Below are 144,179 nucleotides of genomic sequence, written 5' to 3' on the forward strand. Positions count from 1 at the left end.
CTCCAGCCCCCTGATCATCTTCCTGTCCCTCCTCTGGACCCTTTCCAAAATCTCCATATCTTTTTTGTACTGAGGGCTCCGCACCTGGACACAGTACTCCAGATGGGGCCTCACAAGAGCAGAGTAGAGAGGGACGATCACCTCCCTATCCCTGCTGACCACCCCTCTCCTGATGGAGCCCAGGATCCCATTTGCTTTCCGGGCTGCCAGAGCGCACTGCTGGCTCATGTTAAGTTTCTCATCTATCAGGACCCCTAGGTCTTTTTCAGCCGAGCTGCTCTCAAGGACAACTCCTCCCAGCCTGTACAGGTGCCTGGGGTTCTTCCGGCCCAAGTGCAAAACCTTGCACTTTGCTGTGTTGAACCTCATTAGGTTCACCCGAGCCCAGCTTTCCAGCCTGTCAAGGTCCCTCTGAATGGCATCTGTTCACCCCAAAGATTCCCGAAATACCAGGCCATCCTGGTAGAGCAGGGTGATATAGAAATAATTGTAACTACTATTGCCAACCCAGTATCTTTCCTTAGCGGAACTCCCCTGGTGGAGAACCAGGATGACATCACTGCTTTGAAACAACTGATGCTGCACATTACATCCAGTCGGTCGGAGCTGAAGGACGAACCCTTAGAAGATGCAGAAGACGCCTGGTTTACCAGCAGCTGCAGTTTTGTGAGACAAGGAGGCTGTAAGGCAGGACATGCAGTAACTGCTACTGAGCAGGGAATGGAAGCACAACCATCAGCTGTGGGGACTACCCCTCAGAAGGCTGAAATAACTGCCTTGACGAGAGCCTTAATGATATGGACAGATGCTAACTATGTGTTTGGGGTGTCACACGCTCATAGTACCATCTGAAAAGAGCAAGGATTGCTCACACACAAGGAAAAGAGCATGATGTAAATGTACCTATGTTGTAGGGCACAGTTCTCTATCCAGGCCCAAGTCTGTGTGGGTGTCTCCTCTATCCACAAAGCTGCTCACACTGCAGGAGGCACAGGCTGAGAGGAGAGGCCAGAGCAGCTCTCCCACTGTGACACGGAGCAGCAGGATACAAGTAAAGGAAGGCCCCGCAGCAGTACTGGGAAGGTTCCACACAGTCATCAATTTTTCATCTGAAAGGTAAAGAGGAATTCCCTTTTCTGCCCCTATCATCATTGGTCGGGTGAGTAGCAATGATGCCCGGTGTGCTTCCATCAATGGAGCAGAATAGGCGGAAGGCTGGGGTGCAGGCTTTCCTCTGCTGAGGTGAGTGGGGGCTCAGGGTGTTGCTCAGTGGTAGATTTGTTCACACTGAGTTCTAACAGGAAACTTGCTCAACATCGAAGGCCTTGCAAAAGTCTGGCTGAGTGATGTCAGTTGCTTTTCCTTTCCCTACTGATGCTGTCACTCCACTGTAGAAGGCCACCAAAGCGACCAGGCTGCATGTCTCCGTTTCCGCTGTTTCTCCATTTCCTTCTTGTTGCTCCCTGTAACCAGCAGGTTCAGCCATGCTGCTTTCCTGCCTCCTCTGCTGTGTTTCGTGTGGTCGGGATGGAGCTCAGAGCTCCAGCTCTGAGAAAGGTTTTCTGAGAAAGTTACCATCTCTTTTCCATTCCTTTACCCCTAAAAACAGTTTTCCAGTGTCTCTCATGCAAGAATTCTTTGAACAGCCTGCAGCTGACTCTCCTGAAGCTCAGGGTCCTGACTTTGCTTTTTGCCAGGCACACATTCCTTGAGATGAGGAACTCTAGGAGGGCATGGTCACTACAGCCCTGACCACCTCCAGTCTTAACCCCTGCTGTTCAGCATGTCCAGTAATGCTTCCCTTCTGCTTGGTGTGCTTAATGCTTGGCCCACAAAGTTATTGTCAGTGCACTCCAGCAGGCTCTCAGACAGTTTGCAGCAACTGGGATTGGTGCTGGGTGGTTGCTGGGAGGTGGTTCAGCAGAAAAGCTGGGCTGGGGTGGGCGTGCTGTGACAGTCCTCATCGCAGCTGGCAGAGAGAGTTAGAGGAGGGTGATGGGTGCTGCCTGCTCTCAATGCTGCTGCACTGAATTTGGGGCACAGCAGCACACTGGTGAGTGAGCTGGGAGGGAGACGGACTGCTGCTGTGCATGGCTAGGCCAGAGCTGGAGGATTGTCAAACACGTGAGTCATGCTGGTGCAGCCATTGCAGCTGCAGCAGGAGTAGAAGACAAAGAGGTTTTGTAGAGGACAGAGGGTGGTGACTCATGGTTTGATGTCCAGGTGGAGGCCGATAACAAGTGGTGTCATCCAGGAGTCTGTCTTGGGACCAGTGCTTTTTTACATGGTTATCAGAGACACCAATGATGCAATGGAGTGCACCCTCTGCTGTTTGCTGAGTGGTGCGGCTGACGCAGTGGAAGGAAGGGATGCCATTCAGAGGGAGCTCAACCGAGAGGTTGGCCTAGGTGAATTTAATGAGGTTCAACACAGCAAAGTGCAAGGTTTTGCACTTGGGCTGGAGGAATCCCAGGCATTTCTACAGACTGGGAGGAGCAGTCCTTAAGAGAAGCCCCGCAGAGAAGGACCTGGGGGTCCTGGTGGATGAAAAACAGAACGTGAGCCATCAGCGTGCTCTTGCAGCTCAGAGAGCAAATGGTCCCCTGGGCTCCATCAGAAGAGGGGATGGCCAGCAGGGACAGGGAGGTGATTGATCTTCATGATCCTTGAGGTCCCTTCCAACCCGGGCCATTCTATGATTCTGTGATTACACTCGCTGTCAGAAATAACGGCAGCTGTACAGATGTTGGATATATTTTGGGACAGTTCTTGTAACCAGTTGATTTTAAGACCTTGCCCGAGTCAAGAGTCTAAATTGAGTGTCAGAAGAAAGCTGGTAAAGTGGCTATTGCTCATTCTTTTTCATTTGCTGATTCTTTCATTCGGGTTCCTTTTCCAAAGGAGATTCTGGTGATGGAAGCAATTGAAGAAAGAACCAAAGCAGCTCTTGCCAAGAGTGCTTGAAGTCCCTGTGGAGAGAAGCAAAGAACTTGGGCTTCCTCTGGGATGCGCCCCACCATGTCTCAGGAAGGAGACAACTGCTGTTCCACTTTCTGCTTTGTGTGTGGAAAGGTACGTCTGGGTTTTCTTCTACTTGTTTTTCTTTCTTTTTCTGGCTTTGAAGGAGAAGGGGTGGAGCAAGGGGAGACCCACTGGTCATTTGTTAACTCAAGAGCAGGATGGATTCTGGATTGACTGTGAAAAACCTGGGCTAGTAGCATGGGCATATTTCAGGCTGGACTCTTCTTTTGCTGCTTGGTTTCCTTTTGGCTACAGGGAGACAGCTGTCTAAAGGTGTGTTTTCAAACCCACTCTCCAAAACCATGTTTCATTGTTGCAGGTGGTTCAGTGTGCTCTTGCAGGGTAGATGTGTTTGCTGTAGAATCTGAATGGTTTCTGTTCCTAGGGGAGGACTGGGAGGAGGTAGTGAGAAGAGAATTCAATGCCTGAGGTGTATCTTAGTGAGAAATGTTGGCATGAGGTGCTGAAAGTCTTGAGTTGTCAAAGGCCAGTGAGGCTCAGACTCCTTAACCTGCTGGAGCAGGGTGGAAGCAAGGAGTGGGCACTGCCGTCACACAAACTGCACTTGGTTCTGGTCTGCCAGGTCTGTGCTGGCCTGGATTTCTTCTGAGAAGTTTGTTGGAGCTGCTTGGAGTAGTGAAGGGTGGGGAAGAAGTGCTGCTCCAGAGCTATGAGACGTGCAGCTCCTTCTGAAGTGCTCCTGAGAAGGACGGAGCGCATTTGCTGCAGCTTTCTCTGCAGATGTGCTCCTCACCTTGAAATCCTCGTGGTTTGTCCTCAGCTCCTGACCACGGCCTGTTCTCTGTTTTGCAGGCTGATAACATGCAGAAGCCGCAGCTGGTGCGTGCTATGTCATCTTTAAACGTACCAGCATTTGCGGCAGCCCATGTTATTAAGAGCCACGTCGCCCAGGGGCCAGATGAGCTCTCTCTGGAGGTAAGCAGTTCCAGGCGTTCCATGTTGTCGTGCATAGAAGAGGGCAGTCCTTTCTGCTTTGTTTTCCTACCAGATTTGCTGAATCTGGGATTGATGTTTCAATCTCTTTCAGGTCGGAGATCTGGTGAGCATTGTTGATATGAGGACATATCAACAGGCTGAGCCCCTGGTGGAGAGGCAAGCGTGGCTTTGAGGTAGGCACACGTTTTTGACTAGAGAGCACAACTTCAGTAGAGTTGGGAATCTCAGCTTGGAGCTGCTCTGCCTGCACAGGATGGCTGCTGGATGCAAACAGTTGCCCTGTGTCACTGTCAGTGGACCTTCCCTTTGGCTCTGGGCTCGGGCTAATGCTCACCTGTCTTTTTGTTCTAATTACAGGTTGGGCTTTTCCCTGGTGAGTGCATGGAACTCATCAGCGGAAAAGTTCCCGATTTCCTCCTCAATTCATTGCCAAAGCCAGGTGCGTAACTTACATTTGACAATGCGAGTTAGTCAAATAGGGTCAGAACGTTACTTTCAGGGGGTTTGTTTATGCCCAAGTTCAGCAAGCTTAGAAAGAGAACTACAGTAATCTCCTTGGGCACCTCCAGGGATGGGGAAAATCCATTCTTGCGTGTCCTTGTTGGGAATGTTCTTCCCGTTGTTACATGCTCTGTCGAATGCATTGCGCTCAGCTTCGTCCAACCGAGCCAGGCCTGAAATGAACTGGTTTCTTTGTTTTGTTGCGCAGAGCCAAAGAAATGGGGCAAGCTCATCAACGGCCTTTGTTCCCTGGTGAAGGTCAGCCCTGTGAGAGCAAAGCAGCCTGAGCCTCCGACATTCTCCGGATCCATGTCCTTGCTTGACATCGTTGAGAGGTATTTAGCCTTCAGGACTTGAGGGCTGAGCTGTAGGAATGGAAGCATCCTCTGCTGTTTGAAACAGAAGGCGTTTCTAAGCTGTGTTTCAGCAGAAAGCAGGCAGTGCCCAGAACAGGCAACTTTTGGCCAGGGCTCGGTGCAGCTCTTCCATCACCCTGCACCACGTCTGACAGCATGCTCTGTTTTCTCTGCAGAATGAGTTCTCCCAGGAAGAGGGCAGAGTCAGCAGCTGGCAGTTGGTGTTCCTGCTTCTGCCTGGGCAAACCATCCCCTGTGGCCAAACACCAACTGCAGAGCAGTGCCAGGGAGCCCTCTGAAGCAGAAGTCTTGGTCCTGGCAGGTAAGGGTGCAAGTCCAGCTTACAAAACACTGCTTGTCAGCAACACAGGTAGAATTCATGCTTTCAGTGGGCTTGTACCTCCTTCTGGCGTTCAAGCCCGTGCCTGACATCTTCAGTTGATCCCTGTCTTTCCCAAATGAGTCTCTTGTCAACACAAGAGCTGGACCTGCACGTGGATCACTTTCAAGACAGTGACACTGTTGCTAGAAGCCTATTTGCTTCTGCCAACCACCACTACATAGCCAAATGTCAAGAATCTCCATGGTTCATCTTGCGAACGTTCGACACTAACTGCTGTACATCTGCTCCTTCCTAGGTGACCCGAGCCCTTGTATATCCCCAAGACGCAGGGCATGTTACGATGACGCATCTTCCATCAATGAAGAGTTGTTACTAAGCACAGAATGCTGCAGTTCAGATGAAAGCCTTCCGTATAACATCAGCTATCAAGAGAAGAAGGTCATCATCGTTGAAGCCTTCATTCATCCCATCCCTACTGAAGCTGCTGACCTGAGCCCACCAGACACCTCAGGCACTAGCCTGGACTCAATGTCTCTGCAGTGCAGCCCAGCCCAAGCACAGCCTGAGTGCCCCGACAGCAGCACCACCATGCAGGCTCAGGTCAGCATCACCGAGGAGAAGCTGAGCATCTCGCAGGGGGGCACAGAATCAGGACACGAGTCCCAGGCTCCGGGCAACAGCACGGTCTCTGAGCAGCTCTCATGATTACAAGAGAGGATGAGTCCCATCTTTCCTCCAGACCTCACACCCTCTCCTTTCTCCTATTGAATAAAGGCACGCTCGTGCTCAATCAATGCCTTGACTGAATTCCGAGTTTTCATTCGCAGAGATTGGGATGAGTGCAAGAAACTGCAAGGCAGCTCAGCTTACAACACTCTGGTTGTGGGGTTTGTGCGGCCGAGCTCTGGGTGTGTTCCCATTTTGCCTGACTTTGGGATGCCTGCAGCGAGAGCTCTGCTGCCGTTGTGTATGGCAGCAAATAGTCTCTAGCATCCTGGATGCTGCTCATGAAAACCCCAAGCTTCCTGGCTGTGGCTGTGATGCTTTTCAGGGCCTTTTGATGCTCTTTGATGCCGTGGCTGCTCCCTAACACCTCTGTCCTCCCGCCGTGTCCATTCCTGGCTCTCACCTGTGAGCTGTCCCTGCAGATCATCTCCAGCCCTGCCATCATCGTGCTGCGGCAGGAGGAACTCGCCCTGACCAACATCAGGCAGTGCTGCCTGCCTCTCTCACTCTCTAGACCAAGTGTAACTACGCTGTCATGGAGACAAATGCTTCTGTCACATCCTCCATCCCTGCAGACATTTACCGGTAGGTGGCTCTTGCAGAAGAAGATTCAAGCAGCAGAACCTTTTGCTCAGCTACAGCACACAAATGCTACAAAAGCAGGAATAACCCGCAAGCTCTGGGTCTGTTTGTCTTGCACAGGCATGCACTAACTGCATTTGATGGTACCCCCCATCCTTGATTTCCTTCCCTGCTCCTTGTCTGATGGCGCTGCTGAGCCAGGAACAAGCTGCCCAGTGTGGCAGAGCATGGTGCAGGGCTGTGCTGGGACCTCCTCCCCTTCATCTGCTGCAGATCAGTGCCACACACGTGCCATCGAGATGCTCTGGCACGGGATGTGCCTCCAACCCAAAGCTCCTTCCCACCTCCCAAGGAAAAGCAAAGCAACCCAAGCATCTCCAGCAAAGCTTCCCAGCAGACAGCAGGGAATGCAAACAGCTTCTGGCTGCTCCCCTACACTCCTGTCCTAAGTAATAGACCCCATGAGGACTGGCTGGGAAATCAGTGCATGACACATGTGAGTGTGCACAGGATTGTGCAAAGCAGTGGGGTTCCATGAGTTTGTGTGTGTGTGTATCTCTGCTGTTATGAAAGCATGGGAAGACTGCCTCACTGAGTCCCAGATAATTACTTATCCTCAAATGATTTTTCCTGGCCAAAGTTAGAGCCTCTCACAGGTAATCGAGACCAACAGGCTGTTGTTGCACAATCAACAGACACAATCTAGATGAATAGCTGAGGAAAATAAAGCATCATGCCAAGGGTACTAGATAAGTGAGCAGCTTGAGATCTGCACATTTATGTGATACTCATGGTCTTAGACAATATTTGCTTAGTGAGGTCACATAGAATGAAAGTAAAATAGAAGAAGTGCAATTGGTCTCAGTTCACAGCTGGCTGGTTCGTCTCAGGCTAATCCTGAACTGCCTCAAGCGACTGCTTTGGTGCTCTACAGAACAGCAACTTCAGAGATCTCTTTCTATTACTAAGTGTTTGAAAGAGCAATTTGCTCTGTTAATTATCCATCATTTCTGTGCAGTCTGTTTTGTCAGACTTGTCTTTAGCTTCCAAGTTGTATGTGAAGAATTGTTTCCGTTGTAATGCACAATGTACTAAAAATTGAGAGATGAAAATGTGAAGAGTTTTTCCAGCTTTGATTTCATGTCTGGAATTTTGGAACCCACTACTTGCAGTTGTTAATCTGTCCAAACTGGTCTGGTTTGGAATGCCCTCATCCTTCTTGAATCGCTGTTAAAGGCGGAGCAATTCCTACAAGTGCCATGGCCCCACTGTTGTTCTAATTCTTGTTTCTTTGTTTTCCACACGCTGCTTTTCAAGCCTCCTTTTTCTTTACAGTCAAAGTGAGAACTGTACTGTGAGGTGTCTGAACCTTGTTGTGCCTGTACATAAATAGAACAGCAGCAAAGCCAGACAGGTGACTGTGCTGACAGCTCTCGTAGCCAGTAACACGTAACTGTGCTAAATCCCTTGTGACGGCTTTGATTTCATTTTTGCCAGTGAAATCCTTGTAAAAGGAACTGCAGCAGTGTGATGAGCTAAGGTGAAGATGCTGGTTTTAGTAGTGCTCTAAGCTGAGTGGAAGGGCAATTGAATGAGGGTTATATGCTTTCTCTGGGACTATAAGGTTTTATTTCCTGAGGGAAAGAGCCAGCTTTTCATGGGCTATATGTGGGCTTTGGCAAGGGCAGACAATCCAGTCTGTCAGGAAGCCATTTGAGGTGCTTCAGGTTTGTAAGCTTGTCTTTTTGTTTTTCAGGCGGATATTTGGAGCATGGGTGTAGTGCTGTATGCTCTGCTGTGTGGGTTTTCCCTTTGGATGATGACAATATGATGGCACTCTACAGGAGGATACCAGTGGGTATCAGTGGTGCTAGAATACACTGAGAAGGGAAATAGCTGAGCTTGACAAGAGGCCTTGCTTTTCGGATGGCAGAACATGCTGAGCTGTGAGTAGAAAGGCCTGTCTGCTGAATATTGTCCCTGTTTTTGCTGCTTTGTCTACCAGTATTTAGTGGAATTGGTTCTACGCTTGGTTGGCCTATGTGGCACTGTAGCCTAATTCTGTACCATGATAGCATACAGAATTTAAGGAGAAGTATTTTCTTGCCAATGGTCTGGATTTTTTGTATCTGGTTCTTCAACTGGCTGCTCCCTATACTATCTGTAGTAAAAATACAGACACATCATTTGATTTCCCTGAAATGAATGTTCCTAAATGCCAGCTCTTCTCATGTCTACAAAGATCAAAGTTCTGCATTTGCTATTAGAATTTCCTCTTCCAGAATCAGGAGGTAATGTAGGACCCCACAGATTGCCTTCAGAATCCAGCAGTTAGTTCTGTTTCGTTTCGGAGTGCATAACAACCTGAGCAAATGAATTGAATGATGTGGCTTATTAGTCTGGTACAAACTCTGCTGTACACTGAAACTTGGTCCATTTGTAAGCAGGACTTTTTCCATCTCTGCAGGACAGCAGAAAACCCTTTGTGCTAATCATGATGCCAAGAAGCAGAATGCGGCAAATGGCAGATGATCCAACTGCTTCAGGTGTTCATTTCCTTAAAACTGAATAGTTTTGGACTGAGAGTTTGTAAGCAGAACGGAGCTCTTAAAGCTGTCAGAGACTATTTCTGCACTGTTCAATTCTATCCGCACAACATACACAGGATCTCAGAACTGCGTTGCTTGAATTGGTGGAACTTGTTGAAGTGAACTGGGATGAGCAAGTTTTAGAACTTAGTCAGAATGCAGTAAAAAATGGATAATCTCATGAGTATTAAGGTACAGGCTTGCTATTTCTGCACTGAATTTGTTTTTATTTTACATGGCTGTGATCTGAAAGTTGCTTGAAACGCAGGCACCTAGGCACTGTTGTGTAACTGAATTTCACACGATAGGTCCTGAAATATCCTGGAATCAAAAACTCTGACTTGTTTTAAGTCTGCTGCTTGAGTATAATCAGGGTCATAGTGTCTGTGTGCAGTGTTTCTTTCCCTGTAATGCTCCACATCATTTCATTTTGGGAATATTGAAGGAAATGGACTCTGTGCCATAACTGTTGTTAGAACAAAGTATGTCTGGTGTGATCTTATGCATAGGTTCTGTAACTGCTCTTCACAGCTCAGGTGTTTGACCTTCCTTTTGGTGAAGTGATGAAATACTGCTGGTTTCTATTTGTGCTTCTAGGCACCTTGAAGCTCTTAGGAATAGAACAATTGTCTCCAGTTCTTTTCAATGATATCAGTAACAGCTCGAGTGTTGCTGCCCACTAGGTAGACCCAAAGAAGCAGATTACAGTGAAACAACACACGAGCTGGACCTGAATGAGGATCACTTTCAAGACAGTGGCTATGCTGCTTCAAGCCTACTTGCTTCTTCCTGCCGCCACTCTATTACCAAGTATCAACAACCTTTCATGATTCAACTTGCAAATGTTTGAAACTAACCCTTGTGTTTCTATGCCTTCCTAGGTGATTCGAGCCCTTGTCAACCCCAAAGATCCAAACCAAGCAGTGTGTTTCCATCAATGGAGAGTTCTTATTAAGCATGAATCGCTGCAATTCGGATGACAGCCTTCCACATGGTAACAGTGATGGACACAAGGGGCTCATCCACGTTCATGCTCTCATATCTCCTGGCTCTGCTGAAGCTCCTGACCTGAGCCTGCCAGACACAGCAGTCACCTGCCTGGATTGTGACCCAGCGCCTTTGCAGTGCTGCCCATCCCAAGCACAGCCCGAGTGTCCCAGCAGCAGCACCACCATGCAGGAGCAGGGCAGCATCAGTGAGGTGAAGCTGAGCATCTTAGATGGGGACTTAGAGTCAGGCTGCCAGTCCCAGGCACCAGGCAGCAGCACCAGCTCTGAGCCACTCTCATCTTGACAAGAGGAGTCCCATCTTCACCCTTGACCTCTCAAGCCCTCCTGTCTTTTATTGAATAAAGTCACTCTCATGCTCAGTCATCGCCTCGACTGCATTCTGAGTCTTCAATCACAGGGATTGGGATGAATGCAACAAACAGCAAGGCAGCTCAGCTTGCAATGCTATGGCTGTGGGGTTCGTGCAGGCAGAGCTCTGGGTTCCCATTTTGCCTGGCTTTGGGATGTCTGCAGCAAGATCTCTACCATTTTGTATGGGAGCAAATAATCTCTAGCATCCAGGTTGCTGCTCATGATATATCCCAGTCTTCCTGGCTGTCACTTTGTGATACTTTTCAAAGCCTTTTGATACTCTTTGATGCCTTGGCTGCTCCCTAACACCTCTGTCCTCCTGCCATGTTGACTCACGTCTCCCACTTTTAAGCTGGCTTTGCAGATCATCTCCAGCCCTGTCATCATCACGCTGCAGCAGGAGGTGCTCACCTGGCCCAATGTCTGGCAGTACTGCTTGTTCTGCAGATGAGCAGCTGCCTCCTCATCTCTTCAGCTACAGTAGTTTTTCTCAGGGCAGTTAGATGCAGTCATGCTCCTCTGGATTTGGTGTGTTAAATCCATGCTGCATGGCAGCAGTCAGTGCAATACAAAGGTGTTCTGTGTGCCATAGCATTTCTCCAGGGGCTGCCAAAGTTAGAAGCACAACACAGCACCATCCTTCTGACAGTAATGTCTGTGAGTGTTAGACATGTGAGCACTGCATCATCCCCAGCGTGTCAGTGCTTTTCCACACCAACCTGACTCTCACACTCTGCACTGAATGTAACTCTGCTCTTGTGGAGACAAATGCTTTCTGTCACATCCTCCATCCCTGCAACCATTTGCCGGTAGGCAGCTCTTGCAGAAGAATCAAGCAGCAGAACCTTGTGCTCACCCTACAGCATGCAAATGCTATGAAAGCAGAAATAACCTGGCATGCTCTGGGTCTGCAAGGCTGCACAGATGGGAGAGGTAGATTGTGTTTTTGCAGTGGAAGTTTCCAGTATTTGCAGTACATAGTGTAGGCCCTAACTGAATGTATAACCCTCTTGTAAAACAGCTGTATAAGTAGTTTTTCCACCAAGAAAGTTGCTGAACAGAATTAAGTTCAGACTGGGGGCATTCTGACATGGGGAGAATTGAGACAAGCACAAGATAAATACAGGGTGGGTAGAGCCCAGCACAGGACAGAATGAATGTACTGACTTTTGGAAACATTGCCCTTCTCTGTCCGCAGAAAAGTACAAGGCAGACCTAAAAACAAGAGGTTGGTAATTGACCTTCTATGGAAATGAATCCTAGCCACAGTCTCGAGGAGTCTGTGAGCCTGAGATGCTCAACCAATGAGAGCCATGAGAGCATCACCTGCAGTGGGTTTAGGGCACAGAACAGAATTGATTTCACTGACTGGTGTGCAGTTTCTCCCTTGCCAATAGGGGATGTGCGCGCAGTATTGCAATAATGAATAAGCACTGCTGCTATCGCTGCCATCTTTGCCTAACTAGAAATCTTTGACTTTGAGAGTTTCTCACACAAGGGGAGAGGGTAAGAAAGTAAAGAGGCACAGAAAACTAAGGGAAACTGCTCTTCTTTATCTTATCTATAAAAATTGATACGATGCTGTTGTGCATTTTTTTTAATTTTATTTTTAATTTTTTGCTAATGTCAGTTAGATTGTTTTAAAATATCCACACACCAAAATCTGACTACCAAGCAAATGTAATGAAAATGAAATGAAGGTGAGTTAGTGGAAAGCACAAGGCCATATTATATTAGGCTCCAGCAAATTTACAGGCAGTCACTGCACGAAGAGGTAGATCTGAGTTGCACATTATATGATTCCCACAAAGATTAAGGAAATCTGAAGCTTTCAATATATTTTTTTAATTCTTTTTTCATTTCATTTTTAAACACCTGACCCAGACCCCAACCCTCACAGGAGCTGTAAAGATAACAGCATTAACCAGCAATGTAACTCTAATCCTAACCCTTACCCTGATTCTAAAATCGTCCCTAACTCCAAATGCAACAACAAAAATGATGCTAGAAGTTTGTAGCAAAAGGAACCTTAACCCTGATCATAATCCAAAAAAAAAATCATTATGGTAACAATAATCTTTACCTTAAGAGTAATATTAATCAGAGCCCAGATGATGCCTGCATCCAATCAGAAGCATGCTTTGCATTATTTAAGAGTTGTATTTTTTCCAATGAACTCTCTCTATTATCACGTTTATAAAGTAACAGAGTCTGTTCTTTTTCTCCTGACACTGTGCCTTACTCCTGACATCCCCTGGAAATGACCCAGATAGGGCACCATCAAAGTAATGCTAATAGTAATGTCAATCCTAAGGGTATCTCTAGCCTCAGTGTTAATGGGACGCTAACAACAATCCCAACAGCCTTAAACATTCTGGTGGTGTGAAAGAGGTGCTGCCTTGCACATGCTGGGCAGTCCCATTGCCTGTTAAATGCAGGCGGCAGCGTAGAAACATGATGCCCGTGGTCAGAATGCCCTGTGGCAGATCCTGGCACCGGAGAACTGACCGGAGAACCATGAGAGAACTGACAACAAATCACGCGACATCAGAACCGACCCAGTGGTTATTTACAAGCCTTGGGAGACCCAGACAGGATCTCAGAGTGGGGAATGTAGGTACAGAAGTTGTTACTACTCTGTTTTCTTCTAAAAGAAGCGTTTATTTTTTTATCTCAGAAGTTGGGGGGGGGGGGGGGGGGGGGGGGGGCGGGAAAGGGATATCAATTTAATTACTCATTAATTTATTGACAGACATTCACGTTTGCTACGTTTGGAGAAGTTTTTATTTGTTTGCTGTGGTTTGTTTTTTTCTTTTTTTCTTTTTTTTTTCCCCCTTCCCTCCTCTTCCATCTTTGTGTTCTTCCCCTATAATCAAAAGAACGGATCCCCAGGGTCTGTCCCGCAGACGTTCTTTCCGTGGTCTCTGCTGCCACCTGCTGGCCAATAAGCGGAACTGCCACTGTTGGGCGTTTGGTGCCGCAGGAAGCACAACGCAGATCTGAGTTCTGACCGGTCTACGCAGCAAATCCGCCAATCTTTATTGCGATAAGCCCTCCAGACAAGAGCATAAAGTCTTTGCCTGAGGGCAGGGTTAGTAGTAATGGATGTCAGTTTTGAAATTTCCAGTCCATTCACCATAGCACTTTCTGCCTCCATGTCCCATAACCAGAGCAGCTATGCTGGCATGTTCTCTTGGTTTCTGTCTAAACCACTGTACTATATCCATCAGTTCAGCTGCTGTATTATGGGCAGCAGGGTTTGGGGGGTGGACACTGGTCAGGGCACTCCCACCAGCCTATCCTGCATTTTTTTTTTTTTTTTTTTTCATTTTTGGGTTACAATCAGTCAGATCTCAAATAGATCCAGTCCAAATGGAACCTCAAAATCTGACCTTTTAGTGCCTTCATTTACAGAGTCCATTTTATACAGATTCCCTTGTACAGGGCCCCCATGGTCCTCCAGACAGTTGTTACTGATCTTCCATAGGAGAATGATTGAATTAGGTTTTTTCCCATCAAAACTGCCACCTGTCTTTCCAGTTTTTCAACACTATCATTCAATAGCTGATTTGCATCAGCCTGAGCCTCTTCAGTTATGTTCAGACAGTTCAAGGCCATTAAAAGTGGCCATGCTACCATGAACACAGCTAACTGTCATTCTCAAGTTGTAAGTATGTCTTTGCTAAGACCATGGAAATACTCAGTCAGGTGGGCCAGGGACTCATGGACCCTCCCTCCGTCCCACACAGGGCCCCATTTTTCAGTGACAGAAGCAGTGCTGCATTTTGAGGATCCTAGGAATCCCAGGACATGCCCTGACAAAAGGTCATTCAAAGGGGTAGTCTTTCCCCATCCAAACAACTCCATGATATTCACAGAATCACAGAATTGTAGGGGTTGGAAGGGACCTCCAGAGACCACTGAGTCCAGTCCCCCTGCCAAAGCAGGTTCCCTACACCACAAAAGAGGTACGAAGAGGTAGATCTGAGTTGCACATTATATGATTCCCACAAAGATTAAGGAAATCTGAAGCTTTCAATATATTTTTTTAATTCTTTTTTCATTTCATTTTTTAAACACCTGACCCAGACCCCAACCCTCACAGGAGCTGTAAAGATAACAGCATTAACCTGCAATGTAACTCTAATCCTAACCCTTACCCTGATTCTACAGGGGACTGTCTGAAACGGACATCAATTCAATTACTCATTTATTTATTGACAGACATTCAAGTTTGCTACGTTTGGAGAAGTTTTTATTTGTTTGCTGTGGTTTGTTTTTTTCTTTTTTTCTTTTTTTTTTCCCCCTTCCCTCCTCTTCCATCTTTGTGTTCTTCCCCTATAATCAAAAGAGAACGGATCCCCAGGGTCTGTCCCGCAGACGTTCTTTCCATGGTCTCTGCTGCCACCTGCTGGCCAATACACGGAACTGCCACTGTTGGGCGTTTGGTGCCACAGGAAGCACAACGCAGATCTGAGTTCTGACCGGTCTACGCAGCAAATCCGCCAATCTTTATTGTGATAAGCCCTCCACATGGCATTGCGCATGCACTCGAACACGCAACAGGCATAGATTTCTCTTAACTCCTTGAGGAGCAGGCAAGCAGAACAACTGAGCGCACCACTGCTTGTGATTGGGCCACCCCCATCATAGAGATGTGTGTTAGATCTTTTACCCACCCCTGGACTGGCCTTGTTGTTTAACGATAACCTCTGAAATCTGAGTTACTGGTTCTACCACCTGTAGTGTAGAATAGGTAGCCAATAAATGCTTTTCAACTGTGATGTATCTTTATTCTGCTCCATGCCAAACCTGTGGCCAAAACCTCATAGGGGTTCACAAAGAACTCTGGCTCTGCCAGAGCCCCCATCCAGACCCTTCTTGAGTTACATTCACATCTAGTTTGGCTGAAAAGGTTGGACTATAAATACTCAGTGCTTGGGCCTGTTTAACAGATATTTTTTCCTGATTATGCTGTCCATCGATCTTTTTAAACTGAACTCCTGCTCTAATCTGGTCTTTAAACATTTGTTGTCTCAAGACCCTAATGGGTCCAGACTGGATTACCTTAGGGGCTGGACGCCTAAGTCATGGCAGCAGATGGTTCTCTGCCTTTCTCAGACCTTTCCACCACCATTCAGAGCCTGCATCTGGCCGTAGGCACTCTTGTCTCCCCATCAATTGGGCAGCCTGTTGTATTACAGCACCTGAGGGCCACTGGGGGGTTCAGTATGGATAACATAGACCCATACTGATGTAAAGGTGATGGCTGTAGGATGAGATCCCTCGTTCCTGATGAAAAATTTATTGACTGGGCTCTCAAAATCATCTTCATAGATTGCCTCTTTCATGCCTAATTCTCTAATATAATTTTGTTAGTCCTCCATAGAGGACCACAGGCTGATATTTAATGGTATGTCATTCTTATTTGGCCATGTTATATGACACACAGCCATAAATCATTCACTGATCAAATGGCTATCCTCATTATGTTGGACAGAGCATACAGTCTTTGCCTGAGGGCAGGGTGAGTAGTAATGGATGTCAGTTTTGAAATTTCCAGTCCATTCACCACAGCGCTTTCTGCCTCCATGTCCCATAACCAGAGCAGCTATGCTGGCATGCTCTCTTGGTTTCTGTCTAAACCACTGTACTATATCCATCAGTTCAGCTGCTGTATTATGGGCAGCAGGGTTTGGGGGGTTGGATACTGGTCAGGGCACTCCCACCAGCCTATCCTGCATTTTTTTTTTTTTTTTTTTCATTTTTGGGTTACAATCAGTCAGATCTCAAATAGATCTAGTCCAAATGGAACCTCAAAATCTGACCTTTTAGTGCCTTCATTTACAGAGTCCATTTTATACAGATTCCCTTGTACAGGGTCCCCATGGTCTTCCAGAGAGATGTTCCTGATCTTCCATAGGAGAATGATTGAATTAGGTTTTTTCCCCATCAAAACTGCCACCTGTCTTTCCAGTTTTTCAACACTATCATTCAATAGCTGATTTGCATCAGCCTGAGCCTCTTCAGTTATGTTCAGACAGTTCAAGGCCATTAAAAGTGGCCATGCCACCATGAACACAGCTAACTGTCATTCTCAAGTTGTAAGTATGTCTTTGCTAAGACCATGGAAATACTCAGTCAGGTGGGCCAGGGACTCATGGACCCTCCCTCCGTCCCACACAGGGCCCCATTTTTCAGTGACAGAAGCAGTGCTGCATTTTGAGGATCCTAGGAATCCCAGGACATGCCCTGACAAAAGGTCATTCAAAGGGGTAGTCTTTCCCCATCCAAACAACTCCATGATATTCACAGAATCACAGAATTGTAGGGGTTGGAAGGGACCTCCAGAGACCACTGAGTCCAGCCCCCCTGCCAAAGCAGGTTCCCTACACCACGTTGCACAGCTCAGCATCCAGGCAGGTCTTGAATATCTCCAGAGAAGGAGATTCCACAACCACCCTAGGCAGCCTGTTCCAGTGCTCTGTCACTCTCACCGTAAAGAAGTTATTGCACACATTAGTGCAGAACTTCCTATGGTGCAGTTTCTGTCTGTTTCCCCTTGTCCCGTCTCCACACACTGCTGAAAAGAGTCTGGCCTCAACACTTTGCCCCCCACACCTCAAATATTTATAGAACCTGGATCCTGTCCCCTCTCAGCCTTCTTTTCTCAAGGCTAAACAGACCCAGTTCCCTCAGTCTCTCCTCATTGGGGAAATGCTCCAGGCCCTTCACCATCTTAGTGGCCCTCTGCTGGACTCTTTCCAAGAGATCCCTGTCTTTTTTTTACTGGGGAGCCCAGAACTGGACACAATATTCCAGATGAGGCCTCACCAGGGCAGAGTAGAGGGGGAGGATCACCTCCTTCGACCTGCTGGACACGCTCTTTTTAATGCACCCCAGGATGCCATTGGCTTTTTTGGCTACAAGGGCACACTGCTGGCTCATGGTTAATCTGTCGTCCACCAGGACGCCCAGGTCCCTCTCAGCAGAGCTCCTCCCCAGCAGCTCTTCCCCCAGCCTGTACCGGTGCATGCAATTATTTCTCCCTAGGTGCAAGACTCTACACTTGCTATTGTTAAACCTCATCCGGTTTCTTACTGCCCGGCTCTCCAGCCTGTCCAGGTCTCGCTGAATGGCAGCACAGCCTTCAGGTGTGTCAGCCAATCCTCCCAACTTCGTGTCATCAGCAAACTTGCTGAGGGTGGTCATTGATGAAGATGTTGAACAAGACCGGACTGAGCACAGACCCCTGGGGGATGCCGCTCGTTACAGGCCCTCAGCCAGACACTGCACCGCCAACGACAACACTCTGCACTCTGCCAGTCAGCCAATTCTCGACCCACTTCACTGTCCAATCACCTATCCCATACTTCCTCAGCTTTGTTATAAGGATGTCATGGGAGACTGTATCAGTTATAGAGGTTATAGAGTTCAATTCCTGTAGTCAGTTTGGCGGCCCAGGTGGGACCAGCTCTGTTCGCTGCAGGACCAGCTGAGAGGGAGACCCTTTTGGCGCACCCTGAGATTTCTCTGAAGGACTCCCTTCCTCACCTGATCACTGCAGGGACAGACAAGGACCACCCATAGGTGGACCAGGTATGTGTATGGTAAGTGGAGCCCATATGTCTTGAGGAGACATCCTACACAGTTTACAGCCATACGTGCTGCTCCCAGGGAGGTGAGCTCATGGCTTTGGTTGCCAGCTGGGGTAGGAAGACTCCTTGGGTGAGTTCCTATGAAAGGGAACTGTATGTCATATGAATGGAAACAAGAACAAGTACTCTCTCCCAGGTGGGTGACAATAGGAGGGACCTAGGTTGGTCTCTCCTACGGGTATGGGATATAGTGGATAGCCTGTCAAATGGTAGCCTGGGTTCTCCAAGGTGGAATCATGGGGCTTATAGGTTGTATGTTCAATATTATCATCTGCTTTAAGTGTTTGGTACCGTGTGTCAAGCCGACTCTGGGAAAAACATTAACGTTTGCAACTGGTCGACCAGAGTATGAGTGTTATTAAGATTCCAGCTAGAAAACGTTGTCAGCATTGTGTAGTATGAATAAACCATGGTTTTTGATCTAAATGTCAGAGTGAGTGTGGTGTGAGTGAGACACAGAACAGCTGCAGGGTGAGTGCCGAGTCCCGATCCATGTTTCCTTCCTCCTGTGAGGGAAATGGCCAGACACGGACAAAGTGAAAGACTGTGTTGTGTGTCCACTCATAAGTACTTTCTGCTTGTATGTAAGAAGACAGGAGTTTTTACTCTGTAGATTAGTAAGATTGTCCTGAGGAGAGGTGTACATTCCACCCGACCAATGAGTGTCAACCCATTTATGTAATACTATGTACTGCTTGCGAGGAAGTGTGTGAGGGAGGTGGTTCAATCAGTGCTGGTTCTGTGGCACAGTGTTTATAACTGAAGAATACAGACTGTATTAAGGGAGTTTATGTGAACTGAAGAACTGTACGTTTTGACAAACTGTTTTGATGGTATAAGAAAGTGTAATTGTTAATGATATATGAAAGTGTAGTTGAGGGAATGTGGAAGTGTATCTGAGCATAGAAATAGAGAAAGCATTTACAGAGGAAAAAGGATTAAAGTGAGTTTACATGCATTGACATGAGAGCAAGACCCTGCCAGACCGCTGCCCTGTGAGCTGAGCAGAGCAGAGCAGAGACACAGTCCCCATGTATCAGGTAGTGTTATTCTGCTTACCAAAAGAATGAGTTCACTACAGAAGAGGCAAATCTTCCCCTCTGCTCCATCTGTGGCATACTCTGGAGTTCAAGGCATTGCAAAGCTATGGCACATCTACTTTCTTTCAATGATGAAAACTTAGTGTGCTCTGGGCTCTCATTTCAATTGCATCTAAAGAAGTCTAGGGTCATGCCAGCTGACAGGAAGCTGGCAAATGTTGTCTCATTGTAAGGAAGAGCAAGAAAGATGACATGGGCAATTATGGACCTGTCAGTCCAGAGCCTGGTAAAATTATGGAGAAAATGATGGTGGGAGTTATGGAAAAACAGCTGAAGGACAATTCTGTCATTGGTCGCAGTCAACACAAGTTTGTGAGGCAAAGGTCCTGTTTAATTTAAGCTCATTTTGTGATACAGTTATCCGTTTAGTTGACCAAGGGAAGCCAGTTGATGTAATCCTTGAGGATTTCAGTGGAGATTTTGATACTGTTTCTCACAACAACCTTCTGGACAGAATGTTCTGCATATGGCTAGACAGAAACACAATGTGGTGGGTGAGCAGTTGGCCAGTAGGTCAGTCCCAAAGGATTATAGTCAGTTTTTTCCATCAGGCTGGTAGATGGTCACTGTCGGGGTCCCCAGGGTTCCATTTTGGGGCCACTTTCCTTTCATGTTTATGCAGATGACTTGAATGCAGGACTAGAAGACGTTCTGAGCAAGTTTGCTGATGAGACCAGATGAGGAGGTGCTGTTGCCTCCACTGAGGGTGGAGAGGACTTGCAGAGAGATGTGGACAAGTCAGAGAAGTGGGTACCAGTTGGTACTAAGCACCAAGTGCATAAAGTATAACAAGAACAAGTGCCTGATTGTGCACCTGGGTAGGGGCAATGCTGGACATACACACTGACTGGATACGGGACACTGGAGAGGATTCTGACTGGAAAGGGTTGGGGTGCTGGTCAGCATCACACTGAATGTGAGTCAGCAGTGTGCCAAGGCAGCCAGGAAAGACAACAGTCCCCTGGAGTGCATGAAGGAACTTATTGCCAGCTGGGTGAGGGAAAGGGTTGTCCCTCTGCTCTGCATTACTACTGCCTCACTATGTTCTGGGCACCACAGAACATAAAGGACTTCAAACTCTGGGAGAATGTGCAAAGGAGGGCACTGAAACCGAGAGATCTGAAGTTCAGAGTTTCACAGGGATTGGCTGCTTGTTCAGACTGGGCCCTTCTCACATCCCTGCTCACATCCTGCAATGAAACATAGGTCTCATATGGGACATGAACCTCACAGCGTCCTTGCACCACATGTAGAGCCTGGGATCTTCTGTCCCCATGTCTTTCATTTAACATCGTACAAAATTCCAACACATTGCCCCAGGAAATGCCCAGAGCCAACATGACATACAGGACCTCTCTACCACTGGTCTTGCAATCAGGGCTTGACCTGTCTGCTTTGTAAGGCAAAGGAGAGGTTTCTTAGCATGCCAGTGCCTTTGCCTGCCTGTAGTCATGGCTTCCAGTTATCTTCTCTAACAAGTCCCTTGGGAAGCTTACTTGGTAATGTTCCTCAGCGGGCCCATTAATACTCCAAGAAACTTCACTGTTACTTCTGACTTTGTCTTGTTGAGCACTTTGTGCAAACTTCTCTCTGCACTAGAGGCTGATGAACTCAGCATCAAATGCACCCTGGGACCATTATAACCTAAAGAATCTCCTGTGCCTTATGCCATCTTGTTATCTTCTTCAGGTTATCAGAACTTGTTCAGCAAAAAGGAGGGATATCTGGAGAGAGCTTAAAGAATCCAGTATAAATTTATTGTCTATTTATTTATAGTTGGGTTTAAAGAAGACATTAAAGCAGCACTGTGCAACTGATACCAATCCAGGATGTCCCAATGAGTTCTGTACTGTTACTGTGTTGACAAAGGTCCTTCTCAACCTCCCCACCCAATTTCTGCTCACAATGGACCTATGGGACTTGCATCACTTTTCTTCACATCACTCTTCTCCTCTGCATTCATCCGCTCAGTGTTAAAACTGCTTTGCACCAACTCCCACTGGCTTTCCTCAGAGAACCAGCTACACATGGAAAAGGAAAGATTTCTCTTTTTTATCTGGCCAGCAAATGGAAAGAAAGGTGATGCAATTGAATGAACAGTAAAACACAGTGATCAACTGCATGCCATGTTCAAGCTGCATCTATTGAAGTTTGTCTTTCATATGGAATACTTTTAAAAGAAATGATTTATTCTGAGGTAGGATAGGATAGATTGAATCACAGTGAAGTAGTTGACAACAGAGGCCATCAGACTCTGGTAGATAGAGCAAATTCCAGTAATCTCCCTGGGATAGATCAGCCAGGTAGTTGAGAGGTATCAACTTAAAATTGATCAGGACTTGTGAGTATTTCACACATTGAGACGGGTTAACACATTCTCACTGATTCTCAGACTTTGGGGAGATGGAACAAATTCCAGTAATCCCCCTGAAAGTCAGAAATCAGACAGGTATCTTGGGAGGTATCTGACTGAACAAAGAGCAAGGGATGGAGAAATCTGGAGGGCAGTGGGAGTAGTTTGTGCCCAAATGGCCTGCTGAAAACATGCCCTTAACCATGGCCATTTATTTAGGAGAGCTGAAAAAACTTGGAGGATGAGGCACATCAAATAGGCAGCAGGGAAGAGTAGTGCTGGGCACCAGGCTACAGTCACAGGGCATTGGCACTGGCACCGCTGTCTGTGTCTCTGAACCTGAAGGCATTTGTGTCCAGCGAACACAGTTCTGGAAAACATTGTAGTTTCAGTAAAAGAAAAAAAAAGACATCAAATCACCTCAAAGATTCATATTTACAACTTAAAATGGAACAAGACTCATGAGAATTTTTCATGTTGAGAAGGGTTAACACAATTTCAATGATTTCCATCTTTGTCTTCAATTATTTGTTTCAGTTTTATTGACATTTATGATCAACTATTAAGCTTACAGCCTCAAAATAAATAAAAAGAGATACATTTGCATCTTGCACGTGGCCTGATGCCCCTTTCACCTTCGCAGTTCCCACAAGTCCTTCCATGCCGGAGAGTATGAGATCCAGCAGAGCACCTCTCCTCTTTGGTTCCTCCACTGCTTGGTCAAGAAGCTGCCATCTGTGCTCTCCAGGGATCTGCTGGATGCCACATGCCCTGCTGTGCTGTCCCTGCTGCAGATAATGGAGTGACAAAGGCCACCAAATGGGACAAGGGACAGACAACATCAGATTCCCATCTGTCTGCAGAGGGCACCTTCCATTTACTCTCCCTGATCAGGAAGACAGGAAAAGACACTGATGGTCTCCTCTGTTTGCCATTTCCATTAGCTCTGACCTGTCTGCTCTTCCATCCCCAGGCAGAGCTCAGTGCACTCTCACAGAGGGCATCCACCCTTCTTTATCTCCTCACCCATCCATCCTAAAGACTCGGTATCCCCCTTGTGCTACAGTGCAGTTGTGGAAGCCATTAAACTGTGTCCCCATGGTCCAAACAGGAGCTCAGGCCTGCAGCTCTATCAAGATTTCTAGCTTCTTGTGTGTTGGTGTTTGCATTAGTGCAAAACCACAGAAGTAAACATCCTAATTGGAAAGCATCACTGGACATAGCCTGACTGGATAGCTAATCTATGGTATCAGTGTGCAGAAGGTGGCACACAAACATTAGACTGATCGTGGGCCTTGGAGTTGACACAGCAACATGGTCACACCATGGGCATGGCTTTCCTGAAGGCCCTGTGCTGCTCTTGCAGCTGTGAGTGAATTCACCAGACAGCCAGTGCTATCCCCTCTCTGGCCCTCGGCTGATGCCCAGGAAGGAGCTGTCTATCTCAGGGATTTCCCACACGGTTTACAAGCACTGGCACACATCAGGAGCAGCCCAGGCACCTTGGGCATCACCCAGTGTCTGTGTGTGAGCAGCTGCCTCCCAGCTGAAGGTCCGAGGACTCAGAGCAGGAGCTCACATGCAGGCAACTCCTTGTGCTCTTCTGAACTGAACCAGAGGAATCCCAGCTCCTGTGGGTGTGTAGGGAGCTGAATCCCATTTCAGCTCCAGGATTTCTGTCAAGGGATGAGACTCCTGCACTGCCTCAGCTGGATCACTGCCCTGCACAGGGAAAGTCCAAACCTTGCCTTCCTTGTCTGGTTGCCCTTATTGTTTCATCAAACGATCTCTGGGAGCACTCCCCATATGTCTCCAATCAGTCACTGACCACTGGACATGTGGTGGTTAATTGAGCGAATTTCAAAGCACAGTCATGATGCTGTTGTCTTTCAGGAGCTGTTGGCCATGAGGACCCAGGGACATGTCAGGGGAGACAAGTCGGAAAGATAAAAATGACATAATCTGCTGCTTGCCTGTCCAGGCTCCTGGGACACAGGGAGCTCATAAAAGTGTGCAGGGCTGCAGAGAGACAGCTGTGCCCAGGAGCAGCTCTTGTGCACAGCACAGCCTGCAGGTGACCGAAGGAGAGGAGAGAAACTGAAGAGAGCTTGCAGGATGTGTGTGGTGTGAGCGGGCTGTGAGCTCACTGCAGGAGCATTGCTCACAGACCATGACAGGGTAAGTCTCACTGCAGACCATGAGCTGCTTTTCATAGAGGGTCAACTTAATTTGGGACATCCCATAGGAGATCTGGATGCAGGCACTGCATGTTTCTTTACTGTGGAAAAAGCCTTCTGCTCCAGCTGAGGGCTTCCATACTGCAGTATGAAATCACAGCCCTGAGGGCTGCATGTCCCAGCACGGCTGCAGGCTGTGCAGCCGGGGCTGCAGGCGGGTGCCCAGGGCTGTCCTGCAGAGCAGGGTCCCTGCTGTGCCCCAGGGGCTGTGTGCCGGGTATGGGACTCTGCCGCCTGCCAGGCTCAGCACTCAGCCTGCCCGGGGAGCTGCCCAGGGTGCTGCAGGGAGACGGGTGGGGGGAAGGAGCCCCCCGGCAGGGCTTGTGCTGCCACAGCTGCTGCCTGGGGCAGGGGATCACAACTCCACTGCACAACGGAATGTTTCTGAGGGCACTTTGCAAGAGGAGAGCCAAGGCAGGGGGTTTCCATTTCCTGTTCTGAGGCAAAGAGGTTTGGAGTCAGAAATCTAAAAGGGGCAATAAGAGTTCTGAGAATTTTTCATCAATCAATTGCTTGTTTTGTGAACACTCACACATGATGTGCTTTCAGTCTCCCCTTTCTCGAAGGATGGAATTATCATCATTTTCTGTAGGCATGAATAATTCACTTATCCTACAAACAGGCAGCATTTTCTAACTGAAACTGAATGCCACAGAAGCTCGGGTAGGGGTCTCTAAGAGCACTTGGGGTAAAGATATGAGACATGAAACAGATGAAAATATCCAGGGAGAAGGCATAAGAAAATAAAAGGAAAGTTAGAGCTCCATATGCTGCTTCTGCTTAAGGAATGCTGAAATACATGAAATTAAATGCAAGTAATGGTGCTAAATGTACACTGTTGTAAGAGAATAAAAACATTTCATATTATAGCAGGAGGAGTGTGTCTGAGAATGGTCTGGACTTGTCATTATCTTCTGCACTCTGAGCAGGACTCCAAGCCCAACAACAGCAGATGTCCAACAGCAGCTCCATCAGCGAGTTCCTCCTGCTGCCGTTGGCAGACACGCGGCAGCTGCAGCTCCTGCACTTCTGGCTCTTCCTGGGCATTTACCTGGCTGCCCTCCTGGGCAACGGCCTCATCAGCACAGCCGTAGCCTGCGACCGCCGCCTGCACACCCCCATGTACTTCTTCCTCCTCAACCTGGCCCTCCTCGACCTGGGCTGCATCTCCACCACTCTCCCCAAAGCCATGGCCAACGCCCTCTGGGACACCAGGGCCATCTCCTACACAGGATGTGCTGCACAGCTCTTTTTCTTTTCCTTCTTCCTCTCAGCAGAGTATTCCCTTCTCACCATCATGTCCTATGACCGCTACGTTGCCATCTGCAAGCCCCTGCACTACGGGACCTTGATGGACAGCAGAGCTTGTGCCACCATGGCAGCAGCTGCCTGGGGCACTGGGGTTCTCTATTCCCTGCTGCACACTGCCAGTACGTTTTCACTGCCTCTCTGCCAAGGCAATGTTGTCAACCAGTTTTTCTGTGAAATCCCACAGATCCTCAAGCTCTCCTGCTCTGGCTCCTACCTCATGGAATTTGTATTTCTCTTTTTTGGTGTCAGTTTAGGCTTTGGTTGCTTTGTTTTCATAGTTGTGTCCTATGTGCACATCTTCATGGCTGTGCTGAGGATGCCCTCTGAGCAGGGACGGCACAAAGCCTTCTCCATGTGCCTCCCTCACCTGGCTGTGGTCTCCCTGTTTCTCAGCACTGGTGCTTTTGCCTACCTGAAGCCCCCGTCCATTTCCTCCCCACTCCTGGATCTGACAGTGGCACTTCTGTATGCAGTGGTTCCTCCAACACTAAACCCTATTATCTACAGCATGAGGAACAGGGAGATCAAGCACGCTTTCAGGAAGGTGTTGCAATAAGCACTATTCCAGCTACAATAAAATGCACAACTTCCTCAATAGGATTCCCAGTGGTGGTTCTTTATGTTTTATGCATCTTTGTCTGTTTGATTATGTGAGATATAGGAATGTGCAAAAAAAAAATGTTATTGAACTTATAAATAAAAATGTATTTAAATTCTTTCCTACCTAATTTCCATTTTCTCACTCCAAGAACTCATGTAAACATGGAACCAGATTCCCTGAATATGTTATAAGATACCTAAAAAGCTTTCAAAATAGACTTACTTAGATTTTCTTTCTTCCTACTTTGCCTGGATTTGGGGAGGTACAGCCACAGACAGCAGCTCAACGTGCTCTTTTCATTCATGTGCTCTTACCAGTGCTGCAGTGCTCTTGAGTCCTCTCATTTGTGCAGTCCTGAAGGTCTTGTGTGTCTCACAACAGTCCTGTTGCCTCTACAGCAGCAATCCAGGGCTGCAGTCAGTAGCCGGCAATATGAACAGGTCTGTCAGAGCTGGTCTCCTTGCTGGCACTGCCATAACAAGAGGGCCCCTTTAGAGCAGGACCAGAGAACTGGAGGGAGGCCTCTTCCAAAGCTGGTGTAAGGAATATACCTCAGGAGCTGCTCCCTGAGAAAACCTTGAGATCTTCAGGTGCTCTTCACTGTGTGACCAGATCAGATTGAATAGTCCCAAGGAGATCCGTAAGCATCTCAAGGCAGTGCTGTGGTTTAAGGTTTATGGGTTGAGACAAAGAGAAAAAGAAAAGGATAATAATTATGACAAATGTATTTATACATATATAATATATTTAGTGTATTTTCACACATATACAACATATGCAGTTGCAAACATATATGAACTAATCCCTATGTGCATCTGTCTGCAAGTCCAGGATTAGTTGCAGGGGTTTTAACAGCCACAGGGTTCACTGTAGGAGCTGAAGTGGCTGTTGGGCTGTTGCAGGAGTTGAAGTGACCTCAGAGTTCATTGCCAGAGCTGGAACCACCACAGGACCTGTGACTATGTTGGAGCAGCCACTGGGCTCATTGGAGGGGTTGGAGCCACCGCAGGGCTGTACTTCCTCCCTTGGGAGGAATTTGTACCATTTTCTTATTACCATACTTGGAACAGCTACAGGACCCGTAGCAGGAGTAACTGCAGAGCTCATTATGAGGGGTGGAGTGACAGAGGGATCTGCCCAGAGCTTGGAGCAACTGCAGGACGTGTAGCAAAACCTTGGAGCTGCTGCATGGTCTGTGCCAGGAGTTGCAGAGGCTGCAGCACTGTCAGCAGATCCAGCTCTCTGGATCTGGCACACTGCAGTCATTTGTGCCTCTTGGGGGTTACCAGTGCCACAGCAGACCTGCCCCCAATATTCTACCAGTTTATCAGGATCCTGCAGTTGCTCGGAGATGAAGTTCCAAAGCCCTGGGGGTGCCCACCACTCCAGGCAGCTGCCCAGACCGTCCCACACCCTCTGCCATGCAGAGCCTTCTCACCTTGGGGCAGATCTCTCACTGATATTCCTGAATAATTGTTTAACCTCAATCATAGATTCATAGAATCACCAAGGTTGGAAAAGGCCTAAAAGATCATCCAGTCCAACCGTTCACCTATTACCTATAGCTCCCACTAAACCATGTCCCTCAACACAATATCCAGTACACCCCCGGACTCACAGAGGCGACAATGTAAATTGTGTAATTCCTAATCATATGGACAATATTACTTCCAAAACCCAAAGATGACCGCAGAGCTGAATGTGCACAAAACTTCACTTTGTCAGCTGCCAATTTTATCGTGGTACAAACTGAGGTCAAACAGCATAGCAAAATAAATACCCTAATGCAGCATCCAAGCACCAAGTAAGGAGCTGTGCAGTGAAGCTTCATGAGAAGACTCAACAAGCTCCACACATAGGGAGCACATCCACACATATCAGCACCATGGCCTGCACTTCTCCAGCTCCCACAAAGCCCTGTCCGCTCTGGACAGATGTGCTGCTATCTCAACCCTTGGAGCCTCACATCAGGCACCAAAATGACAGTGGTTGTTGAACCCAACATGTGGCTCAGCAGCACACAGTGCTTTGTGCACTGCCCAATTCCCAGTGGGATGGGGATGAGAACTGGGAAAAAGAGTACAACTTCTGGGATGTAACAAAGCAGTTTACTAAGAGAGATAAAAGAAGTGGAGTAATAGTTATCACTATATATCCGTTGATATGGAATTGTATGTAACAACTGATGCACAAGCACTTGCTCAGCACCACCAGACTGATGCTCAGCTGGACCCTGGGCAGTGAAGAGACTGAGATGAACTCCCACCCCTTTCAATACAATTTCTGCTTGCTGTCAGCTGATAGAGAACGTCCCTTTGGCCACTATCAGTCAGCTGTCCTCACTCTGTTCCCTCCCAGCTCCATGTGCCCTCCACTGACCATGGCCTTGGCTCTGTACAACACTGCTTAGCAGCAGCTGTAAACATCAGAGTGTTATCAATGGTTTTCTCCTCGAACCAAAACACTGCACCACAGCAGACAGTCTGAAGAAAACAATTCCATTCCAGCTGTAACTCAGATTCCTGCCTGTCCCCTCTTCTTGTTCTTCCTGATCAGGAAGCAAGGAACAGAATCTGCCGCTCTCCTCTCTGAGCCCTTTCCATCAGTTCTCAGCTGGCTCCTCTGCCATCCCCAGGCAGAGCTCAGTGCCCTCTCATGGATGGCAGCAGCCTTTTCTCTTCTTCCTTGCCCATCCGTCATGCAGAATCTGTACCCCATTTGCTACAGTACAGAGCTGAGAATCAACCCACCATGTCTCTGTGAACCAAACAAGACCCTAGGCCTGCAAAGGCACAGAGATTTGGAGTTCGCTGAGTGAATGTTTGTGGTCCTCTCATTAGTGTAACGACTCTTCAGAAAGGATCCCCTTCCAGAAGCATGTTTTGATTTTGCCTGGCTGGGCCTTGCATCTACACCGTGCTACTGGTGTTCAGAAGATGGCACACAGGTACGAGACCCATTGTGGGGCTCACAGTTGTCCAGTGAACATTGTCACTACCCAGGGCATGTCTTTCCTAAAGGTCCTCAGTGGCATTTGCCAGCTGGCTGGGGGTGTGCTGGAGACCCCAGGGAACTGCCATTCTGTTGTAATACAAGAAGAATTTTACAGAGCAGCAGCCATGGATCAAGATAAGCACTTTACAGAGCAGCAGCTGCAGAGCAGGATAAACAGCATGAGAACCAAGGACACCTCTAGCAAAAGAGTGAAAGGCTCGTGGCTTTGAAGCGGGGTTTTAGGGTTCTTATTGCAGAAGCTTTCTTCCAATTAGTACGTGTGATTTTTGAACACCCTTGTTTGTTTGCTATAAAAGTACGGCTCTTCAGGCAATAGATGGACACAGCTATATTTAACTATATTGGTGTGTGGTTGTTTGTCCTAGAACGCTGACTTTTGCCTTCAGGTTCGCCAACACATGGGGGCCCGCAATGTCATGGGATTTAACTCTTGAACACCTGTGGGATCCCGAGAAACTAAGCCAGTATTTGAGTCAGGGATGGCGCAGCCTAGATAGATCTAAGGGGGTATGACTTATTTGGGGCTTGGCTTGTGCTTACCGTGCTCTATATAACACTGTTCCGAAAAGAGAGAATTTCCGAGCTGAGGTTCTAGCCAAAAAGGGAAATCCCCAAGTCAATTTTGATCAGTCACAGGAGGCACCAGTAACAATATCAGTTGCCCTTGTGGAAGGCAAGAAATGGAAATGGATGTCCTCACGTCTAGAACGGAAAAAAGAAGTGGAGGAGGAGGCAACAGAAGATCCAGGTGACAGGTCTGGATAAGTACCGAGAAAGGAAAAAGGAAAAGTGTCATGAAGAAGAGAGTGATGAGGAGGAAATCTCTGTTACTGTTTGTCGATCCCTGAAGATGACTGAAATCGAAGGCGTAAGAAAGGAGTTCACACGGCACCAGAATGAATCTCTTGTTACCTGGTTGCTTCGCTGTTGGGACAGCTGGGACGGTAGCTTGTTGTGATGTGACAGGCCCTTCCCCATATTCTGGAAGAATCTTAGTGTAATACAGTGGGTGTAGACAAAAAGGCGTAGGTTATATAAGGATGTGTCTGTTTCAATAAATCGCCATTTTGCCACTTCATCTCCTTGGTGTCACTTGGTAATTGGCCTAGCTGCTGCTTCAGTTGAAGGCGAGAGATCGTAAAGAAATTAACGACCATAAAGCCTTCATGTGTATCATTAAAATTCTCAGCTATTAGACACAAGCGCTTTCCAGATTGAGCAAGGAACAACAGTAAATTGCACTGTGTGTTTCCTTGTGGTGTTACCTACGTGACCACAGAGAAGACACGAGGAAGTGGCATGACCAGCCTACTCCTGTACTATGAGCACGGGTGAGGGAACTACAAAACAGTCCAACCACCAGTACGGCTGCTCCAGTTATCACAGGTAACCAATAGAGGGGCCCTGCCCTCATTCAAGGGAGTGGAAGGGATAATAGAGTTTATTGGACTGTGTGGATTTGATGGCCTAGCACATCAGAACCACAGAAATATAAGGCACTGGTGGATACTGGTGCACAGTGCACCCTAATGCCCTCCAGTCATGAAGGGACAGAATCAATCCATATTTCTGGATATCTCTCAAGAATTGACTGTGTTGGAGGCTGAAATAAGCCTCACTGGTAAAGACTGGAAAAAACATCCTATGTGAGTGGTCCAGGGTTTCCGTTCATACTTGGTATTGAGGATACCTCAGAAGAGGGCATTTCAAGGATACTAAGGGGTATCACTGGGCCTTTGGAATCGCTGCTGTAGATATGGACAACATTAAGCAGCTGTCTGTTTTGCCTGGCCTGTCAGAGGACCCGTCTGTTGTGAGGCTGCTACGAGTAAAAATAAAAGAGCAGCAGGTACCGATTGCTACAAAGACAGTGCACAGACGGCAGTATCGCACCAACAGGGATTCCTTGCTCCCCATTCATGATTTGATTCGCCAGTTGGAGAATCAGGGAGTGATCAGTAAAACTCACTCACCTTTTAACAGCTCCATATGGCCAGTGCGTAAAGCCAGTGGAGAATGGAGGCTGACAGTAGACTACCGTGGCCTGAATGAGGTCACACCCCCACTGAGTGCTGCTGTGCTGGAGAGCAAATAATTCAAATTCTTCTATGAGCCAGTTTTGCTATTAAGTGAAGCAAAGTAAAAGGGCCTGCCCAGGAAATTCAGTTCTTAGGTATAAAGTGGCAGGATGGATGTCATCACATCCCAACAGTGATTGACAAAATCACTGCCATGTCTCCACCAACTAGCAAGAAAGAGACACAATCTTTCCTGGGTGCAGTGGGCTTTTGGAGGATGCACATTCCAAACTACAGCCTCATTGTAAGCCCCCTTTATCAGGTGATGCAGAAGAAGAATGATTTTGCATAGGGCCCAGAGCAGCAGCAGGCTTTTGAACAGATTAAACAGGAGATAGCCTGTGCCATGGACCTGGGGCCAGTACGGACTGGACAGGATGTAAAGAACATCCTCTATACTGCTGCTGGAGAGAAAGGTCCCACTTGGAGTTTGTGGCAAAGAGCCTCAGGAGGGACCCAAGGCCGACCCCTGGGATTCTGGAGCTGAGCGTACAAGGGGTCTGAAGAGTGCTACACTCCAACTGAGAAGGAGATCTTAGCCGCGTATGAGGGGGCTCGGGCTGCTTCCGAAGTAGCTGGTACTGAAATGCAGCTCTTTCTGGCACCTCGACTGTCAATGATGAACCGGATGTTGAAAGGGGAGGTTCTCTCCACCCATCATGCTACCGATGCCACCTGGAGCAAATGGATTGCACTGATTAGACAACAAGCGCGGATGGGGAACCTCAATCGTCCAGGAATTTTAGAAGTGATCATGAACTGGACTGAAGATAAAAAGTTTGGAACATCACCAGGAGAAGAGGTGTCATGTGCTAAAGCGGCCCCACCATACATCGAACTACCAGAAAATGAAAAGAAATATGCTCTTTTCACTGATGGATCATTTCATATTGTAGGGAAGCATCGGAGATGGAAAGCTGCTGTTTGGAGCCCCACACGACAGGTCGCAGAGGCCACTGAAGGTAAAGGAGAATCAAGTCAGTTTGCAGAGGTAAAAGCTGTCCAGCTGACCTTAGATGTGGCTGAACGGGAGAGGTGGCCAATGCTTTATCTTTATACTGACTCATGGATGGTGGCAAATGCCTTATGGGGGTTGTTACAGCAGTGGGAACAAAATAACTGGCAACGGAGGTGTAAACCTATTTGGGCTGCTGAACTGTAGAAAAACATAACTGCTCAAAAAAAAGATATGATTGTAAAGGTGTGTCACGTGGATGCACACTTGCCCAAGAGTCGGGCTATTGCAGAACAACAAAACAACCATCAGGTAGGTCGAGCTGCCAGAATTGAGGTGGCTCAAATAGACTTGGACTGGCAGAACAAGAGTGAATTATTTCAAGCTTGATGGTTCCATGAGACCTCAGGCCATCAAGGAATGGACATAACATATAATTGGGCTAGAGACTGAGGGGTGGACTTAACTATGGATGCTATTGCACTGGTTATTCATGACTGTGAATCATGTGCCATAATTAAACAAGCCAAGAATATGAAGCCTCTCTGGGGGGAAGGCCAAGGCAAAAGTATAAATATGGGGAGGAGTGACAGGTGAATGATGTCACCTTGCCAGGATCTCATAATGATAAGCGTTTTGTGCTTACCATGGTGGAAGCAACCACTGGGTGGCTTGAAACATACGCAATACCCCATGCTACTGCCAGAAACACAATATTGGGTTGTTAGAAACAAGTCCTATAGAGACATGACACCTCAGAAAGAACTGAGTCTCATAATGGGACACATTTCAAAAATTCCCTTAATAAATACTTGGGCCAAAGTTCATGGCATTGAGTGGATTTATCATATCCCCTACCATGCACCAGCTTCTGGTAAAATTAAAAGATACAATGGGGTGTTGAAAACTATGTTGAAAGCAATGGGTGGTGGAACACTGAAGCACTGGGAAAAGCATTTGCATGTGGTGCAAGGATGCTGTTAAAGTTCATATCCCACATGTGCCCTGTGTCTCATCACAGGATGTGGGGTGTGAGAAGGGCCCAGTCTGAACAAGCAGTCAATCCCAGTGAAACTCTGAACTTCAGATCTCTCAGTTCCAGTGCCCTCCTGTGCACACTCTCCCATAGTTTGATGTTCTTTATGTTCTGCATTGCCCAGAAGTGCACCCAGTGCTCCAGGTGAGGCAGTAGCAATGCAGAGCAAAGAGGGACAAACCTTTCTCCCACCCAGCTGGCAATAAATTGCTTGATGCACTTTAGGGGACTGTTGGCCTTCTTGGCTGGCTGGGCACACTGCTGACTCACTTAAAATTTTATGTTGAGCAGGACCCCCAATCCTTTTCAGTCAGACGTCTCTCATGTGTCCAATATACAGACAGTGTTTATGTCCAGGGTTGCCCATACCCAGGTGCACAATCAGGCACTTGTTCTTGTTATACTTTATGCACTTGGTGCTTAGTACCAACTGGTACCCACTTCTCTGACTTGTCCACATCTCTCTGCAAGTCCTCTCCACCCTAAGTGGAGGCAACAACACCTCCTCATCTGGTCTCATCAGCAAACTTGCTCAGAACATCTTCTAGTCCTGCATGCAAGTCATCTGCATAAACATGAAAGGAAAGTGGCCCTAAAATGGAACCCTGGGGAGCTCTGACAGTGACCATCTACCAGCCCAATGGAACCCACTGACTATAATCCTTTGGGACAGAACTACTGGCCAACTGCTCACCCACCACTGCTGGTGAACCTGAAAGGCAAAATGTCAGCGTGCTGGGTCAAACAGAGAAACACCAATATAGTTACATATAGCTGCATCAATTTATTGCCCGAAAGCCAGACTTTTATAGGAGACAGACAAGGGTGTCCAAAAATCACACACGCTAATTGGAGGAAAGCTACTGCAATAACAACCCTATAACCCCCCTTCAAAGCCACGAGCCATTCATTCTTTTCCTAGAGATGTCCTTTGTTCTCATGCTGTTTATCCTGCTCCGCAGCTGCTGCTCTGTGAACTCCTTATCTCAATCCATGGCTGCTGCTCTGTAAAATTCTTCTTGTATTACAACACACCACGTTCTGTTTCTGTCTAGCTGTATGCAGGAATTTCTGTCCAGAAGGGTGCTGGAGAAATAGTATCAAAAGCTCTACTGAAATCCTCAAGGATTACATCAACTGCCTTCCCTTGTTCAGCTCAATGGATAAAGGTGTCATAAAAAGACCTGAAATTAAATAGGACCTTCCCCTCTGTATCTTGTGTTGTCTGTGACCTGTCCTTCAGTTGTTTTTCCATAACTCCCACCATCATTTTCTCCATAATTTTACCAAGCACTGTAGTGAGACTGACAGGTCCATAGTTGCCCGTGTCATCTTTCTTGCTCTTCCTTACAATGAGACAACATTTGCCAGCTTCCTGTCAACAGGTATGACCCTAGATTTATTAGATGCCATTAAAATGCGAGCCCAGAGCATGCTAAAGTGTCATCAGTGCAAGAACGTAGATGTGCCATAGCTTTGCAATGCCTTGAAATCCAGACTATGCCACAGATGGAGCAGAGAGGAAGATCTGCCTCTTCTGTTCTGAGCTCATCCTTTTGATAAGCTGAATATCACTACATACTCCATGGGGTCAGGTGCAAAAGACACAATGGGTGCCCTAAGCACGTGGCTGAGGTGGTATTTAGGATGGCCAAGAATACCTCCCTTCTGGCCCTCAGCTGATGCTCCAGAAGGAGGTGTCTATCTCATAGATTTTCCGTCACAGTTTACAAGCACTAGCACAAAACTAGGATCACCCAAGGCACCTTGGGCATCACTGAGAGACTGTGTATGAGTAGTGCAGTCCCTGTGGAATAAAAACCAAGGATTCAGATGAGGGACTCACACACAGACACCTCACTGTGCACATCTGAACTCAGCTAGGTGAACTTGTAGCTCCTGTGGTTCTTTGAAAAACTGATCCCAATTCAGCCCCAGGGTTTCCATCTGAGGATGAGATGCCTAACGCTAGAATAAGGATGGGATGGTCTGTTGATAACAGGACAAATGGAAACGGATTTAAATTAAAAAGGGGAGACATAGGTTAGATGTGAGGAACCTATATTTTTACACAGCAACACTGGAAAAAGTTGCCCTCAGAGGCTGTGCATGCCCGATGGATGGGATCCTGGGTTTACTCTGGGTTTACCCTCACGTCAGTCCATGTTTCTACTCATACTTTTATCTAGGTGAACTCTCACTTTACTCAAGGTTTTACTCACAGTTTACCATCAGGGAGTGTGATCGGGAGATGGGCTGGTGGAGTGACTTGCTGGCATCCCCGAGGGAAGGCTGCCAGGCAGATACCCCCAGAAAAGTGGTTGACTCCCTGCCCTGTCACAGTCAGACAGACCTGACTGATGAGAAGGGTTGGAAGAGAGTCCCAACTCAACATCACAGGAGCCCCCCCATGCCTGCCTAGCCCTCGACCCCTGATCCATCTAAGCAACAGGTTTGACACTCTGAAATCTGAAGGAGATAAGAATGGGGAGGCAATGGAGGATCTGCCTAGGAGGAAACCTAATGCAAGGCAGTCACTACCAAGCCTTGTGACTTCCTCTGCCATGAAAGAAAGAAGGGTGGCCGTGGTGGGTGACTCCCTTCTCAGAGGAATAGAGGGCCCCATTTGCAGACTGGACCCCAGTTGTCAGTAAGTCTGCTGCCTTCTTGGTTTCAGGTCAGGGACATAATGAGGAAACTCCCAATGCTGGTTAGGTCCACTGATTATTTTCCACTACTCATAGTTTAGGTGGGCAGTGATGAAATTTCTTAGATAAGACTACAAACTATAAAAAGAGATTTCAGGAATTTAGGCCATTTAGTTCACAAAATGGGAGATCAAGTGATTTTTTGTTCTATACCTTCAGTGGCAGTGAGGGACACAGAGCAGGCTTGGAAAGCAAAGCAATGAACAATTGTCTCAGAGGTTGGTACTGAGCCAGAAACTTTGAGTTCTTTGATAACAGGACAGTTTACTTGGCCCATGGTCTGTTATCCATGAATGGAACCCAACTGTCTCAAAAGGGGGAAGTGAATCCTAGCATAGACGGTAGCGGGGCTTATCGAAAGAGCTTTAAACTAGCTACGATGGGGGAGGGGACAAAACAGGGCTTACCAGAGATAAGCCTAGGGAAATGCTGTTTGAGCTGGGAGAGAGGCAGATGCCTCAGCTGAAGTGCGTCTACACCAACGCACGCAGCTTGGTCAACAAGCAAGAGAAGCTGGAAGCAACTGTGCATCTGACAAACCATGACCTAGTTGCTATTACCGACCCATGGTGGGACCACTGCCATGACTGGAGTGCTGTGATGGATGGTTACAAGCTCTTCAGAAGGGATAGAGGAGGAAGGAAGGGTGGTGGTGTGGCCCTTTATATTAAAGAGAGTTTTGATGTTGAAGAGCTTGGGCTTCAGAATGAAGTGCATGTTTGTAAGGATCGGGGGAAAGGCCTGTAAGTGTGACATCTTGCTAAAGGTTTCTTATAGACCGCCTAATTGATGGGTGAGGCATTCTATGAGCAGCTTACTGAAGTCGCAAGATTGCCAGCACACATTTTCTTGGGAGACTACAACTTCTCTGATATATGCTGGGAATATAATAAATAGCAGAGGAATCTGTCCAAGAGGTTTATAGATTGCATGCAAGACAGCTTCCTTACACAGCTGGTATGAAGTCCTACCAGGGATGGTTCCTTGCTAGACCTGCTCTTCACTAACAGTGAAGGACTGGTAGGAGTTGAGAAGGTTGGGGACTGTCTTGGGCAGAGTGGCCATGAAATGGTAGAATTCTCTATTCTTGGAGATGTCAGAAGGGTAACTAGCAAAACTACTATCCTGAACTTCTAGAGGGCGGACTTTGACCTGTTCAGGACACTTGTAGCACAGGTCCCTTGGGAGTCGCTCCTTATGGGTAAAGGGGTCCAGGAAGCCTGGACACTCCTCAAGATGGAAATCTTAAAGGCACGAGATCAGGCTGTCCCTGAATGCCATAAGGTGAGCCATAGGGGAAGAAGACCAGTGCAGATGAACTGGGAAAAACTATTGAGACTCAGGAAGAAAAAGAGAATCTCCGTCCTCTGGAAGAAGGGGCTGGGTACTTGGGGAGATTACAAGGAAGTTGCTAAGGTATGAAGGGAGGAAGTTAGGAAGGCACATTACTTCCCTGTCCCTTAATCCATGCCCAGAGCTTCTCAGCCATGTCACTGCCAACTGTAAGCTCCATGCAGAGTTCAAGTGGGACACAGAGGGCACAGCCTTCTGCTGGGTGGATGCAAGTGTTGGTGGAACCAATGGGACAAAGCCCTCCCACCATGCCCTCCTGGGAAAATGGCCACCCCAAGAATGGCAGTCTGCCTCCTCCATGACCCCATCTGAAATGCTCCTGCACTGATTGATTATAGGGCTTTAAACCAGGTCCAAATGGGGAAGGGTGGGGAATTGGATGTGACAGAGAAGGGCTGAGGGATATTGTTGCTGTTGGAGATTGAATGGAAAGCCTCTGAGTTGTTCTATAGGATTGTGTGAGGATTCCTCAGAGAAAGTCTTGTTGCCAATACCCCGTCCTAAATCTTACTGTGTACCCTCTGGGGGTAACCCCAACCTACTGCTGCCCTAAAGTGCCTGTAGACCAGTGCGGGTAGCATGGGAAATAAACGGGACAAATCAAGAGAAAACCACAGAGCTTTTCCTTTCATGCAGGCTGCTGATTCTGAGCAAGGCCCTGAACATCAGTACCACAGTGTAGATGCAAGACCCAGACAGGCTAAATCAAAGCATGCTTCTGGAAGGGGATGCTTTCTGAAGAATCCTTACACTAATGAGAGGACCACAAACATTCACTCAGCGAACTCCAAATCTCTGTGCCTTTGCAGGCCTAGGGTCTTGTTTGGTTCACAGAGACACGGTGGGTTGATTCTCAGCTCTGTACTGTAGCAAATGGGGTACAGATTCTGCATGACGGATGGGCAAGGAAGAAGAGAAAAGGCTGCTGCCATCCATGAGAGGGCACTGAGCTCTGCCTGGGGATGGCAGAGGAGCCAGCTGAGAACTGATGGAAAGGGCTCAGAGAGGAGAGCGGCAGATTCTGTTCCTTGCTTCCTGATCAGGAAGAACAAGAAGAGGGGACAGGCAGGAATCTGAGTTACAGCTGGGATGGAATTGTTTTCTTCAGACTGTCTGCTGTGGTGCAGTGTTTTGGTTCTAGGAGAAAACCATTGATAACACTCTGATGTTTACAGCTGCTGCTAAGCAGTGTTGTACAGAGCCAAGGCCATGGTCAGTGGAGGGCACATGGAGCTGGGAGGGAACAGAGTGAGGACAGCTGACTGATAGTGGCCAAAGGGACGTTCTCTATCAGCTGACAGCAAGCAGAAATTGTATTGAAAGGGGTGGGAGTTCATCTCAGTCTCTTCACTGCTCAGGGCCCAGCTGAGCATCAGTCTGGTGGTGCTGAGCAAGTGCTTGTGCATCAGTTGTTACATACGATTCTATATCAACGGATATATAGTGATTACTATTACTCCTCTCCTTTTATCTCTCTTAGTAAACTGCTTTGTTACAACCCAGAAGTTGTACTCTTTTTCCCAGTTCTCATCCCCATCCCACTGGGAATGGGGCAGTGCACAAAGCACTGTGAGCTGCTGAGCCACATGTTGGGTTCAACAACCACAGTCATTTTGGTGCCTGATGTGAGGCTCCAAGGGTTGTGGTAACAGCACATCTGTCCAGAGTGGACAGGGCTTTGTGGGAGTTGGAGATGTGCAGGCCATGGTGCTGATAGTTTCCCTATTTGTGAAGCTTGCTGAGTCTTCTCATGAAGCTGCATTTCACAGCTCCTTGCTTGCTGCTTGTTTTCCCTGCTGCATCATTTGTCAACTCTGGATGCTGGATTAGGGTATTTATTTTGCTATGCTGTTTGACCTTGGTTTGTACCACGATAAAATTGCAAAGTGAAGTTTTGTGCACATTCAGCTCTTTGGACATCTTTGGGTTTTGGAAGTAATATTGTTGGTATGATTAGGAATTACACATTTTACACTGTCGTCTCTGGGAGACCAGGGGTATTCAAGGAGAGACTGGATATTGTGTTGAGGGACATGGTTAAGTGGGAGCTATTGGTAATAGGTGAACGGTTGGATTGGATGATCTTTCAGGCCTTTTCCAGCCTTGGTGATTCTATGATTCTAGGATTGAGGTTAAACAATTATTCAGGAATATCAGTGAGAGATCTGCCCCAAGGTGAGAAGGCTCTGCATGGCAGGGGGTGTGGGACAGTCTGGGCAGCTGCCTGGAGTGGTGGGCACCCCCAGGGCTTTGGAACTTCATCTCTGAGCAACTGCAGGATCCTGAGAAACTGGTAGAATATTGGAGACAGGTCTGCTGTGGCACTGGTAATCCTAAAAAGGCCCAAATGACTGCAGTGTGCCAGGGCCTGGCCCACACCTACTGAGCTGTCTTCAACACTATTCAGCATCTTCAAGGGGAAGAGAGCTGGATCTGCTGACACTGCTGCAGCCTCTGCAACTCCTGGCACAGTCCCTGCAATAGCTCCAAGTTTTTGCTACACATCCTGCAGTTGCTCCAAGCTCTGGACAGATCCCACTGTCACTCCACCCCTCATAAGGAGCTCTGCGGTCACTTATGCTACAGGTCCTGTAGCTGTTCCAAGTATTGAGATAAGAAAATTAAGCAAACCACTGAGTGCTGCTGTAGAGACGACGGGACTGCTGTGAGACACACAAGACCTTCAGGCCTGTAGAAATGAGAGGACTCGAATCCTCTGTGCACTGTATCAGTGTAAAGAGAGGAGGAATGAAAAGAACTAGTTGTGCTTCTATCTGTGGCTGTACCTTCCCCAAATCCAGACAAAGTTGGATAAGAGAAGAGCTAAGGAAAAGCGTATTTTGAATGCTATTTATTTATCTCTTAACCTATTCGGGGAATCTGGTTCCATGTTTACATGAGCTCTTGGAGTGAGAAAATGGATAGTAGGTGTGAAAGAAGTGAAACAAATTTTTATTTATAAGTTCAATAACAATTTTTTGCACGTTGCTATATCTCACATAATCAATCAATCAAAGATGCATAAAAGATGAAGAACCATCACTGGGAATCATGCGATGAAGATGTGCACTTTATTGAAGCGGGAATAGTGAGTATTGCAACACCTTCCTGAGAGCGTGCTTGATCTCCCTGTTCCTCATGCTGTAGATAATAGGGTTCAGTGTTGGAGGAACCACTGAGTACAGAAGTGCCACTGTCAGATCCAGGAGTGGGGAGGGAATGGAGGGGGGCTTCAGGTAGGCAAAAGCACCAGTGCTGAGAAACAGGGAGACCACGGCCAGGTGAGGGAGGCACGTGGAGAAGGCTTTGCGCCATCCCTGCTCAGAGGGCATCCTCAGCACAGCCACGAAGATCTGCACATAGGACACAACTATGAAAACATAGCAGCCTACGTCTAAACTGATAGTAAAAATGAGAAACACAACTTCCCTGAGATTTGATTCTGAGCAGGAGAGCTTGAGGATCTGGGGAATTTCACAGAAAAACTGGTTGACAACATTGCCTTGGCAGAGAGGCAGTGAAAACGTACTGGCAGTGTGCAGCAGGGAATTGAGAACCCCAGTGCCCCAGGCAGCTGCTGCCATGGTGGCACAAGCTCTGCTGTCCATCAAGGTCCCGTAGTGCAGGGGCTTGCAGATGGCAACATAGCGGTCATAGGACATGATGGTGAGAAGGGAATACTCTGCTGAGAGGAAGAAGGTAAAGAAAAAGAGCTGTGCAGCACATCCTGTGTAGGAGATGGCCCTGTTGTCCCAGAGGGCGTTGGGCATGGCTTTGGGGAGAGTGGTGGAGATGCTGCCCAGGTCGAGGAGGGCCAGGTTGAGGAGGAAGAAGTACATGGGGGTGTGCAGGCGGCGGTCGCAGGCTACGGCTGTGCTGATGAGGCCGTTGCCCAGGAGGGCAGCCAGGTAAATGCCCAGGAAGAGCCAGAAGTGCAGGAGCTGCAGCTGCCGCGTGTCTGCCAACGGCAGCAGGAGGAACTCACTGATGGAGCTGCTGTTGGGCATCTGCTGTTGTTGGGCTTGGAGTCCTGCTCAGAGTGCAGAAGATAATGACAAGTCCAGACCATTCTCAGAGGCACTACTCCTGCTATACTATGAAATGTTTTAATTCTCCTACAACAGTGTACATTTAGCACCATTACTTGCATTTAATTTCATGTAGATCAGCATTCCTTAAGCAGAAGCAGCATATGGAGCTCTAACCTTCCTCTTATTTTCTTATGCCTTCTCCCTGGATATTTTCATCTGTTTCATGTCTCATATCTTTACCCCAAGTGCTCTTAGAGCCCCCTACCCGAGCTTCTGTGGCATTCAGTTTCAGTTAGAAAATGCTGCCTGTTTGTAGGATAAGTGAATTATTCATGCCTACAGAAAATGAAGATAATTCCATCCTTCGAGAAAGGGGAGACTGAAAGCACATCATGTGTGAGTGTTCACAAAACAAGCAATTGATTGATGAAAAATTCTCAGAACTCTTATTGCCCCTTTTAGATTTCTTACTCCAAACCTCTTTGCCTCAGAACAGGAAATGGAAACCCCTTGCCTTGGCTCTCCTCTTGCAAAGTGCCCTCAGAAACATTCAGTTGTGCAGTGGAGCTGTGATCCCCTGCCCCAGGCAGCAGCTGTGGCAGCACAAACCCTGCCGGGGGCTCCTTACCCCACACGTCTCCCCGCAGCGCCCTGGGCAGCTCCCCGGGCAGGCTGAGTGCTGAGCCTGGCAGGCGGCAGAGTCCCATACCCGGCACACAGCCCCTGGGGCACAGCAGGGACCCTGCTCTGCAGGACAGCCCTGGGCACCCGTCTCAGCTGGAGCAGAAAGCTTTTTCCACAGTAAAGAAACATGCAGTGCCTGCAGTCAGATCTCCTATGGGATGTCCCAGTTATAGTTACCCCTTAATTAAAAGCAGCTCATGGTCTGCAGTGAGACTTACCTTGTCATGGTCTTTGAGCAATGCTCCTGCAGTGAGTTCACAGCCCGCTCACACCACACACATCCTGCAAGCTCTCTCCAATTTCTCTCCTCTTCTTCTGTCACCTGCAGGCTTTGCTGTGCACGAGATCTGCTCCTGGGCACAGCTGTCTCTCTGCAGCTCTGCCCACTTTTATGAGCTCCCTGTGTCCCAGGAACCTGGACAAGCAAGCAGCAGATTATGTCATTTTTATCCTTCCCACTCATTTCCCCTGACATGTCCCTGGGTCCTCATGGCCAACAGCTCCTGAAAGACAACAGCATCATGACTGTGCTTTGCAATCCACTCAATTAACCACCACATGTCCAGTGGTCAGTGACTGATTGGAGACATATGGGGAGTGCTCCCAGAGATCGTTTGATGAAACAATAAGGGCAACCAGACAAGGAAGGCGAGGTTTGGACTTTCCCTGTGCAGGGCAGTGATCCAGCTGAGGCAGCGCAGGAGTCTCATCCCTTGACGGAAATCCTGGAGCTGAAATGGGATTCGGCTCCCCACAGAACCACAGGAGCTGGGATTTCTCTGGTTCAGTTCAGAAGTGCACAAGGAGTTGCCTGCATGTGAGCTCCTGCTCTGAGTCCTCGGTCCTTCAGCTGGGAGGCAGCAGCTCACACACAGACACTGGGTGATGCCCAAGGTGCCTGGGCTGCTCCTGATGTTTGCAAGTGCTTGTAAACCGTGTGGGAAATCCCTGAGATAGACACCTCCTTCCTGGGCATCAGCTGAGGGCCAGAGAGGGGATAGCACCGGCTGTCCGGTGAATTCACTCACAGCTACAAGAGCAGCACAGGGCCTTCAGGAAAGCCATGCCCATGGTGTGTCCGTGCTGCTACGTCACCTCCAAGACCCACGATCGGTCTAATGTTTGTGTGCCACCTTCTGCACACTGATTCTATAGATGAGCTATCCAGTCAGGCAATGTCCAGTGATGCTTTTCAATTAGGATATTTACTTCTGTGCTTTTGCACTAATGCAAGCACCAACACACAAGAAGCTAGAAATCTTGGTAGAGCTGCAGGCCTGAGCTCCTGTTTGGACCATGGGGACACAGTTTAATGGTTTCCACAACTGCACTGTAGCACAAGGGGGATACCGAGTCTTTAGGATGGATGGGCGAGGAGACAAAGAAGGGCGACTGCCCTCTGTGAGAGTGCACTGAGCTCTGCCTGGGGATGGAAGAGCAGACAGGTCAGAGCTAATGGAAATGGCAAACAGAGGAGACCATCAGTGTCTTTTCCTGTCTTCCTGATCAGGGAGAGTAAATGGAAGGTGCCCTCTGCAGACAGATGGGAATCTGATGTTGTCTGTCCCTTGTCCCATTTGGTGGCCTTTGTCACTCCATTATCTGTGGCAGGGACAGCACAGCAGGGCATGTGGCATCCAGCAGATCCATGGAGAGCACAGATGGCAGCTTCTTGACCAAGCAGTGGAGGAACCAAAGAGGAGAGGTGCTCTGCTGGATCTCATACTCTCCGGCATGGAAGGACTTGTGGGAACTGTGAAGGTGAAAGGGGCATCAGGCCATGTGCAAGATGCAAATGTATCTCTTTTAATTTATTTATTTATTTTGAGGCTGTAAGCTTAATAGTTGATCATAAATGTCAATAAAACTGAAACAAATAATTGAAGACAAAGATGGAAATCAATGAAAATGTGTTAACCCTTCTCAACATGAAAAATTCTCATGAGTCTTGTTCCATTTTAAGTTGTAAATATGAATCTTTGAGGTGATTTGATGTCTTTTTTTTTCTTTTACTGAAACTACAATGTTTTCCAGAACTGTGTTCGCTGGACACAAATGCCTTCAGGTTCAGAGACACAGACAGCGGTGCCAGTGCCAATGCCCTGTGACTGTAGCCTGGTGCCCAGCACTACTCTTCCCTGCTGCCTATTTGATGTGCCTCATCCTCCAAGTTTTTTCAGCTCTCCTAAAGAAATGGCCATGGTTAAGGGCATGTTTTCAGCAGGCCATTTGGGCACACACTACTCCCACTGCCCTCCAGATTTCTCCATCCCTTGCTCTTTGTTCAGTCAGATACCTCCCAATTATCTGTCTGATTTCTGACTTTCAGGGGGATTACTGGAATTTGTTCCATCTCCCCAAAGTCTGATGGAATGTGTTGTCAACTCCTTCACTGTGATTTGATCTATCCCTTCCTATCTATTCTTTTTCTTTTTCTTCTTATACTTTTTCTTTTTCTCAATCACTGTCTCTTTTTTATTAAGGCACGAAGTCTGAAAGATGTTCATTAATGTCAGTAAAAGTGAAAAACAGAGTTGGAGACAAAGATATAAATCAATGAGAATGTGTTAACCCATCTCAATGTGTGAAATACTCACAAGTCCTGATCAGTTTTAAGTTGATACCTCTCAACTACCTGGCTGATCTATCCCAGGAAGATTACTGGAATTTGCTCCATCTCTCAGAGTCTGATGGCCTCTGTTGTCAACTACTTCACTGTGATTCAATCTATCCTATCCTACCTCAGAATAAATCATTTCTTTTAAAAATATTCCATATGAAAGACAAACTTCAATAGATGCCGCTTGAACATGGCATGCAGTTGATCACTGTGTTTTACTGTTCATTCAATTGCATCACCTTTCTTTCCATTTGCTGGCCAGATAAAAAAGAGAAATCTTTCCTTTTCCATGTGTAGCTGGTTCTCTGAGGAAAGCCAGTGGGAGTTGGTGCAAAGCAGTTTTAACACTGAGCGGATGAATGCAGAGGAGAAGAGTGATGTGAAGAAAAGTGATGCAAGTCCCATAGGTCCATTGTGAGCAGAAATTGGGTGGGGAGGTTGAGAAGGACCTTTGTCAACACAGTAACAGTACAGAACTCATTGGGACATCCTGGATTGGTATCAGTTGCACAGTGCTGCTTTAATGTCTTCTTTAAACCCAACTATAAATAAATAGACAATAAATTTATACTGGATTCTTTAAGCTCTCTCCAGATATCCCTCCTTTTTGCTGAACAAGTTCTGATAACCTGAAGAAGATAACAAGATGGCATAAGGCACAGGAGATTCTTTAGGTTATAATGGGCCCCAGGGTGCATTTGATGCTGAGTTCATCAGCCTTTAGTGCAGAGAGAAGTTTGCACAAAGTGCTCAACAAGACAAAGTCGGAAGTAACAGTGAAGTTTCTTGGAGTATTAATGGGCCCACTGAGGGCCATTACCAAGTAAGCTTCCCAAGGGACTTGTTAGAGAAGATAACTGGAAGCCATGACAACAGGCAAGCAAAGGCACTGGCATGCTAAGAAACCTCTCCTTTGCCTTACGAAGCAGACAGGTCAAGCCCTGATTGCAAGACCAGTGGTAGAGAGATCCTGTCTCTCATGTTGGCTCCTGGCATTTCCTGGGGCAATGGGTTGGAGGTCCGTATGATGTTAAATGAAAGACATGGGGACAGAAGAACCCAGGCTCTACATGTGGTGCAAGGACGCTGTGAGGTTCATGTCCCATATGAGACCTATGTTTCATTGCAGGATGTGAGAAGGGATGTGAGAAGGGCCCAGTCTGAACAAGCAGTCAATCCCTGTGAAACTCTGAACTTCAGATCTCTCAGTTCCAGTGCCCTCGTTTGCACATTCTCCCAGAGTTTGAAGTCCTTTATGTTCTGCGGTGCACAATCAGGCACTTGTTCTTGTTATACGTTATGCACTTGGTGCTTAGTACCAACTCGTACCCACTTCTCTGACTTGTCCACATCTCTCTGCAAGTCCTCTCCACCCTCAGTGGAGGCAACAGCACCTCCTCATCTGGTCTCATCAGCAAACTTGCTCAGAACGTCTTCTAGTCCTGCATGCAAGTCATCTGCATAAACATGAAAGGAAAGTGGCCCCAAAATGGAACCCTGGGGACCCCGACAGTGACCATCTACCAGCCTGATGGAAAAAACTGACTATAATCCTTTGGGACTGACCTACTGGCCAACTGCTCACCCACCACATTGTGTTTCTGTCTAGCCATATGCAGAACATTCTGTCCAGAAGGTTGTTGTGAGAAACAGTATCAAAATTTCCACTGAAATCCTCAAGGATTACATCAACTGGCTTCCCTTGGTCAACTAAACGGATAACTGTGTCACAAAATGAGCTTAAATTAAACAGGACCTTTGCCTCACAAACTTGTGTTGGCTGCGACCAATGACAGAATTGTCCTTCAGCTGTTTTTCCATAACTCCCACCATCATTTTCTCCATAATTTTACCAGGCTCTGGACTGACAGGTCCATAATTGCCCATGTCATCTTTCTTGCTCTTCCTTACAATGAGACAACATTTGCCAGCTTCCTGTCAGCTGGCATGACCCTAGACTTCTTTAGATGCAATTGAAATGAGAGCCCAGAGCACACTAAGTTTTCATCATTGAAAGAAAGTAGATGTGCCATAGCTTTGCAATGCCTTGAACTCCAGAGTATGCCACAGATGGAGCAGAGGGGAAGATTTGCCTCTTCTGTAGTGAACTCATTCTTTTGGTAAGCAGAATAACACTACCTGATACATGGGGACTGTGTCTCTGCTCTGCTCTGCTCAGCTCACAGGGCAGCAGTCTGGCAGGGTGTTGCTCTCATGTCAATGCAGGTAAACTCACTTTAATCCTTTTTCCTCTGTAAATGCTTTCTCTATTTCTATGCTCAGATACACTTCCACATTCCCTCAACTACACTTTCATATATCATTAACAATTACACTTTCTTATACCATCAAAACAGTTTGTCAAAACGTACAGTTCTTCAGTTCACATAAACTCCCTTAATACAGTCTGTATTCTTCAGTTATAAACACTGTGCCACAGAACCAGCACTGATTGAACCACCTCCCTCACACACTTCCTCGCAAGCAGTACATAGTATTACATAAATGGGTTGACACTCATTGGTCGGGTGGAATGTACACCTCTCCTCAGGACAATCTTACTAATCTACAGAGTACAAACTCCTGTCTTCTAACATACAAGCAGAAAGTACTTATGAGTGGACACACAACACAGTCTTTCACTTTGTCCGTGTCTGGCCATTTCCCTCACAGGAGGAAGGAAACATGGATCGGGACTCGGCACTCACCCTGCAGCTGTTCTGTGTCTCACTCACACCACACTCACTCTGACATTTAGATCAAAAACCATGGTTTATTCATACTACACAATGCTGACAACGTTTTCTAGCTGGAATCTTAATAACACTCATACTCTGGTCGACCAGTTGCAAACGTTAATGTTTTTCCCAGAGTCGGCTTGACACACGGTACCAAACACTTAAAGCAGATGATAATATTGAACATACAACCTATAACCCCCGTGATTACAACTTGGAGAACCCAGGCTACCATTTGACAGGCTATCCACTATATCCCATACCCGTAGGAGAGACCAACCTAGGTCCCTCCTATTGTCACCCACCTGGGAGAGAGTACTTGTTCTTGTTTCCATTCATATGACATACAGTTCCCTTTCATAGGAACTCACCCAAGGAGTCTTCCTACCCCAGCTGGCAACCAAAGCCATGAGCTCACCTCCCTGGGAGCAGCACGTATGGCTGTAAACTGTGTAGGATGTCTCCTCAAGACATATGGGCTCCACTTACCATACACATACCTGGTCCACCTATGGGTGGTCCTTGTCTGTCCCTGCAGTGATCAGGTGAGGAAGGGAGTCCTTCAGAGAAATCTCAGGGTGCGCCAAAAGTGTCTCCCTCTCAGCTGGTCCTGCAGCGAACAGAGCTGGTCCCACCTGGGCCGCCAAATTGACTACAGGAATTGAACTCTATAACCTCTATAACTGATACAGTCTCCCATGACATCCTTATAACAAAGATGAGGAAGTATGGGATAGGTGATTGGACAGTGAAGTGGGTCGAGAATTGGCTGACTGGCAGAGTGCAGAGTGTTGTCGTTGGCGGTGCAGTGTCTGGCTGAGGGCCTGTAACGAGCGGCATCCCCCAGGGGTCTGTGCTCAGTCCGGTCTTGTTCAACATCTTCATCAATGACCACCCTCAGCAAGTTTGCTGATGACACGAAGTTGGGAGGATTGGCTGACACACCTGAAGGCTGTGCTGCCATTCAGCGAGACCTGGACAGGCTGGAGAGCCGGGCAGTAAGAAACCGGATGAGGTTTAACAAAAGCAAGTGTAGAGTCTTGCACCTAGGGAGAAATAATTGCATGCACCGGTACAGGCTGGGGGAAGAGCTGCTGGGGAGGAGCTCTGCTGAGAGGGACCTGGGCGTCCTGGTGGACGACAGATTAACCATGAGTCAGCAGTGTGCCCTTGTAGCCAAAAAAGCCAATGGCATCCTGGGGTGCATTAAAAAGAGCATGTCCAGCAGGTCGAAGGAGGTGATCCTCCCCCTCTACTCTGCCCTGGTGAGGCCTCATCTGGAATATTGTGTCCAGTTCTGGGCTCCCCAGTAAAAAAAAGACAGGGATCTCTTAGAAAGAGTCCAGCAGAGGGCCACTAAGATGGTGAAGGGCCTGGAGCATCTCCCCAATGAGGAGAGACTGAGGGAACTGGGTCTGTTTAGCCTTGAGAAAAGAAGGCTGAGAGGGGACAGGATCCAGGTTCTATAAATATTTGAGGTGTGGGGGGCAAAGTGTTGAGGCCAGACTCTTTTCAGCAGTGTGTGGAGACGGGACAAGGGGAAACAGACAGAAACTGCACCATAGGAAGTTCTGCACTAATGTGTGCAATAACTTCTTTACGGTGAGAGTGACAGAGCACTGGAACAGGCTGCCTAGGGTGGTTGTGGAATCTCCTTCTCTGGAGATATTCAAGACCTGCCTGGATGCTGAGCTGTGCAACGTGGTGTAGGGAACCTGCTTTGGCAGGGGGCTGGACTCAGTGGTCTCTGGAGGTCCCTTCCAACCCCTACAATTCTGTGATTCTGTGAATATCATGGAGTTGTTTGGATGGGGAAAGACTACCCCTTTGAATGACCTTTTGTCAGGGCATGTCCTGGGATTCCTAGGATCCTCAAAATGCAGCACTGCTTCTGTCACTGAAAAATGGGGCCCTGTGTGGGACGGAGGGAGGGTCCATGAGTCCCTGGCCCACCTGACTGAGTATTTCCATGGTCTTAGCAAAGACATACTTACAACTTGAGAATGACAGTTAGCTGTGTTCATGGTGGCATGGCCACTTTTAATGGCCTTGAACTGTCTGAACATAACTGAAGAGGCTCAGGCTGATGCAAATCAGCTATTGAATGATAGTGTTGAAAAACTGGAAAGACAGGTGGCAGTTTTGATGGGGAAAAAACCTAATTCAATCATTCTCCTATGGAAGATCAGGAACATCTCTCTGGAAGACCATGGGGACCCTGTACAAGGGAATCTGTATAAAATGGACTCTGTAAATGAAGGCACTAAAAGGTCAGATTTTGAGGTTCCATTTGGACTAGATCTATTTGAGATCTGACTGATTGTAACCCAAAAATGAAAAAAAAAAAAAAAAAAAATGCAGGATAGGCTGGTGGGAGTGCCCTGACCAGTATCCAACCCCCCAAACCCTGCTGCCCATAATACAGCAGCTGAACTGATGGATATAGTACAGTGGTTTAGACAGAAACCAAGAGAGCATGCCAGCATAGCTGCTCTGGTTATGGGACATGGAGGCAGAAAGCGCTGTGGTGAATGGACTGGAAATTTCAAAACTGACATCCATTACTACTCACCCTGCCCTCAGGCAAAGACTGTATGCTCTGTCCAACATAATGAGGATAGCCATTTGATCAGTGAATGATTTATGGCTGTGTGTCATATAACATGGCCAAATAAGAATGACATACCATTAAATATCAGCCTGTGGTCCTCTATGGAGGACTAACAAAATTATATTAGAGAATTAGGCATGAAAGAGGCAATCTATGAAGATGATTTTGAGAGCCCAGTCAATAAATTTTTCATCAGGAACGAGGGATCTCATCCTACAGCCATCACCTTTACATCAGTATGGGTCTATGTTATCCATACTGAACCCCCCAGTGGCCCTCAGGTGCTGTAATACAACAGGCTGCCCAATTGATGGGGAGACAAGAGTGCCTACGGCCAGATGCAGGCTCTGAATGGTGGTGGAAAGGTCTGAGAAAGGCAGAGAACCATCTGCTGCCATGACTTAGGCGTCCAGCCCCTAAGGTAATCCAGTCTGGACCCATTAGGGTCTTGAGACAACAAATGTTTAAAGACCAGATTAGAGCAGGAGTTCAGTTTAAAAAGATCGATGGACAGCATAATCAGGAAAAAATATCTGTTAAACAGGCCCAAGCACTGAGTATTTATAGTCCAACCTTTTCAGCCAAACTAGATGTGAATGTAACTCAAGAAGGGTCTGGATGGGGGCTCTGGCAGAGCCAGAGTTCTTTGTGAACCCCTATGAGGTTTTGGCCACAGGTTTGGCATGGAGCAGAATAAAGATACATCACAGTTGAAAAGCATTTATTGGCTACCTATTCTACACTACAGGTGGTAGAACCAGTAACTCAGATTTCAGAGGTTATCGTTAAACAACAAGGCCAGTCCAGGGGTGGGTAAAAGATCTAACACACATCTCTATGATGGGGGTGGCCCAATCACAAGCAGTGGTGCGCTCAGTTGTTCTGCTTGCCTGCTCCTCAAGGAGTTAAGATAAATCTATGCCTGTTGCGTGTTCGAGTGCATGCGCAATGCCATGTGGAGGGCTTATCACAATAAAGATTGGCGGATTTGCTGCGTAGACCGGTCAGAACTCAGATCTGCGTTGTGCTTCCTGCGGCACCAAAAGCCCAACAGTGGCAGTTCCGTGTATTGGCCAGCAGGTGGCAGCAGAGACCACGGAAAGAACGTCTGCGGGACAGACCCTGGGGATCCGTTCTCTTTTGATTATAGGGGAAGAACACAAAGATGGAAGAGGAGGGAAGGGGGAAAAAAAAAAGAAAAAAAGAAAAAACCAAACCACAGCAAACAAATAAAAACTTCTCCAAACGTAGCAAACTTGAATGTCTGTCAATAAATAAATGAGTAATTGAATTGATGTCCGTTTCAGACAGTCCCCTGTAGAATCAGGGTAAGGGTTAGGATTAGAGTTACATTGCAGGTTAATGCTGTTATCTTTACAGCTCCTGTGAGGGTTGGGGTCTGGATCAGGTGTTTAAAAAATGAAATGAAAAAAGAATTAAAAAAATATATTGAAAGCTTCAGATTTCCTTAATCTTTGTGGGAATCATATAATGTGCAACTCAGATCTACCTCTTCGTGCAGTGACTGCCTGTATATTTGCTGGAGCCTAATATAATATGGCCTTGTGCTTTCCACTAACTCACCTTCATTTCATTTTCATTACATTTGCTTGGTAGTCAGATTTTGGTGTGTGGATATTTTAAAACAATCTAACTGACATTAGCAAAAAATTAAAAATAAAATTAAAAAAAATGCACAACAGCATCGTATCAATTTTTATAGATAAGATAAAGAAGAGCAGGTTCCCTTAGTTTTCTGTGCCTCTTTACTTTCTTACCCTCTCCCCTTGTGTGAGAAACTCTCAAAGTCAAAGATTTCTAGTTAGGCAAAGATGGCAGCGATAGCAGCAGTGCTTATTCATTACTGCAATACTGCGCGCACATCCCCTGTTGGCAAGGGAGAAACTGCACACCAGTCAGTGAAATCAATTCTGTTCTGTGCCCTAAACCCAATGCAGGTGATGCTCTCATGGCTCTCATTGGTTGAGCATCTCAGGCTCACACACTCCTCGAGACTGTTGCTAGGATTCATTTCCATATAAGGTCAATTACCAACCTCTTGTTTTTAGGTTTGCCTTGTACTTTTCTGCGGACAGAGCAGGGCAATGTTTCCATAAGTCAGTACATTCATTCTGTCCTGTGCTGGGCTCTACCCACCCTGTATTTATCTTGTGCTTGTCTCAATTCTCCCCATGTTAGAATGCCCCCAGTCTGAACTTAATTCTGTTCAGCAACTTTCTTGGTGCAAAAACTACTTATACAGCTGTTTTACAAGAGGGTTATACATTCAGTTAGGGCCTACACTATGTACTGAAAATACTGGAAACTTCCACTGCAAAAACACGATCTACCTCTCCCATCTGTGCAGCCTTGCAGACCCAGAGCACGCCAGGTTATTTCTGCTTTCATAGCATTTGCATGCTGTAGGGTGAGCACAAGGTTCTGCTGCTTGATTCTTCTGCAAGAGCTGCCTACCGGCAAATGGTTGCAGGGATGGAGGATGTGACAGAAAGCATTTGTCTCCACAAGAGCAGAGTTACATTCAGTGCAGAGTGTGAGAGTCAGGTTGGTGTGGAAAAGCACTGACACGCTGGGGATGATGCAGTGCTCACATGTCTAACACTCACAGACATTACTGTCAGAAGGATGGTGCTGTGTTGTGCTTCTACCTTTGGCAGCCCCTGGAGAAATGCTGCGGCACACAGAACACCTTTGTATTGCACTGACTGCTGCCATGCAGCATGGATTTAACACACCAAATCCAGAGGAGCATGACTGCATCTAACTGCCCTGAGAAAAACTACTGTAGCTGAAGAGATGAGGAGGCAGCTGCTCATCTGCAGAACAAGCAGCACTGCCAGACACTGGGCCAGGTGAGCACCTCCTGCTGCAGCGTGATGATGACAGGGCTGGAGATGATCTGCAAAGCCAGCTTAAAAGTGGGAGACATGAGTCAACATGGCAGGAGGACAGAGGTGTTAGGGAGCAGCCAAGGCATCAAAGAGTATCAGAAAGCTTTAAAAGGTATCACAAAGCGACAGCCAGGAAGACTGGGATTATCATGAGCAGCAACCTGGATGCTAGAGATTATTTGCTGCCATACAAAATGGTAGAGATCTTGCTGCTGACATCCCAAAGCCATGCAAAATGGGAACCCAGAGCTCTGCCTGCACGAACCCCACAGCCATAGCATTGCAAGCTGAGCTGCCTTGCTGTTTGTTGCATTCATCCCAATCCCTGTGAATGAAGACTCGGAATGCAGCCAAGGCGATGATTGAGCATGAGAGTGACTTTATTCAATAAAAGACAGGAGGGCTTGAGAGGTCAAGGGTGAAGATAGGACTCCTCTTGTCAAGATGTGAGTGGCTCAGAGCTGGTGCTGCTGCCTGGTGCCTGGGACTGGCAGCCTGACTCTAAGTCCCCATCTAAGATGCTCAGCTTCACCTCACTGATGCTGCCCTGCTCCTGCATGGTGGTGCTGCTGTTGGGGCACTCGGGCTGTGCTTGGGATGGGCAGCACTGCAAAGGCGCTGGGTCACAATCCAGGCAGGTGACTGTGGTGTCTGGCAGGCTCAGGTCAGGAGCTTCAGCAGAGCCAGGAGATATGAGAGCATGAACGTGGATGAGCCCCTTGTGTCCATCACTGTTACCATGTGGAAGGCTGTCATCCGAATTGCAGCGATTTGTGCTTAATAAGAACTCTCCATTGATGGAAACACACTGCACATCACTACTTGGTTTGGATCTTTGGGGTTGACAAGGGCTCGAATTATCTAGGAAGGCACAGAAACACAAGGGTTAGTGTCAAACGTTTGCAAGTTGAATCATGCAAGAGGTTGCTGATACTTGGTAATAGAGTGGCGGCAGGACGAAGCAAATAAGCTTGAAGCAACAGAGCCACTGTCTTGAATGTGATCCTCGTGCAGGTCCATAAGTTTTGACTCTGCCTGGACTTCATATGGCGCAGTATGACATCACAAATGGGTGATATGATGTCACAAATGGGCATTATGACGTCACAAATAAGCATTATGATGTCACAAAGGGGCACTATAATGTCAAAAAGGGGCATTATGACATCACAAATAAGCATTATGACGTCACAAAGGGCATTATGACATCACAAAGGGGCATTGTGACGTCACAAAGGATCGTTATGACGTCACAAAGAGGCATTATGACATCACAAAGGGGCATCGTGACATCAGAAAGGGGCATCGTGATGTCAGAAAGGAGCATTATGACATCACAAAGGGCATTATGACATCACAAAGAAGCATTATGACGTCACAAAGGGGCATTATGACATCACAAAGGGGTGTTAACATCACCCTGCTCCCAACTCCTCTCTCCCTCCTATTGGCTCCCTCTCCCACCAATCCCCGATCTCCCCTCCCCTTTGGCATTGAATTCTCTTCTCACTACCTCCTCCCATTCCTTCCCTAGGAACAGCCTGAAACATGCCCATGCTACTAGCCCAGGTTTTTCACAGTCAATGCAGAATCCATCCTGTTCATGAGGTGACAAATGACCAGTGGGTCTCCCCTTGCTCCACCCCTTCTCCTTCAAAGCCAGAAAAAGAAAGAAAAAACAAGCTTCTGTACAGCTGCCGTTATTTCTGACAGCGAGTGTAATCACAGAATCATAGAATGGCCCGGGCTGGAAGGGACCTCAAGGATCATGAAGATCAATCACCTCCCTGTCCCTGCTGGCCATCCCCTCTTCTGATGGAGCCCAGGGGACCATTTGCTCTCTGAGCTGCAAGAGCACGCTGATGGCTCACGTTCTGTTTTTCATCCACCAGGACCCCCAGGTCCTTCTCTGCGGGGCTTCTCTTAAGGACTGCTCCTCCCAGGCTGTACAGATGCCTGGGATTCCTCCAGCCCAAGTGCAAAACCTTGCACTTTGCTGTGTTGAACCTCATTAGATTCACCTAGGCCAACCTCTCGGTTGAGCTCCCTCTGAATGGCATCCCTTCCTTCCACTGCATCAGCCGCACCACTCAGCAAACAGCAGAGGGTGCACTCCATTGCATCATTGGTGTCACTGATAACCATGTAAAAAAGCACTGGTCCCAAGACAGACTCCTGGATGACACCACTTGTTATTGGCCTCCACCTGGACACAGAACCATGAATCACCACCCTCTGTCTGTGGCCTTTCAACCAATCCCTTATCCACCAGGTGGTCCACCTGTCAAATCCACATCCCTCCAGTTTAGAGATAAGGATGTGGTGGAGGGCCATGTAAAAGATCTTGCTCAAGTCCAGGTCAATGACATCAGTTTCCTTCCTTTTGTCCACAAATGCCGTCACTCCATCATAGAAGACCACCAGATTGGTTAGGCATGGCCTTCCCCTCCTAAAGCCACGCTGACTGTCTTGGATCACATGCTCATTCCTTATGTGATCAAGCATGTCTTTGAGGCGGATCTGTTCTTCACCATCTTCATCACAGTTCTACATTTGAATCAAATAATCGGTGTTTCTGTCACCAAGAAAACCTCTTTGTCTTCTACTCCTGCTGCACTACTGTGCTTCCACCAGAAGCAAAGGGAGAGGCCACCTCCTAGATCCAAATTTTAAGAAACCAACACCCAATAGGTGTCATCTGAAGTAAAATAGCAGAGAAATTAAGATGACTCTTTTGCATCCAGCTTGGATCACTCCCTCACTCAGGCACACCACCATCAGATCAAGGAGATGCTGCCTTCAGCTTAGAGACTGTATGGGAAATCACAGTTTGAACCTCTGATTAATCAGCTGAGGCAAGTGTTGGGTCAGCTGCGGGAGCACAGGTGAGAGTAATCTAGCTGTGCTCCCAGAAGGGGTGGACCTCGACTTCACCTCTTCTGAGACCTCACCTCATTTAAACGCTGACCACCACTAAGGCAGAATCTCTTGGAGACTGCTCCCCAGTTGAGACTGCCTCAGCTTTCTGGTCAAGGCACCAACATTGGTGAGTTTTCCTTTGCTAATAATCTTTGACTATTTACCACCATCTTGGTTAACATCTTTTTACTAGCCACCCTTACAGAGACCATAAGGGCTTGGGCTTCCAAACTCTCAGCAAGCATTTGGATCAGACAGCTTCCTGCTGGGGAGCCCCCTGCATCACTGCTGCCTCCTCGTGTTCCGTACCCGCAGATGCTACAGAGCTCATTAGCATAGACTTCCTTCCTCCCCTCAGCAGCTGCTCCTGCACTCACCTTCATTCCTACTCAGATACCGGCCGCTTCCAGCACCAGCTGACCTGCAAGACACAGAAAGGAAAGGTGGGAGTCATGCAAACGCAGAAGCCCAAGGCAGCGTCACCACCACGTATGGCAGCCTCGGGAAGTCAGCTGCAACTACATCCTTTGTCAGAATGGAAACAGGCACCGTCAATTAAGTGTGACCTCTGAACTCATTGCCACCATCAGAAATAGGCACTGAAATTGCTCACTTCACTGCAGCTGGTTACCTCCTGATTTTGGGTAAATGCGGACACTGCATTGAGGGCTACCAGAAAAACGACATCAACTTCATTGTAGGTGGTTAAGCTTGGAAGCTGGACTTGAGCAAGAAAAGTTTCTCAGCTCAGAATCACAGAATTATCAAGGTTGGAGAAGACCTACAAAATCATCTGGTCCAACCATTACCAATACTTCCCGGATAAATCATACCTCTCAACACAACATCCAAACGTTTCTTGAGCACTCCCATGGTCGGTGACTCCACCACCTCCCTGGGCAGTGCTATCCAATGCCTGAATACCCTTTAGGGGAAGTAATATTTCCTAATGTCCAGCCTGAATCTTTCCTGGCACAGCTTAAAACCATTCCCTCTAGATCTATAACTGATCACACGAGAGAAGAGGCCAAACCCCAGCTCACTACAACCTCCCTTCAGGACGTTATAGAGAGTTATAAGGTCTCCCCTGAGCCTGCTCTTTTCCAAGCTGAACAATCCTAGTTCCCTCAGCAGCTCCTCATAAGGTTTGTGCTCCAGACCCCTCACGACCTTCGTAGCTGAAGACGTTCCAGAACCGCAAGGTTTTCTTGCAGGGAGGGGCACAAAACTGAATAGGTCAAACATCCTTCTCTCCATCATTGCTGTCACGTGGAAGGCTGTCCTTGGAACTGCAGTGACTCATGCATCCTAACTGCACTCCATTGATGGAAGCACAACGTGCATCATTGCAACTTGCTGGTGGGTTCCTGTATTGGCAAGGGATCGATTCACCTGGAAAGAGTAGATACACAGCATTTAGCATCAAACTTTCACTGTCCAAGGAGGCAAAGGCTTGGTGCTGCCTGTCAAGCAGGTTTCAAGCAGCTTGTGAGACTCATCTGGGAAAGACAGGAGTCAACCAAAGATGTCAGGCACAGGCTTGAATGCCAGAAGGAGGTACAAGCCCACTGAAAGCATGAATTCTACCTGTGTTGCTGACAAGCAGTATTTTGAAAGCTGGATTTGCATGCTTACCTGCCAGGACCAAGACTTCAGCTTCAGAGGGCTCCCTGGCACTGCTCTGCAGTTGGCGTTTGGCCACAGAAGATGGTTTGCCCAGGCAGAAGCAGGAACGCCAACTGCAAGCTGCTGACTCTGCCCTCTTACTGGGAGAACTCATTCTGCAGAGAAAACAGAGCATGCTGTCAGTCATGGTGCAGGGTGAGGGAAGAGCTGCACCGAACCCTTGCCAATAGTTGCCTGTTCCTGGCAATGCCTGGTTTCTGCTGAAACACAGCTTAGAAAAGCGCTCTGTTTCAAACAGCAGAGGATGCTTCCATTCCTACAGCTCAGCCCTCAAGTCCTTTTGGCTAAATACCTCTCAACGATGTCAAGCAGGGACATGGATCCCGAGAATGTTGGAGGCTCAGGCTGCTTCGCTCTCCTGGGGCAGGCCTTCAACAGGGAACGAAGGCAGGAGATGAACTTGCCCCGTTTCTTTGGCTCTGCGCAACAAAACAAAAAAACAAGTTCATTTCAGGCCTGGCTCGGTTGGACGAGGCCGAGTGCAACACATTCAACAGAACACGTAACAACAGAAAGCATGTTCCCAACAAAGACACGCAAGAACGGATTTTCCCCATCCCTGGAGGTGCCCAAGGAGCTTAATGCAGTTCTCTTTCTAAGCTTGCTCAACTCGGGCATTAATGAACCCCCTGAAAGCCACGTTCAGACCCCATTTTACTAACCCGCATTGTCAAATGTAAAATACGCACCTGGCTTTGGCAATGAATGTAGGATGGACTCGGGCAGTTTTCCCCTGATGAGTTCCACGCACTCACCAGGAAAAAAACCAACCTGTTGTCATGGTTTTGTAATTTTGCTATCAGTATCAGTATTCCACATCATAACATCATGTAAAGTATGGATACTTCTATTGAATGTGCAGTCCACAGAAGAAGACTACATATCCCAGAGAACAACAGGGTTAATGATAAGTCACGGGACCAGGACGCTGTATAATCTCGTTCCCAGGCTGGAGTGCCCTCCTTCTTCTCTCGAACTTCTCGGAGAGTGGGAAGCGTTCCAGCCGTGTCGCCTAGAGTTCACAGTAGGCCTCTCGGTTTTCGGGGACTCTCTCTCTCTGTTTCGTTCAATTTGTTAGCCTCAATTATATTATATTGTGTTATCTTGTATTTCGGTATCATATTTAGTAAAATAAGTTTTTCCTCCTTAGATTGTCGCTGTTTTATCCCACTCCCTTTTTCCCCCTCCTTTCCGGGCCCCGGGAGGGGGGCCCATGGGGTGGCTTCCCCTGTCACGGGCATAGGTAAATCTAAGTAACCCGTGACAGATTTTTTGGTGGAGAATGCGGGCATAGAGCTTTTTAGCTTTTAGAACAACTCTCTCTTTACTCTTAAAGAGCTTCGTTAGGGGAGTGTTATCTTTTCGTAGCTGCTCACTGAGAACGTGACCTTGAAATACCAGACAAATTGTCAACATTAAGGGCTGCTGTACATTCTCAGCACTGCTATCTAACTTTTGTGTAGAAAACAAAGGGATTTCTTTCTCCCTTAGAGCAAAGCTAGCTAGCTCTGACTTTTACAGAGCCTGCCAGCTATGAATCCACTCTTCATCCCAGTTGCTCTGTTTAAGGGATTGAAAGCAATTATGATCTTCTTAAAGTATTGGTCAACTATTAACACCATAATTTGGTGTTGTGGAATTGTGCAGGTATATAGCCTAATAAGGTGGATACTGATGGAGACACCTGCCTGGTACTTTTATGAGATGTGGTATGGTCAGAATTTTGGCACCTACATCCCAGATGGAATTGTGAATCTTACAAACACTTGCATCCCAGATGGAATTGCGAATCTTACAAGTACTTGCATCCCAGATGGAACAGGCAATTTTACAAACACCACCATGTTTAATTCATTGTACAGGCTAAAAAAACCCTTTTTATTTAGGTTGTACTCTCAGATTTCCACACGCCTTTCAATAACTGAGATAGGGTTCATACTTGCATCCATGTTATCACTATTAATGAATGCATATATGTTCCTATGCATTCGTTCTATGCGGAAGTCTCCTCCAGAACCAGAGAATGATGACTGGCAGGGAATATGGAAAGGTTTAGGAAAAGTCTTAGAAGCATGGGGACCCGCAGTGTCATGGGATTTCACTCTTGAACACCTAAGGGACCCTAAGAAATTAAGTGAGTATTTGGGTCAGAGATCTAAGGAGGTAAACCTTATGTGGGGTTTGGCTTATGCATACTGTGCTTTGTATCATACTATTCTGGAGAGAGAGAGTTTCCGATCTGAGATTCAAGCCCAAGTTAATTCTGATCAGTCACAGGAGGCATCAGTAGCAATATCAGTTGCCCCTGTGGAAGGCAAGAAATGGAAACGGGTGTCCACGCGTCTAGAACGAAAAGAAGGAGAAGCACAGGGGGGGGCTGCAGAAGACCCAGGTGCCGGGCATGTAGCAGTACCAAAAAAAGCAAAGGCAAAAACCAAGAGGCATGAAGAAGAGACTGATGATGAGGAGGAAATCACCTATTGTTGACCTCTGAAGCTGACTGAAATCCAAGGCTCAAGAAAGGAGTTCACACGGCGTCAAGATGAAGGTATCCTTGCTTGGTTGCTTCGCTGCTGGGACAACGGGGCCAACAGCTTGTCTCTAGATGGTAATGAAGCTCGCCAACTAGGAAGCATTGCCCAAGATGCAGGTATCGACAGAGGGATTAGCAGATGTTCGGATGGAGCTGCCACTCTCTGGTTGCGGCTGTTAGAAGCCGTGAGAGAAAGGTACCCCTATAAGGATGCTTTGAAGCCTAAATTTGATAGTTGGAATACCGTCCAAAAAGGTATTCAGCGCCTGAGGGAATTGGCCATGGCGAAAATGTTGTACAGCCCTGATCCAAGCGAACTTGACCCTGAGAGAATGAGGGCCGATCCTGACATGTGGCAGAAAATCACAAGTACAGCACCAGAGAGAATGGCACAGTCATTGGTAACAGGTTCTAAAGGGTTCGTGGACAGATGGCCCCGAGTTGTTGAGCTGATTATAATGCTTCAAACCACCGATCAGCAGCTCCCTCAACTGCATGCTGCAGTTTCTGCCATCTCACGGCTAGAAAACCGAGTAGATGAAATGTGCAAGAAATTGTTTCCATCAACTAATCGTAATGATGATCCCGTAATAGTATCAGAAACAACTGATGAAGGTCAATCCTCGTACGGGCCACCAGGTCTAATGAAGGATCTGATCAAAGTATTCCAGTCCTACTCCTCACCTGCATCATCAAAAGTCTCAGCTGTTAAACGCACACGCTTCCCAGCTCGAGCAAAGAACAACAGTACGATTGCACCGCGTGTTTCCATGTGGCGCTACCTACGTGACCGTGGAGAAGACATGAGGAAGTGGCATGATCAGCCCACTTCTGCACTACGAGCACGGGTGAAAGAACTACTAGACATACCAACCACCAGTGGAGTTGCTCCAGTCATCACAGGTAACCAATAGAGGGGCCCTGCCCTCAGTCAGGGGAGGGAAAGGGATAATAGAGTTTATTGGACTGTGTGGATTCGATGGCCTGGCACATCAGAACCACAGGAATATAAGGCGCTGGTGGATACCGGTGCACAGTGCACCCTAATGCCCTCCAGTCATGAAGGGACAGAATCAATCCATATTTCTGGAGTGACTGGGGGCTCTCAAGAATTGACTGTGCTGGAGGCTGAAATAAGCCTCACTGGCAAAGACTGGCAAAAACATCCTATTGTGACTGGCCCAGGGGCTCCATGTATACTGGGTATTGATTACCTCAGAAGGGGGCATTTCAAGGATCCTAAGGGGTATCGATGGGCCTTTGGGATAGCTGCTGTAGATATGGACAACATTAAGCAGCTGTCTGTTTTGCCTGGCCTGTCAGAGGACCCGTCTGTTGTGGGGCTGCTACGAGTAAAAGAGCAGCAGGTACCGATTGCTACAAAGACAGTGCACAGACGGCAGTATCGCACCAACAGGGATTCCTTGCTCCCCATTCATGATTTGATTCGCCAGTTGGAGAATCAGGGAGTGATCAGTAAAACTCACTCACCTTTTAACAGTCCCATATGGCCAGTGCGTAAAGCCAGTGGAGAATGGAGGCTGACAGTAGACTACCGTGGCCTGAATGAGGTCACACCCCCATTGAGCGCTGCTGTGCCGGACATGTTGGAACTCCAGTACGAGCTGGAGTCAAAAGCAGCCAAATGGTATGCCACCATTGACATTGCCAATGCCTTCTTCTCTATTCCTTTGGCTGCAGAATGTAAGCCACAGTTTGCCTTCACCTGGAGGGGCATTCAGTATACTTGGAACCGTTTGCCCCAGGGGTGGAAACACAGCCCAACCATTTGCCATGGGTTGGTCCAAACTGTACTGGAACAGGGTGGTGCTCCTGAACACCTGCAGTACATTGATGACATTGTTGTGTGGGGTGATACAGCAGAAGAGGTTTTCACAAAAGGAGAGCAGATCATCCAAATTCTTCTACAAGCTGGCTTTGCTATTAAGCGAAGCAAAGTAAAAGGACCTGCCCAGGAAATTCAGTTCTTAGGTATAAAGTGGCAGGATGGACGTCGTCACATCCCAACAGATGTGATCGACAAAATCACTGCCATGTCTCCACCAACTAGCAAGAAAGAGACACAATCTTTCCTGGGTGCAGTGGGCTTTTGGAGGATGCACATTCCAAACTACAGCCTCATTGTAAGCCCCCTTTATCAGGTGACGCGGAAGAAGAACGATTTTGCATGGGGCCCTGAGCAGCAGCAGGCTTTTGAACAGATTAAACAAGAGATAGCCCGAGCTGTAGCTCTGGGGCCAGTACGGACTGGACAGGATGTAAAGAACATCCTCTATACTGCTGCTGGAGAGAAAGGCCCCACTTGGAGTTTGTGGCAAAGAGCCTCAGGAGAGACCCGAGGCCGACCCCTGGGATTCTGGAGTCGATCATATAAGGGGTCTGAAGAGTGCTACACTCCAACTGAGAAGGAGATCTTAGCCGCGTATGAGGGGGTTCGGGCTGCTTCCGAAGTAGTCGGGACTGAAACACAGCTCCTTTTGGCACCTCGACTGCCAGTGCTGAACTGGATGTTCAAAGGACAGGTTCCCTCCACTCATCATGCTACCGATGTCACCTGGAGCAAGTGGATTACGCTGATTACACAGCGAGCGCGAATGGGAAACCTCAATCGTCCAGGAATCCTAGAGGTAATCATGGACTGGCCTGAAGATAAAAGGTTTGGAACATCACCAGCAGAAGAGGTATCACATGCTAAAGAGGCCCCACCATACAACGAATTACCAGAAAATGAAAAGAAATATGCCCTATTCACAGACGGATCATGTCGCATTGTAGGGAAGCATCGCAAATGGAAAGCTGCTGTGTGGAGCCCCACACGACAGGTTGCAGAGGCCACCGAAGGTAAGGGAGAATCAAGTCAGTTTGCAGAGGTAAAAGCTGTCCAGCTGGCCTTAGATGTTGCTGAACGGGAGAGGTGGCCAATGCTGTATCTTTATACTGACTCATGGATGGTGGCAAATGCCTTATGGGGGTGGTTACAGAGGTGGGAACAAGACAACTGGCAACGGAAGGGTAAATCTGTTTGGGCCGCTGAATTATGGAAGGACATTGCTGCCCGAACAAAGAATATGGTTGTAAAGGTGCGTCATGTGGATGCACATGTGCCCAAAAGTCGGGCTACTGAAGAACAACAAAACAACCATCAGGTAGATAAAGCTGCCAAAATTGAGGTGGCTCAAATTGACTTGGACTGGCAGAATAAGGGTGAATTATTTCTAGCTCGATGGGCTCATGAGACCTCAGGTCATCAAGGAAGAGACGCGACATATAAGTGGGCCAGAGACCGAGGGGTGGACTTAACCATGGACGCTATTGCGCAGATTATTCATGATTGTGAAACATGTGCCATAATTAAACAAGCCAAAAGGATGAAACCTCTCTGGGAGGAAGGGCGGTGGCAAAAGTATAAATATGGGGAGGCGTGGCAGGTTGATTATATCACCTTGCCACGATCTCGCAGTGGTAAGTGTTATGTACTCACCATGGTAGAGGCAACCACTGGGTGGCTTGAAACATACGCAGTACCCCATGCTACTGCTCGAAACACCATATTAGGTCTTGAGAAACAAGTCCTGTGGCGACATGGCACCCCAGAAAGAATTGAATCTGATAATGGGACACATTTTAAAAATTCCCTTATAAATACTTGGGCCAAAGATCATGGCATTGAGTGGATTTATCATATTCCCTACCATGCACCAGCTTCTGGTAAAATTGAACGATATAATGGGTTGTTGAAAACTATGTTGAAAGCAATGGGTGGCGGAACATTTAAGCACTGGGAGAAGAATCTGGCAGAAGCCACTTGGTTGGTGAATACTAGAGGATCTGTCAATCGTGATGGTCCTAGTCAATCTAGCCCCCTACACACTGTAGAAGGAGATAAGGTCCCTGTTGTACATGTAAAGAACATGTTGGGAAAAGCTGTTTGGGTCCTTCCAGCTTCTGGAAAGGGCAAACCTATCCGTGGAACTGTCTTTGCCCAGGGACCTGGGTGCACTTGGTGGGTAATGCAGAAGGATGGGGATGTTCAATGTGTGCCACAAGGGAATTTGATGCTGGGGGAGTGCAGTCAATAATTTTATGTATTTATATGTATATATGTTTGCATGTGTAGTGTATTTTAGTTATTATAGTTGTACATTTAGTTATGTTACATGTAATTCTACTGTTTAGCTATCATAATTTTACATACGTGTATATATATGTATATATATATTTACCATGATGTAATAATGTAGAATAAGGGGTGGAATGTCATGGTTTTGTAATTTTGCTATCAGTATTAGTATTCCACATCATAACATCATGTAAAGTATGGATACTTCTATTGAATGTGCAGTCCACAGAAGAAGACTACATATCCCAGAGAACAACAGGGTTAATGATAAGTCACGGGACCAGGACGCTGTATAATCTCGTTCCCAGGCTGGAGTGCCCTCCTTCTTCTCTCGAACTTCTCGGAGAGTGGGAAGCGTTCCAGCCGTGTCGCCTAGAGTTCACAGTAGGCCTCTCGGTTTTCGGGGACTCTCTCTCTCTGTTTCGTTCAATTTGTTAGCCTCAATTATATTATATTGTGTTATCTTGTATTTCGGTATCATATTTAGTAAAATAAGTTTTTCCTCCTTAGATTGTCGCTGTTTTATCCCACTCCCTTTTTCCCCCTCCTTTCCGGGCCCCGGGAGGGGGGCCCACGGGGTGGCTTCCCCTGTCACGGGCATAGGTAAATCTAAGTAACCCGTGACACCTGTAATAAGAACAAAAAGACAGGTGGGCATTAGCCCAAGCCCAGAGCCAAAGGGAAGGTCCTCTGACACCGACACAGGGCAACTGTTTGCATCCAGAAGCCATCCTGTGCAGGCAGAGCAGCTCCAACCGGAGATTCCCGACTCTACTGAAGCTGTGCTCTCTAGTCAAAAATGTGTGCCTACCTCAAAGCCACGCTTGCCTCTCCAAAAGGGGCTCATCTCCTTTGGTGGCATATCAACAATGCACACGATGTCTCCAACCTGCAAAAGATTGAAACATCAATCCCAGCTTCAGCACAGCTACAACAAAAGCCTTCTTCTACGACACAAAATATGAGAGTATTCACGAGGCGTTCACACTCTATACTAATTCTGTGCACAACAACAAGGAACGCCTGGAACTGCTTACCTCCAGAGAGAGCTCATCCGGCCCCTGGGCGACGTGGCTCCTAATAACATGGGCTGCCGCAATCGCTGGTACGTTTAAAGATGACATAGCACGCACCAGCTGCGGCTCCCGCATGTTATCAGCCTGCAAAACAGAGCACAGGCCGTGGTCAGGAGATGAGGACAAACCAGGAGGATTTCAAGGTGAGGAGCACATCTGCAAAGAAAGCTGCAGCAAATGCGCTGCGTCCTTATCAGGAGCACTTCAGAAGGAGCTGCACATCTCATCACAGTTATTTCCCTTTCTGGCGTGCATTGCCAGGCCATGCAAAGATGCATCTCTCTCTACCCAGACTAATCAGCAATGGCACTGGCACAGACAAGTGGCTAGGCCCTTTTTGGCCCATTCTTTCCTGCAGGAGAGTACACCTGCAGCTCCTTCTAATGGCTCAACACAGGGAAAAAAGACCGGCCAGAGCTTCATACTGTACCTCCGTCGCCGCCAACTCAGGCTCACGGCTGATCCCACTGCACGCAGCACCCATCACAGCAAGTGTGAACAGCTGGAACAGAGCAGAAACACACTTCTGTTTTCTCTATTCACACAGCACAGTATGGACAGACTTCTTCAGAGCTACCCGCGCATACCCTGCGGCAAAACCATGTGGGGGGACAAAACATGGCACGTACCTGGCAGTGAGATCACCTCAAGCTATCTGCAGCAGTTCCTTGTCGCTTTGCTCGGATGAAATGAGAGCAAAAGCTGCACCGAGGCAGTGGGCGGAGGGTGAGGAGAGTAGAGAGAAAGAGCAGGTCAGTGAGCAGGGCTAAGACAGTCATGGAATAACACACACAGCACAACTGTCCCACCCACTTGCTGCAAGACATGCTGAGTCTCAGGCTACGTGATGCCTGTCCGCCCAGCAACTTTACAATGCTTCCACTACTGGGCAAAGACAATGGAAGAAGCACGGGACAGGTGCCAACTTTACTGATACCCCCCTTGGAACGTGTGTACCGGGGAAAATTACGTCTGATGGTCAAGAGTAAGCAATACGGTGCTGTGAGCTCAAACAGCCAGCAGTTCTCAACACCTCACTGCCCACCCATCCATCCCACGTCAGCTCAGCTTACCTACAAGCTGCTGCACACGACGGTGAGAAGAAAAAGCACTAAAGATACTAACTAAAGCCACTAACTAAAGGCACTAACTAACTAACGGCACTAACTAACTAAAGGCACTAACTAACTAACGGAACTAACTAACTAACGGCACTAACTACCAACAGTAACTAACTAACAACGCTAACTAACAACACTAACTAACTAACAAAACTAACTAACTAACAAAACTAACTAACTAACGGCACAAAAGGCACAAGAACAACAAGACAACCAACCACTCCGACCACTAGCTCACCCACAAAGGAACACAGAACGCACCGCTCCTCCCCTCATTCCAGCCGCTTATGACATCACCAACGGCCAACAGCCTGGTCCACCATGACCCCCCACAAGGCGGGGAGCCAAGACCACGTGGTCATGTCTGATTCCAACACGGCACCACAACATTCCAGGACTCAGTGTGGGCTTGGAATTCTATCCTGGTGTGGCAGCGCAATGGGAGGTGTTAGGGCACAGCTGAAGAGCTGACAGACAACGGACGTTTCCAAAGGAGGGTGCCAGATTAACTCTCAGCATTCTCTTGCGGGGCTCTTAGGAATGCTTCAAACCCATTTTCACTGCCTAGCTCATTTCTAGAAAGTCCAGTTGAGAAATGCTCACTTTGTCTGGGGAACGCCTTTATGCATCATGAATGAAAAATAAAATAAAATGGGCACGCGACCCTATGAAACTTACCTCTCTGCTCTTGCTGTCAGCCAGACACCTCAGATGAGCATGACGTGTCCCTGCTCCTGAATGAAGATTCACCCAAGTCTGTGTTCCTCTCTGCTCCATCTCTGGCTCTAAAAGAAACACAGACAGAGATGATTACAAGATCCTTTGTGCAGACGAAAGACAAGTGTGCACACGAATTCTGTTTAGCAAGAAATACTACATCCCCAATGGTAGTACTTGAATCCTCATTTGGGGCTGGAGCTCAACAGGTCAACACATCAGAAATAACACAAAGTGCATCTGGAAGACGTGTCTCAAAGCCCAGAAAATCCAACACGGGAGGGGGCTGGACAGTGGACCACAAGTGTCCATTTCCATTGCAGCTCCCTGTAGAGAACAGCACCAATCAGCAGGCGTGAATCAATTCATTCACAAACTGCACAATGACTCTGTTCTTTACATGATAAAGAAACACACAGAGATTCCTGACCAAAAAGTTGGGAGTTAATAACGACCAAAGAGGTTCCTGTTCCTACGCCTCATCCTCTCACCCCAACTCCTGGGTGATGCCCACAGGCTTCAAGTCAGCTCTCAAATCCATTGAACTCCAGTCACAGAACTCCATCAAAAAGGATGTCACACATGTGACACTTACATAAATTTTGCATCAGAAACAGTGACGCCAGCAGGAGCAGAGAGGTGACTGTCCCCCTGTACTCAGCACTGGTGAGGCCACAACTCTAATTCTGTGTCCAGTTTGTGGCCCCTCACTGAGAAAAAGACACTGAGGCATTGGAACGTGTTCAAAGAAGGGCAACAAAGCTGGTGAGGGGTCTGGAGCACAATGGGGCCATATGAGGAGAGGCTGCAGGAGATGGGAATGTCCAGCCTGGAGAAGAGGTGGCTCAGGGGAAACCTCATTGCTCTCTATAACTTCCTGAAGGGAGGTTGCAGTGAGCTGGGGGTCGGCCTCTTCTCTCGTGTCATTACTGATAGAACTAGAGGGAATGTTTTCAAGCTGCGGCAGGAGAGGTTCAGGCTGAACATTAGGAAATATTACTTCTCAGAAAGAGTGGCCAGGCACTGGAATGGACTGCCCAGGGAGGTGGTGGAGTCACCCACCCTGGGGGTGTTCAAGGAACGTCTGCAGAAATCCCTGCTGAAATCCTGACCTCTGCCACAGGTGGCTGAGTGACACAAAAGCTGTGTCCTTGGTTCCCGGCCTTACCTTCACATGCTGTTCATCTTGCTCTGCAGCTCCTGTTCTGAATAGTCTTCTTATATTCCCATGTGATGTACCCTGAAATACATCATTTAGTGAGTCTGAACAAAACATAAGACATTAATTGGAACTGTGAAGAAATGTTTTTTGCACTTTACTTGGAGGATGTTACATGCTATAACTTCTGCTCTCAATTGTAACACATGATTTTTTATAAAAAGAAAGATAACAAGTCAGCTCTTCAGTGTGCACATTGATGAAACTTGGTGAAATACACCTTTAAGAAAAGGTAATTTGAAAACTTCAATATTCTTATCAGAATCTCTGCTATTAGTTACCGTTCCAATGTTCTGATCTGATGATGATTCTCTCAGAGCTGTTTTGTCACTCCCCACCTCAAATGCACTTCAAGTGCTTTAGGAGCATCACTGGAATTTTGAATAAACTCGATATATTTTAGGAAAGCTGCTACAGATGCACGACTGCAGTACTTTGGAAAAATATAATCTTGATTGAACGCTGAACAGTGTTATTTAATTATAATCCAGGTAATTAAATTAATTAAACCAAGGGAATCACCTCCCAGTCAGTCAGCTCCCACCAGGGAACTCGCTTCCCTGCCAAGCAGATGCAACCAACACAAGCTGCTACATCACTCTAGGGCCCCACTGAGTCTTCCCAAGGGGTCTCCAAAGGCTTCCCTGTTGACTTCTGGGAACCTGGAAACACTCACATGGAAACCAGTGCCCCCTAATGTGCCCCAGACGTTTCTCAGGGCCCTGCAATTAGCTCTACAGACATCCAGACATGCCCCAGAGCAAGTATGTGTGCTGTAGGGAGCCCAAGAGACATTCCAGAGTATGCTAGTACTCCTCAGTGCGCTCAAGGGTTCTTCACCTGTCTCTAAATATGCCATACTTGACTTTGTTTTCTCTTCTGGAGCTTAGTTCTCAGCTTTGCTTTCTCATGCCATTTATCATTCAGTTTAGAGATTATTTTAACTAAAATATTTTAATCCACCATATTTTCTGAAAACTAAGAATTGATCCCGCTCAAGGAAACAGAAGAGAAAAACATCACCCACAGGCTGCAGATATTTACCTCGACTTCTCTACATGCCATCCCCAGTGTGCTTTTCAACTCACCTTGCACAGTGACCCTGGCTTTTGTTTCAGAGTCCTCTGTCTCACAGGTGTACTCCCCACTGTCCTTGGCGGTAGAGTCATGGATGATCAGAATGGCCCCAGTTCCCTCCTGCTGCAAGTCGTACTTCTGGCTTTTTCTGATTGCTTTGCCATCCTTGTACCACCTGATGTTCACATCTGGTTTCGACAGCTCACGGCTCAGGCTGATGTCCTGCCCTGCTGCTGCTGTCTTATCCTCCAGCTGTTTTGTTACCTCAGTAGGTTTTTCTGAAAGAAAACATTGCTTTTTGAATAACATACACTTAGGGTAGGATGCCTCTCTCAAAATACACGCATCTACATGCTGGAGATAAGTTAGAGAGGCACTTGCAACAGAGGCCATCCTACAGCCAGCAGTAATCTGTAAAGTACAGACAATAGAATTCCAGGCACCATTAATTCTCTCTTAAATCTACCCCATTGAGGATGATGAACCATGTCTGAAAACTGCCTCTTCCTTCTCTCCACTGATCACACTGGGAGCCTCAGATGATGCTCTCAGATGCACATGTTCTAGATAGGAATTTGTTGTACAGCTAGATGATGTGAAGGCCATCCCTTCAGCTTATACTTAGAGGATATTGCTCCCACAGTTCCCTCAACAGATCATTCCTGATTTACTGTTAATGGAACAAGCTGTAGTGAGATGCCCATTTCCAACACTACCCCAGTGCTTTGGGTAGTTCTCACATTTGTGTCAAATGGTTCCTCCTTTTACTTATTTTTAAGAGAAATTCTCAGTGCTTCAAGGTTCAAGTAGAAGGTTGCTATTCACTTTAACCATATTATGAGTTAGCTCTCATGACAATCTTATCAGAAGACAGTTGAAGGAATCAGACCCCAGAATCTCTCCCATCTCATTACCTTTCACAGACAGAGAGGCTTTGGAGGTTAGACCACGGGCAATAAAAACGACTTCCCCAGCGTCAGTAGGAGTCACTCTTTTGATAAGGAGAGTCTCTTACCAACCCACGTTAGAAGCTTTAAATCGCCCACCACTTTCCACTCTGCTTCCATTCAGTGTCCACTTGAACTCATCAATGCTTTCATGGGACAGAATGCATTCAAAAGTGCCATCTTCTACCTCCTGGATTTCATTGTTTTTCAGCCGTTTGCTAATGCCAATATTCTGCTCTGGAAGATAAGATATAGGTTAGTATGAGGTTTAGATGGAGAAAAGGCATTCGTGACCAATGTGAGTAGCAGTACTGGTGTTTGAACTCAGGATTTGCAGATCATGGCTGCGTTCCTCACTGATGTATTCTCTAAGACATTCTCCTCTCAGAATTACCAGAAAGCTATAAAAAAAAAGAGACGTGAATCTCTTGTCTTTGCTCTGGAAGAACTACAAGGAGAGCAGCTCAGTCCATGGAGCACAATGAAGATTCAATGAGCTACAGAGGGAAAAACCTAACAGAGAGGACAACTCTAGGATGCTGCGTGAGAAAAAGGGTTTTGCCTACGACAAGACATTAAATGTTTCTATTAGCTAATTTGTTACCATCCTACCCCTACTGGTGTTCAAACCATTTCTCCATTTTAGGGATGTTTAGAAAGGAAACATTTCCAGGACATTCTTGACGTGTTTTGTGATTTTCATGGCAAAAGGAGATACATTTACTTCAAAAGCAATGGGAATTTTCCAGACATCACTGCGCTAAATTGCAGAAATACAGTTCTATTGTAGAAACTATTAAGGCTCGTGGGGGAATAGGTGTAAGACATAGTGACCACACTGAATGTGCTTTTAGCACTCCTTCACTTTCCACAGTACTTACCCTGAACGCCGACATTTGACTTGGCAACATCAGTGCCAATATCACAGGTATATAAACCTGCATCTGACTTCTCGAGGTCATGGAGAAGGAGACATAGGGTCTTCCCAGACTGTACCAGCTCATACTTGTTGCCAGAAGTGAGCACAACACCGTCCTTTTTCCACACTGGTTTGACCTTCTCTTTAGAGACTTCGCATTCCAATTTAATCACACCCCACTCCTCAACAAAAGCATCATTCAAACACTTCATGAAGACAGCAGGCTTCACTGCAATTAAACAGGCAAAACAGAACAACGTGATACAGAAGTTGAGACATTTCCAGTTGTGTTCAGATTTTTAAAGAGGTATCAATAAATCTTTACCATTACTGACGACACCAATATAGAACCTAAAGTGGTTTCATGTCTGTTGACTGAATACGCTTTATGGAATTCTCAAGTATTCAGTAGGAGAATACAGGGAACAGGAGGGACAGCCTGCATTGCCGTGGGTGGGACTGATATCATATGAAAAAATTGGGATGTAGCTCTTCTAAAGCTGGAGAGCTGGCATTGCCCTCACGTGGAGCAGAGCTCATACAGCAGGCCACAGTATTAAGAGGATAAGCTGCTGAACACTTTTGATTTTCCTCTTTATTGACTCCTTTTATCTATCTTCTATTTCACACATCAGAGGTTTACACTGGGGAAAAAAGATCCACCAAATGCAAAAGAAAGGAGAAAGAGGAAATCCTTCAAACTCTGAGCACGTAGAGTAAAAGAGCTTAATTACTGGGGAGAGCAGATTAGAATCACAGTATCCTTAGAATTGGAAGAGACCCTTAAAGGCCATCTAGCCCAGCTCCCCTGCAATAAACAGGGACATTCACAGCTAGATCGGGTTGCTCACAGCCTGGTCATTAGTCATTCCAGAGGCAAAACACACACTGAATGATCTCTCCCTGCAGTCATGAATCCTTGGAGACAACAGCATTGACACTGCATGGCACTGAAGCAGTAAAAAAATTTGCTCCTGTAACTCTCCTTGTGTTAAGTAAAATGATGATAAAAAGCAATTGAATGCTTTGGCAGGACACCAAAACCATCCTCCTTCGTTGATATCTGCTGCAATGGAACCTTCCACTGGAAGAAAGCCCCTGATGACTTGTCACCCCAGAGAGGTGAGCTTTAGAAGCAGGACTGCTGCACAATGGAATGAACTGTCACTCCTTAGCATCTCTTACATCCAGGAGGGCTGTGATCAGACCCACCTCTCACCTTCAGGCGCGCGCTTTCTGACACCTTGTCTGACTTCACTGTCACTGGGCCAGCATCCTCAGGCTTAACCTGCTTCACTGTCAGTGTGCAGCAGTTGCCAACGTTCTTGATGTCATTGTAATTGTTGGTGTAAAGGAGGTTGCCATTCAGAAACCATTCCACATCCTCGTCATCATGGGACAGCTCGCAGGAGAAGACAGCAGAGCTCTCTTCTTCAATTTCCACATCCTGCAAGTGCTTCCTTACTTGTACATTGTGGGCTGTAGGGAAACAAGGTGAACTGTTACCACTGTTACTATAAAGCATACTGGGATGTGGTAGAATGGCTGGACTAGATAATCTTTGTGTAATCTTCTCAGTGAAGTTTATACATTTGCAAAGTTAGCAGGAGAGAACGGCAGAAATCAACCTCAAGAAGAGAAATCTGAGGTGAAATAGGACATGGAAGAGGCCACCCTCCCTGCTCATACCTTCAGCTGTCAGCGTGGCCTCAGTCTCTGCAATTCCCGCCTTGCACTTGTACACACCAGCATCATCGGGCTTCAGCTTCAGAATCTGGAGCTCTGCTGAATGCTTATCCCTCTTGATCTTGTACTTCTCAGAGGGCTCGATGGGTGTGTGGCCCTTGAACCATTTCACAACCTTTGGAGAAGGCCTGAAGTCACAGGACAGGATGACAGAATGACATTCCAAAGCTGTCTTGTCCTCCAACTTCCTGGTGATTTGTATATGGTAATCTGCAAAGCAGGGGTGGAAGAGAAGAAAGGATGAGGACAATTGGAAGAAGAGGAAAGTCTCTTGCATCTATTCCATTCCAATTAATTTCATGTTCACAATGGTTCTTTGAACAACTCTAAAGATAAAACAAATGATTGTCTATAGGGAAGGCCATTGATTACATTTCTATAAAGTAATACTGTATAGTATCTACCAAATGCAAGCTCCAGCTCTTGCTCTGTGCTTATTAAATTGCTCCCAGTTGAGGCTTTTATTCAAATAAGAGTGACTTGAAAATATAATAAGTACTTTAGGATGTGAATGGAGACTCTTACACTGGGGACAACAGGAGATAAAAAGCCTGCAAATTTCTTTCAGATAAAATCAATGACAAACTGCATCAAATTTAGGTGCTACCAAACTTAAACTTGTCTACTTCAGAAATACAATTAATTTCACCTGATTTGACTTCTTTGGTATAGCCAAGGACAAAACCTCAGCTCTGTAGATCTGAATAGTAAGCACATCACAACTATTCATACAGATCTTTTACTGAAACGCAGCTGTCTCATTTAGTGTCCAATGACTTTGAACTGGAAATGGAGCAGAACCTCCAGACACACACACAATATTTCAAAGACCCCAGTGAAGGAAGACTGTACATTAATTAATTCTCCATCTTCATGATGTAAACCAAGCCAGGATATGTTACCTCTGACGAGCAGATTGGCTGTGGATTTTGATTTGCCAATTGAGAACTGAATGGTGCCTGTCATATCAGTGGTGGTTTTCAGTATGGTCAGCCGGTGGATGGTGCCTTCTTAATGCATAATCAAGTTTCTGCCAGCCTGTAAGACTTCCCCACGTAGATACTACTTGGGAGGTTTCACAGAAGGAATGGATATCTCGCATTCAAATTTGGCTTCTTCAGGCTCAGTCACATCCTCATCACACAGCTCCTTTACTAGATTAATGGATTGCTCTTTAAGAAGGATGGAAGGAGAGAAAGCAGAGATTTAGAAGGAATGTAAAAAACCCTTACATTATCACCCTACTTACTCATGTCAGCATTACTGCACATGAACACTACACCTATCAGCTCAAAATGCCTTAAAACATCATTAAAAAATACTAGAAAGAAAGGAATGTTGTTAAGAAGTCAGACAATATGACTGACAACCTGAAGAGAGCCCAGATCTTCTGATTCCCAGTCCAACATCCAAATCAAAACATGACCTTCCCACCCCGATATCAAACTCCTCGCATTACGAAGCTGGGGACTGAACTCTTGAATAGTGTGCTAACTCAAATGTCTCCCTTTTCTTTATCACACTTAACATCATATATATACCCTAACATTGTATATAGTAAAAAAAACAAGCAAACTCTGTGCTCTTTTCAAACAGCATGAGAAAGTGAAGAAAAAGACAAGGTATGTTTTTTATCCCTCAACGTTCAAACATAAATCTGAAGTCTAGCGGTAGAAAATCAACCTCCTAAGAAAATAATCTGTTTTACTTAGCAAAAGTAAATCCCAAAAGACAAGCTGGATATTTTGAGGGCAGAAAGGTAGGTAGGTAGGAGTATTTATTTCTGTGAAAGGTCCTGGTGGTGTTTAACTTCCTTGACATTCAAGCAAAGGATGTTAGCTGGTTTATAACATAAGATAATTTAAGCAAAATGATCATCAGAAGCATAATTACCTTTAACTGTAAGATGGGCACAAGATTCTGCCTTTTCTGCTATAGATTTTATTTCTGCTGCATCCTTGACTTGGACGCGTGTGTAAGTCAGCGAGTAGGTCTTTCCTGAAGCAGAGAACCACAGAGTCACTAAGGCTGGAAAAGACCACTAAGGTCATCTAGTCCAACCACCAACTCATCCCTACCAAACTGTGCTCTTGAGAGCAAACCCACAACTACACTTGGCTTCCTTGAGCAAACAGCTCTGAGGCACATGGCCAGGCTGAGCATCATCCAACTGGTTTCACAGCATCACTGCCTGTTCTCTCATGTCAATGAAACCACCCATTCCACCCCAACCACATCCCACCAAAGCTGCTTAGTGCTCCCAAAGCGAATGCTCACCAGTTGTTTCCAACTTGAAGGTCATCTTCTGGCCAGCAGCCTCGCAGATGTATTCTCCAGCATCTTTCTTCTCCAGCTGCTCCACAACCAGACGGCGTGTTTTGCCCACAGATTCCATTCTGAACTTTCTGGAGGAGGCAAGCAGTCTTCCATCCTTGTACCATTTTACTTCGGTTGGATCCTGTGCTACTTCACAGCTGAGGGAGGCACTTGCTGCCAGGGCAGCACTCACCTCTTTCTGCACCTGCTCCTGGTTTATAAACACAGGTTTTGGCTCTGAGGGAAGAAAAGAAAAAGTATTGACTGAGGGACTGAAATGAGACCATCTTGCAGGTTTGTATGTACAGGTTGGAACAGGTTTAGGTTACCACTTGTGCCCAAACTAATAGCCTTCACTAGAGAATATCAGCTCTTCTGTTAAAACTAAGTGTCAAATCTAGGCAAGAAAGAACCGAGGAACTGAAGGAACCAAGAGGGTCCTTGAACACCAGTCCCATGGTTGCAAGTCACTATGCAAACATATTGAACCCAAAAGAACATCTGTCCTGCAGGCAACCAAAACCTGAGTTCCTTTTACTTAAGACCCACTGTGAAACATCAAAACACATAAACGTGTGATAGTCAAATCACTGGCTGCCTTTTCATGACCCAGAACAGTACTCCTGGCTTCCTGAACAGACTCCTCATGGCCTCTACCATTGCCACAACTGTGACTGTCAAAGGCACAAAGGAAATATGCTCACCAATGCAGTCCTTTCTTCTTTGTGTGTTATTTGCAGCTATCTATTTTGCTTTGAGCTCTGGGAATAGTCAGCTCTACCAGGTCTCTTACTGTGAGTAGCAGACTCACCTATCCAGATGCAGCCTCCAACATAAAGGCATAGTAAAAAGTCAGTGTACTACTAGGAGAAGTTCCTGCTTCTCCTGCCATGAAAGGCTGCACGTACAACATGCACTCCAGCCTCACTGCACATACTTATCTTAGTCAAATGTTTCTGTGAACAGGAATTACAGTTTGGGACCTCAGGCACAGGAGAGATTTGAATAATATCTTGAATATTGCTTCCACTGTACATATATCAGTAATTATTATTCTACAGACAGACTGAAACAGGTCTTTGTGCCATACTAAAACCAAATACTTTCTACAAACCCAGGCAATCAAGTCTAGGGAAAAAACCTCAGCACAGACTACTGCAACTGGATCACTGTATAATAGAAACTAGATTTTACTTTACTGTTCTCTGCTGTATTTCAGACAACACCTGTCTTACCTGTGACATGAATCTTGAAGGTGAGTTTCTGGCCAGCAGCCTCGCAGCTGTACTCCCCTGCATCTTTCTTCTCCACCTGGCTCACCACCAGCCGACGCTGTTTGCCCTCTGACTCCACCCTGAACTTCTTGCACCAGGTGATCAGTTTCCCCTCCTTGTACCACTTCACCTCCGTCTTCTCCTGGGCCACCTCGCAGCTCAGCGTGGCATTTTCTGTTGGTGCAGCCTTCACCTCCTTCTGCACCTTCTGCTTGTTGATAAAGGCATCCTCTGCTTCTGGAACTGGAAAACATTGGGTAAAATAGACATTAGATATGAACAGCTTGTGACTGGAAGATATTTAAAGTTGCTTCTGTGTCGTATTGGGCCATTTCCTGGAGCAACACTGCTTCACAGTGTTTATCACACATTATAAAGCATCCTCAGCACAGTCCATATGGTCATCCCATCCCTCTGGGTAGTCTTTACTATCAGCTGGGACTCTTTATTTTCAGATTTCTTCGAATGAAGACAATGACAGATCTATATATATAGATATATATATACCACACCTACACCCCCACAATCTGTTACAACTCCATATTTCTCCCCATATTTGCCCCCGACAGCCCCCAGTAGCCCCATATCACCCTAAGGCCCCCACAACCCTCTATCTCTCCATACACCACCCCTTAAAGCCCCATACCTGCCCATATCCTCCAATAGCTCCCCACAACCCCTACACACCCTCAGAGCCCCCTAGAGCCCCTAGTCCTCCTATGGCCCACCACAGCCCCATATCCCCCCTACAGTCCCCCTCAGCTCCCTTTACAGCCCCTGCACAGCTCTATAGAACAGTCTGATAGAACTACCTCTAGTAGAAGCAATCTCCACACAGAGATCCTTTCCCAGTGGCACTCAGCCCTTCAGTGGGGTCTAACAGAGCTGCAGCCAGACTCAAACACAACTGCTCACACAGCTCAGCTGCCTTCACCTGTGCTCCAGACGCTGACACATTGCAGCCCCACATCCCCCTCTGCCCCCCCACAGCCCCACACCCCCCTGTCCTCCCCGCACTCCCCATCAGCCCATCCCACCTCAGTGCTGCCTCTGTCTCTTCTCTCCTCTCCCCGTCCCAGCGCCGGCCTCCCCCGGCCTCCCATTGGGCAGCGGCAGCTCCGCCGGCTCCGATTGGCTGAGCTGCAGTGCGCGGGAGTGGCCATTGTGGGGGGGGGCAGAGGGGGATGTGGGGACTGCTTCCCAGTTGAGACTACCTCAGCTTTCTGGTCAAGGCATCGACACTGGTGAGTTTTCCTTTGCTAATAACTTTTGACTAAAAAATAACAAAATAAATAAATAAATAAATGCCACAACACAAAGCAGAACACACACACAAAAACCCACAAAAACAAGGAACTTGGATTTAATGGATGCTGAAGATTCAACACCTGTGCATTTGTCATGTGAGTTACTTATTTCTTTTGCCCTTAGTTTGGACACAAATGGCATTATTTTCTTCACAGTAACAGAAATGGGAAAAGGAACTGAACTTCTGAAGTTCAAACTTCTGGGTTTTTTTTTCTTTTTCTTTTTTTTTTTTTTTTGCCTCTTGGAGACACCTGTATTTGGTGGTGGAATGGAATTCCCCCATCCCATTTTAGTGCAGATTTTGTTGTGCTCGATGTGGAATAAACCCTACCCAGCCTGTTCCGCACCGTTCCCTCTGTTTGCAGTACGTAGCCTTTCAGGAGTGTTTATTTGTCATTTCTTGTTCTATGTGACCCTCTGTTTGGCTGACTTTCTTTTTAATTCCGTGCTTTAATCAAGCATGTTGTGAGCTTGTTAGTGCACCAATTATTCTGGAGGGCCAGACTCAATAAAATGTCAGGATGAGAAGTTGTTTGGCTGTGTTATGTGGGACAAGAGCAAATTCATATAGAATCCAGCCCCAGAGAAAAGCAAATGTAGCCAGCAGGACTTGAGGGCTGAGCTGTAGGAATGGAAGCGTCCTCTGCTGTTTGAAACAGAGGGCTTTTCTAAGCTGTGTTTCAGCAGAAACCAGGTAGTGCTGGGAACAGGCAACTATTGGCAAGGGCTCAGTGCAGCTCTTCCCTCACCCTGCACCACGACTGACAGCATGCTCTGTTTTCTCTCTCCAGACCAAGTTCTCCCAGTAAGAGGGCAGAGTCAGCAGCTGGCAGTTGGCGTTCCTGCTTCTGCCTGGGCAAACCATCCCCTGTGGCCGAGAACCAACTGCAGAGCAGTGCCAGGGAGCCCTCTGAAGCTGAAGTCTTGGTCCTGGCAGGTAAGCATGCAAATCCAGCTTTCAAAACACTGCTTGTCAGCAACACAGGTAGAATTCATGCTTTCAGTGGGCTTGTACCTCTTTCTGTATTCCTGCGTTCGAGCCGTGCCTGACATCTTTGGTTGACACTTGTCTTTCCCAAATGAGTCTCGCAAGCTGCTTGAAACCTGCTTGACAGGCAGCACCAAGCCTTTGCCTCCTTGGATAGTGAAAGTTTACACTAACTGCTGTGTATCTACTCTTTCCAGGTGAATCCATCCCTTGCCAGTGCAGGAACACCCCGGCAAGTAGCGATGATGCACGTTGTGCTTCCATCAATGGAGTGCAGTTAGGATGCATGAGTCACTGCAGTTCCAAGGACAGCCTTTCACGTGACAGCAATGATGGAGAGGAGGAGGTCTGACCTATTCAGTTTTGAGCCTCTCCATGCAGGAAAACCTTGCGGTTCTGGAATGTCTTCACCTACGAAGGTAGTGAGGGATTTGGAGCACAGGCCTTACAAGGAGCAGCTGACGGTGTTGGGATTGTTCAGCCTGTAGAAGAGGAGGCTCAGGGGAGACCTTATAACTCTCTATAACTTCCTGAAGGTAGGTTGTAGTGAGCTGGGGGTTGGCCTCTTCTCTCGAGTAATCAGTGATAGAACTAGAGGGAATGGTTTTAAGATGCGCCAGGGAAGATTCAGGCTGGACATTAGGAAATATTACTTCTCAGAAAGGGTAGTCAGGCACTGGAATGAACTGCCCAGAGAGGTGGTGGAGTCACCGACCATGGGAGTGTTCAAGAAACGTTTTGATGTGATGTATGGAATATGATTTATCCGGGAAGTATTGGCAACGGTTGGACCAGATGATCTTCTAGGTCTTTTCCAACCTTGATAATTCTGTGATTCTGAGCTGAGAAGCTTTTCTTGCTCAAGTCCTGCTTCCAAGTTTAACCACCTATGGGGAAGTAGATGTCACTTTTCTAGTGTCCTTCAATTCCGTGTCCGCATTTTCCTAAAAGTAAAAGAATTTGGAGGTAACCAGCTGCAGTGAAGTGAGCGATTTCAGTGCCTGTTTCTGATGGTGGCAATGAGTTCAGAGGTCATACTTAATTGACGATTCCTGTTTCCATTCTGACAAAGGCTGTAGTTGCAGCTGACTTCCTGAGGCTGCCATACGTGGTGGTGATGCAGCCTTGGGCTTCTTGGGGATTTGCATGACTCCCACCTTTCCTTTCTGTGTCTTGCAGGTCAGCTGGTGCTGGAAGCGGCCGGTATCTGAGCAGGAATGAAGGTGAGTGCAGGAGCAGCTGCTGAGGGGAGGAAGGAAGTCCATGCTAATGAGCTCTGAAGCATCTGCAGGTACGGTACCAAAGGAGGCAGCAGTGATGCAGGGGGCTCCCCAGCAGGAAGCTGGCTGATCCAAATGCTTGCTGAGAGTTTGGAAGCCCAAACCCTTATGGTGTCTGTAAGGGTGGCTAATAAAAAGATGTTAACCAAGATGGTGGTAAATAGTCAAAGGTTGTTAGCAAAGGAAAACTCACCAATGTCGATGTTTTGACCAGAAAGCTGAGGCAGTCTCAACTGGGGAGCAATCTCCAAGAGATGCTGCCTCAGTGGTGGTCAGCCTTTAAATGAGGTCTCAGAGGAGGTGGAGTCGAGGTCCACCCCTTCTGTGAGCACAGCTCCATTACTCTCACCTGTGCTCCCGCAGCTGACCCAACACTTGCCTCAGCTGATTAATCAGAGGTTCAAGGTGTGATTTCCCATACAATCTCTAAGCTGAAGGCAGCATCTCCTTGATCTGATGGTGGTGTGCCTGAGTGAGGGAGTGATCCAAGCTGGATGCAGAAGAGTCATCTTGATTTCTCTCCTATTTTACTTCAGATAGCACCTATTGGGTGTTGGTTTCTTAAAATTTGGATCTAGGAGGTGGCCTCTCCCTTTGCTTCTGGTGAAAGCTGCAGCAGGAGTAGAAGACAAAGAGGTTTTCTTGGTGGCAGCAACACCAATTATTTGATTCAAATGTAGAACTGTGATGAAAATGCTGAAGAACAGATCTGCCTCAAAGACATGCTTGATCATATAAGGAATGAGCATGTGATCCAAGACAGCCAGCGTGGCTTTAGCAGGGGAGGGCCATGCCTAACCAATCTGGTGCTCTTCTATGATGGAGTGACGGCATTTGTGGACAAAAGGAAGGAAACTGATGTCATTGACCTGGACTTGAGCGAGATCTTTTACATGGCCCTCCACCACATCCTTATCTCTAAACTGGAGGGATGTGGATTTGACAGGTGGACCACCTGGTGGATAAGGGATTGGTTGAAAGGCCACAGACAGAGGGTGGTGATTCATGGTTCTGTGTCCAGGTGGAGGCCGATAACAAGTGGTGTCATCCAGGAGTCTGTCTTGGGACCAGTGCTTTTTTACATGGTTATCAGTGACACCAATGATGCAATGGAGTGCACCCTCTGCTGTTTGCTGAGTGGTGCGGCTGATGCAGTGGAAGGAAGGGATGCCATTCAGAGGGAGCTCAACCGAGAGGTTGGCCTAGGTGAATCTAATGAGGTTCAACACAGCAAAGTGCAAGGTTTTGCACTTGGGCTGGAGGAATCCCAGGCATCTGTACAGCCTGGGAGGAGCAGTCCTTAAGGGAAGCCCCGCAGAGAAGGACCTGGGGGTCCTGGTGGATGAAAAACAGAATGTGAGCCATCAGCGTGCTCTTGCAGCTCAGAGAGCAAATGGTCCCCTGGGCTCCATCAGAAGAGGGGATGGCCAGCAGGGACAGGGAGGCGATTGATCTTCATGATCCTTGAGGTCCCTTCCAACCCGGGCCATTCTATGATTCTGTGATTACACTCACTGACAGAAATAACGGCAGCTGTACAGAAGCTGGATATATTTTGGGACAGTTCTTGTAACCAGCTGATTTTAAGACCTTGCCCAAGTCGTGAGTCTTAATTGCATGTCAGAAGAAAGCTGGGAAATTGGTTATTGCTCATTCTTTCTCATTTGCTGATTCTTTCTTTAGTGTTTCTTTTCCAAAGGAGATTCTGGTGATGGAAGCAGTTGAAGAAAGAACCAAAGCAGCTCTTGCCAATAGTGCTTGAAGTCCCTGTGGAGAGAAGCAAAGAACTTGGGCTTCCTCTGGGATGCTCCCCACCATGTCTCAGGAAGGAGACCAACTGCTGTTCCACTTTCTGCTCTGTGTGTGGAAAGGTACGTCTGGGTTTCTTCTGGTTGTTTTTTCTTTCTTTTTCTGGCTTTGAAGGAGAAGGGGTGGAGCAAAGGGAGACCCACTGGTCATTTGTTACCTCAAGAACAGGATGGATTTTACATTCATTGTGAAAAACCTGGGCTAGTAGCATGGGCATGTTTCAGGCTGGACTCTTCTTTTGCTGCTTGGTTTCCTTTTGGCTACAGGGAGACAGCTGTCTAAAGGTGTGTTTTCAAACCCTCTCTCCAAAACCATGTTTCATTGTTGCAGGTGGTTCAGTGTGCTCTTGCAGTGCAGATGCTGTAGTTTGCTGTAGAATCTGAATGGTTTCTGTTCCTAGGAGAGGACTGGGAGGAGGTAGTGAGAAGAGAATTCAATGCCTGAGGTGTATCTTAGTGAGAAATGTTGGCATGAAGTGCTGAAAGTCTTGAGCTGTCAAAGGCCAGTGAGGCTCAGACTCCTTAACCTGCTGGAGCAGGGTGGAAGCAAGGAGTGGGCACTGCCGTCCCACAAACGGCACTTGGTTCTGGTCTTCCAGGTCTGTGCTGGCCTGGATTTCTTCTGAGAAGTTTGTTGGAGCTGCTTGGAGTAGTGAAGGGTGGGGAAGAAGTGCTGCTCAAGAGCTAAGGCTCGGCTTGATCATTTTGGATGGATTTAACCATGGTATCTGAAGACATAGTTTCCATCAGAATGATCCCAGCATTGTGCAAGTGTCTCAGCTGAAGCCCCTGAGCAGATGTGTGAGACCACCCGCCTCCTCCAGATGAGCCATAGGAAAGCTGACTGTGCCCAGTAATTACAGCTTCTGCAGATTGAATGTGCTTCCAAGTGTTTTCCTTAGTGATCAATCATGTCCCAGCACTCTGATATTCCATCTCTGTCACAATCTGGAGCATCTCTGCAAACCTTGGGTGCTCATTCCCACCAGAGTTTCTTCCTTTCTCTCTTTAGAATCAGTGTGGTGCAGTTCCCTGTGTTTGTGAGCAGCAGCCAGCAGGCTGCAAGAGATCCAATGGCAGCTTTCAGCACACAGAGGGATGTGATGGGGACAGACTGTCCTTACCGCCATGCATAAGTGAGTTTTTACCGTCCTCTCTCAAGAAGTATGAAAGAATAGAGTTTGAATGATACTTGTGAGCAGGTGCTGTGCTTTAGGGGATGTCAGGTAACCATTCCTATGGGGGTGCGGGAAGGAGCAGTGAAAGTGATGTATTAGTTTGTGTTTTGGCTGTTAAAGAGGAGTTCCATTTCTGGAAGCAAAACTATGGGCTAAGATGGAAAACAGAAGGGAGAAGGCTGATACCTGGATAGTGGGCTGAGCTTTGGTGACTGCAGCCATTTGCAGTAGAAGTTTTGCTGTTTTGCACAGTGGGGTTCAGAATGGGAGCTGATGATGAATGGGAGCTACTCAAGGGACAGACTTCCATGTACAAGTTCCAGTGCCTCAATGACTTTCTTGTAGCGAGGAACCCCAAACTGAACATAAGACTTGAGGCGCAGCCTCCCCAGTGTTGAGTCCAAGGGGATGATTACCTCTCTGCTCCTGCTGGCCACACTATTTCTTAGACAGGCCAGGATGCCGTGGGCCTTCTTGGCCACCTGGGCACACTGTTGGCTCATGTTCAGCTGAGCATCGACCAACAGCCCCAGGTCCATTTCCTCTGCACAGTCCTGCAGCCACTCAGCCCCAGGCCTATAGCGCTGCATGGGGTTATTGTGGCCAAAGTGCAGGACCTGGCACTTGGCCTGGGTGTACCACATCCCATTCACCTCAGCCCAGTGAGGTTGATCCAGCTTATCTAGATCCCTCTGAAGGGGCCTCCCTTCCCTCAGGCAGATCAACACCACCTCCCAGTCAAAAGACAAAAAGAGAAGAAAGCAGAAATGAAGAAGGCTTCTCTGAGAGCTGCCCCTGCACCTGCAGAGGTGAGTCCTTGTTATGGACAGACACAGCTCTTGTTGTCAGGGCCTCCATCTGTGAGACATGAATGAGACTGTAAAATCCTGAGGGAAGTGGTGTCCTGGTTCTGTACTTGCTTTTTTCCTTTGCAGTTTTTGAAGTGTTGCACAAAATGAAGGAGAAATCTCTAAAGCAGGTGGTCGGGATGCTGGCATGGTGATGTTACTTAGTAATTAGTGCTATTATTTTGTAGTATATTAATAGTTTGCTAATAAACAAAAAACAAGGGGGGGAGGAAGGCGTTCTGATAACAGAGGATGCTGAGAAGGCAGAAACACTGAATGCCTTCTTTGCTTCTGTCTTTAGTGAAAAGGCTCTCCCTCAGAAATCCCAGACCCTGGAGGTTAATGAGAGAGTCTGGACAATAGGAGATTTCTCTTTAGTCAGGGAAGAGGTGGTCTGTGATTGCCTAGGAAACATTAATGTCCATAAATACATGGGATGGGTGCATGGGGTGCATCCACGGGTGCTGAGAGAACTGGTGGAGGTCATTGCTGAGCTGCTCTCTGTAATCTTTCAGAGGTCTTGGAGAACTGGGGAGGTGCCTGAAGACTGGAGGATGATCAATGTCACTGCAGTCTTCAAAAAGGGCAAGAAGGAAGAGCCAGGTAATTATAGGCCAGTCAGCCTCACCTCTGTCCCAGGGAAGGTGATGGAACAGCTTGTGCTGGATGCCATCTCCAGAGAACTGGGTGATAAGGAGGTTATCAGGAGTACTCAGCATGGGTTCACCAAGGGGAGGTCGTGCTTGACCAACCTGGTGGCCTTTTATGAAGATGTCACTAGCTGGGTGGACGGGGCTAGAGTGGTAGATGTAGTCTACCTTGATTTCAGAAAGGTTTTTGATACTGTCCCCCACGACATCCTTATAACAAAGCTGAGGAAGTATGGGATAGATGAGTGGACAGTGAAGTGGGTCGTGAACTGTCTGACTGGCAGAGTGCAGAGGGTTGTCGTTGGCGGTGCTGAGAGGGGATTTGATCCAGGTTTATAAATACCTGAGGTGTGGGGGCACGGCACAGTGGCACGGCTGGTCTCTTTTCAGTAGTGCGTGGGGACAGGACTAGGGGTAATGGGCTGAAACTTCTGCATAGGAAGTTCTGCACAAATGTGTGCAAGAACCTCTTTACGGTGAGGCTGACGGAGCACTGGAACAGGCTGCCCAGGGAGGTGGTGGAGTCTCCTTCTCTGGAGATATTCAAGACCCGCCTGAACACCTACCTGTGCGACGTGGTGTAGGGAACCTGCCATGGCAGGGGGGTTGGACTCAATGATCACTAGAGGTCCCTTCCAACCCCTACAATTCTGTGATTCTGTTGGAAGGTGGGAATGCAAGAGAGAATATTGCGAGCAAAAGCTGTGGAGCGAGATAAATGGCATGAGAAAGCAAAGCTGAGAACTAAGGAAAGCTCCAGAAGAGAAAACAAAGTCCAGTAGGGCATATTTAGAGACAGGTGAAGCATCCATGAGTGCACTGAGGAGTACTAGGGTGCTCTGGAATGTCTCTTGGGCTCCCTACAGCACACATACTTGCTCTGGGGCATGTCTGGATGTCTGTAGAGCTAATTGTGGGGCCCTGAGAAACGTCTGGGGCACATTAGGGGGCACTGGCTTCCATGTGAGTGTTCCCAGGTTCCCAGAAGTCAACAGGGAAGCCTTTGGAGACCCCTTGGGAAGACTCAGTGGGGCCCTACAGTGATGTAGCAGCTTGTGTTGGTTGCATCTGCTTGGCAGGGAAGCGATTTCCCTGGTGAGAGCTGAGTGACTGGAAGGTGATTTCCTTGGTTTAATTAATTTAATTACCTGGATTATAATTAAATAACACTGTTCAGCGTTCATTAAAGATTTCTTTTTTTTCCAAAGTACTTCAGTTGTGCAGCTGTAGCAGCTTTGCTAAGATATATCGAGTTTATTCAAAATTCCAGTGATGCTCCTAAAGCACTTGAAGTGCATTTGAGGGGGGGAGTGACAAAACAGCTCTGAGAGACACATCATCAGATCAGAACATTGGAACGGTAACTAATAGCAGAGATTCTGATAAGAATATTGAAGTTTTCAAATTACCTTTTCTTAAAGGTGTATTTCACCAAGTTTCATCAATGTGCACACTGAAGAGCTGACTTGTTATCTTTCTTTTTATAAAAAATCATGTGTTACAATTGAGAGCAGAAGTTATAGGATGGAACATTCTCCAAGTAAAGTGCAAAAGACATTTCTTCATAGTTCCAATTAATGTCTTATGTTTTGTTCAGACTCACTAAATGATGTATTTCAGGGTACATCATGTGGGAATATAAGAAGACTATTCAGAGCAGGAGCTGCAGAGCAAGATGAACGACATGAGAAGGTAAGGCTGGGAACCAAGGACACAGCTTTTGTGTCACTCAGCCACCTGTGGCAGAGGTCAGGATTTCTGCAGGGATGGGAAATCATCCCATCACTTAGTGCCTTACAAGGAGCTGAGAAGCTTTTCTTGCTCAAGTCCTGCTTCCAAGCTTAACCACCTGCAATGAAGTAGATGTCACTTTGCTGGTGTCCTTCAATTCCGTGTCTGCATTTTCCCAAAATCAGGAGGTAACCAGCTGCAGTGAAGTGAGCGATTTCAGTGCCTGTTTCTGATGGTGGCAATGAGTTCAGAGGTCACAATTAACTGACGATTCCTGTTTCCATTCTGACAAAGTCTGTAGTTGCAGCTGACTTCCTGAGGCTGCCATACGTGGTGGTGATGCAGCCTTGGGCTTCTTGGGGATTTGCATGACTCCCACCTTTCCTTTCTGTGTCTTGCAGGTCAGCTGGTGCTGGAAGCAGCCGGTATCTGAGTAGGAATGAAGGTGAGTGCAGGAGCAGCTGCTGAGGGGAGGAAGGAAGTCCATGCTAATGAGCTCTGGAGCATCTGCAGGTCTGGTACCAGAGGAGGCAGCAGTGATGCTGGAGGGCACGTGGTGAGTGCGTGGACAGGGTGGCACAAACGTGTGCGTGTGCTGAGGAGTTGGGTTGCACACAGGTGCACACAAAGGGGTGTTTGTGGAAGGTGTAGGCACGTACGTGTTCCCAGGGGTGGTTTGCACACGTCTGTGAATACAAAGGAGGGCACACGATGCGGTGTGTGCATGGAGGTGTGCAAAGCAGGCAGGGTGGCACACGGGTGTGCATGTGCACATGGATAGGGGAAGGCTGGGGTTACAGGTTGACCTGTGCTGAGGTGAGTGGGGGCTCACGGTGTTGCTCAGTGGTAGATTTGTTTACACTGAGTGCTAACAGGAAATTCGCACACCCTTTTTGTTTCAGCTGTGCCAGCGCTGTGATCCCTTGCTGCTGGGATGTGCTGTTGGAAGGATGGTGTGCATGCCGAGCTCCCATCACTTCCAAGCCCTACAATTCTGTGATTCTGTGAATCAAGTGTAGAGCAAAAGGGATGTTTGGGCCAGGTGACTGTAAGAAGGCTGGCTGCTTTGGATGGTGGCAGCTGATGGAAACAGGTGCTCTGGGGACCGTTCAGCTTTTAACAGAAGACAGGGGTCCTGCAGGAAGAACGACTAGGTTCTCAAAAGGCTTCAGACGTGCACACAGAGTACATCTGTCCTGCCGTGCCATCTCTGCTTCTTTTTGATGAAAGCATTTTCATGACCACTTGTTGTGGCTGTTGCTTGTAGAAGGAGGAATGTTAGGTGCAGTTCTCACTGAGAACTTCTGCTAGGATTTCTGTGTAATTTGAATCATGAGTGTTAGCACAGTGAGTTGAAGGAGGGCCCCGGAAGCAAATTTGTTGCTGTTGAAGCACTGTGTGATGAGCAGGTGCGTGGTAAGACGTGCTGGCAGATGTTGAAGCCACTTTAAGATTGAGGTGAGAAGGAAAGGCGATGAAGGAGCTGATGGCAAAGAGCTTCCTTAGGAGGCTTGGTGCTTGCATGGGATTGTATCCGATCAACTTCTTGTGTGCTGGTGTCCATCTGTGGTTTGTGGAGCAGTTTTCATTCCAGGGTCTGTCTGGTAGGACTGTGGCTTGGGCCAGGCCAGGGCGAATCCAGTGTGCTTTACTCTCGTTCTTAGTGCTTGTTTTTGCTCAGGTGTCAATCCTCACAGAGCAAGGCCTAAGGGTGGGGTTTGCGGAGAAAGAGGACATGCAGGCCTTGTGTGACACCCACGGAGCTGCAGCGAGGCTGCATTGGTGTAAAACAAGGGAAATGCACAGAGATCTGAAGGTGGGTTTTGGGCTCGACTTATGCCAGAGGGGATGTGCGTGCTCCTTTACAATGTGCGTTTTCTGCCTACTGTATGGCAGGTGGGCTTGGAAAGTTGTTTCCGTGTTTCTGTTGTTGGGAGAAGCAGATATCAACTCTTCTCTCTATTGAAAGATTTAACAAAAGAGCCTCTCCTTGCTTCTTAGTGTATGAATCACAGAATCATAGAATCACCAGGGTTGGGAAAGACCTAAAAGAACAGTCCAACCGTTCTCTTATTACCAATAGCTCCCAATAAACCACGTCCTTCAACACAACATCCAGTCATTCCTTGAACACCCCCAGGTGGGATGGCTCCACCACCTCCCTGGGCAGTCCATTCCAGTGCCTGGCCACCCTTTCTGAGAAGTAATATTTCCTAATGTCCAGCCTGAACCTCTCCTGCCGCAGCTTGAAACCATTCCCTCTAGTTCTATCAGTAATGACATGAGAGAAGAGGCCGACCCCCAGCTCACTGCAACCTCCCTTCAGGAAGTTTTAGAGAGCAATGAGGTCTCCCCTGAGCCACCTCTTCTCCAGGCTGGACATTCCCAGCTCCCGCAGCCTCTTCTCATATGGCTCCATTGTGCTCCAGACCCCTCACCAGCTTTGTTGCCCTTCTTTGAACACGTTCCAATGCCTCAGTGTCTTTTTTGCAGTGAGGGGCCACAAACTGGAAACAGAATTAGAGTTGTGGCATCACCAGTGCTGAGTACAGGGGGACAATCGCCTCTCTGCTCCTGCTGGCATCAGTGTTTCTGATACATACATTCTCATGTATGTAAGTGTCACATGTGTGACATCCTTTTTGATGGAGTTCCGTGACGGGAGTTCAGTGGATTTGAGAGCTGACTTGAAGCCTGTGGGCATCACCCAGGAGTTGGGGTGAGAGGATGAGGCGTAGGAACAGGAACCTCTTTGGTCGTTATTAACTCCCAACTTTTTGGTCAGGAATCTCTGTGTGTTTTTTTATCATGTAAAGAACAGAGTCATTGTGCAGCTTGTGAATGAATTGATTCACGCCTGCTGATTGGTGCTGTTCTCTACAGGGAGCTGCAGTGGAAATGGACACTTGTGGTCCACTGTCTGCCCCCCTCCCGCATGCTCAGATCAGCCAAGTTGTCAAGGCCTGGCTCTTGGTTGGTGAATTGTGCCAAGGTCAGAGAGTTGGATTTTCTGGGCTTTGAGACACGTCTTCCAGATGCACGTTGTGTTATTTCTGATGTGTTGACCTGTTGAGGTCCAGCCCCAAATGAGGATTCAAGTACTACCACCGCAGGAATGGTTTAGATTGGAATTGGAATGCAGAAGGCTGAAGCCAGCAGGAGCAGGGAATCCATCATCCAAGGGCTTGGTGCAGCTCTTCTTTGCTCAGTTGTGGAAGCATCGTAAAGTTGCTGGGCGGACAGGCATCACGTAGCCTGAGACTCAGCATGACTTGCAGCAAGTGGATGGGACGGTTGTGCTGTGTGTGTTATTCCATGACTGTCTTAGCCCTGCTCACTGACCTGCTCTTTCTCTCTCCTCTCCTCGCCCTCCACCCACTGCCTTGGTGCAGCTTTTGCTCTCATTTCATCCGAGCAAAGCGACAAGGAACTGCTGCAGATAGCTTGAGGTGATCTCACTGCCAGGTACGTGCCATGTTTTGTCCCCCCCGCATGGTTTTGCAGGCTGTGTGGCACCGTGTTTAGTAACACAGCCTCATGCAGCTTTGATGTGACCCTGGTCACGGATGGGTTTCTCCACTGCCCTGCAGCTCAGCCCTCAGAAGGGCTGTCTCTCAGAATGGCCGCCCTAGACCCCGTCCCCATCTCTGCTGCCCTCCCCGTCCCTTCAGCCGTTCCCGGTTCGGGCCGGGCGACACCGGGCAGGTGGGTGAGTGGAGCACGGCAAGATGGCGGCAGGGAGTGGGGTGTGAGGGGCAGGGCGGGGCCTAACGGGGGCGGGGGGCGGGGCTAAGGGGAGGGGAGAGCGGGGATTGGTGGGAGAGGGAGCCAATAGGAGGTAGAGAGGAGTTGGGCACAGGGTGATGTTAACACCCCTTTGTGACGTCATAATGCCCCTTTGTGATGTCATAATGCTTCTTTGTTACATCATAATGCCCCTTTGTGACATCATAATGCCCCCTTTGTGACGTCATAATGTCCCTTTGTGACGTCATAATGCCCCTTTGTGACGTCATAATGTCCTTTTCTGATGTCATAATGCCGCTTTGTGATGTCATAATGCTCCATTGTGACGTCATAAAGCTCCTTTGTGACGTCGTAATGCCCCTTTGTGACATCATATAGCTCCTTTGTGATGTCATAAAGCTCCTTTGTGACGTCATAATGCCCCTTTGTGACATCATAATGTCCTTTTGTGACGTCATGAAGCTCCTTCGTGATGTCATAATGCTTCTTCGTGACGTCATAATGTCCCTTTGTGACGTCATAATGCCCTCTGTGACGTCATAATGCGCCCTTTGACGTCATAATGCGCCTTTTGACGTCATGATGCACTTTGTGACATCATGAAGCTCCTTTGTGACATCATAATGCCCCTTTGTGACGTCATAATGTCAGTTTCGGATGTCATAATGCCCCTTTGTGATGTCATAATACCCCTTTGTGACGTCGCAGTGCTCCTTTGTGACGTCATAAAGCTCCTTTGTGACGTCGTAAAGCCCGTTTGTGACGTCATAAAGCTCTTTTGTGATGTCATAAAGCTCCTTTGTGACATCATAATGCCCCTTTGTGACATCATAATGCCTTTTGTGACATTATAAAGCTCCTTTGTGGCGTCATAATGCCCATTTGTGACATCATAATGTTCTTTTCTGATATCATAATGCCCCTTTGTGATGTCATAATACCCCTTTGTGACGTCATAATGCTCTTTGTGACGTCATAAAGCTCCTTTGTGATGTCATAATGCCCCTTTGTGACATCATAATGTTCTTTTGTGATGTTATAATGCCCCTTTGTGATGTCATAATGCTTCTTTGTTACATCATAATGCCCCTTTGTGACGTCATAATGCTTCTTTGTTACATCATAATGCCCCTTTGTGACGTCATAATGTCCTTTTCTGATATCATAATGCCCCTTTTTAAAGTCATAATGCCCCTTTGTGACGTCATAATGCTTATTTGTGACGTCATAATGCCCCTTTGTGACATCATATCACCCCTTTGTGATGTCATACTGCCCCATATGAAGTCCAGACAGAGTCAAAACTTATGGACCTGCACGAGGATCACTTTCAAGACAGTGGCTCTGTTGCTTCAAGCCTATTTGCTTCGTCCTGCCGCCACTCTACTACCAAATATCAACAACCTCTTTCATGATTGAAATTGCAAACATTTCACACTAACCCTTGTGTTTCTGTGCCTTCCTAGGTGATTTGAGCCCTTGTCAACCCCAATGATCCAAACCAAGTAGTGATGTGCAGTGTGTTTCCATCAATGGAGAGTTCTTATTAAGCACAAATCGCTGCAATTCGGATGACAGCCTTCCACATGGTAACAGTGATGGACACAAGGGGCTCATCCACGTTCATGCTCTCATATCTCCTGGCTCTGCTGAAGCTCCTGACCTGAGCCTGCCAGACACCACAGTCACCTGCCTGGATTGTGACCCAGTGCCTTTGCAGTGCTGCCCATCCCAAGCACAGCCCGAGTGCCCCAACAGCAGCACCACCATGCAGGAGCAGGGCAGCATCAGTGAGGTGAAGCTGAGCATCTTAGATGGGGACTTAGAGTCAGGCTGCCAGTCCCAGGCACCAGGCAGCAGCACCAGCTCTGAGCCACTCACATCTTGACAAGAGGAGTCCCATCTTCACCCTTGACCTCTCAAGCCCTCTTGTCTTTTATTGAATAAAGTCACTCTCATGCTCAATCATCGCCTTGGCTGCATTCCGAGTCTTCATTCACAGGGATTGGGATGAATGCAACAAACAGCAAGGCAGCTCAGCTTGCAATGCTATGGCTGTGGGGTTCGTGCAGGCAGAGCTCTGGGTTCCCATTTTGCATGGCTTTGGGATGTCAGCAGCAAGATCTCTACCATTTTGTATGGGAGCAAATAATCTCTAGCATTCAGGTTGCTGCTCATGATAATCCCAGTCTTCCTGGCTGTCGCTTTGTGATACCTTTTAAAGCCTTTTGATACTCTTTGATGCCTTGGCTGCTCCCTAACACCTCTGTCCTCCTGCCATGTTGACTCATGTCTCCCACTTTTAAGCTGGCTTTGCAGATCATCTCCAGCCCTGTCATCATCACGCTGCAGCAGGAGGTGCTCACCTGGCCCAATGTCTGGCAGTACTGCTTGTTCTGCAGATGAGCAGCTGCCTCCTCATCTCTTCAGCTACAGTAGTTTTTCTCAGGGCAGTTAGATGCAGTCATGCTCCTCTGGATTTGGTGTGTTAAATCCATGCTGCATGGCAGCAGTCAGTGCAATACAAAGGTGTTCTGTGTGCCACAGCATTTCTCCAGGGGCTGCCAAAGGTAGAAGCACAACACAGCACCATCCTTCTGACAGTAGTGTCTGTGAGTGTTAGACATATGAGCACTGCATCATCCCCAGCGTGTCAGTGCTTTTCCACACCAACCTGACTCTCACACTCTCTGCACTGAATGTAACTATGCTCTTGTGGAGACAAATGCATTCTTTCACATCCTCCATCCCTGCAACCATTTGCCGGTAGGCAGCTCTTGCAGAAGAATCAAGCAGCAGAACCTTTTGCTCACCCTACAGCATGCAAATGCTATGAAAGCAGAAATAACCTGGCATGCTCTGGGTCTGCAAGGCTGCACAGATGGGAGAGGTAGATTGTGTTTTTGCAGTGGAAGTTTCCAGTATTTTCAGTACATAGTGTAGGCCCTAACTGAATGTATAACCCTCTTGTAAAACAGCTGTATAAGTAGTTTTTCCAACAAGAAAGTTGCTGAACAGAGTTAAGTTCAGACTGGGGGCATTCTGACATGGGGAGAATTGAGACAAGCACAAGATAAATACAGGGTGGGTAGAGCCCAGCACAGGACAGAATGAATGTACTGACTTATGGAAACATTGCCCTGCTCTGTCCGCAGAAAAGTACAAGGCAAACCTAAAAACAAGAGGTTGGTAATTGACCTTATATGGAAATGAATCCTAGCAACAGTCTCGAGGAGTGTGTGAGCCTGAGATGCTCAACCAATGAGAGCCATGAGAGCATCACCTGCATTGGGTTTAGGGCACAGAACAGAATTGATTTCACTGACTGGTGTGCAGTTTCTCCCTTGCCAATAGGGGATGTGCGCGCAGTATTGCAATAATGAATAAGCACTGCTGCTATCGCTGCCATCTTTGCCTAACTAGAAATCTTTGACTTTGAGAGTTTCTCACACAAGGGGAGAGGGTAACAAAGTAAAGAGGCACAGAAAACTAAGGAAAACTGTTCTTCTTATCTATAAAAATTGATACAATTGATGCTGTCGTGCATTTTTTTAATTAGTATTTTTAATTTTTTGCCAGTGTCAGATTGTTTTAAAATATCCACACACCAAAATCTGACTACCAAGCAAATGTAATGAAAATGAAATGAAGGTGAGTTAGCGGAAAGCACAAGGCCATATTATATTAGGCTCTAGCAAATTTACAGGCAGTCACTGCACGAAGAGGTAGATCTGAGTTGCACATTATATGATTTCCACAAAGATTAAGGAAATCTGAAGCTTTCAATATATTTTTTTTATGCTTTTTTCATTTCATTTTTTAAACACCTGACTCAGACCCAAACCCTCACAGGAGCTGTAGAGATAACAGCATTAACCCGCAATGTAACTCTAATCCTAACCCTTACCCTGATTCTAAAATCATCTCTAACTCCAAATGTAACAACAAAAATGATGCTAGAAGTTTGTAGCAAAAGGAACCTTAACCCTGATCATAATACAAAAACAATCATTAAGGTAACAATAATCTTTACCTTAAGAGTAATATTAATCAGAGCCCAGATGATGCCTGCATCCAATCAGAAGCATGCTTTGTATTATTTAAGAGTTGTATTTTTTCCAATGAACTCTCTCTATTATCACTTTTATAAAGTAACAGAGTCTGTTCTTTTTCTCCTGACACTGTGCCTTACTCCTGACATCCCCTGGAAATGACCCAGATAGGGCACCATCAAAGTAATGCTAATAGTAATGTCAATCCTAAGGGTATCTCTAGCCTCAGTGTTAATGGGACGCTAACAACAGTCCCAACAGCCTTAAACATTCTGGTGGTGTGAAAGAGGTGCTGCCTTGCACATGCTGGGCAGTCCCATTGCCTGTTAAATGCAGGCGGCAGCGTAGAAACATGATGCCCGTGGTCAGAATGCCCTGTGGCAGATCCTGGCACCGGAGAACTGACCGGAGAACCATGAGAGAACTGACAACAAATCACTCGACATCAGAATCGACCCAGTGGTTATTTACAAGCCTTGGGTGACCCAGACAGGATCTCAGAGTGGTGAATGTAGGTACAGAAGTTGTTACTACTCTGTTTTCTTCTAAAAGCTGCTCAGCTGCTTTGCGTTTCAGACCATCCCTGGCTTCACTGTGTGCATCTGTCCAATTGATACCAGGTGTTTTTTCATCTCGGAAGTTGGGGGGAGCGGGGGAGAGGGGAAACAGACATCAATTCAATTACTCATTTATTTATTGACAGAGATTCACGTTTGCTACGTTTGGAGAAGTTTTTATTTGTTTGCTGTGGTTTGGTTTTTTCTTTTTTTCTTTTTTTTTTCCCCCTTCCCTCCTCTTCCATCTTTGTGTTCTTCCCCTATAATCAAAAGAGAACGGATCCCCAGGGTCTGTCCCGCAGACGTTCTTTCCGTGGTCTCTGCTGCCACCTGCTGGCCAATACACGGAACTGCCACTGGTGGGCGTTTGGTGCCGCAGGAAGCACAACGCAGATCTGAGTTCTGACCGGTCTACGCAGCAAATCCGCCAATCTTTATTGCGATAAGCCCTCCACATGGCATTGCGCATGCACTCGAACACGCAACAGGAACAGATTTCTCCTAACTCCTTGAGGAGCAGGCAAGCAGAACAACTGAGCGCACCACTGCTTGTGATTGGGCCACCCCCATCATAGAGATGTGTGTTAGATCTTTTACCCACCCCTGGACTGGCCTTGTTGTTTAACGATAACCTCTGAAATCTGAGTTACTGGTTCTACCACCTGTAGTGTAGAATAGGTAGCCAATAAATGCTTTTCAACTGTGATGTATCTTTATTCTTCTCCATGCCAAACCTGTGACCAAAACCTCATAGGCGTTCACAAAGAACTCTGGCTCTGCCAGAGCCCCCATCCAGACCCTTCTTGAGTTACATTCACATCTAGTTTGGCTGAAAAGGTTGGACTGAAAATACTCAGTGCTTGGGCCTGTTTAACAGTTATTTTTTCCTGATTATGCTGTCCATCGATCTTTTTAAACTGAACTCCTGCTCTAATCTGGTCTTTAAACATTTGTTGTCTCAAGACCCTAATGGGTCCAGACTGGATTACCTTAGGGGCTGGACGCCTAAGTCATGGCAGCAGATGGTTCTCTGACCTTTTCACCACCATTCAGAGCCTGCATCTGGCCGTAGGCACTCTTGTCTCCCCATCAATTGGGCAGCCTGTTGTATTACAGCACCTGAGGGCCACTGGGGGGTTCAGTATGGATAACATAGACCCATCCTGATGTAAAGGTGATGGCTGTAGGATGAGATCCCTCGTTCCTGATGAAAAATTTATTGACTGGGCTCTCAAAATCATCTTCATAGATTGCCTCTTTCATGCCTAATTCTCTAATATAATTTTGTTAGTCCTCCATAGAGGACCACAGGCTGATATTTAATGGTATGTCATTCTTATTCGGCCATGTTATATGACACACAGCCATAAATCATTCACTGATCAAATGGCTATCCTCATTATGTTGGACAGAGCATACAGTCTTTGCCTGAGGGCAGGGTGAGTAGTAATGGATGTCAGTTTTGAAATTTCTAGTCCGTTCACCACAGCGCTTTCTGCCTCCATGTCCCATAACCAGAGCAGCTATGCTGGCATGCTCTCTTGGTTTCTGTCTAAATCACTGTACTATATCCATCAGTTCAGCTGCTGTATAATGGGCAGCAGGGTTTGGGGGGTTGGACACTGGTCAGGGCACTCCCACCAGCCTATCCTGCATTTTTTTTTCATTTTTGGGTTACAATCAGTCAGATCTCAAATAGATCTAGTCCAAATGGAACCTCAAAATCTGATCTTTTAGTGCCTTCATTTACAGAGTCCATTTTATACAGATTCCCTGTACAGGGTCCCCATGGTCCTCCAGAGAGTTGTTACTGATCTTCCATAGGAGAATGATTGAATTAGGTTTTTTTCCCATCAAAACTGCCACCTGTCTTTCCAGTTTTTCAACACTGTCATTCAATAGCTGATTTGCATCAGCCTGAGCCTCTTCAGTTATGTTCAGACAGTTCAAGGCCATCAGCAGTGGCCATGCCACCATGAACGCAGCTGTCATTCTCAAGTTGTAAGTATGTCTTTGCTAAGACCATGGAAATACTCAGTCAGGTGGGCCAGGGACTCATGGACCCTCCCTCCGTCCCACACAGTGCCCCATTTTTCAGTGACAGAAGCAGTGCTGCATTTTGAGGATCCTAGGAATCCCAGGACATGCCCTGACAAAAGGTCATTCAAAGGGGTAGTCTTTCCCCATCCAAACCACCCCATTGATATTCACAGAATCACAGAATTGTAGGGGTTGGAAGGGACCTCCAGAGACCATTGAGTCCAACCCCCCTGCTAAAGCAGGTTCCCTACACCACGTCGCACAGCTCGGCATCCAGGCAGGTCTTGAATATCTCCAGAGAAGGAGATTCCACAACCACCCTGGGCAGCCTGTTCCAGTGCTCTGTCACTCTCACCATAAAGAAGTTATTGCACACATTAGTGCAGAACTTACTATGGTCCAGTTTCTGTCTGTTTCCCCTTGTCCCGTCTCCACACACTGCTGAAAAGAGTCTCGCCTCACCACTATGACCCCCACACCTCAGGTATTTATAAACCTGGATCCTGTCCCCTCTCAGCCTTCTTTTCTCAAGGCTAAACAGACCCAGTTCCCTAAGTCTCTCCTCATAGGTGAGATGCTCCAGGCCCTTCACCATCTTTGTGGCCCTCCGCTGGACTCTTTCCAAGAGATCCCTGTCTTTTTTGTACTGGGGAGCCCAGAACTGGACACAATATTCCAGATGAGGCCTCACCAGGGCAGAGTAGAGGGGGAGGATCACCTCCTTCGACCTGCTGGACACGCTCTTTTTAATGCACCCCATGATGCCATTGGCTTTTTTGGCTACAAGGGCACACTGCTGGCTCATGGCCAATCTGTCGTCCACCAGGACGCCCAGGTCCCTCTCAGCAGAGCTCCTCTCCAGCAGCTCTTCCCCCAGCCTCTGCCGGTGCATGCAATTATTTCTACCCAGGTGCAAGACTCTACACTTGCTTTTGTTAAACCTCATCCGGTTTCTTACTGCCCAGCTCTCCAGCCTGTCCAGGTCTCGCTGAATGGCAGCACAGCCTTCAGGTGTGTCAGCCAATCCTCCCAACTTCGTGTCATCAGCAAACTTGCTGAGGGTGGTCGTTGATGAAGATGTTGAACAAGACCGGACCCAGCACAGACCCCTGGGGGACGCCGCTAGTTACAGCCCTGCAGCCAGACACTGCACCGCCAACGACAACCCTCTGCACTCTGCCAGTCAGCCAATTCTCAACCCACTTCACTGTCCACTCACCTATCCCATACTTCCTCAACTTTGGTATAAGTATTTCATGGGAGACTGTATGAGTTATAGAGGTTATAGAGTTCAATTCCTGTAGTCAATTTGGCGGCCCAGGTGGGACCAGCTCTGTTCGCTGCGGGACCAGCTGAGAGGGAGACACTTTTGGCACACCCTGAGATTTCTCTGAAGGACTCCCTTCCTCACCTGATCACTGCAGGGACAGACAAGGACCACCCATAGGTGGACCAGGTATGTGTATGGTAAGTGGAGCCCATATGTCTTGAGGAGACATCCTACACAGTTTACAGCCATACGTGCTGCTCCCAGGGAGGTGAGCTCATGGCTTTGGTTGCCAGCTGGGGTAGGAAGACTCCTTGGGTGAGTTCCTATGAAAGGGAACTGTATGTCATATGAATGGAAACAAGAACAAGTACTCTCTCCCAGGTAGTTGACAATAGGAGGGACCTAAGTTGGTCTCTCCTACGGGTATGGGATATAGTGGATAGCCTGTCAAATGGTAGCCTGGGTTCTCCAAGGTGGAATCATGGGGCTTATAGGTTGTATGTTCAATATTATCATCTGCTTTAAGTGTTTGGTACTGTGTGTCAAGCCGACTGGGAAAAAAAATTAACGTTTGCAACTGGTCAACCAGAGTATGAGTGTTATTAAGATTCCAGATAGAAAACCTTGTCAGCATTGTGTAGTATGAATAAACCATGGTTTTTGATCTAAATGTCAGAGTGAGTGTGGTGTGAGTGAGACACAGAACAGCTGCAGGGTGAGTGCCGAGTCCCGATCCATGTTTCCTTCCTCCTGTGAGGGAAATGGCCAGACACGGACAAAGTGAAAGACTGTGTTGTCTGTCCACTCATAAGTACTTTCTGCTTGTATGTAAGAAGACGGGAGTTTGCACTCTGTAGATTAGTAAGATTTTCCTGAGGAGAGGTGTACATTCCACCCGACCAATGAATGTCAACCCATTTATGTAATACTATGTACTGCTTGTGAGGAAGTGTGTGAGGGAGGTGGTTCAATCAGTGCTGGTTCTGTGGCACAGTGTTTATAACTGAAGAATACAGACTGTATTAAGGGAGTTTATGTGAACTGAAGAACTGTACTGTTTGAGAAACAGTTTTGATGGTATAAGAAAGTGTAATTGTTAATGATATATGGAAGTGTACTTGAGGGAATGTGGAAGTGTATCTGAGCATACAAACAGAGGAAGCATTTACAGAGGAAAAAGGATTAAAGTGAGTTTACCTGCACTGACATGAGAGCAACACCCTGCACCGCTGCCCTGTGAGCTTAGCAGAGCAGAGCAGAGACACAGTCCCCATGTATCAGGTAGTGTTATTCTGCTTACCAAAAGAATGAGTTCACTACAGAAGAGGCAAATCTTCCCCTCTGCTCCATCTGTGGCATACTCTGGAGTTCAAGGCATTGCAAAGCTATGGCACATCTACTTTCTTTCAATGATGAAAACTTAGTGTGCTCTGGGCTCTCATTTCAATTGCATCTAAAGAAGTCTAGGGTCATGCCAGCTGACAGGAAGCTGGCAAATGTTGTCTCATTGTAAGGAAGAGCAAGAAAGATGACATGGGCAATTATGGACCTGTCAGTCCAGAGCCTGGTAAAATTATGGAGAAAATGATGGTGGGAGTTATGAACAAACAGCTGAAGGACAATTCTGTCATTGGTCGCAGCCAACACAAGTTTGTGAGGCGAAGGTCCTGTTTAATTTAAGCTCATTTTATGACACAGTTATCCGTTTAGTTGACCAAGGGAAGCCAGTTGATGTAATCCTTGAGGATTTTAGTGGAGATTTTGATACTGTTTCTCACAACAACCTTCTGGACAGAATGTTCTGCATATGGCTAGACAGAAACACAATGTGGTGGGTGAGCAGTTGGCCAGTAGGTCAGTCCCAAAGGATTATAGTCAGTTTTTTCCATCAGGATGGTAGATGGTCACTGTCGGGGTCCCCAGGGTTCCATTTTGGGGCCACGTTCCTTTCATGTTTATGCAGATGACTTGAATACAGGACTAGAAGACGTTCTGAGCAAGTTTGCTGATGAGACCAGATGAGGAGGTGCTGTTGCCTCCACTGAGGGTGGAGAGGACTTGCAGAGAGATGTGGACAAGTCAGAGAAGTGGGTACCAGTTGGTACTAAGCACCAAGTGCATAAAATATAACAAGAACAAGTGCCTGATTGTGCACCTGGGTATGGGCAACGCTGGACATACATACTGACTGGATATGGGACACTGGAGAGGATTCTGACTGGAAAGGATTGGGGTGCTGGTCAGCATCACACTGAATGTGAGTCAGCAGTGTGCCAAGGCAGCCAGGAAAGACAACGGTCCCCTGGAGTGCATGAAGCAACTTATTGCCAGCTGGGTGAGGGAAAGGATCGTCCCTCTCTGCTCTGCATTGCTACTGCCTCACTAGCAGCACTAGGTGCACTTCTGGGCACCGCAGAACATAAAGGACATCAAACTCTGGGAGAATGTGCAAACGAGGGCACTGGAACTGAGAGATATGAAATTCAGAGTTTCACAGGGATTGACTGCTTGTTCAGACTGGGCCCTTCTCACATCCCTTCTCACATCCTGCAATGAAACATAGGTCTCATATGGGACATGAACCTCACAGCATCCTTGCACCACATGTAGAGAGTGGGATCTTCTGTCCCCATGTCTATCATTTAACATCATACAAAATTCCAACCCATTGCCCCAGGAAATGCCCGGAGCCAACATGAGATACAGGACCTCTCTACCACTGGTCTTGCAATCAGGGCTTGACCTGTCTGCTTCGTAAGGCAAAGGAGACGTTTTTTAGCATGCCAGTGCCTTTGCCTGACTGTAGTCATGGCTTCCAGTTATCTTCTCTAACAAGTCCCTTGGGAAACTTGCTTGTTAATGTTCCTCAGTGGGCCCATTAGTACTCCAAGAAACTTCACTGTTACTTCTGACTTTGTCTTGTTGAGCACTTTGTGCAAACTTCTCTCTGCACTGGAGGCTGATGAACTCAGCATCAAATGCACCCTGGGACCATTATAATCTAAACAATCTCCTGTGCCTTATGCCATCTTGTTATCTTCTTCAGGTTATCAGGACTTGTTCAGCAAAAAGGAGGGATATCTGGAGAGAGCTTAAAGAATCCATTATAAATTTATTGTCTATTTATTTATAGTTGGGTTTAAAGAAGACATTAAAGCAGCACTCTGCAACTGATACCAATCCAGGTTGTCCCAATGAGTTCTGTACTGTTACTGTGTTGACAAAGGTCCTTCTCAACCTCCCTACCCAATTTCTGCTCACAATGGACCTATGGGACTTGCATCACTTTTCTTCACATCACTCTTCTCCTCTGCATTCATCCGCTCAGTGTTAAAACTGCTATGCACCAACTCCCACTGGCTTTCCTCAGAGAACCAGCTACACATGGAAAAGGAAAGATTTCTCTTTTTTATCTGGCCAGCAAATGGAAAGAAAGGTGATGCAATTGAATGAACAGTAAAACACAGTGTTCAACTGCATGCCATGTTCAAGCTGCATCTATTGAAGTTTGTCTTTCATATGGAATACTGTTAAAAGAAATGATTTATACTGAGGTAGGATAGGATAGATTGAATCACAGTGAAGTAGTTGACAACAGAGGCCATCAGACTCTGGTAGATAGAGCAAATTCCAGTAATCTCCCTGGGATAGATCAGCCAGGTAGTTGAGAGGTATCAACTTAAAACTGAACAGGACTTGTGAGTATTTCACACATTGAGACGAGTTAACACATTCTCACTGATTCTCAGAATTTGGGGAGATGGAACAAATTCCAGTAATCCCCCTGAAAGTCAGAAATCAGACAGATAATTGGGAGGTATCTGACTGAACAAAGAGCAAGGGATGGAGAAATCTGGAGGGCAGTGGGAGTAGTGTGTGCCCAAATGGCCTGCTGAAAACATGCCCTTAACCATGGCCATTTATTTAGGAGAGTTGAAAACACCTGGAGGATGAGACACATCAAATAGGCAGCAGGGAAGAGTAGTGCTGGGCACCAGGCTATAGTCACAGGGCATTGGCACTGGCACCGCTGTCTGTGTCTCTGAACCTGAAGGCATTTGTGTCCAGCGAACACAGTTCTGGAAAACACTGTAGTTTCAGTAAAAGAAAAAAAAAGAAAGAAAAAAAAAAGACATCAAATCACCTCAAAGATTCATATATACAACTTAAAATGGAACAAGACTCATGAGAATTTCTCATGTTGAGAAGGGTTAACACATTTTCATTGATTTCCATCTTTGTCTTCAATTATTTGTTTCAGTTTTATTGACATTTATGATCAACTATTAAGCTTACAGCCTCAAAATAAATAAATAAATTAAAAGAGATACATTTGCATCTTGCACATGGCCTGATGCCCCTTTGACCTTCATAGTTCCCACAAGTCCTTCCATGCCGGAGAGTATAAGATCCAGCAGAGCACCTCTCCTCTTTGATTCCTCCACTGTTTGGTCAAGAAGCTGCCATCTGTACTCTCCATGGATCTGCTGAGTCCCACATGCCCTGCTGTGCTGTCCCTGCTGCAGATAATGGAGTGACAAAGGCCACCAAATGGGACAAGGGACAGACAACATCAGATTCCCATTTGTCTGCAGAGGGCACCTTCCATTTTCTCTCCCTGATCAGGAAGACAGGAAAAGACACTGATGGTCTCCTCTGTTGGCCATTTCCATTAGCTCTGACCTGTCTGCTCTTCCATCCCCAGGCAGAGCTCAGTGCACTCTCACAGAGGGCAGTCACCCTTCTTTATCTCCTCGCCCATCCATCCTAAAGACTCGGTATCCCCCTTGTGCTACAGTGCAGTTGTGGAAACCATTAAACTCTGTCCCCATGGTCCAAACAGGAGCACAGGCCAGCAGCTCTATCAAGATTTCTAGCTTCTTGTGTGTTGGTGTTTGCATTAGTGCAAAAGCACAGAAGTAAACATCCTAATTGAAAAGCATCACTGGACATAGCCTGACTGGATAGCTCATCTATGGCATCAGTGTGCAGAAGGCGGCACACAGACATTAGACCAATCGTGGGTCTTGGAGGTGACGTAGCAGCACAAACACTCCTAGGGCATGGCTTTGCTGAAGGCCCTGTGCTGCACTTGCAGCTGCATGTGAATTCACCAGACAGCCGGTGCTATCCCCTCTCTGGCCCTCGGCTGATGCCCAGAAAAGAGCTGTCTATCTCAGGGACTTCCCACATGGTTTACAAGCACTGGCACACATCAGGAGCAGCCCAGGCACCTTGGGCATCACCCAGTGTCTGTGTGTGAGCAGCTGCCTCCCCGCTGAAGGACTGAGGACTCAGAGCAGGAGCTCACATGCAGGCAACTCCTTGTGCACTTCTGAGCTTAACCAGAGGAATCCCAGCTCCTGAGGGTGTGTAGGGAGCTGAATCCCATTTCAGCTCCAGGATTTCTATCAACGGATGAGACTCCTGCACTGCCTCAGCTGGATCACTGTCCTGCACAGGGAAAGTCCAAACCTTGCCTTCCTTGTCTGGGTGCCCTTATTGTTTCATCAAACGAACTCTGGGAGCACTCCCCATATGTCTCCAATCAGTCACTGACCACTGGACATGTGGTGGTTAATTGAGCGGATTTCAACGCACAGTCATGATGCTGTTGTCTTTCAGGAGCTGTTGGCCATGAGAACCCAGGGATGTGTCAGGGGAGACGAGTGGGAAGGATAAAAATGACATCATCTGCTGCTTGCTTTTCAAGGCTCCTGGGACACAGGGAGCTCATAAAAGTGGGCAGAGCTGTAGTGAGACAGCTATGCCCAGGAGCAGCTCTTGTGCACAGCACAGCCTGCAGGTGACAGAAGGAGGGGAGAGAAACTGGAGAGAGCTTGCAGGATGTGTATGGTGTGAGCGGGCTGTGAGCTCACTGCAGGAGCATTGCTCACAGACCATGACAGGGTAAGTCTCACTGCAGACCATGAGCTGCTTTTCCTGGAGGGATCACCAAATCTGGGACATCCCATAGCAGATCTGGATGCAGGCACTGCATGTTTCTTTACTGTGGAAAAAGCCTTCTGCTCCAGCTGAGGTCTTCCCTGCTTCAGTGTCAGAGCACAGCCCTGAGGGCTGTGTGTCCCAGCACGGCTGCAGGCTGTGCAGCCGGGGCTGCAGGCGGGTGCCCAGGGCTGTCCTGCAGAGCAGGGCCCCTGTTGTGCCCCAGGGGCTGTGTGCCGGGTATGGGACTCTGCCGCCTGCCAGGCTCAGCACTCAGCCTGCCCGGGGAGCTGCCCAGGGCGCTGCGGGGAGACGTGTGGGGGGAAGGAGCCCCCTGGCAGGGCTTTTGCTGCCACAGCTGCTGCCTGGGGCAGGGGGATCACAGCTCCACTGCACAACGGAATGTTTGTGAAGGCCATTTGAAAGAGGAGAGCCAAGGCAGGGTTTTTTTTTTTATTTCCTGTTCAGAGGGAAGGGAGAAAGGATTGGGGGCAGAAATCTAAAAGTGGATGTCTGATTTAAACACAGCTCTGAAACTCACAATTATTTAGTCAATCCATCAGTTGTTCTCTGAACAGTCAGTGAACAAGGTGAAAAGTCACACAGGTTGTGCATTCAGCCTCTCCTTTCTAGAAGGAAACAATCAGTTTAACTTATCATTGTCTTCTGCAGACATTAGTATTTGATTTGCCCTGAAAACAGGCAGATTTCTCTAAGAAAAACTGAAGTGCACAGAGGCTTGTGTTGGGGTCTGAATGAACAGCTGTAGCAAAAAGGAACATATCCAGGAGGCTGGGATATGTTTAGGAAATAAGAAGAAAGGAAAAGCTCCTTAATCTTCTAATCCTGAAGGAGTGGTGAAACTAATGAAAACAAATACAAGTTCTGGAGTTAAATGAACATTTTCCAAAGAGAAAGGAGAAATTAAATTGTATAGCAGGAGGAGTGTCTGAGAATGGTTTGAACCTGTCATTTTCTTCTGCACTCTGAACAGGACTCCAAGCCCAGGAACAACTGCAGATGCCCAACAGCAGCTCCATCAGCGAGTTCCTCCTGCTGCCGTTGGCAGACACGCGGCAGCTGCAGCTCCTGCACTTCTGGCTCTTCCTGGGCATCTACCTGGCTGCCCTCCTGGGCAACGGCCTCATCAGCACAGCCGTAGCCTGCGACTGCCGCCTGCACACCCCCATGTACTTCTTCCTCCTCAACCTGGCCCTCCTCGACCTGGGCTGCATCTCCACCACTCTCCCCAAAGCCATGGCCAACGCCCTCTGGGACACAAGGGCCATCTCCTACACAGGATGTGCTGCACAGCTCTTTTTCTTTTCCTTCTTCGCCTCAGCAGAGTGTTCCCTTCTCACCATCATGTCCTATGACCGCTACGTTGCCATCTGCAAGCCCCTGCACTACGAGACCTTGATGGACAGCAGAGCTTGTGCCACCATGGCAGCAGCTGCCTGGGGCAGCGGGGTTCTCAATTCCCTGCTGCACACTGCCAGTACGTTTTCACTGCCTCTCTGCCAAGGCAATGTTGTCAACCAGTTTTTCTGTGAAATCCCCCAGATCCTCAAGCTGTCCTGCTCAACCTCCTACCTCAGGGAAGTTGTGCTTCTATTTTTTGGTGCCAGTTTGTTCTTTGGCTGCTTTGTTTTTGTAGTTGTGTCCTATGTGCACATCTTCATTACTGTGCTGAGGATGCCCTCTGAGCAGGGTAGGCACAAAGCCTTCTCCACGTGCCTCCCTCACCTGGCTGTGGTCTCCCTGTTTCTCAGCACTGCCTTTTTTGCCTACCTGAAACCCCGCTCCGCTTCCTCCCCACTCCTTGATCTGACAGTGGCTCTTCTGTACGCAGTGGTTCCTCCAACACTGAACCCTATTATCTACAGCATGAGGAACAGGGAGATCAAGCACGCTCTCAGGAAGGCGTTGCACTAAGCACTATTCCAGCTTCTATATAGTGAACATATTCCTCACACGATTCCCAGTGATGGTTCTTTATGTTTTACTCATCTTTGATTGATTGTTTGTGTGTGATATAGCAACCTGAAAAAAAAAAAAAAAAAAAAAAAGTGATAGAACTTATAAACAAATAATTAATATCACTTCTTTCCTACCTAATTTCCATTTTTTCACTCCAAGAGCTTGTGTAAACATGGAACCAGATTCCCTGAATAGTTTAAAAGATTCCTAAGAGGCTTTCAAAATAGTCTTTTCCTTATCTCTTCTCTCTTCCTACTTTGTATGGGTCTGGGGGAGGTACAGCCGCAGACAGCTGCACAACATGCTCTTTTCATTACTGCTCGCTTTACACTGCCACAGTGCCCTCAAGTCCTCTCACTTGTGCAGGACTGAAGGTCTTGTGTGTCTCATAACAGTCCTGTTGTCTCCACAGCAGTGGAGCAGACAGTTGCTGGCAATAGGAATGGCTGTGTCAGAGCTGGTCTCCTTGCTGGCACTGCCATAACAAGAGGTCCCCTTTAGAGCAGGACCAGAGAACTGGAGGCCTGTTCCAAAGCTGGTGTAAAGAATATACCTCAGAAGCTGCTCCATGAGATGATCTCGAGATCTGCTGCTCTTCTGTGCATGTCCTTGTCTGATTGAATAGTCCCAAGGAGATCTGTAAAGGACTCGGCAGTGCTGTGGTTTAGATTTTTCTTGTTTAAAGCTATTTACTAAGACAGAGAAAAAGGATTATGATTATGACATAGATCTATATGTATACATATAAACACCTGCTTACATACGGTATATTTTCACATAGATATAACATGTGCAGTTGCAAACATATATGCATAGTTACTAATTCACATGCATATCTGTTTGCAAGTCCAGGACTAGTTGCATGGGTTTTAACAGCCAGAGGTTCACTGTAGGAGCTGAATGACTGTCGGGCTGTTGCAGGAGTTGGAGCAGCTGCAGAGCTCATTGCCAGAGCTGGAATCACCACAGGACCTGTGTTTGAAGTTGGAGCAGCCACTGGGCTCATCGGAGGGGCTGGAGTGACCACATGGCTGTACCTGCTGGCACAGTGCATCTCCCTTGGGAAGCATTTGATTCATTTTCTTATTGCAATACTTGGAACAACTGTGGGGAACTGAATCCCTTTTCAACCACAGGGTTTTACATCTGGAGATGAGATACCCGCACCGACTGCCTCAGCTGAATGACAGCCCTGCAAAGGGGAATTCAGAGGGTCTCTTTCCTTGTCTGCATGTTTTTTTTTATTAAGGCCCGGGAGCAGAGCTTTCCAGATGAGACATTTGCATTTCTGCCAGGCAAACACGATCTGTTAGGGCAAACTGATTCAGTAGAACAGTTAATCTCAAAGTCAAAAGTTTGGTATGTGGGCCCATAAACAAGTAAGATGTGTAGTTAAAATAAAGGAAGAACATCCTGCATGCTAAAGGGAACACTGTCCAAGAAGCTGTCCAGGACCAGACTACTTGTATCATGACTACAAACATGAAAGGGTAAAAAGGACAGAGGAAGGAAGACATTGAGCCTTTGTGAGAAAGACGTCTGAGTTCATCCCCACAGCCACTGGAGGGAGACCCCCTGCTACAAACTGTGCATGTGCCAGAGGGAGAGGCAGTGTGTAAAATATCTACTGGAAATGATGAATAAGTAGTTGGGTTCCAGAAAATTTATTGAATTTATTGAATTAGTTTGATTTCTCAAGTTACTTTGGCAGCCCAGATGGGACCAGCTCTATTCGGCGGCAGGACCAGCTGAGAGGGAGACAATTTTGGCGCACCCTGAGATTTCTCTGAAGGACTCCTTTTCTCACCTGATCACTGCAGGGACAGACAAGGACCACCTGTACGTGGACCAAGTATGTGTATGGTAAGGGGAGCCCATAAGTCCTGAGGAGACATCCTACACAGGCTATAGCCATCCGTGCTGCCCCTAGGGAGGTGAGCTCATGGCTTATGTAGCCAGCTGGGGTAGGGAGACTCCTTGGGGGAGTTCCTGTGAAGGGGACCTGCAAGTCATACGCATGGAATCAAGAGCAAGTTCTCTCTCCCAGGTGGTTGGCAGTAGGACAGACCTAGGTTGGTCTCTCCTACGGGCATGGGATATAGTGGATATCCTGTCAAATGGTAACCTGGGTTCTCCTTGCTGTAATCATGGGGCTTATAGGCTGTATGGCCATTATTATCATCTGCTGTAAGTGTTCAGTACTATGTATCTAATCATTAAAGGTCAAGCTGACTGGGAAGAATCTTAAAGTTTGCAACTGGTCGACCAGGGTATGAGCATTATTAAGATTCCAGCTAAAAGACATTGTCAGCATTGTGTATTATGAATAAACCATGGTTTTTGATCTAAATGTCAGAGTGAGTGTGGTGTGAGTGAGACACAGCATAGCTGCGTTGAGTGCTGAGTCCCATTCCATGGTTCCTTCTTCCTGCGAGTTTGTACTCTGTAGATTAGGAAGAGGGTCCTCAGGAGAGGTTTACATTCCACCTGACAAAAGAGTGTCCACCCATTTATGTAATACTATGTACTGCTTGCGAGGAAGTGTGCGAGGGAGGTGGTTCAATCAGCGCTGGTTCTGTGGAGAAGTGTTTATAACTGAACAATACAGATTGTAAAGGGAAAGTTACATACTATTAAGCGTGTATATGGAAACTAAAAAACAGTATTGTATCACAAGCTATTTTGATGTTATAAGAAAGTGTAATAGTTAATGGCATATGGAAGTGTACTTGAGGGTATGTGGAAGTGTAACCGAGGGTACAAATAGCGGAATAGTGTACAGAGGAAAAAGGGTTAAAGAGAAAGTGAGCTAATCTTCACGGAAATGAGAGCAACCCCCCTGCACCATTCCCCTACGAGCTGAGCAGAGCAGAGCAGAGACACAGTCCCCATGTATCAGGTAGTGTTATTCTGCTTACCAAATAGAAGAGCTCACAACAGAAGAAGAAGATTTTTCTTCCTGCTCCATCTGTGACATACTCTGGAGTTTAAGGCATTGCAAAATGTCACAGGTTAACCGAAAATCTACCTGTGCCCGTGACAGGGGGGAAGCTGGCGCGCAGGGCCGCTGGCCCAAAAAGGAAAGGGAAGAAGGGAAAGGGAAAAGAAAACAGCAGCAATGATCTAAGGAGGCTGGCTGCACTCCCCCAACGTGAAATTCCCTTGTGTTACACATCGGACATTCCCATATTTGTGCATTACTCACCAAGTGCACCCAGGTCCCTGGGCAAAGACAGTACCTCGGAGAGGTTTGCCCTTTCCAGACACTGGAAGGACCCAAACTGCTTTTCCCAACACGCTCTTTATGTGTACTACAGGAACCTTATCTCCCTCCACAGTACGTAGGGAGCTGGATTGGTTAGGACCATTACAATTACTAGATCCTCGAGTTTTGACTAACCAGGTGGCTTCTGCTAAATGGTTTTCTCAATTTTTATGTGTTCTGCCACCCATTGCTTTCAACATAGTTTTCAACAACCCGTTGAATCATTCAATCTTACCAGAAGCTGGTGCATGATAGGGAATATGGTAAATCCACTCAATGCCATGATTTTTGGCCCAAGTGGTTACAAGGGAATTCTTGAAATGAGTCCCATTATCTGATTCAGTTCTTTCCAGAATGCCATGACGCCACAGGATTTGTTTCTCAAGACCTAATTTGGTGTTTCGGGAGGTAGCATGGGGTACTGCGTATGTTTCGAGACACCCAGTGGTTGCCTCCACCATGGTGAGTACATAACGCTTACCATTGTGAGATCGTGGCAAGGTGATATAATCAACCTGCCATGCCTCTCCATATCTATACTTCTGCCATTGTCATTTCCCCCAAAAAGGTTTCATCCTCTTGACTTGTTTAATTATGGCGCATGTTTCGCAGTCATGAATAACCTGAGCAATAGCGTCCATAGTTAAGTCCACCCCTTGGTCTCTGGCCCACTTATATGTTGCATCCCTTCCTTGATGACCTGAAGTCTCATGGGCCCACCGAGCTAGGAATAATTCACCCTTGTTCTGCCAGTCCAAGTCTATTTGAGCCACCTCAATTTTGGCAGATCAACCAACCTGATGGTTATTTTTATGTTCTTCAGTAGCCTTACTTTTAGGCATATGGGCATCTACATGGCGCACCTTTACAACAATGTTCCTTATTCGGGCAGCAATGTCTTCCCACAGTTCAGCAGCCCAAATAAATTTACCCCTTCGTTGCCAATTGTTTTGTTCCCGCTGTTGCAACCACCCCCATAAGGCATTTGCCACCATCCATGAATCAGTATAAAGATGAAGCATTGGCCACCTCTCCCGTTCAGCCACATCTAAAGCCAGCTGAACAGCCTTTACCTCTGCAATTTGACTTGATTCTCCTTTACCTTCATTGGCCTCTGCAACTTGTCGAGTGGAGCTCCATACAGCAGCTTTCCATCTGCGATGCTTCCCTACAATACGACATGATCCGTCTGTGAATAGGGCAAATTTCTTTTCGTTTTCTGGTAGCTCATTGTATGGTGGTGCCTCTTTAGCACGTGATACCTCTTCTGTAGGTGGTGTTTCAATTTTTTTACTCTCAGGCCAGTCCATGATCACTTCTAGAATTCCAGGACGGCTGAGTTTTCCCATTCGAGCTCGTTGAGTAATTAATGAAATCCACTTACTCCAAGTGGCATCAGTAGCATGATGGGTGGAGGGAACCTGTCCTTTAAACATCCAGTTTATTACTGGCAAGCGAGTTGCTAGAAGAAGCTGAACCTCTGTCCCAACTACTTCAGAAGCAGCCCGAACCCGCTCATACACGGCTAAGATCTCCTTCTCAGAGTGTAGCGCTCCTCAGACCCTTTATATGATCGACTCCACAATCCTAGGGGTCGACCTCAGGTCTCTCCTGAGGCTCTTTGCCACGAACTCCAGGTGGGACCTTTCTCTCCAGCAGCAGTGTAGAGGATATTCTTCACATCCTGTCCCGTCCGTACTGGCCCCAAGGCCACGGCACTGGCTATTTCTTATTTTATCTGCTCAAAAGCCTGCTGCTGCTCAGGACCCCATGAGAAATTATTCTTCTTCTGTGTTACCTGATAGAGGGGGCTCACTATGTGGCTGTAGTTTGGGACATGCATTCTCCAAAAGCCCACTACTCCCAGAAAAGATTGGGTCTCTGTCTTGTCGGTGGGCGGAGACATAGCAGTGATTTTGTCCATCTTGCCATTTTATACCTAAGAACTGGATTTCCTGGGCAGGCCCCTTCACCTTGCTGTGCTTAATGGCAAAACCAACATGCAAAAGATTTTGGATTATCTGTTTCCCTTTCTTGAAAACCTCTGCTGCTGTACGGCCCCACACTACAATATCATCAATATACTGCAAGTGCTCAGGAGCATCACCCTGTTCCAAGACAGCTTGGATCAATCCATGGCAAATTGTTGGGCTGTGCTTTACCCTTGAGTTAAACGGTTCCAGGTATACTGAATACCTCTCCAGGTAAAAGCAAACTGTGGCCTACATTTTGCAGCCAGTGGGATGGAAAAGAAGGCATTAGCAATGTCAATGGTGGCATACCACCTAGCTTCTTTTGACTCCAATTCATACTGGAGTTCTAGGATGTCTGGTACAGCAGCACTTAATGGAGGTGTGACTTTATACAGGCCATGGTAATCTACCGTCAGCCTCCATTCCCCACTGGTTTTACGCACTGGCCATATGGGGCTGTTAAAAGGCGAGTGAGTTTTGCAAATATCTCCCTAATTCTCTAATTGGCGAATTAGCTTGTGAATGGGGAGCAATGAGTCCCTATTGGTGCGGTACTGCCGTCTGTGAACCACTTTGGTGGCAGTTGGTACCTCTTTGTAATTTACCTGGAGCAACCCCACAGCAGAAGGATCATCTGACAGACCAGGTAATGTTGACAGCTGCTTAACACCATTTGTGTTAACAGCAGCTATCCCAAAGGCCCATCGATACCCCTTGGGATCCTTGAAATATCCCATCCTAAGGTAATCAATTCCCAGTATACATGGAGCCTCTGGACCAGTCACAATAGGGTGTCTCTGCCAGTTTTTACCAGTGAGGCTTATTTCGGCCTCCAACATAGTCAATTCTTGGGAACCCCCAGTCACTCCATGGATATATATTGGTTGTGTCCCTTGGTGACTTGAGGGCATTAGGGTGCATTGTGCACCAGTGTCCACCAAGGCTTTATATTTCTGTGGTTGAGATGTGCCAGGCCACTTAATCCACACAGTCCAGTATACTCTATTGTCCCTTTCCCCCCCCTGACTGGGGGCAGGGCCCCTCTATTGTTTACCTCGGTGGCTTGCAGCAACTGGAACTTTCCCCCTTTTGGAAGAGTTCACCTTGGTGGTTGTTTTGCATTGTAATTCTTTCACTCGTGCCTGAAGTGCAGAAGTGGATGAATTATACCACTTCTTTATATTCTCCCCATGATTACTCAAGAAATATAACAAAGCAAAACTTATGGTCTTATCGTTGTCATTCGCTTGAATACGAGGTGTCTTGTTGTTGTCATTTGCTTGAATACGAGGATGTCTCTTTTTTATGGTTGAGATTTTCGATGATACGGGTCGAGAGGAACTCAAGTTGTTTAGCTTTTTCAATAGGCGATCGTGGGAATCCTGGTCCCCATCATCTGGTACCACCATGGATTCATCTACATCAGGCACGTTAGTCAACAAGTCAATAATATCATTTTGTGTTCCCTCTATTCTGTTTAACCTTTCAGCTATTTTGACAATGGCTGAAGTATAACGATTAACTTCTGTAGTTCTTATAAATAATTCAAGTTCCTGAAGTTTAGCAATTAGTTCATTCACAAGGGGTTTCCTTTCCCCCTGGCCATATACTAATGCAAGTGCACTGGCATGCTTTTCTGGAGCAGCCCTTGTAAAGTCACACCACATTTGTCGTGGAACATGGACTGTCTCAGGATCATGTAATTGGTTCGGGTCATGACGGTTGAAGTGGGGGCTGTATAGCATTTCCACCAGAGCACTTTCTCTCAAAGTTTGGATACCTTTATATCAGTCCATTTCTTTTTCTCAGGCTCCAAGTCCCGTTTAAAGGGGAATCTATCTTTTACCGCTATCGACATCCGCTTCCAGAGGGTGTAGGACTGATCCTGGCATGTGCCAATAGCTTTGTCCACATGTGAGTCCCTGGAAATGCCACCCAGTTGGCGAGCTTCACTGCCATCGAGCCACGCACTGCTGGCACCATTGTCCCAGCAGCGAAGTAACCAAGTGACCATATGTTCTTTTGGCTGACGTGTGAAATCCTTTCTTAGATCCCGATTTTCACTCAGTTTTAAAGATCTATCAATAATGGTCGTAATACTTTGCTTGCCTTTTGCTCTGTCAAGAGTCCCAGGTGTTGATGGTGGCAACTGTGTTGATGAGGTCACCCCATCTAGAATTTTGGACTTGAGAAATTCTCGTAAAGAAAAAGTAGCTTTTGGCTCCTCTTCTTCTGACTCAGACTCTTCTGTTTCCTCCAGTTTACTTTCTTTTTTTCCTCCCTTCTAACTTCCTCTGCTCTTCTAACTTCCTCTGCTCTTCTGACTCCCCCTGCTCTTCTGACTGCCCCTGCTCTCCTAACTCCCTCCGCTCTTCTAACTCCTTCTGCGTTTTCTCTAACTGAGTTGAAACTCGTTTTGTTTTTCACCCTCTTACAGGGGCAACCAACATTGTATCTGGTGCCCCCGGTGTTTGGTCAAATTGGACTACATGTGCCCCCAGTGGTTGGTCAAATCGGACTACATGTGCCCCCGGTAGTTGCTCAAATACATTCAGTTCACCCCAGAGGGTGCATAGCTGGAATCAGAGAGTGTTCTGATCGAACTGGACAGCGCCAAACTCAGTCTGGAGGCTGTCGTACTTCCACTGGAGGGTGTTGCGCTCGGATTGGAGGGTGTTACACTCGAACTGGAGAATGTTATTCTTAGACTGGAGGGCGTTGTGCTCAGTCCAGAGAGTGTTGTGCTTTGTCTGGAGGGCATTGTGCTCTGACTGGAGAGTGTCATACTTGGACTGGAAGGTGTCGCGCTCGGATTGGAATGCGTCGTGTTTGGGCTGGAGGGTGTTGCGCTCAGACTGGAGGGCATCGTACTTGGACTGGAGAATGTTGTACCCAGACTGGAGGGCGTTATGCTCTGACTGGAAGGTGTTGTGCTCGGACTGGAGGGCATTGCGCTCAGCCCGGAGGGCGTTGTGCTCAGTCTGGAGAGTGTGGTGCTCGGACTGGAGGGTGTCGCACTCGGATTGGAAGGCATTGTGCTTGGGTTGGAGGATGTCATGCTCAGACTGGAGGGTGTCGTACTTGGACTGGAGAGTGTTGTACTTGGACCGGAGGGCGTTGTGCTCTGACCGGAGGATGTTACACTCAGACCAAAGGGCACTGTGCTCTGACTGGAGGGCGTTATGCTCAGACTGGAGAGTGTCGAGTTTGGATTGCATACTCTCATTCTCGGCCCTGAGACTCACTCTCTCAACCTCAAAAACTTCCCTCTCAGGAATGGTATTGAATAAAGCCCAATAAGCGTTAGCTAGGCCCCAAGTCATTTGTGCCTCCTTAGATCTGCCTGAGCCACAACACTCCTGTCTCAAATATGCGGTCAAACTCTCAGGATTCTTTAAGTGTTCAGGAGTAAAGCTCCATGACACTAAAGACGTCTGTGTATTAAAAGTCTCTCCAAAGTCTCTCCACGCTCCCTGCCACTCAGTATTCTCTGGTTCTAGGGAGGACTTCCTCCGGATGTAACAAATGTAATAAATCCAAGAACCGGCAAGTAAAAAAGTCAACAGTAAGTTAAGGGAGATTGACAGTGTGTTCAACTGGGTCAACTGGTCATTCGAAGACTGCTTAAAACTAATGACACGCAGTCCCTTGTAAAACAAATTAGAAAACATTTTTTTTTTTCCCCCGTGATAGAGAGAAAAAAAAAAAAAAAAAAAAGGCAAAGCTCAACAGTGTTTATAAATAATCTGGGGTACTGGCAGTCTGCCCAGATTTCAGGAATTTAAAGTTTACAAAAATCCCATAGTACTGGCAGTCTGCCGGGACTTTCAAGGTCAAACTCACAGGTGCAGAAACACAAACCTAAGATAGCTCCTTAACGGGGGAAAAAAATCCTCATAGCTCTGTTAAAAGCTAAAAGAGCAACAGAAGAATAAAACAGAAAAACAGCAACTCATCTTGCCCAGCATCTCCACCAAAATCTGTCACGGTTTAAACAAAATCTACCTGCGTCCATGACAGGGGGCTGTGGGCCCCACAAGGGCCCTAGGCCGAAAGGAAAAGTTAATTAGGAAAAGAAAACAGTGGCAACGATCTAAGGAGGCACACTTATTTACTAAATACTATATGAAATACAGGATAACACAATATAAAATAATATAATTGAAATTAAGCTAACGAATCAAGCAAAATAGGAGAGAGAATGAGTCCCAAAACCAAGAGGCCAACTGTTAACTCTAGGCGAAACAGTGAAGGCTCCCACACACTTCTCTGAACGACAGAACTTGAAAGACGTCAGTCCAGCCTGGGAGTGAGATAATATAGTGTCCAGGTCCCGTGACAAATCTCTGACCATGTTGTTCACTGGGAGATGCAGTCTTCTTCTGTAAGTTGAAGATTCAGTAAAATTATTCATGCTTTATATGATGTTATAATGTGGAATACTGATAGTAAAATTACAAAATTATTAAACCATGACACGGGTCTTGAATATCTCCAAAGAAGGAGACAACACAACCCCCTTGGGCAGCCTGTTCCAGTGCTCCATCACCCTCACCATAAAGAAGTTCTTGCACAAATTCTTGTGGAACTTCCTATGCTCCAGTTTCTGTTCATTTCCCCTACTCATGTTTCCACATTCTGACATCAGGACACCCAGGTCCCCCTCTGCAGAGCTCCTCTCCAGCAGCTCATTCCCCAAACTGTCCTGGTGTGTACAATCCTGGTGTGTGGTCTCGCTGAATGGCAGCACAGCCTTCAGGCGTGTCAGCCAATCCTACCAACTTTGTATAATCAGCAAACTTGCTGAGGGTGGCCACTATCCCCTTGTCAAGGTCACTGATGAAGAAGCTGAACAAGACCAGACTCAGCACCAACCCCTGGGGAACACCGCTACTTACAGGTCTCCAAATGGACTCTGCTTTGACATCGACAACCCTCTGTGCTCTGTCAGTCAGACAGTTCTCAACCCACCTCACTGTTCACTCATCTTTCCCACATTTCCTTATCTTTGTTATAAGGATATTGTGGGAGACAGTATCAAATGCCTTCCTGAAATCAAGGTAGACAAAATCTACCGCTCTCCCCCCATCCACCCAGCCAGTGACAGTGTTATAGAAGTGACCTCCACTTGGTAAACCCATGCTGACAACTCCTGATAACTTCCTTTTCTTCCAACTGTCTGAAGATAGCATTCAGCACAAGCTGTTCCATCTCCTTTCCAGGGACAGAGCTGAGGCTCCCTGGCCTGTAATTACCCGGATCTTCCTTCATGCACTTTTTTGAAGACAGGATTGACACTGGCTATCCCCCAGTCTTCAGGCACCTCCCCCATTCTCCAAGACCTCTCAAAGATGATAGAGAGTGGTTCTGCAGTCAACTCTGCCAGCTCCCTCAGCACGCATGGATGCACCCCATCAGGTCCCATGGATTTCTGAAAATTGTTGTGGCCTAGGCGCTCATGGACCAACTCTACCTTGACTAAAGGCAAGTCCTCCATTCCCCAGATGCTCTCACTAAGCTCCAGGGTCTGGGATTCCTGAGGGAGAGCTTTTACACTGAAGACAGAAGCAAAGTAGGCCTTCAATATCTCCACCGTTTCAACATCCCCCATTACCAGAACACCCCTCTCACTTCGTAGGGACCCACAGTCTCACTAGTCTTCATTTTATTCTTAACATAATTTCAAAAGCCTTTTTTATTATCCTATTTAATGAGTGTCAACCTATTTATGTAATACTATGTTCTACCTGTGAGGAAGTGTGAGAGTGAGGGGGGGCAATCAGTGCTGGTTCTGTGGCAAGGTGTTTATCACTGAAGAATACAAACTCTTAATGGAAAGATATATGGTATTAAGGCTGTTTGTGGGAACTGAAGCACTGTATTGTTTGACAGACTGTTTTGATGGTATAAGAAAGCGTAACTGTTAATGGCATATGGAAGTGTAGTTGAGGGAACGTGGAAGTGTGTCTTTGAGTACAAATAGTGGAATCTTTTATAGAGGAAAAAGGATTAAAGAGAAAGTGAGTTTATCTGCACTGACATAAGAGCAACCCCCCACTCCAATCCCCTGCAAGCAGAGCAGAGCAGAGTAGAGCAGAGCAGAGCAGAGACACTGTCCCGATGTAGCATGTAGTGTTATTCTGCTTACGAAATGGATGAGATCACCACAGAAGAGGCAAATCTTCTGCTCTGCTCCATCTCTGGCATACTCTGGAGTTCAAGGCATTTCAAAGCTATGGCACACCTACGTTCTTTCAATGATGACATATTAGTATGCTCTTGGCTCTCATTTCAATTGCATCTAAGTACGTTAAGGGTCATGACAGTTGACAGGAAGGCCAACGGTCCCTTGGAGTGCATCAAGCACTTTATTGCCTTCTGGGTGAGGGAAAGGGTCATCCCTGTCTGCTCTGCATTGCTACAGCCTCACCTGGAGCACTGGGTGCACTTCTGGGCACCACAGAAGATAAAATGCATTAAACTATGGGAGAGTGTGCACAGGAGGGCACTGGAACTGAGAGATCTGAAGTTCAGAGTTTCATTGGGATTGACTGCTTGTTCACACTAGGCCCTTCTCACATCCCACATCCTGCAACGAGACACAGGGCACATATGGGAGATGATCTTCACACTGTCCTTGCACCCCATGCACAGCCTGGGATCTTCTGTCCCCATGTCTTTCATTAAACATCATACAGGCTTCCAACTCACTGTTCCAGTAAGGATCCTTAGTCAGCATGAGGTCCTCCCTGCCAAGGGTCTGGGGATCAGGGCTTGGCCTTTCTGCTTCATAAAACAAAGGAGGGGTTTCTCAGCATCACAGCCACCATGCCAGTTCGTTTGCCTGCCTGTAGTCTTGGCTTCCAATTATCTGCTCTAACAAGTCCCTTGGTAAGCTTTCTTGTTAATGTTCCTGAGTGGGCCCATTAATACTCCAAGAAACTTCACTGTTACTTATGACTTTGTCTTGATGAGCACTCTGTGCAAACTTCTCTCTACACTGGAGGTTGATGGACTCAGCATCAAATGTGCCCTGGGGCCCATTATAACTTAAAGAGCCACCAGTGACTTGTGCCTTCCTGTTACCTTATTCACGTTTTCAGAACTTACTCAACAAAATGGAGAGAGCTTAAAGAGCAAGAATCCAAAATGCATTTATTGTCTATTTATTTATATTTGGGTTTATATAAGAAGTTAAAGAAGCACTTTGCAACTGATGTCAATCCAGGATGTCCCAATGAGTTCTGTACTGTTACTGTGTAGACAAAGTTCCTCCTCAACCTCCCCATCCCACTCCTACTCACACTGGCCCCATGGGACTTGCATCACTTTTCCTCACATCACTCTTCTCCTCTACCGTCACCAGCTCAGTGTTAAACCTCCTTTGTACCAGCTCCCACTGGCTTTCCACAGAGAACCAGCTGCACACAGAAAAAGAAAGAATTCTCTTTATTTATGGCCAACAAACAGAAGGAAAGGTGATGCAATTGAATGAACAGTAAAACACAGTGATCAACTGCATGCCATGTCCAAGCAGCTTCTATTGAGGTTTATTTTTCATAGGGAATATTTGCACAAGAAATGAGTTAGAAACAGATAGGATGGGATAGATAGAATCACGGTGAAGGAGGGTAAGAAAGTAAAGAGGAACAGAAAACAAAGGAAAACTGCTCTTCTTTATCTTATCTATAAAAATTGATACAATTGATGCTGTCGTGATTTTTTAAAATTATTTTTAATTTTTACCCAATGTCGGTTAGATTGTTTTAAAATATCCACACACCAAAATCTGACTACCAAGCAAATTTAATGAAAATGAAATGAAGGTGAGTTAGCGGAAAGCACAAGGCCATATTATATTAGGCTCTAGCAAATTTACAGGCAGTCACTGCACGAAGAGGTAGATCTGAGTTGCACATTATATGATTTCCACAAAGATTAAGGAAATCTGAAGGTTTCAATATATTTTTTTAATTCTTTTATCATTTCATTTTTTAAACACCTGACCCAGACCCCAACCCTCACAGGAGCTGTAAAGATAACAGCAATAACCCGCAATGTAACTCTAATCCTAACCCTTACCCTGATTCTAAAATCGTCCCTAACTCCAAATGTAACAACAAAAATGATGCTAGAAGTTTGTAGCAAAAGGAACCTTAACCCTGATCATAATCCAAAAAACAATCAGTAAGGTAACAATAATCTTTACCTTAAAAGTAATATTAATCAGAGCCCAGATGATGCCTGCATCCAATCAGAAGCATGCTTTGTATTATTTAAGAGTTGTATTTTTTCCAATGAACTGTCTCTATTATCACTTTTATAAAGTAACAGAGTCTGTTCTTTTTCTCCTGACACCGTGCCTTACTCCAGACATCCCCTGGAAATGACCCAGATAGGGCACCATCAAAGTAATGCTAATAGTAATGTCAATCCTAAGGGTATCACTAGCCTCAGTGTTAATGGGACGCTAACAACAATTCCAACAGCCTTAAACATTCCGGTGGTGTGAAAGAGGTGCTGCCTTGCACATGCTGGGCAGTCCCATTGCCTGCTAAATGCAGGCGGCAGCGTAGAAACATGATGCCCGTGGTCAGAATGCCCTGTGGCAGATCCTGGCACCGGAGAACTGACCGGAGAACCATGAGAGAACTGACAACAAATCACTCGACATCAGAACCGACCCAGTGGTTATTTACAAGCCTTGGGTGACCCAGACAGGATCTCAGAGTGGTGAATGTAGGTACAGAAGTTGTTACTACTCTGTTTTCTTCTAAAAGCTGCTCAGCTGCTTTGCGTTTCAGACCATCCCTGGCTTCACTGTGTGCATCTGTCCAATTGATACCAGGTGTTTTTTCTCATCTCCGAAGTTTGGGGGAAGAGAGGGGGGAGGGGAAACGGACATCAATTCAATTACTCATTTATTTATTGACAGAGATTCACGTTTGCTACGTTTGGAGAAGTTTTTATTTGTTTGCTGTGGTTTGTTTTTTTCTTTTTTTCTTTTTTTTTTCCCCCCCTTCCCTCCTCTTCCATCTTTGTGTTCTTCCCCTATAATCAAAAGAGAACGGATCCCCAGGGTCTGTCCCGCAGACGTTCTTTCCGTGGTCTCTGCTGCCACCTGCTGGCCAATACACGGAACTGCCACTGTTGGGCGTTTGGTGCCGCAGGAAGCACAACGCAGATCTGAGTTCTGACCGGTCTACGCAGCAAATCCGCCAATCTTTATTGCGATAAGCCCTCCACATGGCATTGCGCATGCACTCGAACACGCAACAGGCACAGATTTCTCCTAACTCCTTGAGGAGCAGGCAAGCAGAACAACTGAGCGCACCACTGCTTGTGATTGGGCCACCCCCATCATAGAGATGTGTGTTAGATCTTTTACCCACCCCTGGACTGGCCTTGTTGTTTAACGATAACCTCTGAAATCTGAGTTACTGGTTCTACCACCTGTAGTGTAGAATAGGTAGCCAATAAATGCTTTTCAACTGTGATGTATCTTTATTCTGCTCCATGCCAAACCTGTGACCAAAACCTCATAGGGGTTCACAAAGAACTCTGGCTCTGCCAGAGCCCCCATCCAGACCCTTCTTGAGTTACATTCACATCTAGTTTGGCTGAAAAGGTTGGACTGAAAATACTCAGTGCTTGGGCCTGTTTAACAGATATTTTCCTGATTATGCTGTCCATCGATCTTTTTAAACTGAGCTCCTGCTCTAATCTGGTCTTTAAACATTTGTTGTCTCAAGACTCTAATGGGTCCAGACTGGATTACCTTAGGGGCTGGACGCCTAAGTCATGGCAGCAGATAGTTCTCTGACCTTTCCACCACCATTCAGAGCCTGCATCTGGCCATAGGCACTCTTGTCTCCCCATCAATTGGGCAGCCTGTTGTATTACAGCACCTGAGGGCCACTGGGGGGTTCAGTATGGATAACATAGACCCATCCTGATGTAAAGGTGATGGCTGTAGGATGAGATCCCTCGTTCCTGATGAAAAATTTATTGACTGGGCTCTCAAAATCATCTTCATAGATTGCCTCTTTCATGCCTAATTCTCTAATATAATTTTGTTAGTCCTCCAAAGAGTACCACAGGCTGATATTTAATGGTATGTCATTCTTATTTGGCCGTGTTATATGACACACAGCCATAAATCATTCTCTGATCAAATGGCTATCCTCATTCTGTTGGACTGAGCATACAGTCTTTGCCTGAGGGCAGGGTTAGTAGTAATGGATGTCAGTTTTGAAATTTCCAGTCCGTTCACCACAGCGCTTTCTGCCCCCATGTCCCATAACCAGAGCAGCTATGCTGGCATGCTCTCTTGGTTTCTGTCTAAACCACTGTACTGTATCCATCAGTTCAGCTGCTGTATTATGGGCAGCAGGGTTTGGGGGGTTGGACACTGGTCAGGGCACTCCCACAAGCCTATCCTGCATTTTTTTTTTTTTTTCATTTTTTTCATTTCAGTCAGATCTCAAATAGATCTAGTCCAAATGGAACCTCAAAATCTGACCTTTTAGTGCCTTCATTTACAGAGTCCATTTTATACAGATTCCCTTGTACAGGGTCCCCATGTTCCTCCAGAGAGTTGTTACTGATCTTCCATAGGAGAATGATTGAATTAGGTTTTTTCCCCATCAAAACTGCCACCTGTCTTTCCAGTTTTTCAACACTGTCATTCAATAGCTGATTTGCATCAGCCTGAGCCTCTTCAGTTATGTTCAGACAGTTCAAGGCCATTAAAAGTGGCCATGCCACCATGAACGCAGCTAACTGTCATTCTCAAGTTGTAAGTATGTCTTTGCTAAGACCATGGAAATACTCAGTCAGGTGGGCCAGGGACTCATGGACCCTCCCTCTGTCCCACACAGTGCCCCATTTTTCAGTGACAGAAGCAATGCTGCATTTTGAGGATCCTAGGAATCCCAGGACATGCCCTGACAAAAGGTCATTCAAAGGGGTAGTCTTTCCCCATCCAAACCACCCCATGATATTCACAGAATCACAGAATTGTAGGGGTTGGAAGGGACCTCCAGAGACCATTGAGTCCAACCCCCCTACCAAAGCAGGTTCCCTACACCACGTTGCACAGCTCGGCATCCAGGCAGGTCTTGAATATCTCCAGAGAAGGAGATTCCACAACCACCCTGGGCAGCCTGTCCCATTGCTCTGTCACTCTCGCCATAAAGAAGTTATTGCACACATTAGTGCAGAACTTACTATGGTCCAGTTTCTGTCTGTTTCCCCTTGTCCCGTCTCCACACACTGCTGAAAAGAGTCTCGCCTCACCACTATGACCCCCACACCTCAGGTATTTATAAACCTGGATCCTGTCCCCTCTCAGCCTTCTTTTCTCAAGGCTAAACAGACCCAGTTCCCTAAGTCTCTCCTCATAGGTGAGATGCTCCAGGCCCTTCACCATCTTTGTGGCCCTCCGCTGGACTCTTTCTAAGAGATCCCTGTCTTTTTTGTACTGGGGAGCCCAGAACTGGACACAGTATTCCAGATGAGGCCTCACCAGGGCAGAGTAGAGGGGGAGGATCACCTCCTTCGACCTGCTGGACACGCTCTTTTTAATGCACCCCATGATGCCATTGGCTTTTTTGGCTACAAGGGCACACTGCTGGCTCATGGCCAATCTGTCGTCCACCAGGACGCCCAGGTCCCTCTCAGCAGAGCTCCTCTCCAGCAGCTCTTCCCCCAGCCTGTACTGGTGCATGCAATTATTTCTACCCAGGTGCAAGACTCTACATTTGCTTTTGTTAAACCTCATCCGGTTTCTTACTGCCCAGCTCTCCAGCCTGTCCAGGTCTCGCTGAATGGCAGCACAGCCTTCAGGTGTGTCAGCCAATCCTCCCAACTTCGTGTCATCAGCAAACTTGCTGAGGGTGGTCGTTGATGAAGATGTTGAACAAGACCGGACCCAGCACAGACCCCTGGGGGACGCTGCTAGTTACAGCCCTGCAGCCAGACACTGCACCGCCAACAACAACCCTCTGCGCTCTGCCAGTCAGCCAGTTCTCAACCTACTTCACTGTCCACTCACCTATCGCATACTTCCTCAACTTTGGTATAAGTATGTCATGGGAGACTGTATCAGTTATAGAGGTTATAGAGTTCAATTCCTGTAGTCAATTTGGCGGCCCAGGTGGGACCAGCTCTCTTCGCTGCAGGACCAGCTGAGAGGGAGACACTTTTGGCGCACCCTGAGATTTCTCTGAATGACTCCCTTCCTCACCTGATCACTGCAGGGACAGACAAGGACCACCCATAGGTGGACCAGGTATGTGTATGGTAAGTGGAGCCCATATGTCTTGAGGAGACATCCTACACAGTTTACAGCCATACGTGCTGCTCCCAGGGAGGTGAGCTCATGGCTTTGGTTGCAAGCTGGGGTAGGAAGACTCCTTGGGTGAGTTCCTATGAAAGGGAACTGTATGTCATATGAATGGAAACAAGAACAAATACTCTCTCCAAGGTAGTTGACAATAGGAGGGACCTAGGTTGGTCTCTCCTACGGGTATGGGATATAGTGGATAGCCTGTCAAATGGTAGCCTGGGTTCTCCAAGGTGGAATCATGGGGCTTATAGATTGTATGTTCAATATTATCATCTGCTTTAAGTGTTTGGTACCGTGTGTGAAGCCGACTCTGGGAAAAAAATTAACGTTTGCAACTGGTCGACCAGTGTATGAGTGTTATTAAGATTCCAGCTAGAAAACGTTGTCAGCATTGTGTAGTATGAATAAACCATGGTTTTTGATCTAAATGTCAGAGTGAGTGTGGTGTGAGTGAGACACAGAACAGCTGCAGGGTGAGTGCCGAGTCCCGATCCATGTTTCCTTCCTCCTGTGAGGGAAATGGCCAGACACGGACAAAGTGAAAGACTGTGTTGTCTGTCCACTCATAAGTACTTTCTGCTTGTATGTAAGAAGATGGGGGTTTGCACTCTGTAGATTAGTAAGATTGTCCTGAGGAGAGGTGTACATTCCACCACCAATGAGTGTCAACCCATTTATGTAATACTATGTACTGCTTGAGAGGAAGTGTGTGAGGGAGGTGGTTCAATCAGTGCTGGTTCTGTGGCACAGTGTTTATAACTGAAGAATACAGACTGTATTAAGGGAGTATATGTGCACTGAAGAACTGTACTGTTTGACAAACAGTTTTGATGGTATAAGAAAGTGTAATTGTTAATGATATATGGAAGTGTACTTGAGGGAATGTGGAAGTGTATCTGAGCATACAAATAGAGGAAGCATTTACAGAGGAAAAAGGATTAAAGTGAGTTTACCTGCACTGACATGAGAGCAACACCCTGCACCGCTACCCAGTGAGCTGAGCAGAGAATAGTGGAGACACAGTCCCCGTGTATCAGGTAGTGTTATTCTGCTTACCAAATGAATGAGTTCACTACAGAAGAGGCAAATCTTCCCCTCTGCACCATCTGTGGCATACTCTGGAATTCAAGGCATTGCAAAGCTATGGCACATCTACTTTCTTTCAATGATGACACCTTAGTATGCTCTGGGCTCTCATTTCAATTGCATCTATAGAAGTCTAGGGTCATACCAGCTGACAGGAAGCTGGAAAATGTTGTCTCATTGTAAGGAAGAGCAAGAAAGATGACATGGGCAATTATGGACCTTTCAGTCTCACTCCAGTGCCTGGTAAAATTATGGAGAAAATGATGGTGGGAGTTATGGAAAAACAGCTGAAGGACAATTCTGTCATTGGTCGCAGCCAACACAAGTTTGTGAGGCAAAGGTCCTGTTTAATTTAAGCTCATTTTGTGACACAGTTATCCGTTTAGTTGACCAAGGGAAGCCAGTTGATGTAATCCTTGAGGATTTCAGTGGAGATTTTGACACTGTTTCTCACAACAACCTTCTGGACAGAATGTTCTGCATATGGCTAGACAGAAACACAACCTGGTGGGTGAGCAGTTGGCCAGTAGGTCAGTCCCACTGGATTATAGTCAGTGGGTTCCATTGGGCTGGTAGATGTTCACTTCCAGAGTTCCCCAGGGTTCCATTTGGGGGCCACTTTCCTTTCATGTTTATGCAGATGACTTGAATGCAGGACTAGAAGATGTCCTGAGCAAGTTTGCTGATGAGACCAGATGAGGAGGTGCTGTTGCCTCCACTGAGGGTGGAGAGGACTTGCAGAGAGATGTGGACAAGTCAGAAAACTGGGTACCAGTTGGTACTAAGCACCAAGTGCATAAAGTATAACAAGAACAAGTGCCTGATTGTGCACCTGGGTAGGGGCAACGCTGGACATACACACTGACTGGATATGGGACACTGGAGAGAAGTCTGACTGGAAAGGATTGGGGTGCTGGTCAGCATCACACTGAATGTGAGTCAGCAGTGTGCCAAGGCAACCAGGAAAGCCAACAGTCCCCTGGAGTGCATGAAGCAACTTATTGTCAGCTGGGTGAGGGAAAGGATCGTCCCTCTCTGCTCTGCATTGCTACTGCCTCACTAGCAGCACTAGGTGCACTTCTGGGCACCGCAGAACATAAAGGACATCAAACTCTGGGAGAATGTGCAAACGAGGGCACTGGAACTGAGAGATCTGAAGTTCAGAGTTTCACCGGGATTGACTGCTTGTTCAGACTGGGCCCTTCTCACATCCCTTCTCAGATCCTGCAATGAAACATAGGTCTCATATGGGACATGAACCTCACAGCGTCCTTGCACCCCATGCACAGCCTGGGATCTTCTGTCCCCATGTCTATCATTTAACATCATACAAAATTCCAACCCATTGCCCCAGGAAATGCCCGGAGCCAACATGAGATACAGGATCTCTCTACCACTGGTCTTGCAATCAGGGCTTGACCTGTCTGCTTCGTAAGGCAAAGGAAAGGTTTCTTAGCATGCCAGTGCCTTTGCCTGCCTGTAGTCATGGCTTCCAGTTATCTTCTCTAACAAGTCCCTTGGGAAGCTTGCTTGTTAATGTTCCTCAGTGGGCCCATTAATACTCCAAGAAACTTCACTGTTACTTCTGACTTTGTGTTGTTGAGCACTTTGTGCAAACTTCTCTCTGCACTGGAGGCTGATGAACTCAGCATCAAATGCGCCCTGGGACAATTATAACCTAAAGAATCTCCTGTGTTTTATGCCATCTTGTTATCTTCTTCAGGTTATCAGAACTTGTTCAGCAAAAAGGAGGGATATCTGGAGAGAGCTTAAAGAGAAATAATCCATTATAAATTTATTGTCTCTTTATTTATAGCTGGGTTTAAAGCAGCACTGTGCAACTGATACCAATCCAGGATGTCCCAATGAGTTCTGTACTGTTACTGTGTTGACAAAGGTCCTTCTCAACCTCCCCACCCAATTTCTGCTCACAATGGACCTATGGGACTTGCATCACTTTTCTTCACATCACTCTTCTCCTCTGCATTCATCCGCTCAGTGTTAAAACTGCTTTGCACCAACTCCCACTGGCTTTCCTCAGAGAACCAGCTACACATGGAAAAGGAAAGATTTCTCTTTTTTATCTGGCCAGCAAATGGAAAGAAAGGTGATGCAATTGAATGAACAGTAAAACACAGTGTTCAACTCCATGCCATGTTCAAGCTGCATCTATTGATGTTTGTCTTTCATATGGAATACTTTTAAAAGAAATGATTTATACTGAGGTAGGATAGGATAGATTGAATCACAGTGAAGTAGTTGACAACAGAGGCCATCAGACTCTGGTAGATAGAGCAAATTCCAGTAATCTCCCTGGGATAGATCAGCCAGGTAGTCGAGAGGTATCAACTTAAAAATGAACAGAATTTGTGAGTATTTCACACATTGAGACGAGTTAACATATTCTCACTGATTTCTATTTTTGTCTCCAACTCTATTTTACACTTTTACTGACATTAATGAACATCTTTCAGACTTCGTGCCTTAATAAAAAAGAGACATTGATTGAGAAAAAGAAAAATTATAAGAAGAACAAGAAAAAGAATAGATAGCAAGGGATAGATCAAATCACAGTGAAGGAGTTGACAACACATTCCATCAGACTTTGGGGAGATGGAACAAATTCCAGTAATCCCCCTAAAAGTCAGAAATCAGACATATAATTGGGAGGTATCTGACTGAACAAAGAGCAAGGGATGGCGAAATCTGGAGGGCAGTGGGAGTAGTGTGTGCCCAAATGGCCTGCTGAAAACATGCCCTTACCCATGGCCATTTATTTAGGAGAGTTGAAAACACCTGGAGGATGAGACACATCAAATAGGCAGCAGGGAAGAGTAGTGCTGGGCACCGGGCTATAGTCACAGGGCATTGGCACTGGCACTGCTGTCTGTGTCTCTGAATCTGAAGACATTTGTGTCCAGCGAACACAGTTCTGGAAAACATTGTAGTTTCAGTAAAAGAAAAAAAAAGACATCAAATCACCTCAAAGATTCATATTTACAACTTAAAATGGAACAAGACTCATGAGAATTTTTCATGTTGAGAAGGGTTAACACATTTTCATTGATTTCCATCTTTGTCTTCAATTATTTGTTTCAGTTTTATTGACATTTATGATCAACTATTAAGCTTACAGCCTCAAAATAAATAAATAAATTAAAAGAGATACATTTGCATCTTGCACGTGGACTGATGCCCCTTTGACCTTCACAGTTCCCACAAGTCCTTCCATGACAGAAAGTATGAGATCCAGCAGAGCACCTCTCCTCTTTGGTTCCTCCATGACTTGGTCAAGAAGCTGCCATCTGTGCTCTCCATGGATCTGCTGGATGCCACATGCCCTGCTGTGCTGTCCCTGCCGCAGATAATGGAGTGACAAAGGCCACCAAATAGGACAAGGGACAGACAACATCAGATTCCCATTTGTCTGCAGAGGGCACCTTCCATTTTCTCTCCCTGATCAGGAAGACAGGAAAAGACACTGATGGTCTCCTCTGTTGGCCATTTCCATAAGCTCTGACCTGTCTGCTCTTCCATCCCCAGGCAGAGCTCAGTGCACTCTCACAGAGGGCAGTCACCCTTCTTTATCTCCTCGCCCACCCATCCTAAAGACTCGGTATCCCCCTTGTGCTACAGTGCAGTTGTGGAAGCCATTAAACTGTGTCACCATGGTCCAAACAGGAGCTCAAACCAGCAGCTCTACTAAGATTTCTAGCTTACTGTTTGTTGGTGTTTGCATTAGTGCAAAACCACAGAAGTAAACATCCTAATTGAAAAGCATCACTGGACATAGCCTGACTGGATAGCTCATCTATGGTATCAGTGTGCAGAAGGTGGCACACAGACATTAGACCGATCGTGGGTCTTGGAGGTGACGTAGCAGCATGGACACACCATAGGCATGGCTTTGCTGAAGGCCCTGTACTGCTCTTGTAGCTGCGTGTGAATTTACCAGACAGCCGGTGCTATCCCTTCTCTGGTCCTCAGATGATGCCCAGGAAGGAGCTGTCTATCTCAGGGACTTCCCACACGGTTTACAAGCACTGGCACACATCAGGAACAGCCCAGGCACCTTGGGCATCACCCAGTGTCTGTGTGTGAGCAACTGCCTCCCTGCTGAAGGACCAAGGACTCAGAGCAGGAGCTCACATGCAGGCAACTCCTTGTGCACTTCTGAACTGAACCAGAGGAATCCCAGCTCCTGTGGGTGTGTAGGGAGCTGAATCCCATTTCAGCTCCAGGATTTCTGTCAAGGGATGAGATTCCTGCACTGCCTCAGCTGGATCACTGCCCTGCACAGGGAAAGTCCAAACCTCGCCTTCCTTGTCTGGGTGCCCTTATTGTTTCATCAAATGAACTCTGGGAGCACTCCCCATATGTCTCCAATCAGTCACTGACCACTGGACATGTGGTGGTTAATTGAGCGGATTTCAAAGCACAGTCATGATGCTGTTGTCTTTCAGGAGCTGTTGGCCATGAAGACCCAGGGATGTCTCAGGAGACACGAGTGGGAAGGATAAAAATGACATAATCTGCTGCTTGCTTGTCCAGGCTCCTGGGACACTGGGAGCTCATAAAAGTGTGCAGGGCTGCAGAGAGAAAGTTGTGCCCAGGAGCAGCTCTTGTGCACAGCACAGCCTGCAGGTGACAGAAGGAGAGGAGAGAAATTGAAGAGAACTTACAGGAAGTGTGCAGTGTGAGTGGGCTGTGAGCTCACTGCAGGAGCATTGCTCACAGACCATGACAAGGTAAGTCTCACAGCTGACCATGAGCTGCTTTTAATTAAGGGATAACTATAACTGGGACATCCCATAGGAGATCTGACTGCAGGCACTGCATGTTTCTTTACTGTGGAAAAAGCTTTCTGCTCCAGCTGAGATTGGTGCCCAGGGCTGTCCTGCAGAGCAGGGTCCCTGCTGTGCCCCAGGGGCTGTGTGCCGGGTATGGGACTCTGCCGCCTGCCAGGCTCAGCACTCAGCCTGCCCGGGGAGCTGCCCAGGGCGCTGCGGGGAGACGTGTGGGGGGAAGGAGCCCCCCGGCAGGGCTTGTGCTGCCACAGCTGCTGCCTGGGGCAGGGGATCACAGCTCCACTGCACAACTGAATGTTTCTGAGGGCACTTTGCAAGAGGAGAGCCAAGGCCGGGGGTTTCCACTTCCTGTTCTGAGGCAAAGAGGTTTGAAGTCAGAAATCTAAAAGGGGCAATAAGAGTTCTGAGAATTTTTCGTCAATCAATTGCTTGTTTTGTGATCAGTCATACATGATGTGCTTTCTGTCTCCCCTTTCTCGAAGGATGGAATTATGATCATTTTCTGTAGGCATGAATAATTCACTTATCCTACAAACAGGCAGCATTTTCTAACTGAAACTGAATGCCACAGAAGCTGGGGTAAAGGGCTCTAAGAGCACTTGGGGTAAAGATATGAGACATGAAACAGATGAAAATATCCAGGGAGAAGTGATAAGAAAATAAGAGGAAGGTTAGAGCTCCATATGCTGCTTCTGCTTAAGGAATGCTGAAATACATGAAATTAAATGCAAGTAATGGTGCTAAATGTACACTGTTGTAGGAGAATGAAAACATTTCATAGTATAGCAGGAGGAGTGTGTCTGAGAATGGTCTGGACTTGTCATTATCTTCTGCACTCTGAACAGGCCTCCAAGCAAAACAGCAGATGCCCAACAGCAGCTCCATAAGCGAGTTCCTCCTGCTGCCGTTGGCAGACACGCGGCAGCTGCAGCTCCTGCACTTCTGGCTCTTCCTGGGCTGCCCTCCTGGGCAACAGCCTCATCAGCACAGCTGTAGCCTGCGACCGCCGCCTGCACACCCCAATGTACTTCTTCCTCCTCAACCTGGCCCTCCTTGACCTGGGCTGCATCTCCACCACTCTCCCCAAAGCCATGGCCAACGCCCTCTGGGACACCAGGGCCATCTCCTACACAGGATGTGCTGCACAGCTCTTTTTCTTTCTCTTCTTCCTCTCAGCAGAGTTGTCCCTTCTCACCATCATGTCCTATGACCTCTACGTTGCCATCTGCAAGCCCCTGCACTACGGGACCTTGATGGACAGCAGAGCTTGTGCCACCATGGCAGCAGCTGCCTGGGGCGCTGGGATTCTCTATTCCCTGCTGCACACTGCCAGTACGTTTTCACTGCCTCTCTGCCAAGGCAATGTTGTCAACCAGTTTTTCTGTGAAATCCCCCAGATCCTCAAGCTCTCCTGCTCAGAATCAAATCTCAGGGAAGTTGGGCTTATTATATTTTGTGTGCCTTTGGAGCTTGGGTGCTTTGTTTTCATAGTGGTGTCCTATGTGCAGATCTTCCTTGCTGTGCTGAGGATGCCCTCTGAGCAGGGACACCACAAAGCCTTCTTCACGTGCCTCCCTCACCTGGCCGTGGTCTCCCTGTTTCTCAGCACTGGCTTTTTTGCCTACCTGAAGCCTCCCTCCATTTCTTCCCCACTCCTGGATATTACAGTGGCACTTCTGTACTCAGTGATTCCTCCAACACTGAACCCTATTATCTACAGCATAAGGAACAGGGAGATCAAGCACGCTCTCATGAAGGTATTGCATTACACACTATTCTACCTTCCATAAAGTGCACATCTTCCTCACAGGATTCCCAGTGATGGTTCTTTATGTTTTATGCATCTTTGATTGTTTGATTGTGTGTGATATAGTAATGTGCAAAAAAATGTTATTGAACTTATGAATTAAAATTTATTTCACTTCTTTCACACCTACTTTCTGTTTTCTCACTCCATGAGCTCATGTAAACATGGAACCAGATTCCCCGAATAGGTTAAGAGATAAATAAATAGCACTCAAAATACGCTTTTCCTTTGCTCTTCTCTTATCCAACTTTGTCTGGATTTGGGGAAGGTACAGCCACAGATAGAAGCACAACTAGTTCTTTTCATTCCTCCTCTCTTTGCACTGCCACAGTGCACAGAGGATTCGAGTCCTCTCATTTCTACAGGCCTGACGGTCTTGTGTGTCTCACAGCAGTCCCGTCGTCTCTACAGCAGCACTCAGGGGTTTGCTTAATTTTCTTATCTCAATACTTGGAACAGCTACAGGACCTGTAGCATAAGTGACCGCAGAGCTCCTTATGAGGGGTGGAGTGACAGTGGGATCTGTCCAGAGCTTGGAGCAACTGCAGGATGTGTAGCAAAAACTTGGAGCTATTGCAGGGACTGTGCCAGGAGTTGCAGAGGCTGCAGCAATGTCAGCAGATCCAGCTCTCTTCCCCTTGAAGATGCTGAATAGTGTTGAACACAGCTCAGTAGGTGTGGGCCAGGCCCTGGCACACTGCAGTCATTTGTGCCTGTTTAGGATTACCAGTGCCACAGCAGACCTGTCTCCAATATTCTACCAGTTTCTCAGGATCCTGCAGTTGCTCGGAGATGAAGTTCCAAAGCCCTGGGGGTGCCCACCACTCCAGGCAGCTGCCCAGACCGTCCCACACCCCCTGCCATGCAGAGCCTTCTCACCTTGGGGCAGATCTCTCAGTGATATTCCTGAATAATTGTTTAACCTCAATCCTAGAATCATAGAATCACCAAGGCTGGAAAAGGCCTGAAAGATCATCCAATCCAACCGTTCACCTATTACCAATAGCTCCCACTTAACCATGTCCCTCAACACAATATCCAGTCTCTCCTTGAATACCTCTGGGCTCCCAGAGACGACAGTGTAAAATGTGTAATTCCTAATCATACCAACAATATTACTTCCAAAACCCAAAGATGTCCAAAGAGCTGAATGTGCACAAAACTTCACTTTGCCAATTTTATCGTGGTACAAACCAAGGTCAAACAGCATAGCAAAATAAATACCCTAATCCAGCATCCAGAGTTGACAAATAATGCAGCAGGGAAAACAAGCAGCAAGCAAGGAGCTGTGCAATGCAGCTTCATGAGAAGACTCAGCAAGCTTCACAAATAGGGAAACTATCAGCACCATGGCCTGCACATCTCCAACTCCCACAAAGCCCTGTCCACTCTGGACAGATGTGCTGTTACCACAACCCTTGGAGCCTCACATCAGGCACCAAAATGACTGTGGTTGTTGAACCCAACATGTGGCTCAGCAGCTCACAGTGCTTTGTGCACTGCCCAATTCCCAGTGGGATGGGGATGAGAACTGGGAAAAAGAGTACAACTTCTGGGTTGTAACAAAGCAGTTTACTATGAGAGATCACAGAATCACAGAATCACAGAATCACAGAATTACCCGGGTTGGAAGGGACCTCAAGGATCATGTAGTTCCAACCCCCCTGCCTAGCAGGGCCATCAAACATACACCTTTACTAGATCAGGTTGCACAGGGCCCCGTCCAACCTGGCCTTGAACACCTCCAAGGACGGGGCATCCACAACCTCACTGGGCAGCCTGTTCCAGGACCTAACCACCCTTCTAGTAAAGAACTTTCCCCTAACATCCAACCTAAATCTTCCCTCCTTCAACTTAAAACCATTTCCCCGTGTCCTGCTATTATCAGCCCTTTCAAAGAGTTTACTCCCTTCCTGGGAGTAAGTTCCCTTCAGGTACTGAAAGGCTGCAATGAGGTCACCCTGCAACCTTCTCTTCTCCAAGCTGAACAAACCCAACTCCCTCAGCCTGTCCTCATAGGGGAGGTGCTCCAGCCCCCTGATCATCTTTGTGGCCCTCCTCTGGACCCTTTCCAAAATCTCCATATCTTTTTTGTACTGAGGGCTCCACACCTGGACACAGTACTCCAGATGGGGCCTCACAAGAGCAGAGAGGGACGATCACCTCCCTATCCCTGCTGACCACCCCTCTCCTGATGGAGCCCAGGATCCCATTTGCTTTCCGGGCTGCCAGAGCGCACTGCAGTTTCTCATCTATCAGGACCCCTAGGTCTTTTTCTGCCGAGCTGCTCTCAAGGACCACTCCTCCCAGGCTGTACAGGTGCCTGGGGTTCTTCCGGCCCAAGTGCAAAACCTTGCACTTTGCTGTGTTGAACCTCATTAGGTTCACCCGAGCCCAGCTTTCCAGCCTGTCAAGGTCCCTCTGAATGGCATCCGTTCCCTCCACCGTATCGACTGCACCACTCAGCTTGGTGTCATCAGCAAACTTGCTGAGGGTGCACTCCATTCCCTCATCGATGTCATTAATAAAGATGTTAAAGAGCACCGGTCCCAAGACAGACCCTTGAGGGACACCGCTCGTTACCGGCCTCCACCTGGACATAGAGCCATTGACCACCACCCTCTGTCTGCGGCCTTTCAACCAATTGCTTATCCATCTAGTTGTCCACCCATCAAATCCACCTCCCTCCAATTTGGAGATGAGGATGTGATGGGGGACCATGTCAAAGGCCTTGCTCAGGTCCAGGTAAATGACATCGGTCGCCTTCCCTTCGTCCACCAACGCCGTCACTCCATCATAGAAGGCCACAAGATTAGTTAAGCATGACCTTCCCCTGGTGAAGCCATGCTGGCTGTCTCGGATCACATGCTCGTTCTTTATGTGATCAAGCATGTCGTCCAGGAGGATCTGTTCCATAATCTTCCCAGGCACGGAGGTGAGACTCACCGGCCTGTAGTTCCCCGGGTCCTCCCTGCTCCCCTTCTTGTAAATGGGAGTGACGTGACCCTTCCTCCAATCATCCGGGACCTCACCTGACAGCCATGACTTCTCAAATATGATGGAGAGTGGCTCAGCAACCACCTCAGCCAGCTCCTTCAGGACCCTGGGATGCATGCCATCTGGCCCCATAGACTTATACTCATTCAGTCTAAGGAGGCACTCTCAGACTTGCTCTACCCTTACAGTGGGGAGGGATTTACCTCCTTGGTCCCCACATAGAGGTGTGGGGGTGCAAGACTTAGGGACGTGAAAAACACTAGAATCCTGGCCACCAGTGAAGACCGAGGTGAAGAACTCATTCAGCACCTCAGCTTTCTCTTCATCTGTTGAAGCCATTTCTCCTTTTAAATTTACCAGAATAGGTACGCCCATTTTGGCCTGTCTCTTCTGGCCAATGTACCTGTAGAAGGTTTTCTTATTGTTTTTCACATCCCTCGCCAAGTTCAGTTCTGCCTGCGCCTTGGCTTTCCTGATCCCACGTCTGCAAGTTCAGACGGCATCCCTGTATTCTTCCCGGGTGACACAGCCTTGTTTCCAGAGCTTGTACACCCCTTTCTTCACCCTCAGTTCTCTTAGCAGGTCCTTGCTGAGCCATGCCGGTCTTCTACCTCTCCTGCCCACTTTCTTAATCAGGGGAATGGAGACCTCTTGTGCTGCCAGGAGGGCATCCTTGAACAGTAGCCAGCTCTCCTCAACGTCCTTATCTTTGAGGGCAGCGCGCCAGGGGATCTTGGCCAGCATTCCATTGAGTAGCTTGAAGTCTGCTCTTCTAAAGTTGAGCATCCTGGTCCTGCTCTTTGCCAGGCCCACATCGCTTGAGATCACAAACTCAACCAGGGCATGATCGCTGGAGCCCAGGCAGCCTCCAACCTTGACGCCTTTGATGATCTCCTCAGCGTTGGTGAGCAGCAGGTCCAGCAACGCTTGACCTCTGGTCGGTCTGTCCAATACCTGAACCAGAAAGCTATCATCAATGGATTCCAAGAGCCTTCTGGAGCTCTTGCAGCTCGCCGTGTGGTTTTCCCAACAGATGTCCGGATGGTTGAAGTCCCCCACCAGGACAAGAGCCTGTGAGCTAGATGCCTCACGCATCTGGAGCAAGAAAGCCTCATCAGCAGCCTCCCCTTGATCAGGTGGCCTGTAGTATACCCCTAATACCAGCTGACCTTTATTAGTCCCATCTCTAATCCTAACCCACAGGCTCTCAACCTGTTCTTGACTGTTTCTCATGGGGAGCTCCTCACAGTTTATCCAATCTCTGACAGAAAGGGCGACTCCCCCACCCTTCCTACCTCACCTATCTCTCCTAAAGAGCCTATAGCCATCGATGGCAGTATCCCAATTGTGGGAGTCATCCCACCATGTTTCTGTGATAGCAACAATGTCATAATTTTCAGAGTGCATCACAGTTTCCAGTTCCTCCTGCTTGTTACTCAGGCTCCGTGCATTAGTATAAAGGCACTTCAGCCGGGCTGTCCGTCTCACCACCTTCATAAGTGATCCAGGATCCGCTAGAACAGCAGCATCCCCAGCATCCCCCTTCCCTACTCCCTCCTTTTGCACTCTGCAATCATTGCCTACGGAGTTTGGTACAATCCCTTGAATGTACCGTTCAACCCCAGTAGCCCTTATTTTGCCCCCTTCCCCCTTCGTTCCTAGTTTAAAGACCTATCAATGAGTCCCGCTAATTCTTCAGCTAATACCCTCTTACCCCTCAGGGACAGGCTGCTTGCATCAGCAGCCATCATTCCAGGTGCAGTGTAGATTGCCCCATGGTCAAAATAGCCGAAATTCTTGTGTCTGCACCAGCTCTTAAGCCATCTGTTTAAGAGATGGGCTTTTTGGATCCTCCCTGTACCTTTTCCTGACACCACGGGCATAGAAGAAAAGATCACCTGCACCCCAGCTCCTTCAAGTATTCGCCCCATTCCCCTGAAGTCTTTCTTGATGGACCTCAGGCTTCCCTTGCCAACTTCCTCACTGCCAGCCTGAATTATTAAAAGTGGGTAGTAGTCTGAAGGATGAATCAATCTAGAAATTTTCTTTGAAATGTCCCTGACCCGTGCCCCAGGAAGGCAGCACACTTCTCTGCGGGTAGGGTCAGGCCGGCATATAGGGCCTTCTGTTCCTTGCAGAAGGGAGTCACCTACAACAATCACCCTTCTGTCCTTACATGTAGAAGCAGTCTTGAGGCTTCGGGGTGACCGCTTCACCTGTGGCAACCTCATGGGTGCACCTGTTTCCACACTCTCACTAGTCCCCCCCTCAAGTTCCAGGGCCTCAAACCGGTTTTGCAGAGATAAAAGGAGAGGAGTAATAGTTATCACTATATATCCGTTGATATGGAATTGTATGTAACAACTGATGCACAAGCACTTGCTCAGCACCACCAGACTGATGCTCAGCTGGACGCTGGGCAGTGAAGAGACTGAGATGAACTCCCACCGCTTTCAATACAATTTCTGCTTGCTGTCAGCTGATAGAGAACGTCCCTTTGGCCACTATCAGTCAGCTGTCCTCACTCTGTTCCCTCCCAGTTCCATGTGCTCTCCACTGACCATGGCCTTGGCTCCGTACAACACTGCTTAGCAGCAGCTGTAAACATCTGTCCAGAGCGAGATAACTCAGGGCTTTGTGGGAGCTGGAGAAGTGCAGGCCATGGTGCTATGTGTGGATGTGCTCCCTATGTATGGAGCTTGTTGAGTCTTCTCATGAAGCTTCACTGCACAGCTCCTTACTTGGTGCTTGGTTGCTGGATTAGGGTATTTATTTTGCTATGCTGTTTGACCTCAGTTTGTACCATGTTAAAATTGGCAGCTGACAAAGTGAATTTTTGTGCACATTCAGCTCTGCGGTCATCTTTGGGTTTTGGAAGTAATATTGTCCATATGATTAGGAATTACACAATTTACATTGTCGCCTCTGTGAGTCCGGGGGTGTACTGGATATTGTGTTGAGGGACATGGTTTAGTGGGAGCTATAGGTAATAGGTGAACGGTTGGAATGGATGATCTTTTAGGCCTTTTCCAACCTTGGTGATTCTATGAATCTATGATTGAGGTTAAACAATTATTCAGGAATATCAGTGAGAGATCTGCCCCAAGGTGAGAAGGCTCTGCATGGCAGAGGGTGTGGGACGGTCTGGGCAGCTGCCTGGAGCGGTGGGCACCCCCAGGGCTTTGGAACTTCATCTCCGAGCAACTGCAGGATCCTGAGAAACTGGTAGAATATTGGGTGCAGGTCTGCTGTGGCACTGGTATGACTGCAGTGTGCCAGATCCAGAGAGCTGGATCTGCTGACAGTGCTGCAACCTCTGCAACTCCTGGCACAGACCCTGCAGCAGATCCAAGGTTTTGCTACACGTCCTGCAGTTGCTCCAAGCTCTGGGACAGATCCCGCTGTCACTCCATCCCTCATAATGAGCTCTGCAGTTACTCGTGCTACGGGTCCTGTAGCTGTTCCAAGTATTTTAATAAGAAAATCCTACAAATTCCTCCCAAGGGAGGTGCACTGTGCCAGGAGGTTCAGCCCTGCGGTGGCTCCAACCCCTCCAATGAGCCCAGTGGCTGCTCCAACATAGTCACAGGTTCTGTGGTGGTTTCAGCTCTGGCAATGAACTCTGAGGTCACTTCAACTCCTGCAACTGCCCAACAGCCACTTCAGCTCCTACAGTGAACCCTGTGGCTGTTAAAACCCCTGCAACTAATCCTGGACTTGCAAACAGATGCGCATAGGGATTAGTTCATATATGTTTGCAACTGCATATGTTGTATATGTGTGAAAATACACTAAATATATTATATATGTATAAATACATTTGTCATAATTATAATCCTTTTCTTTTTCTCTTTGTCTCAACCCATAAACCTTAAACCACAGCACTGCCCCAAGACGCTTACGGATCTCCTTGGGACTATTCAATCTGATCTGGTCACACAGTGAAGAGCACCAGAAGATCTCGAGGTTTTCTCAGGGAGCAGCTCCTGAGGTATATTCCTTGCACCAGCTTTGGAAGAGGCCTCCCTCATATTCTCTGGTCGTGCACTAAAGGGGCCCTCTTGTTATGGCAGTGCCAGCAAGGAGACCAGCTCTGACACAGCCGTTCGTATTGACGGCCACTGACTGCAGCCCTGGATTGCTGCTGTAGAGGCAACAGGACTGTTGTGAGACACACAAGACCTTCAGAACTGCACAAATGAGAGGGCCTGAGAGCACTATGGCAGTGTAAAGAGATCAGAAATGAAAAGAGCACGTTGAGCTGATGTCTGCGGCTGTACCTCCCCAAATCCAGACAAAGTAGGAAGAAAGAAAAGCTAAGTAAACGTCAATTTTGAAAGCTTTTTAGGTATCATATAACGTATTCGGGGAATCTGGTTATATGTTTACATGAGCTCTTGGAGTGAAAAAAATTCAAATTAAGTAGGACAGAAGTGAAATAAATTTTTATTTATAAGTTCACTAACATTTTTTTTTTTTTGCACATTGCTATATCTCACATAATCAAACAATCAAAGATGCATAAAACATAAAGAACCATCACTGTGAATCGTATGAGGAAGTTGTGCATTTTATGGAAGCTGGAATAGTGCTTATTGCAACACCTTCCTGAGAGCGTGCTTGATCTCCCTGTTCCTCATGCTGTAGATAATAGGGTTCAGTGTTGGAGGAACCACTGCGTACAGAAGTGCCACTGTCAGATCCAGGAGTGGGGAGGAAATGGATGGGGGCTTCAGGTAGGCAAAAAGGCCAGTGCTGAGAAACAGGGAGACCACAGCCAGGTGAGGGAGACACGTGGAGAAGGCTTTGTGCCGTCCCTGCTCAGAGGGCATCCTCAGCACAGCCATGAAGATCTGCACATAGGACACCAATATGAAAACAAAACACCCAAAGGCTAAACTGGCACTAAAAAATAGAAGCACAACTTCCCTGAGATAGGAGGCTGAGCAGGAAAGCTTGAGGATCTGGGGGATTTCACAGAAAAACTGGTTGACAACATTCCCTTGGCAGAGAGGCAGTGAAAACGTACTGGCAGTGTGCAGCAGGGAATAGAGAACCCCAGTGCCCCAGGCAGCTGCTGCCATGGTGGCACAAGCTCTGCTGTCCATCAAGGTCCCGTAGTGCAGGGGCTTGCAGATGGCAACATAGCGGTCATAGGACATGATGGTGAGAAGGGACAACTCTGCTGACATGAAGAGGAGAAAGAAAAAGATCTGTGCACCACATCCTGCATAGGAGATGGCCCTGGTGTCCCAGAGGGCGTTGGCCATGGCTTTGGGGAGAGTGGTGGAGATGCTGCCCAGGTCGAGAAGGGCCAGGTTGAGGAGGAAGAAGTACATGGGGGTGTGCAGGCGGCGGTCGCAGGCTACGGCTGTGCTGATGAGGCCGTTGCCCAGGAGGGCAGCCAGGTAGATGCCCAGCAAGAGCCAGAAGTGCAGGAGCTGCAGCTGCCGCGTGTCTGCCAACGGCAGCAGGAGGAACTCGCTGATGGAGCTGCTGTTGGACATCTGCTGTTGTTGGGCTTGGAGTCCTGTTCAGAATGCAGAAGATAATGACAAGTCCAGACCATTCTCAGAGACACTCCTCCTGCTATAATATAAAATGTTTTCATTCTCCTACAACAGTGTACATTTAGCACCATTACTTGCATTTAATTTCATGTAGTTCATCATTCCTTAAGTAGGAGCAGCATATGGAGCTATAACATTCCACTTATTTTCTTATCCCTCCTCCCTGGATATTTTCATGTGTTTCATGTCTCATATCTTTAACCCAACTGCTCTTAGAGCCCCAAAAACAGCCTCTGTGCCATTCAGTGTGAATTCTAAAAAACTGCCTTTTTGCAGGTTATTTGAATTATTCCTGTCTACTGAAAATGAGGATGTTTTCAATTGGTTCAATCCTTCAGGAAATAGGAGAATGAGAGCACATCATATGTGACTGTTCTCAAAACAAGCAATTGATTGAAGAAAAATTATCAGAGCTGTGACAGCCCCTTTTACATTTCTGCCTCCAATCCTTTCTGTGTTCCCCCAGAACAGGAAATGGACGCCCCCTCCCTTGGCTCTCCTCTGGCAAAGCAACCTCAGAAACATACTGTTGTGCAGTGGAGCTGTGATCCCCTGCCCCAGGCAGCAGCTGTAGTAGCACAAGCCCTGCCAGGGGGCTCCTTCCCCCCACACGTCTCCCCACAGCGCCCTGGGCAGCTCCCCGGGCATGCTGAGTGCTGAGCCTGGCAGGCGGCAGAGTCCCATACCCGGCACACAGCCCCTGGGGCACAGCAGGGACCCTGCTCTGCAGGACAGCCCTGGGCACCTGCCTTCAACCCCAGCAACACAGCCTGCAGCCGTGCTGGGACACGCAGCCCTCAGGGCTGTGTTCAGACCTTGCAGTACAGAAGCCCTCAGGTGGAGCAGAAGGCTTTTAACATATTAAAGAAACATGTGGTGCTTGCAGCCAGATCTGCTATGGGATGTCCCAAATTTGGTGATCCCTCTAGGAAAAGCAGATGCATTGCCTACTGCATGACACTTACCATTCTGCTGATCTGTTATCAATGCTCCTGCAGTCAGCTCACAGCAGGCTCACACTGTACAAACACAGTAAGCTCTCTCTCCCTTCTCTTCTATCCTCTTGTGAACTGTTCCTCAAGCCCCAGCCCTGCTGTGCTGTGCACAAGAGCTGCTCCTGGGCACAGCTGAGCACTACAACTACAATACTTTCCACTTTTATGAGCTCCCTGTGTCCCAGAAGCCCAGCCCAGATCAGTAACAGATGATGTCATTTTTTAGCCTTCCCACTCATCTCCCCTATGGTGTCCCGGGGTCCTCACGGCCAACAGCTCCTGAAAGACAACAACATCATGACAGTACATTAAAATCTGTTGAATTAAACACCAGATTTCTAGTGGTCAATGACTAATTCCAGACATGTGCTGAGTCCTCCCAGAGAGTGTTTGCTCAAAGAGGGCAGTCATACAAGGACAGGATATCACAGAATCATAGAATCACCAAGGTTGGAAAAGACCTAAAAGATCATCCAGTCCAGCTGTTCACCTATCACCAATAGCTCCCACTAAACCATGTCCCTCAACACAACATCCAATCATTCCTTGAACGCCTCCAGGGTCGGTGAATCCACCCCCCCCGGGCAGTCCATTCCAGGTCCCAAAGTTCAGGATGATGGTCTTGGTGAACCTCATTCCACTGGCTTCAGCCCAGCTCTCCAGCCTGTCCAGATCCCTCAGTGGGGCCTTGCTAACTTCAGGCACATCCACACTCCCAGCCAATTTGGCGTAGTTTGCAAACCTACATAGGATGCACTCAGTGCCCTCATCCAGGTCATCAATAAAGATACTGAAGAGGACAGGCCCCAGCACAGACCCCTGGGGAACACCAGGTAGGCACACAGGTGGGCATCCAGGCTGGTCTTGAATATCTCCAGAGAAGGAGACTCCCCAACCCCTTGGGCAGCCTGTTCCAGGGCTCTGTCACCCTCACTGTAAAGATGTTCTTGCACACATTTGTGCAGAACTTCCTATGCTCAACTTTCTGACCATTTCCCCTTGTCTTGTCTCCACACACTGCTGAAAAGAGCCTGGTCTCTCCCCTTTGACTCCACACCTCAGATATGAGCACTGACATGAGAGCAACCCCCTGCACCTTTCCCCTGCGAGCAGAGCATAGCAGAGCAGAGACACAGTCCCCATGTATCATGCAGTGTTATTCTGCTTGCCAACAGAAGAGGCCAGTCTTTCTCTATGCTCCATCTGTGGCATACTCCAGAGTTCAATACACTGCAAAGCTATGGCACATCTATGTTCTTGCAATGATGACACCTTAGTATTCTCTGGGCTCTCATTTCAATGGCATCTAAATAAGTCTAGGGTCATACCAGCTGATGGGAATCTGGCAAATGTTGTCTCATTATAAGGAAGAGCAAGAAAGATGACAGGGGCAATTATGGACCTGTCAGTCTCACTCCAGCACCTGGTAAAATTATGGAGAAAGTGATGGTGGGAGTTATGGACAAACAGCTGAAGGACAATTCTGTCATTGGTTGCAGCCAAAGCAAGTTCCTGAGGGGAAGGTCCTGTTTAACTTCAGGTCCCTTTATGACACAGTTGTCCATTTAGTTCTACAAGGGAAGCCAGATGATGTTATCCTTGAGGATTACAGTAGAGCTTTTGATACTGTGTCTCACAACAACCTTCTGGGCAGAATGTCCTTCATACGGCTAGACAGAAACAAAACGTGGTGGGTGAGCAGTTGGCCAATAGGTCAGGCTCAAAGGATTATAGTCAATGGGTTCCATCAGCCTGGTAGATGGTCACTATCAGGGTTCCCCAGGGCTCCATTATAGGGCCACTTCTCTTCCATGTTTTTGTGGATGACTTGCATGCAGGACTAGAAGATGTTCTCAGCAAGTTTGCTGATGAGCCCAGATGAGGATGTGCTGTTACCTCCACTGAGTGGGGACAAAACTTGCAAAGAGATGTTGACAAGTCAGAGAAGTGGGTACCAGTTGGTACTAAGCACCAAGTGCATAAAGCATAACAAGAGCAAGTGCCTGATTGTACACCTGGGTATGGTAACACTGGACATAAACACTGACTGGATATGGGACACTGGAGAGAAGTCTGAATGAGAAGGATTGGGGGTCCTGCTCAACATCAAATTGGAAGTGAGTCAGCAGTGTGCCCAGGCAGCCAGGAAAGCCAACGGTACCCTGGAGTGCATAAAGCAATTTCTTGCAAGCTGGGTAAGGGAAAGGATTGTCCCTCTCTGCTCTGCGCTGCTGCAGCTTCACATGGAGCACTGGGTGCATTTCTGGGCAAAGCGGAACATAGAAAACATCAAACTATGGGAGAGTGTGCACAGGAGGGCACTGGATCTGAGAGATCTGAATCACAGAATCACAGAATCACAGAATTATCAAGGTTGGAAAAGACCTAGAAGATCATCTAGTTCAACCATTACCAATACTTCCTGGCTAAATCATATTCCTCAGTGCCACATCCAAGCATTTCTTGAACACTCCCATGGTCGGTGACTCCACCACCTCCCTGGGCAGTGCATTCCAATGCCTGACTACTCTTTCCAAAAAGTAATACTTCCTAATGTCCAGCCTGAATCTCCCCTGACGCAGCTTAAAACCATTCCCTCTAGTTCTATCACTGATTACACGAGAGAAGAGGCCAACCCCCAGCTCACTACAACCCCCCTTCAGGAAGTTATAGAGAGCTATAAGGTCTCCCCTGAGCCTCCTCTTCTCCAGGCTGAACAATACTAGCTCCCTCAGCCACTCCTAGTAAGGCCTGTGCTCCAGATCCCTCACCAGCTTTGTAGCCCTCCTCTGAACACGTTCCAGGGCCGCAATGTCTTTCTTGCAGTGAGGGGCCCAAAACTGAACAGAGTACTCAAGGTGCAGCCACACCAATGCCGAGTACAGGGGGACAATTACCTCCCTATTGCTGCTAGTAACACTGTTTTTGATGCAAGCCAGGATGCCGTTGGCCTTCTTTGCCACCCGGGCACACTGTCGGCTCACGTTCAGCCGAGCATCCATCAGTAACCCCAGGTCTGTTTCCTCAACAAAGTCCTCCAGTCACTCCACCCCAAGCCTATAGCGCTGAATGGGGTTGTTGTGGCCAAAGTGCAGAACCCGGCATTTGGTCTTGTTGAACCTCATCTCGTTGGCTTTGGCCCAGCTCTCCAGCCTATCCAGATCCTTCTGCAGGGCCGCCCTACCCTCAGGCAGATCGACACTCCCTGCTAATTTGGTGTCATCTGTGAACTTACTGAGGGTGCACTCAATGCCCCCATCCAAGTCATCAATAAAGATGTTGAAGAGGACAGGTCCCAGCACCGACCCCTGGGGAACACCACTCATGACTGGTCTCCAACTGGATTTAACTCCATTCACCACCACTCTCTGGGCCCGGCCCTCCAGCCAGCTCCTTACCCAGCCGAGAGTGTACTCATCCAAGCCACGGGCTGCCAGCTTTTGTAGGAGAACAGCATGGGAGACAGTGTCAAAGGCTTTGCTGAGGTCTAAGTAGAGCACATCAACAGCCTTTCCTTCATCTATTAGACGGATCATGGGATCATAGAAGGAGATCAGATTGGTCAAGCAGGACCTGCCCTTCACAATCCCATGCTGGCTAGGTCGGATCTCCTGGTCTTCCCACACCTGCCACATGATCTCCCCAAAGACTATCCGTTCCATTACCTTCCCTGGCATCGAGGTCAGGCTGACAGGCCTGTAGTTCCCCGGATCCTCCTTACAACCTTTCTTGTAAATGGGAGTCACGTTGGCAAGCCTCCAGTCTTCTGGGACCTCACCCATTAACAGGGAGTGCTGAAAGATAATGGAAAGCGGCTCA

The 144,179-nt window shown here is 47.3% G+C and overlaps 2 long non-coding RNA genes across 4 annotated transcripts; one reads left to right on the top strand and one right to left on the bottom strand.

Moving 5' to 3' along the window:
• Positions 1-52,842: 52,842 nt before the first annotated feature.
• Positions 52,843-56,650, bottom strand: LOC146755867 (uncharacterized). 2 transcript variants are annotated; one of them, XR_014937838.1, is made up of 3 exons: positions 56,526-56,636; positions 55,733-55,776; positions 52,843-53,297 (listed from the first exon to the last, which is right to left on the bottom strand). It is a non-coding gene; the product is annotated as an uncharacterized LOC146755867 (long non-coding RNA). The 2 variants fall into 2 exon arrangements; XR_014937839.1 differs by lacking the exon at positions 52,843-53,297 and adding an exon at positions 53,984-54,087 and having other exon boundaries at positions 56,526-56,650.
• A 25,485-nt stretch (positions 56,651-82,135) lies between these two features.
• On the top strand, positions 82,136-86,745 carry LOC146755868 (uncharacterized). Of its 2 annotated transcripts, none has more exons than XR_014937835.1 (3): positions 82,136-82,647; positions 85,808-85,879; positions 86,320-86,745. It is a non-coding gene; the product is annotated as an uncharacterized LOC146755868 (long non-coding RNA). The 2 variants fall into 2 exon arrangements; XR_014937834.1 differs by lacking the exon at positions 82,136-82,647 and adding an exon at positions 84,076-84,140.
• The last annotated feature ends 57,434 nt before the right edge of the window (positions 86,746-144,179 follow it).

This window comes from Coturnix japonica, chromosome 29 (genome assembly GCF_054131305.1).
Source record: "Coturnix japonica strain WE chromosome 29, WE-NBRP24, whole genome shotgun sequence".
NCBI lineage: Eukaryota > Metazoa > Chordata > Aves > Galliformes > Phasianidae > Coturnix > Coturnix japonica.